The sequence below is a fragment of the Rhinoraja longicauda genome, chromosome 2 (genome assembly GCF_053455715.1).
Source record: "Rhinoraja longicauda isolate Sanriku21f chromosome 2, sRhiLon1.1, whole genome shotgun sequence".
Taxonomy (NCBI): Eukaryota; Metazoa; Chordata; class Chondrichthyes; order Rajiformes; family Arhynchobatidae; genus Rhinoraja; species Rhinoraja longicauda.
Genome location: NC_135954.1, coordinates 26,225,324 through 26,347,219, shown reverse-complemented (window position 1 = coordinate 26,347,219; position 121,896 = coordinate 26,225,324). Strand labels below are relative to the sequence as shown.

The 121,896-nt window shown below is 42.7% G+C and overlaps 2 protein-coding genes across 8 annotated transcripts; one reads left to right on the top strand and one right to left on the bottom strand.

Annotated features, from left to right (window-relative positions):
* Positions 1-5,834: 5,834 nt before the first annotated feature.
* On the top strand, positions 5,835-64,477 carry acbd5a (acyl-CoA binding domain containing 5a). 4 transcript variants are annotated; one of them, XM_078415984.1, is made up of 13 exons: positions 5,835-6,213; positions 14,953-15,073; positions 20,234-20,306; positions 23,480-23,597; positions 23,754-23,786; positions 29,133-29,270; positions 48,638-48,865; positions 51,223-51,329; positions 57,353-57,632; positions 58,550-58,749; positions 59,264-59,314; positions 59,647-59,756; positions 64,099-64,477. In XM_078415984.1, exons 1-13 carry the CDS (start codon positions 6,138-6,140, stop codon positions 64,118-64,120), a joined length of 1,557 nt encoding a protein of 518 aa, XP_078272110.1. In that variant the 5' UTR covers positions 5,835-6,137; the 3' UTR covers positions 64,121-64,477. The 4 variants fall into 4 exon arrangements, with proteins under 4 accessions (XP_078272110.1, XP_078272117.1, XP_078272122.1 ...); XM_078415991.1 differs by lacking the exon at positions 64,099-64,477 and adding an exon at positions 59,850-60,363; XM_078415996.1 differs by lacking the exon at positions 23,754-23,786.
* Positions 64,478-65,816: 1,339 nt separating this feature from the next.
* On the bottom strand, positions 65,817-105,813 carry mastl (microtubule associated serine/threonine kinase-like). 4 transcript variants are annotated; one of them, XM_078415962.1, is made up of 12 exons: positions 105,763-105,813; positions 94,595-94,732; positions 93,685-93,824; positions 89,011-89,099; positions 88,745-88,851; positions 83,288-83,432; positions 82,579-82,751; positions 79,979-81,334; positions 76,150-76,288; positions 75,125-75,238; positions 71,132-71,233; positions 65,817-67,538 (listed from the first exon to the last, which is right to left on the bottom strand). In XM_078415962.1, the coding sequence occupies exons 1-12, from the start codon at positions 105,775-105,777 to the stop codon at positions 67,381-67,383; spliced, it is 2,676 nt and encodes an 891-aa protein (XP_078272088.1). In that variant the 5' UTR covers positions 105,778-105,813; the 3' UTR covers positions 65,817-67,380. The 4 variants fall into 4 exon arrangements, with proteins under 4 accessions (XP_078272088.1, XP_078272080.1, XP_078272095.1 ...); XM_078415954.1 differs by lacking the exon at positions 105,763-105,813 and adding an exon at positions 104,154-104,722; XM_078415969.1 differs by lacking the exons at positions 93,685-93,824; positions 105,763-105,813 and having other exon boundaries at positions 94,595-94,730.
* Between the last annotated feature and the right edge of the window lie 16,083 nt (positions 105,814-121,896).

Here is a 121,896-nt window from a genome sequence, read left to right as displayed (position 1 = left end):
ATACAACTTCAACATAACCTCCCAACTTCTATACTCAATACTCTGATTAATGAAGGCCAAAGTGCGAAAAGCCTTTTTGACCACCTTATCTACCTGCGACTCAAGTCAAGTCAAATTTATTTGTCACATACACATACACGATGTGCAGTGAAATGAAAGTGGCAATGCCTGCGGGTTGTGCACAAAAAGAATTACAGTTACAGCATATAAATAAAGTTAATAAGTTACTATTAGTGTCGACAAAAATTTAGTCTCTGGGGTTATAAAAGTTGACAGTCCTGATGGCCTGTGGGAAGAAGCTCCGTCTCATCCTCTCCGTTTTCACAGCGTGACAGCGGAGGCGTTTGCCTGACCGTAGCAGCTGGAACAGTCCGTTACTGGGGTGGCAGGGGTCCCTCATGATCTTGCTGGCTCTGGATCTGCACCTCCTGATGTATAGGTCCTGCAGGGGGATGAGTGTAGTTCCCATGGTGCGTTCTGCTGAACGCACTACTCTCTGCAGGGCCATCCTGTCCTGGGCAGAGCTGTTCCCAAACCAGACTGTAATGTTGCCGGACAGGATGCTCTCTACAGCCCCAGAGTAGAAGCAATGAAGGATCTTCAGAGACACTCTGAATTTCCTCAGTTGTCTAAGGTGGTAAAGACGCTGCTTAGCCTTACCCACCGGTGCGGCAATGTGCGTTGCCCACGTCAGATCCTCTGCGATGCGGACTCCCAAGTATTTAAAACTGCTCACCCTATCCACAATCGACCCATTTATCTCCAGTGGCGTGTACGTCCTTGGATGTTTAGCCCTTCTGAAGTCCACAATCAACTCCTTTGTTTTAGTGACATTCAAGAGGAGGCTATTGTCCTGACACCAGAGTGCCAGATCAGCCACCTCCTCCCGGTAGGCCTTCTCATCGTTGTTGGAGATCCGGCCCACCACCAAAGTGTCATCAGCAAACTTGATGATGGAGTTTGAGCTGAACCTGGCCCCACAGTCATGTGTGTACAGGGAGTACAGTAGGGGGCTAAGGACGCAGCCCTGGGGGGATCCTATGTTCAGGGTGAGGGAGCTAGATGTGTGTTCCCCCATCCTGACCACTTGGGGCCTGGCAGTGAGAAAGTCCAGGACCCAGGCACACAGAGGGGTGCTAAGCCCCAGTTCCAGCAGCTTCTCAACCAGTCTGCTGGGGACTATTGTGTTGACTCGACCTTCAAGGAACCATGCCACTGTGCTCCGAGTTCCCTTTGCTCTACAACACTACCCAGAGGCCTAACATTTACTGTGTAGGTCCTGCCCTTGTTCAACGTCCCAAAATGCCACACCTCACACTTATTTATATTACATTCCATCAACCATTCCTTCGCCCATTTGGCCAATCAATCCAGATCCTGCTGCAATCTTCACCATCTGCAAAACCACTCCCTTTTGTATCATCAACAAACTTGCTAATCTTGCCCTGTATGTTCTCATCCAAATTATTGATGTAGATAACAAGCAGTAACGGGCCCAGCACCGAACCCTGAGGCATACCAATGGTCACAGGCCTCTAGTCCGAGAAGCAACCTTCCACCATCACACTCTGCTTCCTTCCATGGAGTCAATTTGCTTTCCATTCAGCTATCTCTCCTTGGATCCCATGCAATCTAATCTTCCAGAGCAGCCTACCATTCGGAACCTTGTCGAATGCCTTACTGAAATCCATGTACACAACATCTGCAGCTCTGCCCTCAACCACCTTTTTGGTCACGTCTTCAAAACGATTAATCAGATTTGTGAGACACAACCTCCCACATACAAAATCATGCTGACCTACCCTAATCAGCCCTTCCCCATCCAATGCCTGCATAACCTATCCCTCCGAATATTCTCTAGTAATTTTCCAACTACAGATGTTATAGTTCCCAGCATTTTCCATGCAGCTCTTCTTAAAAAGAGGCACAACATTTGCCACCCTCCAGTCTTCTGGCATCTCTCCTGTATTTACGGACGACTCGTAAATTTTAACCAGGGCTCCCGCAATTTCCTCTCTAGTTTCCCGCAATGTCCTCGGATATATCTGATCAGGCCCTGGAGATTTGTCTACCTTCATACACGACAGTACCTTCAGCACTTCTTCGACGGTAACACTGACTGCTCTCAAGACACTTCCATTGACTGCCCCAAGTTCTCTCGTCCTACTGTCTTTCTCCTCGGTAAATACAGAGGAGAAATACTCATTGAGTACCTTGCCCATCTCCTGTGGCTCCACATAGAGGTGACCGCTTTGATTCCTGAGAGGTCCCACTCTCTCTCTAGTTACCCTTTTCCCCTTATGTATTTATAAAATCTTTTGGGATTGTCCTTAATGCTACCCGCCAGAGCTATCTCCTGGCCCCTTTTTGCCTTCTGATCTCCTTTTTCAGTTTACTCCTTCGCTCCTGAAACTCCTCCAGGGATGCACTTGATCCCAGCTGCCTATACCTGTCCCATGCATCATTCTTGTTTTTGACCAACGCCTCAATTTCCCTTGTCAGCCAAGCTTCCTTACATTTGCCTGCTTTGCCTTTCACTCCGATTTATTCACAAAATGCTGGAATAACTCAGCAGGTCAGGCAGCATCTCGGGAGAGAAGGAATGGGTGATGTTTCGGGTCGAGACCCTTCTTCAGACTCCAACGGGGACGTACTTATCCTGAGCTTTCGTCAGCACACTTTTAAAAACATCCCACTTGGCCGATGTTTCTTTCCCCTCAAATAACCTGCTCCAGTCAACTTGAGCGAGGCCTTCTCTCATGCCCTCAAAGTTGGCCTTACCCCTGTTGAGCATTTTAACTCGTGGACCCTCTCTGTCCCTATCCATAACTATCTTAAACCTAATCGAACTGTGGTCACTGGTCACAAAAGGCTCCTCCACAAACACTTCATTAATTTGCCCTTCCCAATTTCCCAATACTAGATCCAGCATTGCCCTCTCACATCGGTGGGCCTCTACATACTGTCTAAAGGGCCTGACCCAGTTACGCGATTTTTAAGGCAACTGCCGGCGACTGTCAATGTCGTAGCAGATCGCTGAGATTTTCTTTTACCCTACGACAAAGACCACGACAATGCCAAGTCAGGTCGATACAAGTTACTTTTTTTGTGAAACTAGCACCTGAGATTACACCATCTTAGGAAACATCGCGAAATTCCCACGCTTACCTAACCGTCAAACTGTCGCCTCCAATCTACCTGTCAAATGTCCCGACGGTAAATAAATTGGTTAAACAAAACTACCTTCTGGTATCTTCAAATGCCTTTTCTTAATTTAATATTACGTGCTTCTAAATGCATCTGCGACAACCTAGCAAACCTGGGGACAGCATGCGACAGCGCCCGCAATAAGCTACAATAACTGGCGACAAGCCAGCTGTCGCCGAGAAATTTCTATCTGGAAAAAATTTCTGCGATGCGCCGAGATCCGCTACGATTCATTGAAGACTCCGCGACACCCTGGCGAACGTTCGGCGACAGCCTAGTCACTGGCAGTCGCCTTAAAATCGCCTAAGTGGGACAGGCTCTTAAGAAAACTCTCCTGAACATTTTTGAGGAATTGCACCCCATTTAACACTATGATTTTCCCAGTCTATATTGGGAAAGTTAAAATCCCCAACGACAACAACCTTATTTGCCCTTCAGCTGTCTGCAATCTCCTGGCACATTTGTTCTTCAAATTCACATTGACTAATCGGGGGTCTGTAATACACCCCCAACAAGGTGATCATTCCATTTTTGTTCCTCAGCTCCACCCATATAGCCTCACCGACCGTGATGTCACCTCTGATCACTGCCGTAACAACCTCCTTGACCAACAATGCAACCCCCCTCCTCTTTTCCCTTACCCCTTTCTCTCCTGAAGCTCTCCTGAAGTATCCCATATACATCGTAAACTTGTTATCTCCCCATATTGTCACCTTCAATGATCTTCGGATTTGTACTCCGAGGTCTCTCTTTTTTTTCTTTTTTTAGATAGTGTGGAAACAGGCCCTTCGGCCCACTGGGTCTGCGCCGACCAGCAATTCCCGCACATTAACACTATCCTACACATACTGGGGACAATTTTTATATTTACCAAGCCAATTAACCTCAAAACCTGTACGTCTTTGGAGTGTAGGAGGAAACTGAAGATGTCGGAGAAAATCCACGCAGGTCACGGGGAGAACATACAAACTCCATACAGACAGCACCCGTAGTCAGGATCAAACCCAGGTCTCTGGCGTTGCATTCATTGTTAGGCAGCAACTCTACCTCTGTGCCACCGTGCCGCAATACTTTCTTAGAACCTGCCTAGCAGATGTACGATCTAGCCGCATTAATACTTCCCAAAATGCAATCCCTCACATTTATCTGGATCAAACTAGGTATGTGATTCCCTTCCCCTCCCCCCCTATATTACCAACACATCAACCTGTAGCCTAGGTCAACCCTTCACACTATCAGTAACTGCACCAATCTTTGTAATCTTTGGGTTACCTGTGACGATGTCAACTTATTTACATCGGCGAGACCAAACGCAGGCTCGGTGATCGTTTCGCTCAACACCTTCGCTCAGTCCGCCTTAACCAACCTGATCTCCCGGTGGCTGAGCACTTAAACTCCCCCTCCCACTCCCAGTCTGACCTTTCTGTCATGGGCCTCCCCCAGTGTCACAGTGAGGCCCACCGCAAATTGGAGGAACAACACCTCATATTTCGCTTGGGCAGCTTACAGCCCAGCGGTATGAACATTGACTTCTCTAACTTTAGATAGTTCCTCTGTCCCTCTCTTCCCCTCCCCCTTCCCAGTTCTCCCACTGTCTTCCTGTCTCTACCTACATCCTTTCTTTGTCCCCCCCCCCTGACATCAGTTTGAAGGGTCTCGACCCAAAACGTCCCCCATTCCTTCTCTCCAGAGATGCTGCCTGACCCGCTGAGTTACTCCAGCATTTTGTGATACCTTCGATTTGTACCAGCATCTGCAGTTATTTTCCTACTGACGATGGGTGCTGTCTGTACAGAATTTATATGTTCCTCCTTTGACTGCGTAAGTTTTCTCATGGTCCTTCGGTTTCCTCCCATTCCATAGCGAGTGCTGTATTGGAAGCGATGTTGAATATTTGTATGAGATATAAAATGCATGATAAATTAAATGTATGATAGGTTAAGTGAAAGCAGAAGTTACCGTTGTACCGTTTAGCTTGATTGTGTTCATGTATAGTATTATCTGATTTGATTGGATAGCATGCAAAATAAAACTTTCCACAGTACCTCGTACAAGAGATAATAATAAATTTAAACCTATGGATTTAAACATTAATTAAAAACCCTCACAATTTGTTTGATGATCAGCCATGATCACAATGAATGGCTGTGCTGGCTCGAAGGGCCAAAAGGCTTCCTCCTGCACCTATTTTCTATGTAAATAGATTATTAACGATTTCCTCACTGAATGTAAAGTAGTTTGGTACATTAGAGGATGTGATGAAGATACATATATTCTTTCAAATGTATGTTCTTTCAAAATTCTATGCAGAATTAATTGGAGAACTGAATGTAAAGATAGTTTCAATTCAGGGGGAAAATGTCTTCTCGAAATGAATTTGAAAGTGTTTAAAGCCCTGGGTGAAAGGTTTCCCGAAATAGTCGAGTCCACGACCACATTGTGTTAAAAAAAATGTTTCGTTTTCCTTTTAGATCACTAAAGAGCTTGAGGACCATTTGGCAGCTGGAGTGCCACTACCGCGCAGAGCTCGCTGGGAGTTGTAGTCTGCATGGGTTCACAGCGCCAGGTTAAATGCGGGTAGCGGAGGAGTTTTAGAACCACATCTCCCTGGGGGCTGCGCGGTGTCTTCCATCGGCGTGAGCGATGATGCGAGTGGCTCCAGACATTTCTCCTGCGGATCGCATAATCTAAAGGCGGATTAAAGACAGCGCCTTGTAATCATGTCAGGGTCCGCAGCCCGGCATTGACATTCTGCCCGTACCTCCCCTTTGCCGCCGGATAATATTGCGGGTCATTGCTCCGGGTCACGTCCCGGAATCCCCGCACGGGCCTACGTTGTTTACAATCCGTTCGTTTGGTTTTCATTTAAAGTTAAGTTTTGCTGGGATAAGGGAAATAAACTCGAAGTTTGGACACATCGTCTGCAAAAGATGGCGGATACCAAATCCATTTACGAGAGAAGATTTGAAGCTGCTGTCAGTGTTATTCAGAGTTTGCCGAAAAACGGTGAAAACATTTTTCTTCCTTCGCGTTGTCAAGGGGGCGTGCGGGGGCGAGCAATTCTGTAACGCAATTCTGTGACAAAATGTAAACTCCCCTCGCAGGTTTTAGGCTTTGCTTTGCCTTTCCCGCATCTCTCATTCTTTATCTGTTCTGTTACCTGACATTGGCAAATGAATCCTGAGTTGGACTTGCTTAACATTGGTGAATATGGCCCGTCCTGTCCTCCAGCTCGATGTGCCAATCATGCAATGTATTTCGTCACATGGGAAACTAACTGAATTCATTCAGCTCCAGCCATTACGGCTGGTGTTATTTACCGTAGGCTTGGTAACACAGTATATTCTCGTACGATGTGGCCTTTCATTTTGAAATTATTTCTAATTTTTTGGGGGGCATTGATGAGAAATTATTCTTCATTGCTCTGCAGATTGCGGGAAATATAATTGAGCCACTGAAAAAAAAATGCAAAAGAAGGTTTACAAGGATGAGATTACTAAAATAATGTTTTAAGCAATTTTCCTTTGAATCGAAGCCTGAAAAGCTTCGGTGAGGTGGATGTTTTATTTCTGTTTGACAGGGAAATCCTAAACGAGGGATTATGAATGTATGATGATTATTAATGAATCTTGTAAATTGAAGGTATATAGGAGTGGTCAGAGTGTGTAATAAATGCAGTGCATAGTCAGGATGTAATTTAAGGGGTAACGATATAGGTTTTTATTCCAGTCTCTGTTCGTTTATGGCAATATGAAAGGTGGACTGTTGTAGACAAGAAATACTAGCATAGTATTAATGTTGTAGAACTGCAAAGTCTTTGTTGGAAATGTGAAAATATAATGAGTCCATTCCTCTAGTATCCTTCTTGGTGAATAATGCTACCCAATTGTTTCACGAAAAGCCTTAGTATTTTGTCCTTCTGTGTTGCCCAACAGATCATTCCAAGCAGTTGCCTTTATGCAATACATCTTGTTTGTTCAATTTTGTGTGTCTGCCTCTGCACACAGTGCTATATTAGGAAGAGTTGGCTTTAACCCCAATTCAGAGATTTGAGGCGTTTGATCCAGGATCATTTCAGTGCAGTATGAAGGGCACATTGAACAGTTGAAGAAGGCAAGATGCTAAACCGTAGCTGTTTGTGTTCTCTCAAATGTATTTGAAAGATTGTCATTATTCAAAGGTTTTTTTTCTGATGCTTTAGACAACTTTTAATTCTCAGCTAACCACCATAAAAATAGAGACAGTGCTAATTTATCTAAATTATCCATCAGAAATTCTTTTGCACTGCTAATCATCCAAAATTTGTGGCAATGTAACAGCGGACATAATAAAACAGTTTGTCAGCTGTAGAATGCTTCAAGGAACCAAAGGTCATGAAAGATTCACATTAATGAACATCTATTGTTTACTTTAAGAAATCACCAGAAACTATAAAATTCATATTTCAAATGTCTTAAAATAAAACTAGGAATTCGTTTTAGAAGAAATTGAAACAAGATCTGGGACCTAGAGTCAACGTAGAAGGTATAACTAGAAAAGATATAAAACCAATTTAATAACATTTAGAATGATATTTTGTGATGTGAAATCTAACATAAATCAGTTAAATAATCTGGATACGCGAGTAACAAAAGTGACCATAAACGTAATACAGCTCAGCACAGGAATAGGCCTTGCAACCCCATGATTGTGTTGAACATGGTGCCAAGTTAAACTAATCTCTTCTGCCTGCATGTGATCCATATCCCTCCATTCCAGGCATATCCATGTGCCTATCCAAAACCTTCCTCAATGCCTCCACCATCACTCCTGCAATGCAGTGCAGACCCTGCCGTTCTCTGGGGGGTTCTGACTAGCCAATCTATGCCACTCTTAATTTTTATGACACTTGCTCTCACTGCCTCAACTAATGACGGTTTCCAGTTGTCTGAACAAAAAAGGGCCAGTTGTTCATTACTATGTATCAGGGAAGGCAATTTGTCAGACTTAATGTGGTTGTGACTGCTTATCCTCCGCAGTCTGATTTTTGACTGCCCTTTGAAATAACCTAGTAAGCAACGCCGGTGTATCGGAGGTAGACACAAAATGCTGGAGTAATTCAGTGGGACAGGCAGCATTTCTGGAGAGAAGGAATGGGTGACGTTTCGGGTCGAGTCTCTTCTTCAGTTTCTCCAGAGATGCTGCCTGTCCCGTTGAGTTACTCCAGCATTTTGTGTCTACCTTCAATTTAAACCAGCATCTGCAGTTCTTTCCTACACACTGGTGTATCAGACTTGCATGAAAGCATGTGAGGCTCAAATGAGCTGCAGGCACTAAGACTTGGAATTGAATGCAACATCAATGCACTCTACTCACAAATATTTGAGTATCTCTGCCTGTATTGGGCGAGCACTCCAACAGACAACTCATAATCATACACTGTGTCTTTTTGTCAAAGACCGGACCCCTCCTTTATATTTCTCAGGGACATCCTGTTTCATTGATTGGTCAGGCCCAAAACGTTGTCTTGGCCATAATGTGTAGTCAAGAGGAGGTTGTCAATATTTAATCGTGTGCCAAAATTTTTTGTGTCACATAAAGGTAAGGAACCCATCTGATTACCCTATCCTTCATCGGCGGATGATTCAAACAGACATTTTCCTGGTAGTCCCGAGGGTATAGTGTGTACTCTGAGTAGGGGCCCAACCAAGTATGACTAGTTGGGTCTCCTTGACAGACATAAGTTTCAGATCGGGTGGTCCTAGAGTCAGTCATATAGCATGGGAACTGGCCCTTTGGCCCAGCTTGCTCATGCCAGCAAAGATGCCCCATGCATACTAGTCCCATCTGCCTGTGTTTGGCTCATATCCCACTAAACCTTTCCCATTCAAATGTCTTTTAAATGTTGTTATAGTACCTGCCTCAAGGGGAATAAAAAATGCCCCTCAGATTCCTAATAAATCTTTCCCTTTCGCCATAAACCTATTTCCTGGTTCTTGATTCCCCTAATCTGGGTAAAAATCTCTGGACATCTACCCTATCTATTCCCTTCCAGATCTCGTACACCTCTATAAGATCACTGCTCAAATCTCCTATGCTCCTAACCTGCCCAACCCCTTTCAACAACTCAGGCCCCCAACCCCTAGCAATATCTTTGCACTCTTTGCAGTTTACCAACATCTTTCCTATAGCAGGGGGACCAAAACTGAATACAATTGTGGCCTCAACTGCACATTGTATAGCTGTAACATAGCATCCCAACTTCTACACTCGATACCCTGACTGATAAAGGCCAATTTGACCACCTGTTGGTGAATGTATGACTATGAGAGTGAAACCATTGTTCTTACTTGGTTACCTGTGGTGTCGTCTATCTCTGTCTATGACAGCTTTGCTTGAGACAAAGGACACTTGTTTTTCCACGGCATAGGCTCAAAACAGATTTCATTGCTAAAACTGAACATCCCTAAAGTGATGTCATCCTCAGGAGAACAGTATCAATTGCATTTTCAAGGATCAAGATTTAACCGGTCTCTTTGCTGTCTAGCCTGTCCATTACGATTCAGCCAACGATTTCCCCCCATGACTCAATGGATGGAACAACGTAAGAAAGAATTGCAAATAACAGACCATAAAAACCCTGTGAAGCTAGATTTCAGAACTATGCAAAACAGCAGAAGTAAAATGCTACAGACAGAACAAAACAATCATATAAGCATTGAGCTGGTTCAACGGTTGTTGTTCTGCTACATTAGTCATGAATGGTTGTGAGTAATTAAGCAGCTAATAGCATGAGGAGGCTCCATGAGCATTGCCCTTTCTCGACAATAATAGAGCCAATGTGAGTGCAGCAAAGTGACAAGTGGATTATCCTTTTCATCTTCCTGTGGTGCTTTTCTTTTCAGATACCAATTTGATTCAGTCCATATAGTTTCAAAAATGGTTGTGTCCATTGGATGCAGCTAAAGCTTTAGATCCAATGACCTACTTTAAATTTGGTCTGGTACAAAACTGACAGTGTTTGCATTTGTCTATAATTTAACTGTTCCGTTGGAGCAAAACTCTGGAAAACTGCTAGTGTATGTCTTCCATTGCACTGGAATTTAGAAGGATGAAAGGGGATCTTATAGAGACATATAAAATTATTAAGGGATTGGACACGCTAGATGCAGGAAACATGTTCCCGATGTTGGGGGAGTCCAGAACCAGGGGGCACAATTTAAGAATAAGGGGTAGGCCATTTAGAACTGAGATGAGGAAAAACTTTTTCCACACAAAGTTGTGAATTTGTGGAATTCACTGCCTCAGAAGGCAGTGGAGGCCGATTCACTGGATGCATACAAAATAGAGTTAGATAAAGCTCTTAGGGCTAGCGGAATCAAGGGATCATGGGGACAAGGCATGAACATGGTACTGTTTGTGGATGATCAACCATGGCGCTGGCTCAAAGGGCCAAATGGCCTACTCCTGCACCTATTGTCTATGTATCTATTGCTGCAGATAGTCCAGATCTCAAAATTGTATTGGCGGGCAGGGATCACTACTGCCTGGTAGACTATGAATTCTCTATTGAGTTCAGCATCTTCAAAAGCTCTTTCCTTTAATCATTGATAGGCTGTGCTAACACATTGAGTGCAATTATCAATTTTGTTAACATTGTCTGCCTTCGCAGTAAGGTGGCTGGAGGTATGGGAAGTGGTCCATGTTTACCAGGGTCTCACCGTGACTTTGGTTAAGACACAGACAAAATAATGTTAGGTTCCTTACTGATGTTTATCCCGAGCAGTTGCGTAACAGGACTGTGATCTGGTGGCTGTTTTCGGGGAGCAAACTGAAAAGTCAAGTGCTGCTGGAAGGTCATTAACCTGATGAAAGAGGCACACTTGTCTTCCAGTGCAATGAGATGTCTTCATGGGAATGTTGCTGAGTATGTGCTAAGGTATTCACTGAAGCTTGGTACAGCAGTGCAAAAGTTTAGTTTATTGTCACGTGGATGAATTTAAACGAGAGTTAGATAGAGCTCTAGGGGTTAGTGGAATCAAGGGATATGGGGAGAAGGCAGGCACAAGTTACTGATTGTGGATGATCAGCCATGATCACAATAAATGGCAGTGTTGGCTCGAAGGGCCAAATGGCCTCCTCCTGCACCTATTTTCTATGTTTCTATATTTCTGAGGCCACGTGGGTGGCAGTGGTGCTCTGTACGCAGAATATACGAACCTGGCCGATGTATAAATTGATGACGCTATCAATGTTTATACTGAATGATAACACTGAATGTAAAGGAAACAATACAATTTTTGTTCTATTTCGAGAATATATTGTAGGAATAAAGTTTAATTTTGAAATTAAAAAAGGCCCAGACAGAAGAGTTGATTTTAAAAGGCAACTGTCCTGAACATTGAAGCAGCATTTGAACTTGGTATAATCATTATCTATAGTCATATTGAGCATAGAGAAAAATAATTGTGATTATGGAAGGCTAATTATCCCATCCTTGGAATGTTGCAATACGAGTTCCTGTACAAATCTGAGCAGGACATAAGGGTCTGCAAATGATAATAGATTATGCGAGTGGGCAAAGAATGGCAGATGGAATATAATGTGATGAAAATGTAAAGTTACCCACTTTGGTAGGAAAAATTAAAAAATTGTTTTAAGTGGAATCTATTGAATGCTCTTGTAGAGAGATGTGGACGTCCGTGTTTACATTGCAAAGTTAATATTTGGACATGTTTATTTGAGAAGGAGGAGATTATTTTGTTATTTTTTATTTTATCTTATTTTATTTATTTTATTTTATTTTGCTATTTTTTTAAGATATGATTGAGCCATCTTCTTGAATTGCTGCAGTCCTTTCAGTGTAGCTACACTTCCAGGATTTAAGACCAAGGAATGTGAAGAAACAATAATGTATTTCCAGGTCAGGGTAGCATGGGTCAAGGATGAAAGTCTGCAGGTGGTAGAGTTTGCAATGTGCCTTTTACTCCCCCCCACTTTTGGAAAAGGAGGTTGTTACCTCTCATTCTGGCCACAATCGACTTCTGCTTTTTCTACTGTGAGCTTGCTCATTTTTACGAACATAATTTTTGCATCTTAACCTTTGCAACTTCTACTTCTCGGTACTGGAAATGTCAATTAGAGTTAAGTAACAGGCAAGTAACTGTAATAATCTGGTAGATGGCACACACCGTTGCCACAGTGGCAGAAGGGATGGAAGGTGGAGCTCCCCAAAGAGTGGTGGGAGTGGAGTTGTGACTGAGTGCATTCAAAGCTGAGATCTGGAGAATTGAACAATGAGGGAATAGATAGAAAATTGGAACTGAGGGCTTAATCTTCTTGCTCCAGTTCTAATGAGGTGGTTAAACAGTTTGTGCCATTAACGAGGTACACTGTGGCAACTTCCCAAGACTTTGACAGCAGTTCCCTAGCTGGTGACCTTTGGTTAGGGCAGAGTCACCACCTGCAAATTGCCCTGTGGGTCACTCACATGTTACTGGAAAATATGGTGTCATTTGTTTTTCTGGGTTAAATTCCCAGAAGCCTCTACCAAACTGTAGCTTGGTTGTGCTTTAAATAAATAGTCTACAGTAGTTCAAAAGGTGTCTCAGCATCATCTTCCTGTGGGCAAATGGGGATGTGCATTAAATACTAATCTTTCCTGTAACCATACAACTCCATCTACCTAGCCAAATCAAAAACTCAAAAGGCTGGAAACAACGGGGTCTGACCTGCCGAGTGTCACCAACAATTTGAATGTTTATTTAAGATTCCACCATCTGTTGCTTTAAAAATTATATCTTGCAAATTAATTTCAAGATGTTGCTGCCGCAGCAAAGTTAATGTGGGTAAATTTCAAGCAGCAATATCATGGAGTTTAGCCATAAAATTTATTCGCAGGAAATGCAGAAGGATTAATAAGTTGTTTAAATGTACTTTAACCTGTGTTGTAAAGTTTTCAATCGCAATAGCATCAAGTAAGTAGAGCTATGCAGCATGCAAACAGGCTGCTCAGTTCAACTCATTCATGCCGACCAAGTTGCCTAACTGAGCTAATCCCACGTCTACGCCTGGCCCATATACCTCCCATCCTTGCCTATCCATGTACCTCTCCAAGGTTTTGAATATATATCATTGTGCCTGGCTCTGCCACTTCCTCTGGAAGTACGTTCCATAAACACACCACGGCCTCTGTGGAAGAGGTTGTTCGTTGGGTGCCTTAAATCTTTACCTTTTACCTTTTACTTTAAACCTACAGCGCCCTCCATAATGTTTGGGACAAAGACCCATCATTTATTTATTTGCCTCTGTACTCCACAATTTGAGATTTGTAATAGAAAAAATCACATGTGGTTAAAGTGCACATTGTCAGATTTTATTAAAGGCCATTTTTATACATTTTGGTTTCACCGTGCAGAAATCACAGCTGTGTTTATACATAACCCCTCCATTTCAAGGCACCATAATGTTTGGGACACATGGCTTCATGGGCGTTTGTAATTGCTCAGGTGTGTTTAATTGCCTCCTTAATGCAGGTATAAGAGAGCTCTCAGCACCTAGTCTTTCCTCCAATCTTTCTATCACCTTTGGAAACTTTTATTGCTGTTTATTAACATGAGGACCAAAGTTGTGCCAATGAAAGTCAAAGAAGCCATTTTGAGATTGAGAAACACAAATAAAACTGTTAGAGACATCAGCCAAATCTTAGGCTGACCAAAATCAACTGTTTGGAATATCATTAAGAAGAAAGAGAGCTCTGGTGAGCTTACTAATTGCAAAGAGACTGGCAGGCCAAGGAAGACTTCCACAGCTGATGACAGAAGAATTCTCTCTATAATAAAGAAAAACCCCCAAAAACCTGTCCGACAGATCAGAAACACTCTTTAGGAGTAAGGTGTGGATTTGTCAACGACCACTGTCCGCAGAAGACTTCATGAACAGAAATACAGAGGCTCCGCTGCAAGATGCAAACCACTGGTTAGCCGCAAAAATAGGACGTTCAGTTTGCCAAGAAGTACTTAAAAGAGCAACCACAGTTCTGGAAAAAGGTCTTGTGGACAGATGAGATGAAGATTAACTTATATCAGAGTGATGGCAAGACTAAAGTATGGAGGAGAGTAGGAACTGCCCAAGATACGAAGAATAACAGCTCATGTGTGAAACACGTTGGGGGGGGGGGGTGTTATGGCCTGGACATGTATGACTGCTGAAGGTACTGGCTCATTTATCTTCATTGATGATACAACTGCTGATGGTAGTAGTAGCATAATGAATTCTGAAGTGTATAGACATATCCTACAGCACAACCCAGGGCCCTACTATTTGCTGCCCTGGTTTCTCTTACCAAAATTGCAACACCTGGCATTTATCCGAATTAAATTTCATATATCTCTGTCTTTGCTCCCTTTCTCAATTTAACCAATAATACACATGATAAAAGTGCACATGCATGTGTTTTCTGAGCAAGAATATTGAAGAATATTGAAGTATATGCCTGATTAGCTAAATATTAATTAATCAAAAATTCATCTACTCCGTCCATATTCCCACAGCATGGGCGACATAGATATGATCAGTACCATACCAATTACCAGAAACAGCCAATATACCAATAGATTGGGAAGCTCATGACTTATTATTTGTTCATGCTGAGGTTTGTTGATAGCACTGTTGCAATTTTCCATTTGTATTGTGTTGCAGCTATTCTAATATAATTAATTTTTATAAGTGAAAATATTAGGCATCAATTTTTGAATTGTTTTATAGGTTCATTTCAACCATCAAATGAGCTTATGCTGAAGTTCTACGGTTATTACAAGCAAGCAACTTTGGGGCCCTGCAACACCACAAGGCCAGGGTTCTGGGATCCTATTGGCAAGTACAAATGGTAATGATATTTCATTTACTGACTTGATTTACTGAATGTGTAAAATTGTCATCATGCCATTTTGTGCACCCACTTGTCCACCTGAGCTTAATATTTCCAATATAGGACAACAATCTCCAGCAAAAATGCAAATAAACTTAGTCTTTTAAATTGGAACACATTCTGAATGTATTTCCAGCTGTGACTTTTGCTGCTCGTTCTTTGGTGTATTCAAGAAAAAGAATATGGCTAGCATGTGGCCTCACACAGATAATGGAAGAGGCCGAGGCCAGAAAAGTCAGTATGCAAATGGAAAGGGGAATTAAAATGATTAACCTGGACCATAGGACTTGGCAGACAGAGCAAAACAATCATCTAGTCTACGCCTGGTCTTGCAATGCTGTGAAAGATCATAAACTGTGACGTCAGAATTAGTCCTGTTTTCACATGATTCATTGTGAATTCTTATAATCTCCAACATTATCAATGTTTTAAATAAATTATGGATCCTTCATCCTCTCCTGCCACTTAGATGTCTTTTCAAACTGTTCCGATTGTCCCAGTAAACAAGTAAAGCTTTTCTAGGCTAGATTTATATTAATCGTAAATGCGAAAATGTAACTCTATTGTGCCACCCAATTCTTGATTTAGAGCTGATTAATATTTATTTTTATCAAGATTGTAATGGGATTTTGTTCTAGCTTTTCCATTCAAAAGTATACTTTTTATTGCGAGCAATATAGCAGCTGCATTTCTACAGAGCAAACAGAATTAGATTTTTGGAAGTAGCTATTTATAATTTGCCGAGTTTCTTAAAGTCTCTGGTCATTTACTATTTGTGGTTACAGTGTTTCCTGCTGATTTCCATTTCAGTAGCATTGCAGTCCAGTTATGCAGAAAATGACAGGAAGCTCTGAGCAAGTGCTCGTCAGTGTGGAGACCTTCATAATTCCCTTTGTTCGAAGAGCATTATCCAACTCATTGCACAAATTAACAAAATCTGAAACACATCTGTATTTTCCAGATTTAGCACTGGAAAAAGGTACACACAGATTTAATATTGATGTGTTTTGTATTACCTCCCCCTCTACAATCCCTTATTGTTGCAAGAACTCTTGCATCCTTTAAATATGATGTTACAACTTCTCTTTCCCTGACTGACTAACCGTGACGCATCTCAAGAGCTTGTGCAATCATTTATTTTGTGACAATTGACATATTCTAAGTATTCACATTCTGCTTGCTAAGTTTTAAAATATTTTGCCTTGAATTTCTCTGACAGTCTAACCAGAAAACATTAAAGTAATACTTCATCAAAATAAAATTAGAAAGGGGAAACTGAAGTTCCTTAAATTGTCAAAACGAAAAAAATGGCGACTGCTAATATTTCAAAATTTAATCAATGAGCTCTAATTCGATTGAATACTTTAATTCTTTTTTCTTCACCCGGACCACTTCTTGCCCCACTGCCAAAAAAAATATTGGATTACAAATTGTTGAACAATCACTACCTCTGCATTTCCAACTTCACAGCAAAGAAAGAAAAATATAACTTTAATTCCCAGCAGTATCTTTAACAACCTCAGGATATCAAATAAGGGGCTTGAAATTATTGTTGTCACATAGAAAAGTGACAGCCATACTGCTTCTGGAGTCTCAAACAGATATTAGATATGTATTTTTCTTTTTAGTGATGTTGGTTGCTGGACAAATATTGGCAAGAATTCCTGATCCTGTTAATGATTGATCAGATATATCTTTCTATTTTTAAAATTGTGGTGGTGTATGCTGTAGATCTGTCACAATTGTACACAACAGGGTGTTGATTTCCCTCATTTAAGCGAAGATATGCTAACATTGGAGACAGTTGCAGAGATTCATGAGGCTAATCCATGGGATGGATAGCATTGTGTAATCACAAAAAGGAAAAATTGGGATTTTTGTACTTGGGAGATTGAAAAAATGATGGGTGATCATACACAAACATAAAAATCGAAGAGGGCATGACAAAGTAGATGTTGAGATATTTCCATTGGAGGGAGACTCTTGAATGAAGGAAAATTATAAGATAAAGGGGTGTTTATTAAAAAAACTGAAATGTGTAAGAATTTTTCCTCAAGTGGTGGATTGCTGAAATTCTAGGGGTTGTGGAGGCTGTTCACTGAAGGTATTTAAAGGGAAGTACATTTTAATAGATGAGGATTGAAGGCTATGTGGAATTGGCACATAAGAGGAATTGAGGTCTTGGGCAGATCAGCATGATCATATTGAATAGCTGTGCGAGTTTGATTTGCATGATGGCCTATTGTTCCTATTTTCTTGTGTTCTGTCTTCACTGAGATAATCAGTATTAACTGGAATTGGAGTAAGGTTATTTGGAGATGGGTGTAGAGGTTGGGGAGGAGATTTGCCATAGTATCACTGTTACTCATCAGTGTACCTGTATGAATGTCCATATCAGGGCCTGTATGAAAGATCCCGACTCGAAACGTCACTTATCCGTATTCTTCAGAGATGCTGCCCGAACCACTGAGTTACTCCAGTGCTTGGTGTGTTTTTCTTTGTAAACTGACACCAGCCATTCCGTGTTTCTACATTTTGTTGCTCCACTGTGAAATCTACTCAAGATATGCCAAGAAGGGTCCTAACCCGAAACATCACCTAGGCATGTGAATTTTCCGCGTTTCCAAGGATTTTCATGTTTTTAAAATCAATTTCCCACACTTTTTGCATGATATCCACGTTTATCACTTTGCCAAAATCCCGTTAACCAACGGAGAAATCGGATCGAAAAAAAGAAAGAAAGAAAGTGAAAATAAACGATGTATAGCAGCATTTTGCAACCGGGGTTCTCCGGAACACTAGAATTCCGCTAGAGGTCACTAGGGGTTCCGCGAGAAATAGCCGCTAATCATTGAAATCCGGACAAAATTACGAGAGCCCACTTGAAATCCCCCTGTCCTACAAGTCTCCCCGAAAATGTGGCACCTAGGCTGGGCAAGGCAGCCAATCACAACCTCATCGGGAATTCCACGGCCGATCGGTGGGTTGAATTTGCAACCTGCGGCTGGGGCTCTGGAACTCCAGCCCAACTGGAGCCAGCACATCTATCCCCATAGCTGACTTTCTTGGCCGGCTGGATAAACCAGCAAAGCTCTGGAACCAAGAGTGCCAGAAAATCAGTGGTGGAACTGTAATGAGTAAATATTAAATTTAAGTGCAAGATTCTATAATTAAATTAATTAAAATAATAACAATGTTATTAGTATACAGTGACATATTCACATTATTTTGTAATGTCCGTTTTTACTTTGAAAAGCTCAAGCACTCCTCTTTTTTTTGACCGCACTCACATGCCTGATCACCTAACCATGTTTTCTTGTATGAACGTCATGTTTAGGATTGTAATCACGTATTGTCTTTCTGCTGACTGGTTAGCACGGACAAAAGCTTTTCACTGTACCTCAGTACACGTGACATTAAACTGAGTTGAACTGAACACTTATCCTGTGGAGGCTGCCAATGGGTGTGATTGGCGGGAGGGGGATAAAATGGGACTTTCTTTTTTTTTTTAAACAGAACGTGCTCAAAATGTCCAATTCATCTGGCGGTATCTATAAAGAAGAAATGCAATTTAAGTTTCAACTGACTGGTTAATGACATTAAATATTAACTTTTTTTTCCTCCACTGTCACTGCTAAATATTTCCAGCATTTTCCTTGATGATTTTCAAACTCTGTATTTACAACACTTGTTTTTGTAATAAAGTTAGCACAGTTACTTCCTTGGGCACAAGATCATAAGTTCTGGCTCACTTCAAAGACTTGAGTACATAATCTAAGATAACATTTTAGCACTGCATTGTGTATGTGCTACAATAATTTTATTTCAAGATTTTGACTTTCATCTGCCATGTCAACTTTCTTAATTGAACATAAGCATTCCCAAAATAAATTAAAAAATAAAACTAAGGAGTCTTTCTGATGAATGAGATAATGTTTAGCCACCAACACGTATCAGCAAACCAAATTATGTTCAATGTCTCTCGTACCTTGCTTTGTACAAAATTTTCTGGATATTAACATTCATGTAATTTAAGATTGTGAAATTGGTCATGAAAGTACTTTTTTAATGTAATTTCATTACATTTCAATTTTATTTACCTGGCTTGTTTCTGTTGAGAAATGCTATAAACAATTTTTTATTGAGACAAAGATGCAGCTTGTACTTGCTACACATAATCATCATTTGTCAGGCAAGCTAATTTGCTTGTTCAGACAGTCCTGACCAGAGATAAGGCATCAAAATGGAAAACACTCCACTGGCTGGAAATATCTCATACAAATGAAGATATTACAGATACAAAGGAAGATATTTGTTGAAGGTGCATCGCCCCAGCTCCAAAATGATGCTGCCAGACCCAACTTCAGCTATTTTGTCAATGACCTTCAGTCTCAAGGACACAATTGGGGATATTCTCAGACGATTGCATAGTACTCCGTTATATTCACAACTTCTTGGCAAATAAAACAGCCTGTGCCTACATGCAATAAAACCTGGCTAGCACTCAGGCATGGGCCGATAGGTTGAAATCAGCATTCAACAGAATTGCAACTCTATGAATTATTGTATTTAGTTGAGGGATGGAAAAGTGCTCATTCTAAAACATGATTTGTTTAAGCTGTTGAAGGAACTCAACAGATCAAGCGGTATCTGTGGAGAGAAATGGATAGTCAAAGTTTCAGATTAATACCTTTCTTTTGGCCCGAAATGTCTACTGTCCTTTTCCCTCCACAGATGCTGCTTGGCCAATATGTTCTCCAGCAGCTTGTTTTTTAGTCCAAATTCCAACATCCAAAGTCTCTTGTGTCTTCATGATTTGTTTAAGCTTTGGTTATAGTCATGTTTGAAGTATATAGTTAATAACAACGTAATGGCATTCTGCATTGTTGATTGTAATCTGTGCCATTGAGATCTGGGACGGGTGGAAGAATACATTGCAACAAATTACTTTGAAAAGTTGGGTGTTTCCTTTTAGTGATAAAAGTTTGTTTGCCTGACTTTATCGCAGCAATTTCTTCTTGACTTTGAAGATTGCGATTGAAAATAGCTTGTGCATGAAAATCAGTTTGTATTTTGTTGCAAGTCATTAACAAAAAAGCCTTCCTATGTTTATCACAGGGATGCCTGGAATTCGCTGGGGGACATGCCCAAAGAAGCAGCCATGATTGCTTATGTTGATGAAATGAAAAAGGTAATATAAACAATTTCTGTTTGAAACTGCACCCCATTTCAGTCATTTACCAACTTTTAGTTATGAAGTACTTTGTTAATGTACCTCAAAAAACTTTTTTATTGTCAGAAATGAATCCTTATAGTCAGAAATAGAGAAATTTATAATGGGGAACAATGACAGACCAATCAATTGGTTCTATCTTCCCGAAGAAGGATGCAAATAAATTGCCAGAAATGTTTAAGATCTCCAGCACCACTTGTTCTGATATGTGGACTCTCTTTAAGACATGATTATTAACTTTCCGAGTACCCTGCTAAAGGAGAGATACCATTAAGCTGGAAAGAGTTCAGCGATGATTTACAAGGATGTTGCAAGAACTCGCGGGCCTCAACTTTAGGGAGTTGTTGGGCAGGCAGGACTTTATGCCTTGGAGCGCAGGAGATTGGTGATCTTACAGAGATGTATAAAATTATGAGGGGCATCGAATGAATGGACAGTGTATTTAATAACAACTTGAGGGTTTGCGCGTAGAGGGTGGTGGGTAGATGAACAAACTGCCAGAGAAAGTATCACAAAATGCTGGAGTAACTCAGCGGGTCAGGCAGCATCTCTGGAGAGAAGGAATGGGTGATGTTTCGGGTCGAGACCCTTCTTCAGACTGATGTCGGGGGGGGCGGGACAAAGAAAGGATATAGGTGGAGACAGGAAGACAGAGGGAGAACTGGGGAGGGGAAGAGAGGGACAGAGGAACTATCTAAAGTTAGAGAAGTCAATGTTCATACCGCTGGGCTGTAAACTGCCCAAGCGAAATATGAGGTGCTGTTCCTCCAATTTGCGGTGGGCCTCACTATGACACAACTCCACTCACTCCGACCTGCGCGAGATAACCACTTATGAGGTGTTTGCGCAGTAATCAATCAGAACCAGGAAAAGGCCCATGACAGAAAGGTCAGACTTGGAGTGGAAGGGGGAGTTGAAGTGCTCAGCCACCGGGAGATCAGGTTGGTTAAGGCGGACTGAGCGAAGGAGGAGGAAGTAGTTCAGGCAGGTACAATAATGACATTTAAATTGTATTTGGACATAAAATGGATAGGAAAGGTTTATAGAGATTTGCGCCAAACATGGGCAAAGGGGACTAGGTTAGATGGGGCATCTTGGCCGAATTGGGCGAAATGGCCTGTTTCTGTGCTCTGTCTCTGTGAAAACCATGGCATCCACATCTTTTTCCACGGTAGATACAGATAGGAAATAATCATTTTGCACCTCGGCCATCTTCTGTGACTCAACAAATGCATCACCTCGTTGATCTTTAAATAGCCTTGTCCACTGCCGTGTTACTCTTGCATACTTGCAGAATCTTTTTGGATTATTTTTTACCTTATCTGCCAAAACTATCTCGTGTCCTCAGATTTCACTATTGTCTCCTTCCACATCCCTATAATCTTCAGGGGTTTCATTTGATCCCAGCTGCTTATATCTGACATATGCGTCCTACCTTTTCTTGACCAGAGCCTCAATATCTCTTGTCATCAATTGTGCCTTACTCCTGCCAACCTTGCCCTTCACTCTACCAGGAATATGTTGCTATTTTATGTATAGAAGTCTCCGACATAAAGGACATCCCTTGCTTCGCCCAAACCATTTCCAAATGTTCCTGTCTAATACCATAAAAATTGACCTTGGCCCAATTTAGAAGTTTAACTTATGGACCAGTCCTATCTTTTTCATAACTATTCTAAAGCTATTAGAATTATGGTCACTGGTTCCTCAGTGCTCCCCACTATCACTTCAGTCACCTACCCAGCCTTACTTACCAAGAGGACATCAGGCTTGCTATTAATAACATGCTCTTAATATGTCTTAATGTCTGATTGGTTTGATTTGATCATTTTGCTGCAAAGTACTTCAGAATAATTTCCTTAGTAAAGTGAACTGCAAATTGTCAGTATTTAGTGCATGTTTTTTGTATTATTTTTGATATGATGTCCCCTATTAAATTTGTTTTATATAAATCAATGAGGTGGTATAAAGTTTTAAAAGTATCAGAATTTAAAATTAACTCTTTTATATAGTCATATAACACGTCCTTCATCCCAACTTGTTCATGCCAACCAAGATGCATCCCTTTGCCTGCATTTGGACCATATCCCTCTTACCCGTTTTACCTTAAATCTATGTGCTCTAGTTTTGGATTCCCCTACCCTGGGGATAAGTCTGTGGCAATTCGCCTTAACTATACATCTCATGATTTTATATACTTTATAAGGCCATCACTCAACCTCCTACAATAAGGACCCAGCCTATCAAGCCTCTCCTTGCAAGTAAAGCACTCCAATCCTGATAGCATCCTCATGAATCTTTTCTGTACCCTTTCCATATTCATGATATCCATCTATAGCTGGGCAACCAGATCTGGAAATAATATTCCAAGTGCAGTCACACCAATGAATGTGGATTTGTAACGTGATGTAACGTGATGTCTCAACTCCTCTACCTTGATCAAGTTTGCCAAACTCTTTCTCTACCTGTGTTGCAACTTTTGAGGAACTATGTCCTTGTACACCTTGGTGTCTCTGTTCAAAAAACACACTCCAGGGCCCTACCATTAACTGTGCAAGTCCTGCCCTGGTTTAACTTACTAAAATGCAACACCTCGCACTTGTTTGAGTTAAATTCCATCTACCATTCTTTGGCCCACTTCTCCAGTTCATCCAAATTCTGTTATAATCCTAGACAACCCTTTTAACTATCCACTCTACCATCTAAAATACATTTTAATGAATTTTAGTTTTAATATGTTGATTTATAGATTATTTCAATAGTACTTGTTTCCTACTGGGATTAATTCTTCTCTAAGGTAGTCAGTTGAATTAAGCATGAACTGCAAATTACTGAAGCTGTAAAATTTAATTTGAGGATTCTCAAAATAATTTCTAAAAAGAATTTGATAAAATGTAATAAAAGATGAATTGCATCCTTTGCAATTGAATGGTTTATACAGGCTTTCATGATGTTTGATGATGTTTACCATTATCATTTATGTATGAGTTATTTTAGTCACGTCACTTGGATTGGTCATATGCAAGTTAATCTATTTCCTTTTAGTCAAATCAGAGTAATCTCTTTATGGTAGGAACAGCTTGCATCTGTGCTTTTAAATATTGGTTTTGAGAATTATTTTTGCTTTGTAGATACTTGAATCTATGCCGATGACTGAGGAGGTAGAACAACTACTTTGTGTTATTGGACCTTTCTATGAACTTGTGGATGACAAGAAACAATCACTATCACCATATGCAATCTCGGCAGGTTAGAACTTACTGAAAGTCAAGCGGTATTTCCATAATACTTTTTATTTAACTCTTTTGAGCATCTTATTTATGCCTATCACAGTACCTTTACATGAAAGTTATTTAAATAATGTGTCCTGCTGTTCTGCCTTTTGCTTCCTTTGCTGATTTGGAGGCCGTTTGGAAAAAGTGGTTAAGTCACTTGAAGGTAGGAATGAATTCAAATCCATGTCTGCCAAGCTTTACTGTTAGATATTTTAGTTTTAATGTCAGAAGTATGTGTTGACACTTGGATATTTGTTTAAAAATCCACACTGAAATCATTGCTTACGAATGATTTTCGTATTAAAAAATGTCAGGGTTTTGTGCACTGCAATAAAACTAGTAGTATTATTTTGTGAAAACTTTTCATTGGTAAGAGACTTATTGGTATTAGTTTATTATTGTTACTTGCACCAAGATGCAGTGATGAACTGTATTTTGCTTGCTATCCAGGAAAATCGTCATACACGTTACAACAGGTAGTGCAGAATATAGTGTTACAGACATAGAGAAATCCAGGGAAAATAAATTGCAACGGCCACATTTTGGTAGATTGGAAGATCGGAAATTCATCCCTAGCATATGAGAGGCCATTTCAAGTGTATGATAACAGCGGGGAAGAAGCTGTTCTTGAATCTTGGGGTGCGTGTCTTTAAGCCCATCTTCAGCCCGATGGGAGAGGGAAGCAGAGACAATGACTGGGGTGTTGGTGACCTTTGATTATGTTGGCTGCTTTGCTGAGGCTGCATGAAGTGTGGCTGGACTTGATGGGGAGTCTGTCCAGGCCAGTTGCTTTCCACGGAATCGTTCTCGGTAAGGCCGATGTGACGTCTGCAACAGTGACCCTGGCTACAGTGCACCCGAGACTGTCAGGATGGATGACAGCATTGCTCTGATCTTCTATTCAAAGCGAGCATAGAATTCATTGAGCTTTTGGGAGGGACATGTTATTGACAGCCTTATTGCCTGACTTCACTTTGTAGCCAGTTATAGCATACGTCTTGCCACAATTATGGGTGTACATGCAATTATACAATTCCCTCTTGGCATCCCAATGGCTTTGCAAAGACTACAAAATGAATACTTGGACCTTACGTGCTTGCAACTTGAATGCTGTACTCTTGGACTTTGCCTGGGAAGGTCCTCACCGTTCATTCATCTTTTCTGGTTGAGGATCATTCTGAGTCCTCTGTACTTATGAGGTCTGTGCTGGCAGTGGAGTACTCAATTCGGTTTGCCACTGAGTGATTTAAAATGGACCAGTCCGCTGATTGACAGCAGTCATGTCAGAACTTGTCTGTTTCCTCTGATCAGCACGACACGGTTTTCTGTATTAGATCCTTGCCCTTCAGTGTATGCCTGTGAGCAGGAAGTAGGAGCACAGCCTGATGATCAGATTTCCAAAATGTATGTGGGATATGGAGAAATAGGGACTGAGCGATAGGGAGAGGTTGGGGGTAGCAGTAGTTGAAGGTGTTGGGGCCTCTAGTGGGTTGTGTAGCAATGGTCGAAGGTTTTGGGGCTCAAGTGGGACAGGAGATGTATCGATAGTGCTTTGGTAGCAATGGACAATAGGTGCAGGAGGAGGCCATTCGGCCCTTTGAGCCAGCACCGCCATTCAATGTGATCATGGCTGATCATTCTCAATCAGTACCCCGTTCCTGCCTTCTCCCCATACCGCCTGACTCCGCTATCCTTAAGAGCTCGATCTAGCTCTCTCTTGAATGCATTCAGAGAATTGGCCTCCACTGCCTTCTGAGGCAGAGAATTCCACAGATTCACAACTCTCTGACTGAAAAAGTTTTTTCTCATCTCAGTTCTAAATGGCCTACCCCACATTCTTAAACTGTGGCCCCTTGTTCTGGACTCCCCCAACGTTGGGAACATATTTCCTGCCTCTAACGTGTCCAACCCCTTAATAATCTTATACATTTCGATAAGATCACCTCTCATCCTTCTAAATTCCAGTGTATACAAGCCCAATCGCTCCAGCCTTTCAACATACGACAGTCCCGCCATTCCGGGAATTAACCTAGTAAACCTACGCTGCACGCCCTCAATAGCAAGAATATCCTTCCTCAAATTTGGAGACCAAAACTGCACACAGTATTCCAGGTGCGGTCTCACGAGGGCCCTGTACAACTGCAGAAGGACCTCTTTGCTCCTATACTCAACTCCCCTTGTTATGAAGGCCAACATTCCATTGGCTTTCTTCACTGCCTGCTGTACCTGCATGCTTCCTTTCAGTGACTGATGCACTAGGACACCCAGATCTCGTTGTACGTCCCCTTTTCCTAACTTGACACCATTCAGATAATACTCTGCCTTCCTATTCTTACCACCAAAGTGGATAATCTCACACTTATCCACATTAAACTGCATCTGCCATGCATCCGCCCACTCACACAACCTGTCCAAGTCACCCTGCAGCCTCATAGCATCTTCCTCACAGTTCACACTACCACCCAGCTTTGTATTATCTGCAAATTTGCTAATGGTACTTTTAATCCCTTCATCCAAGTCATTAATGTATATTGTAAATAGCTGCGGTCCCAGCACCGAGCCTTGCGGTACCCCACTAGTTACTGCCTGCCATTCTGAAAGGGACCCATTTATCCCCACTCTTTGCTTTCTGTCTGCCAACCAATTTTCTGTCCATGTCAGTACCCTACCTCCAATACCATGTGCTCTAATTTTGCCCACTAATCTCCTATGTGGAACCTTGTCGAAGGCTTTCTGAAGATCAAGGTACACCACATCCACCGGCTCTCCCCTGTCAATTTTCCTAGTTACATCCTCAAAGAATTCCAGAAGATTAGTCAAGCATGATTTCCCCTTCGTAAATCCATGCTGACTCGGAACGATCCTGTTACTACTATCCAAATGCTCTGCAATTTCGTCTTTTATAATTGACTCCAGCATCTTCCCCACCACTGATGTAAGACTAACTGGTCTATAATTTCCCATTTTCTCTCTCCCTCCTTTCTTAAAAAGTGGGACAACATTAGCTACCCTCCAATCCACAGGAACTGATCCTGAATCTATAGAACATTGGAAAATGATCACCAATGCGTCCACAATTTCTAGCGCCACCTCCTTAAGTACTCTGGGATGCAGACCATCGGGCCCTGAGGATTTATCAGCCTTCAGTCCCATCAGTATACCCAACACCATTTCCTGCCTAATGTGGATTTCCTTCAGTTCCTCCGTCACCCTAGGATCTCTTGCCACTAGAATATCTGGGAGATTGCTTGTATCTTCCTTAGTGAAGACAGATCCAAAGTACCAGTTCAACATGTCTGCCATAACCTTGTTCCCCATAATAAATTCCCCTGCTTTTGTCTTCAAGGGACCCACATTTGCCTTGACTATTTTTTTCTTCTTTACATACCTAAAAAAGCTTTTACTATCCTCCTTTGTATTATTGGCTAGTTTACCCTTGTACCTCATCTTTTCTCCCCGTATTGCCTTCTTAGTCATCTTCTGTTGCTCTGTAAAAGAGTCCCAATCCTCTGGCTTCCCACTCTTCTTTGCTTTGTTGTACTTCTTCTCTTTTATTTTTATGCTGTCCTTGACTTCCGTTGTCAGCCACGGGTGCCTCTTACTCCCCTTAGAATCTTTCCTCCTCTTTGGGATAAATTGATCCTGCAACTTCTGCATTATTCCCAGGAATACCTGCCATTGCTGTTCCACCGTCTTCCCTGCTAGGGCCTCCTTCCGGTCAATTCTGGCCAGCTCCTGCCTCATGCCTCTGTAATTCCCTTTGCTATACCATAGTACTGACACTTCCGATTTTCCCTTCTCCCTCTCAATTTGTAGAGTAAAACTTATCATATTGTGATCACTGCCTCCTAATGGCTCTTTTACCTCGAGTCCCCTTATCAGATCAGGTTCATTACACAACACTAAATCCAGAATTGCCTTCTCCCTAGTAGGCTCCAGTACAAGCTGTTCTAAGAATCCATCTCGGTGACACTCCACAAACTCTCTTTCCTGCGGTCCATTACCAACCTGATTTTCCCAGTCTACCTGCATGTTGAAATCTCCCATAACCACTGTAGCATTACATTTGCGACATGCCAATTTTAGCCCCTGATTCAACTTGCACGCTATGTCGAGGCAATTTTTGGGGGCATGTAGATATCTCCCATTAAGGTCTTTTTACCCTTACAATTCCTCATTTCTATCCATACTGATTCTACATCTCCTGATTCTATGTCACCCCTTGCAAGGGAATGAATATCATTCCTCACCAACAGAGCGACCCCACTCCCTCTGCCCACCTGCACATTCATAGAGTCATAGAGCACAGAATCAGAGCCTTAAGCCCAACTCGTCCTTACTAACCAAGATGCCCCATCATAGCTATTCCCACTTGCCCATATTTGGCCCATATCCCTCTAAACCATTCCTATCCATGTACCTGTGCAAGAGTCTTTTAAATGTTGTTAAAGTACCTGCCTCAACTACCTTCCCTGGCTGCTCGCTGCATATATTCATCACTGTCTGCGTGGAAAAAGTTGCTCCTTGGGTTCTTATTGAATCTTGCCCTCTCACCTTAAATCTATATCCTCTGATTTTTGGTTCACCTTCCCTGGGTAAAAGACTCTGGGCATTCATCTTATCTATTCCACATGATCTTAAACACCTCTAAGATCACCCCTCAGCCTTTGGCACTGGAAGGAATAAAGTCCTAACCTACCCAACCTCTCCCTATAGCTCAGCCCCTCTAGTCCTGGCAATTCTTGTTTCCAAATACACAGGACGTGATGTTAAAAATCCAAAGTGCCAAATGTCAATTTGTTCCCGGTGGTGATGGGAGGCTTATGCACTCACCCATGCTCCTCCGATGTTGAGAAAGGCTGGGCAGACGCGTCATTGGGGTTATCAAGTGGGCACCTACTTTCATTGACGTTTCGCTGATTGGGTCCACGACGTCTCCAGTAGGCTCAGCGGTGCTTTCTGGCGTCCCAGAACCACCAAATGGGGTCTTTCCTCGTCAGGCAGAGCCACTGGCTACTCCGCTCTGCCACCCCTGATGTTTCCTTGATGGCCTGGCATAGGGCTTGTCCGCTGATCCGCAGGTCCTTCATCAGTCTTACAATAGATGTTGCCACGAATCCCCGACATCCAACTTCTACCGACTTGAGTTAGCTTGGTTGAAGTCCCCAGCTATCGTAAGAGAAAGAAAGCAAAATTTGGCTGAATTAGTCATTAATTAGATGACTAATAGCTTGTGTGTCTGCATATTTCAAACTTGTGTGTCTGAAAGTGAGTATGCCACCACACTGTCAACAAAGATCAATAGCATTTCTATAATTTAAGGATTTGCACTTGTGCCATTTAAATATTATGGAAGATTTCTGTGATTTGCAAATTAAATGTTTTAAATCTTTTGGTTTGGGAATGGTGTATAATCTAAAAGTTGGATTTTTTTTGCAAATATCGCCTGAATGATTTGTTCTCAGGCCATGAGGTTTTGACTATTCTACTTTTTCCCTTAAATATTTAGATCTTGGCAATGTTCTCCATTCACCAAAGAATTGTAATAAAATGAATGGAAAAGTTGAAGGCAATGATAGTGGCGCAGAATCGGAGCAGGGGGATGATGAGGAAGATGTTACAGATAATGACCTTGAAACTGACAATGGTAAATATGGTGGTATATCAATTATTTTTCATTATCTCATTAAAAATATCCTGCAGTTAAAAGCAACTTCACAGTCTGAAATGAATTGTTGTGAAATCATAAGGTCTTAAGTGATTAGACCATTCAGCCCATCAAGTCTACTCCGCCATTCATTCATGGCTGATCTATCTCTCCCTCCGAAACCCCATTCTTCCGCCTTCTCCCCATAACCCCTGACACCCGTACTAATCAAGAATCTATCTATCTCGGCCTTAAAAATGTCCATTGGCTTGGCCTCCTTTGGCAGCCTTATGTGGCAAAGAATTCCACAGATTCACCACTCTGACAAAAGACTGAAATATATGATATTCAGCGTCCATGTAAAATTGGGAGTTCGCTTATTCAAAAACTAATATTCAATTCAAAGTTGTACAGATGGTCTATCTACTCATCCATAACAGTTTTTAGAAACAATGGCCCAAAGCAGAGGTTTAGTCTATTAGGATATTCCATGCTGTTTGTTCAAATTCGTGTCCAGTTTAGCACATTGACTCGTATTATGGAAGCAAAACAAAATGCTTTAAGCATTCAGAGGCCGGGCAGCTCCACGAAGAGAGGGACAGAATCAGCTTTTCCAATCAATGACTTTGTCAGAACTAAAAATTGAGAAAATAAATGTGTTTTAAATTGCAGGATGTGGGAGGAGTAGGAGACCATAGAGGGAATGTCTGTGATATGGTGCACAACAAAGTCAGCTGAAGTTGAATTGTCTCAGTGTGCTAAAGCTGGATATTGTAGCATCTGAATATATTTTTTAGTGGAATTGTGAATTCTAACATGGGGTTGTGAACAACAACATTAATATCTGTGGAAAATAATGTGCTTGCTAAAAGCAATTTATGTAGCATTAATATAATTTAATTTGCAATTGATGCATAATTAAACTTTCGTTTAGGGGCTTGTGATTCACATTGTCTGAAATTAATGGGTTTCTTGTACATTCATTTACTTTGTTAATGCATCCCTGTGCCTATGTTTTTAACTAAATTGTCAAACAGCACAATTGTCTTCACTTGTGTTAAACACTAACACTGAACCATGATTACCATTAAATCAGAATGAAATTGTGAATAATATTTCCATTCATTGAAAAATCCAAATCTCCATCACTAGCTACTGTCACATTGAAAACTGAACAAAATGTCAATTGTTTCAACATTCAATCCAGACATCCTTTTAATAGTTTTATCCTTTTATCAGCTGTTTTTAATCATAGGCTGGAGTCATCTGTATTGATACCAAATGATAGCAGCATATTTTTCTTGGTTACTGCTGCAGATAGATGATAAAACTAAAGACTGCTTTGTTTTTTTTTCCTGCATGGCATTCGTTTCTCAGCTCTGATCTTATTGATTGGTAGTACAGTTGGGAGGGACTGAAGAAATAATGTAATTCTTTTTATTAAATCTCAGTGGAATACATCATTCATTAAATGTTAACAAAAGTCTCAAATTAACTCTCGCACTTTAATCTCTTCTCATATTAAAGAGACGGATGAGTTAATTGAGCAAGTGGTAAGAGTGACTCGTATCCTCTAGGCAGAAAGTGGATCATGTTTATCCAGATTATAATAGAACATGTCCATCTTGACTACAAACTCCTTAGCAAATGTTTGCTCAATTTCACTATTTACTATCTCCTTATTCCAAAGTCCTTGGGAACCCAACCCATGCAAAATCTGTCTAGGTCTTGTAAAACTAATTAATTTGACAATTACAGTCTTCTAGGAATTTATCTTCCAGCTCTCCACGCCCTTGTGTGAAAAATTTGCAGAATAATTTCACTTCCATATGTTAAAATGTAAATGCTAAAATGTCTTGATTTGCATACACCAATAAGAGGAAGAAGTCTATGTAAAGGTATTTAATTGAATCGTTCTCAATAATTGTGAAGTATTTTGTTAAATTAAAATCTTCATTCTTCTGAATACAGAGTGCACACTAAGATTAGGCCATTTGCCCTTGCAATACATCTTTTTAATAATTTAGCCCTTTTTAAAAAAAAATCCTGGTGTGTTAATTGTTTGAGTAATGTAGACAAAATGAAACCAAAATCTCTGATTTTCCACCACACCTAATTTCACACCATTTAATTATCTTGCTGTAAAATATTCTCTCAGATCTGCCCATTGGGCTCCATCAATTCGTTTAGTCTGTCTATATCCCGTAACTTCCTTTTCTCATCCACACAACTTAATGTGTTTTCCTTGTTCTCGATCTCCCAAAGGTGCCATGGACCTCAACTCTTCATCCTCACCAGATTCACACTTTCAGCCCATGTTATTTATCTTTCCTGACGTCCACAAGGATCGTAAGCTCACCGCTTCCAGACAGAGTCCCTGACATCAAAGCTGCTGGATCCTGCCGCTCCCCTGCCACTTTCAGACAGGGGTCCCTGATGCCAATGTCGCTAGATCCTGCCTCTCATCCTCTGCCATTGAACACACCAGACCCTCCGTCCACGTCACCTCATACCCCATCCTGGATCCCCTCCCCTCCCCACCGTCCAACACCGTCCTCTGCGTCTCCTTCTCTCCCCTACCACACTCCCCTGACTACCCTCTCTGAACCAGCATCTGGTCCCAGCTCCAAACGCTGTTGTGTCTTCACCAACCCCTGACCTACCCCTCTCTGATGCTGAGCAATCTGCCCTCAGCAGAGGCCTTACCTTTGTAACCCAACCCTGCACCCAATCCTCACCAGTTCCTAGCCCGCCATGCTGTTGAGCTCATCTGTTGCCTCTGCCTCCATACCTCTTTCTTTGGCAATGTCGTGGCTCCCGTTGACCCTTTCCCCTGCCATTGTTTCCATCTGCTCTTGCACTATATATCCTGAGCCTCCTCCATTGTCAGAGTGAGATCCAGCACAAATTGGAGGAACAGCACCTCACATTTCACTTGGGCAGCTTGCACCCCAGCGGTATGAACATTGACGTCTCTAACTTCAAGTAACCCTTGCTTTCCCTCTCCATTCCTCCCCTTCCCAGTTCTCCGATCAGTCTTACTGTCTCCGACTACATTTTATCCCTGTTTAGTTTGTTGTTACCTTCTCCCAGCTAACTGATCTATTCTACATTTTCCTTGATCTCCATTCCCTGTGTCCTATTTTCACACCTTACACTTCCTTATCTATGTATTCTCCTCTCCTGACACCAATCCGAATAAGAGTCTCGACCCAAAACGTCACCCATTCCTTCTCTCCAGAAATGCTGCCTGTCACGCTGAGTTATTCCAGCATTTTGTATACATCTCATATCTTGACTGTGTCTTCTCCTGCCTGTCCAGTCTCTACCCACATACATTTGGGGTCACCTTGCATGCTCTCCACTCTTCCAATTCCCTGGATCACACAACCTTACCTTTACCATGGATGTCCCTATAAACTTCCACTCTTCATAAGGAAGGCCCTTGGGCTTTCCATTTCTTTCTAGAACACAGAACAAAGGGGAACTAGAAACGTACTTTCTTCTCCATCTGGTGGAACTTCTGCTTATCTGTAACGACTTCATTCTTGACATACACAGGCATAGCCATGGGCAATCACCTGGACCCCAGCCACGACCGCCTCTTTATTGGTTACATTGCGAGTAATCTGTTCCAAACCTACTCTGGCGCTGCACATCAACTCTTTCTCTGCTACATTAACAACTACATAGGTACTACCTCCTGCACCCGGGCAGAACGCGTCAATTTCACCACTGTCCTCAGAACCACGTGCACCATTTCTGACATTTTATTCCCCTTTCTTGATCTCTGTTTCCCTCTCGGAAGACATACTATCCACTGACATTTACTCCAAACCCTCGGACTCCCACAGCTACCTAGACTATGCTCTGCCTATTGTAACTCTGTCTATTGTAAGGACGCTATACCGTTCTCTCAGTTTATCCACTTTACTCCATCTGTTCCTGAGATGTGACCGTCCACTCGAGGACATCGGAGTTGGCCTTTTTCAGGAAGCTGAGCTTCCCCCCCCCCCCATCCCCCCATTCCACCCTGCATCTCCATTTCCTGCACTTCTGCTGTCACCCTGCCTCTCAGTGAGGCTGCTTCTTCATCACTGAGATCAAGCACAAACTGGTCAATTGCTTTGCCAAATACCTGTGTTCTGACCGGCATGGCCACGTGGAGTTCTCAGTCGCTGACCATTTCCGTTCCCCTCTCCGTTCCCACACTGACCTGTCTGTCCTTGGCTGCCTCCACTGCCAGTGTGAGGCCAGATGCAAACTGGAGAAGCATTACCTTTTATTCTGCTGGTTAGACAACCCAACAAACGGCATGAACATTGCATTCTCTAAAGAGAGTTGGCATGGATATGTCAAGGGTAGGTCACATTTGCCCATACATTTGAGTTATCTTTTACAGAAATAGAATTTAGATGACAGGGAATATGAGTTGACATACTAAATAACAATGGAGTTCCTACATTTACTTTCAATTGACCCAAAATACCGGGAACTGGACCCATAGTAGAAAGCTATTCTCAGTTATGTGCAAAACAAACATTTATATTCATAGAGTCATGGAGTGATAGTGTGGAAACAAGCCCTTCGGCTCAACTTGCCCACTCGTCCAACATGTCCTAGCTACACTAGTCCCACCTGCCAGCATTTGGTCCATATCCCTCCAAACCTGTCCTACCCATACACCTGTCCAACTGTTTCTTAAATGTTGGGATTGTCCCAGCCTAAACTACCTCCTGTGGCAGCTTGTTCGATACACCCATCACCCTTTGTGTGAAAACGTTACCCCTCAGATTCCTATTAAATATTTTCCCCTTCACCTTAAATCTATTCCTCTTACAAAATTATGTTTCATGGACAATCAATGCAACAGAATTCCTGTAACATACAGCATGCAGTTACTACAACAATCTATAAGACCATTAGACATAGGAGCAGAATTAGGCCATTTGGCCCATCGAGTTTTCTCTGCCAAGTAGAGCATTATTCCCATGCAATAATGTCTGTATACTTGCCAACTCTCTTTGATCATCTGATATATTTTCAAGCTTTGTTATTCTTGCCTCTGATCATTTCCAGCATCTTCCCCTAATTCATGTTAAACTGATGGGTTTGTGGTTATTAAGATTTGTCCTGAAAAGCATGGGAATTAGATTTGCAGCTCCCCAATCTAACATGAGAGTTTTGGATATTTTTTAGATATATATATCAATTTTTTAACCATCTTATGTCCCAAATCTTGTGGCCTAAATCCTGCCTGAGGAAACAGTGGGAGACCATTAACACTGACCTCGTCCATCTTCTGGAAGGATTGAAGGGATGTGTAGAAAGAAAACTGGAGATGATGGGAGACATCATATACAACTATGGGGCGGAGAGATTTGGGGTGAAGGTCAAGAAACAGAGGACACAGAAGGAACTATCACTCCAGTACAAGTCCAGGTGGCAGCAGGAGATAAAAAAGACTGGTGAAGGAAAGGAGGCAGCTGAGAAAACAGTGGAGGAAGGCCACAGGGGCAGAAAGGAAAGGACTCGAGGCACTGCAGGCAGAAGTAAAGCAGCGCCTGGCAATCCTGCGAAGAGCAGAATGCCTGAGAAAGCAACACAAGAAGAAAGAACGGGCAAGGACAGGCTTTTATAGAGATCCATATAAGTTTGTCAAAAGCCTCTTTGTCAAGGAGAAGAGCGGGATCCTGAAAGTACCTGTAAGGGAACTGGAGGAGCACCTGTGGAAGACGTACTCCGACAACCTGAGGCATGAGCCAGTCACCATTCCAGACGACATGCCACCTATTCACCCACCTGAGCACCAGATGGACACAAGACCTCCTACATGGAAAGAGGTGGAGAACACAGTTAAACGAGCAAGATCAGCATCAGCCCCAGGGCCCAATGGCATTCCATACAGGCTCTATAAGAACACCCCTGGTGTCCTGAAATACCTCTGGAAGTTAATGAAAGTGGCGTGGGGGAAAGGAATCATACCTAAGGCATGGCGAAGGGCAGGAGGGATCCTAATTCCCAAAGAAAAGAACTCCTCAACCATTAGCCAATTCCGCCAGATCAGTCTTCTGAACGTGGAAGGAAAGATCTTCTTTGGTATTGTGGCCCAAAGACTCTCAGCGTTTTTGCAGAGCAACAACTTCATTGACATGTCAGTGCAGAAAGCAGGGGAACATGGTTTCTCAGGATGTCTGGAACATGCAAACGTCATTTGGCACCAGATACAAACTGCCAAGAAAAAAAATAGAGATCTGCATGTGGTTTTCTTAGATCTTGCCAATGCCTTTGGTTCGGTGCCCCATGAGACTCTTTGGGCAGCTTTTAACTTCTTCCAGATCCCAGAGGTCACCACAAAGCAGGTAAAAGCTTACTTCCAGGACCTCCAGTTCTGCATCACAACACAGGACAACACCACCGCCTGGCAGCACCTTGAGATAGGCATAATGGCAGGCTGTACCATCTCTCCTCTGATGTTTACCATGGCAATGGAGCTAATCATTCGAGCATCACGATGGGTAGTTGGAGGGAACGCTTGAAGAGTGGGCTGCGTCTTCCTCCATTATACATGACCACTATAACAACAACAAAAGCATGCACCAAACGCTTGCTGGATAAACTCCAGGAAAACATCAAATGGGCACGAATGGAGATTAAACCCAGCAAATCCTGCAGTATTTCCATCGTCAAAGGCCGGCTGACTGACGAAAGGTTCCGCATCAACAACGAGACAATACCAACTGTCCTGGAGAAGCCTGTCAAAAGCCTCGGGCGATGGTACACCGCACACCTCAAGGACGCAGAGCAGGTGGAACAACTCAGGCAGGATACAATCAGTGGCCTCAAGCAAATCAACAACACTGCTCTCCCAGGGAAGCTGAAGCTTTGGTGCCTTCAATTCGGTCTGCTGCCCCGACTCATGTGGCCAATTACCATCTACGAGGTCACTTTATCCCATATCAACCAGCTGGAGAGACTTGTGAATTCACAAGTGAGGAAGTGGCTTGGGCTACCGAGATGCCTCAGCAGTATAGGACTCTATGGGAATGGAGCCCTCTCACTGCCAGTCTCAAGCCTGGTGGAGGAATTCAAATGCGCCAAAGCAAGACTGGACATGACACTAACAGAATCCCGGGACCCAATAGTTAGAGGTGTCGCTCCAACCCTAGCAACAGGGAAGAAATGGACTCCAGCAGCAGTGGTACAGGACGCAAAATCTGCCCTCCGACACCGGGACATAGTGGGCCATGTCCAACAAGGCCGAGGGGGCTTTGGCCTGGGAGCAATGAAACCTACCTGGCAAAAGGCTACTCCAGCTGAACGTCGGCACCTGGTGGTGGAGGAGGTGCGCCGCCAAGAAGAAGCAGCCAGGTGTGCCAAAGCCATATCTCAAGCGAAGCAAGGCCGCTGGATGAGGTGGGATGGCATTGAGAGGAGGAAGTTCACATGGAGTGAGCTGTGGAACATGGAGTCAAGTATGTTGAGCTTTATTATCAGAGCCACATATGATGTCCTTCCCTCTCCCATAAACTTAAATCTTTGGCTGGGAGAGGATCCAGTCTGCCCCCTGTGTGCAGTTCCAGCAAACCTCAAGCACATCCTGGTCGGTTGTAAGACCAGCCTAACACAAGGCAGATACACCTGGCGACACAACCAGGTGCTGAGGTGTTTGGCAGCTGCACTCGAGTGCAAGAGAGTTACCACCAACGCCATGCCTATCAATGCCCAGCTAACATTCCCGCAAATCCAATCGTTCATCCGGGAAGGAGAGAAACGGAAGACTACCACCTCGCCTCTCAACTCATGCCCACTGAGCGCAGCCATAGACTGGGAAATGCGGGTTGACCTAGGCCAGAGGCTTTCCTTCCCAGTTGAAATCGCAGCTACCAACCTGCGACCAGACCTCGTCCTCTGGTCCAGCTCCTGTCGGCGTGTTTACATCATTGAGCTGACGGTGCCCTGGGAGGAGGCGGTGGACGAGGCATTTGAAAGGAAAAGGCTGAGATATTCCAACCTTGCAGTAGAGGCAGAGGAGCGAGGTTGGAGTGTAAGAGTGTGTCCAGTGGAGGTGGGGTGCAGGGGCGTTGTAGCCAGTTTCACTGCAAGACTCCTGAGGGAAGTTGGAGTCAGAGGGCAGGCCCAAAGGAGGGCAATCAAAGAACTTGCAAATGCCGCCGAACGGAGCAGTCACTGGCTGTGGCTGAAAAGAAGAGATACTGTCTGGGCTGCCACGTGACCATCTAGAGGCTAACCATAAGACACACACCCAGGGCTGATCACCCTGTGGTGGGCCTGCCTCGACTGAGGGTGTCTTGTGATAAAAGGCCGAAACATCCAGTGACGTTGAGGTACACAACTGAAGATGTGTCTGAATGGTAGCAACATCACCTAGTGGTCACCCCCAAGAACAACACCAGTCAATTGTAGTGCAAACCTTAGGGATTGTAACATCTAGTCCTACTAATCAATCTTTCCACTGATATTTATTTAAAATTTGCATTAAATTCACTATATAGAGTAGAAACAAAGAACTGCAGATGCTGGTTAATACACCAAACGACACAAAGTGCTGGAGTAACTCAGCAGGTCAGGCAGCATCACTGGAGAACAGGAATAGATGATGTTTCGGTCGAGACCCTTCCACTATTCCTTTTCTAGACATTTTTCGGATCTTATAGAGGTGTAAAAAAATCATGCAAGGAACAGGTCGGATAGACGCAGTCTCTTGCCCAGAGTAGAGGAATCGAGAACCAGAGGACTGGTTTAAGGTGAGGGGGGGGAAGATTTAATAGGAACCTGAAGGGTAACATTTTCATACAAACTGTGGTAAGTGTATTGAACGAGCTACCAGAAGAGGTAGTAGAGGCAGGTACTATCACAAAGTTTAAGAAACATTTAGACAGGTACATGGATAGGACAGGTTTAGGGATATGGGCCAAATGCAGGCAGGTGGGATTAGTGTAGATGGGGCATGATGGCCGGTTGAGCCGAAGAGTCTGTTTCCATGCTGTAAGACTCTATGACCATTTCAGCAACGTCTATTTATCTGTTTCTTCGCTGTTTAAGAAGGCTAGCAAAGTTTGGTTGCTTCATTTTTATTCTCAACATTCTTCTTTATCACCCTCTTCCTCTATATATATTTAGAAAACATCTGTTAGCTTTGGTGTGCCAAGCAACTTTTTTTAAGGTTCTTCCTCATAATTGGATTTTTACTTTTCTGTTCCTGAAAATTTACATTTGAACCTTGATTATTTTTTAATCTCTTGCCTCATTTGTGGGTTATATTTAGACAATCTCTTTGTAATTGGTTTAGTTTAGAGATACAGCGCGGAAACAGGCCTTTTCGGCCCACTGGGTCCACGCCGACCAGCGATCGCTGCACATTAACACTATCCAATACCCACTAGGGACAATTTTTAAAAAACGTTTACCAAGCCAATTAACCTACATACCTGTACGTCTTTGGAGTGTGGGACAAAACAGAAGATCTCTCTATAAAAATTGCATTAGCAGTAGCCAAAAAAACTATCGCAGTTACTTGGAAATCTGATTCCTATTTAAGTATGGACCTTTGGAATAATGAAATTTCTAACTGTATCCCACTTGAAAAAATTACTTATAATTTAAGGAACAAATATGATACTTTTTTAAATATCTGGCGTCCTTATCTACAAAAGAGGGGCCTATATATATAGAAGGATTGTTCATATTCTCAATGGTTCTTTTGGGAGAGATGTATATATATATACAGTTTATTCTGTTTGGAATTCCATGGGGCGTGTGCAGGACCCCCAACACCCAGGCAGTCTTTAATCTTTTTTTCTTTTCTTCTTTTTTCTTATTTGGGGTTAGTATAAGGGGGGTGGGGGGAAGGGTGGGAGGGTTTGTTTTCTAAAAAGTTCTGTAAAAAATATAAATAAATAAATAAATAAAAAAACGGGAGATCTCGGAGAAAATCCACATAGGTCACGGGGAGAACGTACAAACTCCATACAGACAGCACCTGTAGTCAGGATCGAACCCGGGTCTCCAGCACTGCATTAGCTGTAAGGCAGCAAATCTACCGCTGCACCACCTAGTGTAGTTGTGTGCTGGTTTTATTTTATATGCAAAACTTCACACATTATTCAGCTCCGTTTACTGTTGTCATTTAATTTCTAGTCCCTTTTGAATCTCATCTTGTTTGTTTCTCCTTTCTTGCGAGCCATATATCCAAATCAATCACAATTTGAAAGATACTTCCTTAAATGTCAGATTGTTAGGGAAATTCATTTCTCAGTCCAGTATGCTTGTTCACTTTCCATTGTTACAAACAGTCTTGAACACATTTGAACAAACTCATTGTGTTTATTGCCAGCATTAGTTGTTTTTCCCAAACTCATGCAAATTTAGTCTCCCACTAGACCAAATGGACCCATTGGGCCCAAACCTGCATTGGTGCAGCACCCTCTCCACCCCTCTCACCCCTCTCTCCCTCACCCCTCCCTCCCTCCCTTGGAGATAGATTTAAACCTTCAAATGTGAATAACTTAAAAAATATAACACCAATTTCAATGAAACTTCATCCATTAGCACCAAAGGGATGACGGTGAGTAAGGTGGGCCTAAAATTGTCGCGCTATCGTGTACCGTTTTGGCTGTAGTTCAGGAACAAACAGTGTCTTGCATCCTTTGTTCTTCCTGAATTTAACCCATTGCGCTTTAGATAGTCAATCACCTTCTTTCAGATGCAGTAATTGTGTCTGTTAAAAACATCCCATTATTTTGGTAATTTTCCAGTCATTTCTAAAGATCTTAATAGCCCAAAGTTTTTTATTCCTTCATGATTGATTTTTGAATGCAGGAAATGAAAGTAGTAAGATGAAACCTTCACAATGGACATAAGATTCAGGACTTGTGTTTAATTTCTATAAATAAATTTGTTGTCAACTCCTTTATACATGACTTCATTTGGTGGCAAGACTTGGACACATCTGTTTCCTGCTTTCAGTCTGTTTGAAAACAGTATTTTATGATGTGCAAAAAAAAAAGTTTGGCAAATGATTTGTGCAGAAGCGAAACTGCTGTGCAGCACAGATACTTTATGTAGAAACTCTATCTCGAGAAAAGAAAGGAAAAACACCCAAAATATAAATGTTTGAAATGTTTGATGAGGCTGAGTTTGTCCTTTTTAGAATTACATGGGAATGCATGTGATAAAAATGGAAAATGCCAAGCAGGCTTTCTGAGTAAAAGACCATTGGAATGGAGATAGAAGCAAAGTGTGTGTTGAATTGGATGGGGTGGGGAGGAAGTAATTGCTTATTATCTGTCCTTGCCAGGATTATTTTTTTTCATTCTCCACCCGTCTGTCCCAAATCCAAACTACAGAGTTCATGAGTTAATAACCTCTTGTTAACAAAATTATTGTACATATAATTTGGTGTTGAGTAAAATTTTAGACCAGACCATATTATGGGGTGGATTCTTTGTTTACTTGTCTTTAATGTTTTACATTGGATCGCAGAATTAATTTTATAACAAGGCTTTTAATCAAATTTGGGATTTTTGACTTTTTGCAGTTCATGTTTGGCGAGGGTAATTGTTTTGAGTGTGTGAAATTCTTCACCACATGATTCCTATGTTATGTATATACACAAAACAACAGTCTCATCTTTCCGAAATGGCAAAATTAACAGAGCTCATGTTTTAAGGACAGACTCTTTTTAATTGCATACTTTTTAAAAGCTCTGCTTTTCTCCACCTCCCTCTTCCTCACCTTTAGGCCTCCTGATTTCTCCAGAAATGTTACCTGATCTGCTCAGTGTTAAACAATTTTTCATTTTATTTTTGTTTATAGCGAGCATCTCCAATATATCCCATTTTTGTACACTCCTATTGCCTCTTTGTCAATTTTCATTTTAAACTCAGTTAGCACAATTGGTTAATTATACCAGATGAATTCTTGCCAATGATTGCACAAAAATATAGGTGACTCAGATGCCCAAATATGAGACAAGCAAATGTTGACTAATCAAGTTTTGATTACGAACATTATCGGAAACTTATTGCCTGAGAGGCATGCAGGTTTCGAGTTGACATAATGATGCCTGTATGGAGTAGAAGACGCTCATCGAACTTAAATTTGCAGTTGTTAGATATTTGCATGCCAATTCAAGCTGGCAAGCTGTTATTTTATACCTTGTGGTTTGACCTTTTAAACTGATTGCTTCAAGATTATTAGACCTAATAATGCAGACTTGTCATGATATTTAACTAAATTTGTTGTTGCATGTGCCTAAGCAGCAGATGGATCTTGGGGTCCATACATAACTCTCTGAAAGTGGCAGCACAAGCTGTCTGTCCGTGGGCGTGGGGAAGAGAGTGGAAGTTTTGTTGCCTCCATCACAGTGAGGGGGTGTTTGGAGTCACTGTGATGGACGTTTGTGTTGGGGCTATGTGTCTTGTGTTCTTTTTTTCTATGACTGCTATGTAGTTTCGTTCGGTACTTCGGTACCGAATGACAAATAAAGCTCTGTTATACTGTTATACTGTTATAGAGTGGTAATGAAGGCGTATGCTTGCCTTCATCGGTCGGGGCATTGAATATGAAGAGTCCGGAATTCATACTGCAACTTTATTGAAATTTGCTGAGGACGCATTTGGAATAATGTGTGTGGTTCTGGTCGTCCTATTACAGGAAAGATGTGGAGGTTTTGAAGAGGTATAGATAGGGTGGATGGACAGAGTGGAAATGTCAGAAACTAGTGGGCATAGTTTTATGGTGAGAGGAACAAGGTTCAAAGGAGATGTGTGGTGCATTTTTTTTAAGAATGATCGGTGCTTGAAAAGTATTGCCATGGGTGGTGGTGGAGGCAGATACATAGAAACATAGAAAATAGGTGCAGGAGTAGGCCATTCGGCCCTTCGAGCCTGCACCGCCATTCAATATGATCATGGCTGATCATCCAACTCAGTATCCTGTTCCTGCCTTCTCTCCATACCCCCTGATCCCTTTAGCCACAAGGGCCACATCTAACTCCCTCTTAAATGTAGCCAATGAACTGGCCTCAACTACCTTCTGTGGCAGAGAATTCCGCAGATTCACCACTCTCTGTGCGAAAAAAAACTTTCTCATCTCGGTCTTAAAAGACTTCCCCCTTATCCTATACTGTGACCCCTTGTTCTGGATTTCCCCAACATCGGGAACAATCTTCCTGCATCTAGCCTGTCCAACCCCTTAAGAATTTTGTAAGTTTCTATAAGATCCCCCCTCAATTTTCTAAATTCCAGCGAGTACAAGCCGAGTCTATCCAGTCTTTCTTCATATGAAAGTCCTGCCATCCCAGGAATCAATCTGGTGAACCTTCTCTGTACTCCCTCTATGGCAAGAATGTCTTTCCTCAGATTAGGAGACCAAAACTGTACGCAATACTCCAGGTGTGGTCTCACCAATGCCCTGTACAACTGCAGAAGAACCTCCCTGCTCCTATTCTCAAATCCCCTCGCTATGAATGCCAACATACCATTCGCTTTCTTCACTGCCTGCTGTACCTGCATGCCTACTTTCAATGACTGGTGTACCACGACACCCAGGTCTCGTTGCATCTCCCCTTCTCCTAATCGGCCACCATTCAGATAATAGTCTGCTTTCCTGTTCTTGCCACCAAAGTGGATAACCTCACATTTATCCACATTATACTGCATCTGCCATGCATTTGCCCACTCACCTAACCTATCCAAGTCACATTACAGCCTCCTAGCATCCTCCTCACAGCTAACACTGCCCCCCAGCTTCGTGTCATCCGCAAACCTGGAGATGTTGCATTCAATTCCCTCGTCCAAATCATTAATATATATTGTAAATAGCTGGGGTCCCAGCACTGAGCCTTGCGGTACCCCACTAGTCACTGCCTGCCATTCTGAAAAGGACCTGTTTATTCCTACTCTTTGCTTCCTGTCTGCCAGCCAGTTCTCTATCCACATCAATACTGAACCCACAATACCATGTGCTTTAAGTTTGCATACTAATCTCTTATTTGGGACCTTGTCGAAAACCTTCTGGAAGTCCAGATATAACGCATCCATTGGTTCTCCCTTATCCACTCTACTAGTTACACCCGTGAAAAATTCTATAAGATTAGTCAGACATGATTTGACTTTCATAAATCCATGCTAACTTTGTCCAATGATTTCACCACTTTCCAAATGTGCTGCTATCCCATCTTTAATAACTGACTCTAGCATTTTCCCCACTACCGATGTTAGACTAACTGGTCTGTAATTCCCCTTTTTCTCTCTCCCTCCCTTTTTGAAAAGTGGGGTTACATTAGCTACCCTCCAATCCTCAGGAACTACTCCAGAATCTAAAGAGTTTTGAAAAATTATCACAAATGCATCCACTATTTCTGGGGCTACCTCCTTAAGCACTATCTTGGCCCTGGGGATTTATCGGCCTTTATTCCATTCAATTTACCTAACACCACTTCCCGACTAACCTGGATTTCACTCAGTTCCTCCATCTCATTTGACCCCCGGTCCCCTGCTAATTCCGGCAGATTATTTATGTCTTCCTTAGTGAAGACAGAACCAAAATAGTTATTCAATTGGTCTGCCATGTCCTTGTTCCCCATGATCAATTCACCTGTTTCTGACTGCAAGGGACCTACATTTGTTTTAACTAATCTTTTTCTCTTCACATATCTATAAAAGCTTTTGCAGTCAGTTTTTAATGTTCCCTGCTAATTCTCTTTCATAATCTATTTTCCCTTTCCTAATTAAGCCCTTTATCCTCCTCTGCTGGACTCTGACATTAACTTAATTTAAGAGAATTTTTGATGGGCACATAGATATGCAGGGAATGGAGTGTTATAGATCACCTGCAGGCAGAGGATATTCATTTAACGGCATCAGATTCGGCATGGGCATCTTGGGTCAAAGGGCTTGTTGCTGTACTCTTGTTCTAATATGAACTTGCAAGCTTATTGCCAACATAGCTTGTATTTGTTTTTTTAAAGGATGTGGAAATGCTTGCATTTATTATCCAACACTAAATACTTACGAATTGGGGGGAGGGGGGAGCATTTATGAGTTTGCCATATTAGTAATTTGTGGTCACAGTGGGGATACCAGAATAAAGAGATTCGGAGAGAAAATTCAGGAAGGGGCATGAAATAATCACTGGCGGATAAGGTTAAGGAACATCCCAAAGCATTTTATCAGTACCTTAAGGGGAAGTTCCATCTGCCTTTCCCTTACCCACTTTTCTAGTTGATCTGCATCTGTAACCTTAAAGAATCGTATTCATTGTTCATCATACCACCAGGTTTGGTGTCATTTGCAAACTGGCTACTGGCCTGTGGTGTGACAAACAATCCTCCACTGTCACAAACCAAATTTGTCTCCATTTTGCCAGTTCAGAATGGATCAAATGTGATCTAACCCACCGAACCACCACATCGTGCAGGACTTTGTCAAAGGCCTTATTGTAGTAAACAATATTGTAGTAAACCACACCCACTACCTCCTCTTATGATTAGTCAGTTCTATAAAAATACTCAATCAAATTTAGAACCTGTTTTCCCATGTACAACACTATGCTGATTCTCCATAATTAGTTCCTGGCTTTCAAGTCAAGTCTACTTTATTTGTCACATACACATACAAGATGTGCAGTGAAATGAAAGTGGCTATGCCTGCGGATTGTGCTAAAACTACAAAACAGAATAGATTTAAAAAATTTTTTTAAACACAACACAAAAAATAAATTAATACAATAAATTAGTCCCCGGTGATATAAGATTTAACAGTCCTGATGGCCTGTGGGAAGAAACTTCGTCTCAGCCTCTCTGTTTTCCCAGCGTGACAGAGGAGGTGTTCGTCTGACCGTGGCAGCTGGAACAGTCTGTGGCTGGGGTGGTAGGGGTCCCCCATAATGTTGCTGGCTCTGGATCTGCACCTCCTGATGTATAGGTCCTGCAGGGGGGCGAGAGTAGTTCCCACAGTGCGTTCAGCCAAACGCACTACTCTCCGCAGAGCCTTCCTGTCCTGGGCAGAGCTGTTCCAAAACCAGATTGAGATGTTGCCGGGCAAGATGCTTTCTACAGCCTCAGAGTAGAAACATAGAAAATAGGAGCAGGAGTAGGCCATTCGGCTCTTCGAGCCTGCACCGCCATTCAATATGATCATGGCTGATCATCCAGCTCAGTAACCTGTACCTGCCTTCTCTCCATATCCCCTGATCCCTTTAGCCACAAGGGCCACATCTAACTCCCTCTTAAATATAGCCAATGAACTGGCCTCAACTACCTTCTGTGGCAGAGAATTCCACAGACTCACCACTCTCTGTGTGAAGAGTAGAAGCACTGAAGGATCCTCAGAGAGACTCTGAATTTCCTCAGCTGTCTGAGGTGGTAAAGGTGCTGCCTTGCCTTACTCACCAGTGCAGCAATATGTGTTGTCCATGTCAGATCCTCTGTGATGTGGACTCCCAGGTATTTAAAGCTGCTCACCCTATCCACAGTAATCCCATTTATCTCCAGTGGCGTGTACGTCCTCGGATGTTGAGCCCTTCTAAAGTCCACAATCAGCTCCTTAGTTTTTGTGACATTCAAGAGGAGGCTGCTGTTCTGACACCAGAGTGCCAGATCAGCCACCTCCCGGTAGGCCTTCTCATCGTTATCGGAGATTAGGCCCACCACCACAGTGTCATCAGCAAACTTGATGATGGAGTTGGAGCTGAACCTGGCCACACAGTCATGTGTGTACAGGGAGTACAGTAGGAGGCTAAGGACGCAACCCTGGGGGGATCCTGTGTTCAGGGTGAGGGGGTTAGATGTATGTCTCCCCATCTTGACCTCTTGGGGCCTGGCGGTGAGAAAGTCCAGGACCCAGGCACACGGGAGTGTTAAGCCCCAGTTTCAGCAGCTTCTCAGCAAGTCTGGTGGGGACTATTGTATTGAAAGCTGAACTAAAATAAATGAACAGCATCTTCACATAGCCCCCCTTCTGGCTGTCAAGATGAGAGAGAGCGGTGTGCAGAACATGGGAGACCGACCGCATCATCCGTGGATCTGTTCGGACGGTATGCGAACTGCAAATAAATCCTGTCTCAGAATCGCTTCTCGTAAATTTTAGACTGCTGTTTAAGGCTCATTTGGCTGTAGTTCCTGTCTTATTCCTGCTGCCATTAAATAAAGACACCGCATCAGCCATCCGCCTGATCTACGTCTGATTTGGTCAGATTAAATTCTGCTCTCTAACTTCTGTAGCTGGTTGGCATGTTTACAGTGAGGATATTGTTGAAGTAGACAGAAAAGGTGAATTGGATAAAGTTCAGTTAAATAAGTGCAAGATAATGTTTCCTGGTACAGAAAAGAACGGTGTTGTACTTAATTTATGAGGTTGAATCAAAGGAAAAAGCTGAAGTGTATGAGCATGTTGGATACAGCCAATGGATAAGAGCCACTGGTAATAATGGCTTCCTTGTTGAAATTGGTCCTGTAAAGTACTGAATCCTGAATAATGTACTTAGTTTGGTCATCAGGAAATGTTTAATGTATGACCTAAAACAAACCATGAGGCTGAACTTTGGTGCATACAGTTCGTCAAGAGGAAAAGTTAGAAAATGTGGCAAGTTGACGAGGGAAATGAAAGGGATGCTCTACAAGAAGTATAATTGTGAAGTTAATCAATTAGATTGCATCAAGTTACACACAAAGTTAGATTCAAGAGACAAACTTAGAGTAGCAAAAACTGTATTGCAGGTGTAGAATTTTAGAATAACTTAAAAGGAGATGGGATATTATGATATGAAAATTGTTTGTGAAGGCATGGTCCTTGATAGACAAAATTGATTTACTAGTATTTATTCAGAGCATTTTTTTTCAAATTAGGTCAAATAGTTTGCAAGGTTTGATGATCCACATTGTCCAGAGTAAAGGCTCATCAACTACAGCTGCAACATATCCTGAATTTATTTTAAATCCAATGGTTTTTCATAAGCTGTTTTTAAAATGAAGTAATTGCTCCCCCTTGAGGAAATTAAATTTGTTGAAGCTCAGAAAGGATTTTAATGAAATCCTATGAATGTAGTTGTTGTTTCAAACACAGGCAGAATGAATTTTTAATAATGAGGCTCCATTAATTTCAAATAATTGAAATATATAAGACGTGGTAACAAAATGATTATAAATAATAGATTTTTAGATACAGTGGAAAATGTTCATCTGCATGGTTTAAACATTAAACATCAAATCCACAATATGAATAGGTACAGTATGTTAACCATAAATATCCATCTGGTTACTTCGCCCACCTGATTAAATATAAACACAACGAACTGCAGATGCTGATTTACAAGAATAAAAGCACTAAATGCTGGAGTAACTCAGTGAGTCAGGCAGCATCTCTGGAGAGCATGGATAAGTGATATTTTGGGTAGGGACATCTTCAGACAGATTGTAGTAGGGGGAAGAAAACTAGAAAAGAGCTGGAAGTGAGACAAACGTGGCAAGTGATAGGTGGATACAGGTGAAAGGGGTTTGGATTGGCAGATGCATGAGCAAAGACTAGGGATTAAAAGGAGACAAAAGTGGCTAAGATAATGAGCGAAGAGGAATGAAATGTGAAGCCAGAGGAAGGGATATAGGTGGAAGGATTATGGGGAAGGGGAGGGTTGGGAGGGATAGTAGGAGACATGATGGGGCACAGGGAAGGGGAAAAAGAATGGGGAGGGGTGTGATCTGCTGGAAGATCCTGCAGGCCTAGGTGGAATGAACACAGTGGTTCAGCAAAACAGTCGCACAGTCTTTGCTTTGTCTTGCCAATGTAAAGAAGTCTGCATTGGGAGCACCAATATATATACCAATCACTTAGAATCAGTGTATCCACCAATCACTTGGTAAACTTTGTCCAGCCTCTCCAGCTTTCACCTCCCTTCTACAATTAGTCTGAAGAAGAATCTTGACCTGATATCTCTGTTCTCCATTGATGCTGCCTGACCTGATGAGTTATTCCAACACTTTTGTTTCGACTAAATATATAAATGTTTTTCTCACTTGTCTTTTTAGTTTCAACTATAATTTATATTTTTGACATTAAGACAAAATAACAATTTCTTATCCTTCTAGTTGCCAGCTTTTGTCTTCAGATATTGCTATGTGTGTCACAATGCCTCTGATTTTTGTTGAATATCAAATGAGATGTTGCTACTCCTCCACCTTAGTCCTTTTATGGAAATGGGTTGAAATATAAATGGGAGAAAGTTGAGTGTCATCTCGTGTGGATCTCTTACTTATTTTTAGCTGTTGACAGATATTATTTTGAAATTGTTCATTTAAATCCGCTGGTTAAAATACTGTTTTTTAAATTTCTGTTGTTTTCTTGTAGCGGTAAATGAGGTCGTGAAACTGAGAACCATAACACAGGAAACAGCAGATGTGAAATTAGAAGATGCGAAACCAGAACTTGTAATCTTCCAAAACACCGAGCTAGCAAATATGTGTGTCCAGAATGGGTTTCCAGATCCCAAGTCTACTCTAAAACCAGAGGATGGAGAGGAAGAAAAGGAAATAATAGTTGATGACATACAAGAGCTGGCAATGAATGGCAAACTAGGTGACTCAAAACAATTGTGTTTTTCTGTGCATTAAGAAATGATGACCAAAGTTCAAATTAGTATACAGGTTTATTTATTGCACCAAGAAAGCAGTTTGTTCTGAAACATTGTTACTCAACGTAAAACTGAGCGAGGAAGAGTGAATTCTATGTTTTTTGTATCTATTAATATGTACATAAAATTTGCTGGTATTTTACGTGGAATAAATTTTTTAATTTGCATTTCGATGGAGAAAGAAATTTAATCTACTTCCTCAATCATGAAAGCATTAAAATTCTCAAAGCCCATTACATTTATATTTATTTTTAAATAGTCCATTAACTTTTTGGTAATGTCAATTGGATATATTATGCTAACCTAATAACAGATGTTCACATGTTTCTGACACATGCTTGAACTTAAAAATGATTTTGAACTGAATATTTCACCAATTTAATCTCAGGAAATATAAACGAGTGATTTTTCTTTTTCTGTACTGTTTGGTAACAAAGGAAATCCACAGGCACTAGCTGTTAATCAGGTGATACATGTGACTGACAAATGTTTGCAGGGAAGTATTATTGGATGTGAATGCCAGCTCATGGTGGAGCCTGATCGTGACCATTTGCTCAATGAACTTATTTGAACAGAATAAATTGTATTGGAATGTGTCTCTTTCATTATCAATGCTACATTATTTGTATATTCTCCACTCACATTTATTAAGCATCCTTAGAATTCTAAGCTCCACAATTTCCTCTAAAGAATTTCCCAATTCTATCCTTAATGATATGCATTCCACAAATTCATAGGGTTATTATATTTCATCATAAATATTGGATTAAGCTTTGTCTAGCATCTCAGTTTCATTTGGTTTTGTATCTGTTACTTGTTGGATTGACGAACTGGATCTTTCCACCTTAATTGATCTTGACAATTTAAATATATTGGTTTATTATTGTTATGTGTACTGAGATGCAGCGCTTACGTGCCTGTATTTGCTTATTTAAACCTTGCTTTAAACATGGGTTGGCATACAAAACAGAAGAACTAAGTTAAAAGAGATAATAAGATAAAAACACTTGTCCCTCTGTAAAGTTCCAAGTACAAAAATTTTAACTTTTTCTAAATCTCTTTTCATGGAGAGGAAATGTTTAAAATGGTCAGCTGTTTGTTGCTTCTCTTCATACTTCTTTATTACAGCCTTTTTTTTTCATCAGTGATCTTCTGTGATTCTTCAATCTTTTTCTTTGCTAGTTTTTAGTGTACTGCCTTGTACAGTATTCCTGCTGCCTCTGCCTTCAAGTACTAAAATCTTAATACATTTTTTCTAAATATTTTTCTCCACAACCTTTGGATCATACATTTATTTACTTCATTTGGTTTCCTTGTCTCTCCTTCCCACTTTACCGTTTCCTATATAATCCACAATAGTTTGAGATAGAACACAGAACACTACAGCACAATGACAGGCCCTTCGGCCCACAATGTGCCGAACATGATGCCAAGGTAAACTGATCTTGTCTGCCAGTAAATGATCTATATTACTCAATTCCTTGCTCGAATATGTGCCTGTATAAAAGCCTTTTGAATGTCTACACCACCACTCCTGGCAATGCATTCCAGCCCCCCACCACTCTCTGTATTTATATATTTTTAAATTGCCCCTCACCTATCCATTAAACTTTCCCCTTCTCACCTTGTAGCTGTGCCCTCTAGAGTTGGACATTCCACCCTGGGAAAAGGTTCTGACTGTCTATCTTATCTATGCCTCTCATAATATTATATACCTCAATAGAGGTATATAAACCCTCCAATGTTCCCTCAACCTCCAACGTTCCAAAGAAAACAATCCAAGTCTATCCAACCTCTCCCTATAGTTGAAGCCCTGTAATTCAGGCAACATTCTGGTAAACCTCTTCTGTACCTTCTCCTAAGCTTCCACATTCTTCCTATAATGAGGCAACCAGAACTGCACTCAGTACTAAAATGTGGCCTATCCAAAGTCTTATAGAGCTGCATGACTTCCTGACTCTTGTACTCAATGCCCCGAGCAATGAGGGCAAGCATATTATATGCCTTATTTGCCACCCTATCTACTTGTGCTGCCACCATCAAAGGAACTTGGGGTTGTAAGGTTGTCTTTAATCTCTTCTGGTTGTATTTTAATAATCCATGCAGTGGAATCACAATTAGTTTTGACCCTAATTGATGTTTCTACTGGTTTTCTCAATACAATGGTAAATTTAACTGGCCTGCAGTTGTAAATTTATTGCTAGTGTTTGGTTTTGGTGTTTACGAACATGTATTGCTTGCCTTGTTCAATGAGATCACATTTACCGCTGTTGATCACACTTCATTTGTTGTTTTATTGCAGATGGTGTGGAATACCAATGTGGTGAGCATTCAGGAACTCAGCACCTAGCAAGTGATTCAGATAGTGAGGTTTTTTGTGATTCAATGGAACAGCTGGGCATTGATGAGGTAAATTGCAGCGTTGAGAATAGAAAGCAACAATGTTTAAAGCCTTTCTGCTCTACAGCATTTATGTTGCCATCTTTGGTTTAAACCAGCATCTGCAGTTCCTTCTTACACATGTTGCTTTGCATGTTATACTTTGGATAAGGTACAACCCAAATGGAATTGTATTAATTGATCACATTAATGAATATACCTTTACATTGGCCAGGTGCCAATGTAGTAATCAAAATAAGAATGGAGCATTGGAGACCTACAATATATGACTTTTCATTGGCCTTGTAACTTTTGGTTCCTTTGAGATAGAAATTTGTAATCAGCTTTTGAAGCAGATAATGTGACGCCAATTACTTTGGTAATAATGAATGAATGAATTAATACGTTTATTGGCCAAGTATGCATATACAAGGAATGTGCCTTGCTGCTCCGCTCACAAATGACAACACAAACATACAGTTAACAATTAAGAATAAAGCATAAACACATCAAAACAATAAACACATCAAAACAATAAGGATACACCATTACAGTCTAAACATAAAATGGTGAAAATAAACCAGAGCAAAAAAGAGACTACAGACTTTGGTTATTGAGTAGAACTATCACTCGTGGAATAAAAGCTGTTTTTATGTCTGGCTGTGGCTGCTTTGACAGTCCGGAGTCGCCTTCCAGAAGGAAGTGCTTCAAAGAGTTTGTGGCCAGGGTGAGAGGGGTCAGAGATGATCTTGCCCGCTCGCTTCCTGGCCCTTGCAGTGTACAGTTCGTCAATGGGGGGAAGGTTGCAGCCAACAACCTCAGCTGTGCGAACGATCCGTTGCAGCCTCCGGATGTCATGCTTGGTGGCTGAGCCAAACCAGACCACGATGGAGAAGTCAAGTCAAGTCAATTTTATTTGTATAGCACATTTAAAAACAACCCAGGTTGACCAAAGTGCTGTACATCTGATTAGGTACTAAGGAAAAAATGAAACATACAGTAGCACACAAACATAACAGCACATACAAAACAGTTCACAGCGCCTCCTCAATGGGCCTCAAACGCTAGGGAGTAGAAATAGGTTTTGAGCTTGGACTTAAAGGAGTCGATGGAGGGGGCAGTTCTGATGGGGAGAGGGATGCTGTTCCACAGTCTAGGAGCTGCAACCGCAAAAGCGTGGCCACCCCTGAGCTTAAGCCTAGCCGCAGGATAGTGAGTAGCCCCAAGTCGGCCGACCTGAGGGACCTGGAGTTAGAGAGGTGGGTTAGAAGATTTTTGATGTAGGGGGGGGGGGGGGGGGGAATGTCCATTTAGGGCTTTATACGTGAATAGGAGGAGCTTGAAGTTGATTCTGTACCGTACAGGGAGCCAGTGGAGAGAGGCCAGAATCGGCGTGATGTGGTCCCTTTTACGGGTACCCGTCAGGAGTCTCGCTGCGGCGTTTTGGACCAGTTGCAGGCGGGACAGGGATGATTGGCTGATCCCAGTGTATAGGGAGTTGCAGTAGTCTAGGCGGGAGGAAATGAAAGCGTGAATGATTTTTTCAGTGTCGTCGAATTGGAGGAAAGGTTTGATTTTAGCTATGGTACGAAGTTGGAAGAAGCTGGCTTTTACCACAGCGTTGACTTGCTTGTCAAACTTTAATGCAGAGTCAAATATCACGCCGAGGTTTTTGACATGCGGTTTGACTAGGCAGGATAGGCTTCCAAGACTGCCTGTTATCGATTTGATGGAGTCGGGGGGGCCGAATAGGATGACCTCAGACTTGCTCTCGTTTAATTGGAGGAAGTTCTGTGCCATCCAACATTTTATGTCCTCAAGGCAGTGTAAGAGGCTGTTTAAATTTGACTCGTTGTTGGGTTTCAGGGGGAGGTAAAGCTGAGTGTCATCGGCATAGCAGTGGAAAGAAATGCCGTGCCTTTGAATGATTTGGCCAAGGGGGAGCATGTATAGAGAGAAGAGAATGGGGCCTAGGATGGAGCCTTGTGGAACTCCGCAGGAGAGGCTAGCTGGAGAAGAGGAATAACTGCCTATGTTGATGGCGAAACTCCTATCTTTGAGGTAGGAAACGAACCAGCTCAGGGCAGTGCCATCAATGCCAACCGCGTACCGGAGACGGTCAATAAGGATGGTGTGGTCCACTGTATCGAACGCTGCGCTGAGATCGAGGAGCAGGATTGCACAGTCGCCGGTGTCGATGGCGAGAACGGACGGACTCAATGATAGCAGTATAGAATTGGACCATCATTGCCTGTGGCAGATTGTGTTTCCTCAGTTGCCGCAGGAAGTACATCCTCTGTTGGGCCTTTTTGACTGTGGAGTCGATGGTGGCCCCCCATTTAAGGTCCCTGGAGATGATGGTTCCAAGGAACTTAACTGACTCCACAGATGTGACTATGTTGTTGTTGATGGTGAGTTGGGGGAGGGGAGGGGGAGCTCTTCGAAAGACTACAATTAGTTCCACTGTCTTGAGAGCATTGAGCTCCAGGTTGTTGCGATTGGCACCAGGACACCAGCTGTGTCATTTCCCATCTGTAGGCAGATTCTTCCCCATCCTGGATCAGTCCAATCAGGGTAGTGTCATCCGCAAACTTGAGGAGCTTGACAGAGGAGTCTGTGGAGGTGCAGTGATTGGTGTAGAGAGAGTAAAGGAGAGGGGAGGGTACGCAACTTTGTGGTGCTCCTATGCTGAGGGTCTTCGGGTCCGAGATGTGCTTTCCCAGCCTCACATAGTGGTTCCTGTCCGTCAGGAAGTTGATGATCCACTGACAGAGGGGTTCAGGCACAGTCAGCTGGGAGAGTTTGTAGTGTAGTAGCTCTGGCACAATGGTGTTAAAAGCAGAGCTAAAGTCCACAAACAGAATCCTGGTATAGGTCCCCTTGTGGTCTAGGTGCTGGAGGATGAAGTGCAGGCCTAGATTGACCTGCGTCTATTGGCCCTGTATGCAAACTGCAGGGGGTCCAGCAGGGAGTTTGTGATATAAGAAAATAACTGCAGATGCTGGTACAAATCGATTTATTCACAAAATGCTGGAGTAACTCAGCAGGTCAGGCAGCATCTCGGGAGAGAAGGAATGGGTGACGTTTCGGGTCTGAAGAAGGGTCTCGACCCGAAACGTCACCCATTCCTTCTCTCCCGAGATGCTGCCTGACCTGCTGAGTTACTCCAGCATTTTGTGAATAAAGGGAGTTTGTGATGTTTTTCAGCTGGGCCAGCACGTCTTTCAAAGGTCTTCATGACTACAGAGGTAAGTGCGACAGGCCTGTAGTGATTAAGACCAGTGATCCTTGTCATGTTGGGTACAGGGACAATAGTGGAGACCTTGAAGCAGGCAGGGACAGTGCAGGTTTGCAGGGACTGGTTGAAAATGTCTGTGTAGATCGGTGCCAGTTGTTCGGCGCAGAGCTTTAGGGTGGAGGGGGAAACATTGTCCGGTCCTGGAGATTTCTGGCTTTTCTGTTTTCTGAATAGCCTCTCCACCTCTGCAATTTCTATTGTTAAACTTGTGTCATTCTGTGAGGATGTGCAAATTGGTGATTGCAGAGGGGTGGGGGGAAGTGCCAGTCTTTGCAAACTCCAGACAGTCTGGATCGCTTCGCTGAACACCTGCGCTCAATCCACGTTAACCAATCTGATCTCCCGGTGGCAGAGCACTTTAACTCCCCCTCCCATTCCCAGTCTGACCTTTCTGTCATGGGCCTCCTCCAGTGCCATAGTGAGGCCCACCAGAAATTGGAGGAACAGCACCTCATATTTCGCATGGGCAGCTTGCAGCCCAGTGGTATGAACATCGACTTCTCCAACTTTAGGTAGTTCCTCTGTCCCTCCCTTCCCCTCCCCCTTCCGAGATCTCCCTCTATCTTCCTGTCTCCACCTATATCCTTCCTTTGTCCCGCCCCCCTGACATCAGTCTGAAGAAGGGTCTCGACCCGAAACGTCGCCCATTCCTTCTCTATTGAGATGCTGCCTGACCTGCTGAGTTACTCCAGCATTTTGTGAATAAATACCTTCGATTTGTACCAGTGTCTGCAGTTATTTTCTTATACTGAGTAGGATAAGAAAATAACTGCAGATGCTGGTACAAATCGATTTATTCACAAAATGCTGGAGTGAATTGCTGCTTGGGGAGGAGTGGGTGGGGACGGATCCAGTCTTTGCAAACTGGAGTCAGTCTTTGAGTACGTGTGAAGTGGTGATTGGGGGTGGGGGGAGGAGGTCCCAGGATTATGTTTCTGTTTCTCAAACCTGCAGTAAAACTCGTTCAGGTCGTTAGTCAGCCCCAAGGAGCGTGGGGTTTTCCTCTTGTACCTGGTAATTTCTTGCAAGACCTTCCAAACTGAAGAGGAGTCATTAGCTGAGAACTTGCTCCTCAGCTTCTCAGAGTACCTTTCCTTGGCAGCTCTGATTCCTCTTCTCAGCTTGTACTTGGCCTACCTGTAGAGGTCTGTATCCCCGCTCCTGTCTGAGTTCTGCTGTGAACTGGGGATTGTTGTTGTTGAACCAGGTCCGTGTCTTCGTGGGAATGCAACTGTCCTCGCAAAAGCTGTCTGTGTACTCATCGAGGCTTGTGGTTGCTTCCCTGAACACATTCCAATCAGTACAGTCAAAGCAGGACTGTAGTTTTTCAATGCCCTTGCTTGTCCACCTTTTCGTTGTTCTGACCACAGGTTTAGCAGATTTTAGTTTCTGCCTGTAGGTCGGAATAAGGTGAACTAAACAATGATCGGAGAGACCCAGAGCCGCCCGGGGAACAGAGCGATATGTGTTCTTGATTGAAGAGTAGCAGTGATCAAGTGTCCTCTCCCCTCTGGTGGGGCAGGTAACATGATGTCTGTACTTTGGGAGCTCACGACTGAGGTTGGCCTTGTTAAAGTCCCCCAAAACCATGACCATGGAGTCCGGGAAGTCATTCTCTACCCTCAATACCTGGTCAGCGAGTTGTGTTTGCGCTTCACTTACGCAGGCTTTGGGGGGGGGGGAGGGGGGGAAGTAAACTCCAGCGAGAATAAAAGAGGTAAATTCCCTCGGAGAGTAAAAGGGTTTGCAGTTGATAAAGAATGATTCTAGATTGGGGGAACAGAGGTTACACAGTACCGTGATGTTGCTGCACCAGTCCTGGTTAGTGTAGAATCATATTCCATCTCCTCTTGATTTTCCCGCTGCCTCTGGTCGCAGTCTGTGTAGTTGAAAGCCAGCCAGTTGCCGCGCGCTGTCCGGGGTCGACTCACACAGCCAGGTCTCGGTAAAGCACAGGGCAGCGGCTCGAGAGGAATCCTTGTTAGTGTGGCACAGGAGTTGCAGTTCGATAATAATAATTACTTTAGTATGGGTTAAGAGCCGGGTGCTGTCTGGTTCAAGACTGGATCCAGTCCTGAGGTCTGATATGGTTCCTGCATCTCCAGTCCCTGGATATTTCAATCCCAGTGTTCAAAAGTGGTGGTGAGGCGGGGGTTGGGGGGTTAGTTGGTTGGCAAAGGGGAGGGAACTGTGTCCAACATTAGGTTTTCAGCTGCAACCTTCTTTCATTGGGCTCCTTCTGGTCTTCACTCATCATTGGGCATTCCTTTTTAAGGCTGCTCTTAGGATTACTGAAGATTACTGGCCGGTTCAATGGGGAACAGCTAGTGTAATATCATTAGTGGGGCTCTGAGTATAGGCAGTGGGTCAGATGTTGTGCATCACTAATTTTGGGAAGAAAGTTTCATGTTCACAAATATTCTTGAGGGTAGGAAATGCATCATTCCTTGGTTTGGTCCACATGTGACCACAGATCCATAGAGATGTGGAAGAATAGTGTAAGAAAATAACTGCAGATGCTGGTACAAATCAAAGGTATTTATTCACAAAATGCTGCCTTTTAGATGCTTTCTGAAACAGGTAAGCAAGACACTAGGTTCAAGTGTAATTGAATGCTGGCTCAGTCAACAGGTGAATATGTATGTTTACTTTAATTAGAATCTTAGTTTTAGATTACAGTATTATTTCACTTTGACTCCACTATGAATATTGTATAAGTAATCATTAAATAAATGCATGATTTTACTTTTTTTAGATTTTGGGAGCTGACTGCAGTGTCCATGAAAGTTTGAACAATTCTCAGATTATCTCAGAATTTGAACAGAGTCCGTTTTTAAACAACCAAAGCAGTTGCAAAACAGATTTGGAATGTTCTGTAAAATCTCACAGGAATCCTGGAGCAAAAATGCCCCAAGATTTGGGGAAAGGTGGTGTTACCCACGGGGGTGAAGATACAAAATCAAGTGGAAGTGGTCCTCAGAGAGACAAAGCAACGAGCAAAAGACCTGAGTTTCATATGTCCAGCAGAGGTCGAGGTATTTATTTCATTTACTTTGCTTGAAGTGTTTCCCACAAAAATGTCTCAAGGATTTTGTTTCCCTGAGGAAATAGTGAAATGTGAGGTGTTGCATTTTGGTAAGTCTAACATGGGCAGGACCTACACAGTGAATGGTAGGGCTCTGGGGAGGGTTGTAGCAGAGGGATCTAGGAGTGCAGGTGCACGGTTCATTGAAGGAGTCGTCGCAGGTCAAAAAGGCTTTTGGCACATTGGCCTTCATCAGTCAGAGTATTGTATAGAAGTTGGGACAAGTATCTTCAACAACTGTTCATGGCAATAAATCCACATTTTACCTGCTGTCCATAACAACTTATTTCCTGATTACCCTATTAAACTCTGCAAATTTATTTATTTTTGCTAAATGGTAGAAAAAATCATGACAATTTAGTTTATCATAATTCTCCTTGATATTGACAACTTGCAAGTCGATTCGTGAACTTCTTTGGGTCTGATACTTTACCTTTGAATTTACATTTCTTAAGTATTTGTCACCAGTGATCTTAGTTGAAGAAGTGGTGTGCTTACTTTAATTGCCACATTAGAATGTGAGACATGAATAATCATAAGACGCAAAGGCTGGAGGAACTTAGCAGGTCAGGCAGCATCTATCGAAAACATGAATTAGTGATATTTTCGGTTGGGACCCTATTGGAGGGGGGGAGGAGGGGGGCTGAGGTGGTGAATAAAGCTTGAGGGACAAAGCCACCCAGAATGTACCTATCCTTGTTCTCTAGTGATGCTAAATTTCCCCGGTGAGGGACGAATAAAGGAATATATTATTATGCTGTCTGACCTGCTGAGTTACTCCAGCCTTTGTGTCTTTTTTTGTAAGCCAGCATTTGAAGTTCCTTGTTTCTATTTGAGACATAAATGACGTTCCATTTCACCTTGCAGGAAACAGAACTCAACAATTGGGGGAGGGTTTTCGGCTCTCACAGCTCGGAAACGGCGGTGACAAGGAGCGAAACGGGTCGGAGCAGATAGAAAAAAGCAATGTAAATGAACAGATCGCAGTAGCGGTCATCAGGCTGCAGGAAGATGTGCAGAGTGTGTTGGAACGGCTTCATATTTTGGAAACAGCAGCAGCTGCACGGGTAAGAATTAATCAGTAAACCGGATAGGTAATAATAGTACCCTATGGACTGCTGATCATGTGTCCACTATTCATGATTTAGGGTCACATATTGCAGGATTTCATGGTGCAGCCCTCTAGATGTTCATAGTATATTCTGGTGAACTAAGGGAAAGATGGTACGACATGAATTTGAAGCAACAGGCTTTGAAAATCTAATTAGCTTTCAGTGGAAGTGATGCCTGTGGAAATGTTTTTCTATTTGGAATGGGAAAAAAATATATGGGTAAATTACAATAACAACTGGCAGAAGATGCAGTGATGTTTGGGTAGAAATGTAAAATGTTACTGAAAAAGTGATGAATGGAAAAAGGTCAAGGGAATTTCTTTGACTATTAACTGACTTGGGCCTAATTTGACATGATGTGACAAGAATAATCAGAAGTTTTATAACAATTGGCAGCTGTTAATTTATTTGTACAACCTTTACTTCACTGTGATCATTTAGAGGAACTAAGTTTGTGCTCTTATTGCAGGCCAAGTCAAAAAATACCCAGCCAGATTCTTCCCAATGTGGAAATGCGAAGGTAATTAATATGTTCAATTATCATGATTTTAAGGTGATGAGATTAATGAGGAATATTTGAAGTGGTAGTGCTAGGTTTGTAATTTTTTGACTCGGCAGCTCTTTTGTTCCAAGACATGTTTTCACTATAACCATGAAGGATCGTAAAAGATTTCGCTTAATTTCATTTTTTAATTTAAACTGGTCAAATTGCTTCAAAGGTTGGGCATTATTTGTAAATATGTTTACAAATACATTATATTAAAATTAAATATTAATACATTTCTGTTTGGAAATGGAGAGCAGGAATTGTTTCATGCTTAAAAATGCAATTTGTTTGTTGTTCAAATCCAGGGTCCAGTCTGGTGGCCTTTCGATGTGTCTGGCCGCACTATAGCATTTGCAATTCTTTGGCCTTTCATTGTGCAGCTCTTGGTACACTTTTATTTTCAAAGGAGGAAGAGGTAATTTAAAATAAGTTTATTTGGTCTATGCCTGCCATAGAAATAATGACTGCAAGTGGAATGAACATTTCTAATTTCTGTTGTACATTGCAGAAAACTGAAATAGGTATTCACCTGGGAATGCAAAGATGCTCTAACACTGCAAACACGTGGAAACCATCTTGACAAACCACCTATGCATTCGGCAGTATTTAATCTTCATTTTGCTTTAATACTACCCTGAATAGATACGATATATAACCAAATCTTTTGGTACTACTGTTACTTGAACCAAATAATTACATTCATTGTGGATGAATTTAATAATTGTTGTATTTTGAATTTTAATGTAATGTGATACTTTGCTGGCATAATAAACACTGTATCTGACTGACCATTTAACTGCTTGAGGTATAATTAAAATTGAGTTTAAATTATAAAAAAATACTTTTCCAATGTTTGTAGCAAGAGGTCAGTCAATAAAAATTACAGTATGTCAATAGTTACATAGAAAATAGGTGCAGGGGGAGGCCATTTGGCCCTTCGAGCCAGCACCGCCATTCATTGTGGTCATGGCTGATCATCCACAATCAGTAACCTGTGCCTGCCTTCTCCCTGTATCCCTTGATTCCACTAGCCCCTAGAGCTCTATCTAACTCTCTTTTAAATTCATCCAGTGAATTGGCTTCCACTGCCGTTTGTGGCAGATAATTACACAAATTCACAACTCTCTGGGTGAAAAAGTTTCTTCTCACCTCAGTTTTAAATGGCCTCCCCTTTATTCTTAGACTGTGGCCCCTGGTTCTGGATTTCCCCCAACATTGGGAACATTTTTCCTGCATCTAGCTTGTCCAGTCCTTTTCATAATTTTGTACGTCTCTATAAGACCCCCTCTCATCCTTCTAAACTCCAGTGAATACAAGCCCAGCCTTTCCAATCTTTCCTCACGAGTCCCTCCATCCCAGGGATTAACCTTGTGAACCTACGCTGCACTGCCTCAATAGCAAGGACGTCCTTCCTCAAATTAGGAGACCAAAACTGCACACAATACTCCAGATGTGCTCTCACCAGGGCCCTCTACCACTGCAGAAGGACCTCCTTGCTCCTATACTCAAATCCTCTCGTTATGGCCAACATGCCATTAGCTTTCTTCACTGCCTGCTGTACCTGCACGCTTACTTTCAATGACTGGTGTACAAAGACACCAAGGTCTTGTTGCACTTCCCCTTTACCTAATCTGACACCATTGAGATAATAATCTGCCACCTTGTTTTGCCGCCAAAGTGGATAACCTCACATTTATTTACATTATACTGCATCTGCCATGCATCTGCCCACTCACTCAACCTGTCCAAGTCACCCTGCAACCTCCTAACATCCTCTTCACAGTTCACACTGCCACCCAGCTGTGTCATCTGCAAACTTGCTCGTGTTACTTCTAATTCCATCATCCAAATCATGAATATATATAGTAAATAGTTGCGGTCCCAGCATCAAGCTTTGCGGCACTCCACTCGCCACTGCCTGCCATTCTGAAAAGGTCCTGTTTATTCCTCCTCTTTGCTTCCTGTCTGCCAACCAATTCTCCCTCCATGTCAATACCCTACCCCCAATACCATGTGCTCTAATTTTGCTCACCAACCTCCCGTGTGGGACCTTATCGAAGGCTTTCTGAAAGTCTAGATACACTACATCCACTAGCTCGCCTTCATCCATTTTACTTGTCACATCCTCAAAAAATTCCAGATTAGTCAAGCAGGATTTCCCCTTCATAAATCCATGCTGACTTGGACCAATCCTTTTACAGCTATCCAAATGCGCCATTATTACCTCTTTAACAATTGACTTCAGCATCTTCCCTACCACCGATGTCAGGCTAACTGGTCTATAATTCCATTTCTTCTCTCGCTCCTTTCTTGAAAAGTGGGATAACATTAGCTACCCTCCTATCCACAGGAACTGATCCTGAATCTATTGAATGTTGGAAAATAATCACCAATGCATCCATGATTTCGAGAGCTACCTCGAGTACTCTGGAATGCAGTCCATCAGGCCCTGGGGATTTATCAGCCTTCAGTCCCATCAGTCTACCCAATACTATTCTTGCCTAATGCAAATTTCTTTCAGTTCCTCTGCTCCCTACATCTGGGAGATTGTTTGTGTCTTCCTTCGTGAAGACCGATCCAAAGTACCTGTTCAATCCTCTGCCATTTCTTTGTCATTCATAATAATTCACCTGTTTCTGCCTTCAAGGGACCCACATTTGTCTTTACTAATCTTTTTCTCTTAACATACCTAAAGAACCTTTTACTGTCCTTTATATTCTTGGCCAACTTTGCTAAGTAGCCCGTCTTTCCCTTTTTGCTACCTTCTGTTGTCCTTTGAAAGTCGCCCATCCCTCTGGCTTCCCGCTACTCTTTGCTATGTTATACATTTTTTCTTTTAGATTTATTCCATCTCTAACTTCCCTTGTCAGCTACGGTTGCCTCTTACTCCCCTAAGAATCTTATATATCTTACTCCCCTTAGAATCTTACTCCCCTTAGAATCTTTCTTCCTCTTTGGAATGAAATTATCCTGCATCTTCTCGATTATGCCCAGAAATTCCTGCCATTGCTGTGGTAACCTCAGATGCACCATCATTCCTGCTGGGATCCTTTTCCATTCTACCTTGGCCAGCTCCTCTCTCATGCCTTCATAGTCACCTTTGCTCAGCTGCATCATGACATGCCTGGTTTAATAGTCTCCCTCTCAAATTGCAGATTAAAACTAATCATATTATGGTCACTACCTCCAAGCGGTTCTTTTACCTTGAGTTCCCTTATTAAATCTGGTTCATTGGACAATAAATCCAGAATTGCCTTCTCTCTGATAGGCTCCAGTACAAGCTGCTCTAAGAATCCATCTTGGAGGGGACTGTACAAATTCCCTTTCTTGGGGTTCAGAACCAACTTGATTTTCCCAGTCTACCTGCATATTGAAATCCCCCATAACCACAGTGGCATTACCTTTGTTACATGCCAATTTTAACTCCTGCTGCAACTTACACCCCATATCCAGGCTGCTGTTTGGGGGTCTGTAGATAACTCCCATTAGTGTCTTCTTACTTTTACAATTCCTCAACTCTATCCACAGTGACTCTACATCATCAGTCTGTGTCACCCCTCGCAAGGGACTGAATTCCATCCCTCATCAACAGAGCTACCCCACCTCCTCTGCCCACCTGCCTGTCCTTTCTATAGGACATGTAACCCTGCATATTGAGTTCCCAGTCCTGATCCTTCTGCAGCCACATTCCTGTAATCCCCACAATGTCATATCTACCAATCTCTAACTGAGCCTCAAGCTCATCCACTTTACTTATACTTTGCGGATTCATATATAATGCTTTTAATCCTTTGCTCATCTCACCTTTCACATCGATTCCTATTACATCTGGCCATTCTCTCCTATTTCTTCATGAGCTTTCTGTCCCGTTAATTCTGGGGTCTTTAACTTTTTCTATACTCTCTTTCCCTTTAACTCCATCCTTGACTATCCCTTTTGAACCCCCCCCCCGCTATTTAGTTTTAAATCATCCCTTGTAGCAGTGGCAAACCTACCTGCCAGAATGCTGTCCCCCGCCTGTTGAGGTGCAACCCGTCCCCTTTGCACAATTCACCCTTACCCCAAAACAGATCCCAGTGGTCTAAGAATCTAAATCCCTGCCCCCTGCACCAGCTCCTCAGCCACACATTCAGATTCCCTGTCTCCCAGTTCTTCATCTATGTCATTAATGAGCTAAGAAGTAAATGCCAAGTCTTCAACTTGGCCACTGAGCAAACATTCTTCAATGTTCCCTCAACTCACTCTCAAAAAAGGACTGGACAAGTGAGATGCAGGAAAAATGTTTCCAATGTTGGGTGAGTCCAGAACCAGGGACCATAGTCTTAGAATAAAGGGGAGGCCATTTAAAACTGAGGTGAGAAGGAACTTTTTCACCCAGAGAGTTGTGAATTTGTGGAATTCTCTGCCACACTGGATAGATTTAAGAGAGAGTTAGATAGAGCTCTAGGAGCTAGTGGAATCAAGGGATATGGGGAGAAGGCAGGCATGGGTTATTGATTGTGGATGATCAGCCACGATCACAATGAATGGCAGTGCTGGCTCGAAGGGCCAAATGGCATCCTCCTGCACCTATTTTCTATGTTTCTATGTAACTCCCACTTCCAAACATTTCTCTAGTCCCATCAATTAGTATTTGAGATATTGCAATGCTGAAAAACATGCCAACCAATGACTACTCATAATATTTCATTGTTTATTAAGCAACTTTGGACATGTATATAATAAATCCAAGTACTTTCTTTCCTTTTTACTCTCAGATCAAAAACAGTTGCCAGATAAGCAGCACTATTGATCTAGATTTTTGGGATTGCTGAATCTATTATCAGTTTATTTGAATGATTTGTTGGATTTGTCTTGTCAATTGCTTTGATTTTGTTTAAAGGCTATATGTAGTAAACTGCTTTCTAGCAGCATAAATGTGATTATGTAATTGGACATTTAATGTACTCAGGAGATAGTGTTTACATGTCCTTTCTAATGCATGTAACTTTATTTAACTAAACTGTGAAGTCTATTGTGTCATTGCTGTTAAGTTGTACAAATTATAGACTGAAAGTGCAATATTTTTCAATTGCATTGTTAAAATTGCAAATTGTAGAAAAGTTATCTAATGGAAATTTACTACTTATATTAAAATGACTTACAATAATTAATTTAATAAAGCACACTTAATATTACAAGCATTTTTATGATTATTAGAATTCTACCAAAATCTTGGGCCCATTTAAGAAAACAATTAAGCATGGAAAAGATAGATTATAGCTTGAAGCACAATAAATAATATTTTTATCATGAGCCACAATTTTGATGGATTTTTTTTAAAGCTCCCACCCTTTTGATCTCTCATGCTCTTTAAATTCTTTACTTATTGCAGCAGTTATAGAAGCAATTAGCATTTCTAACAATCAGTCTGAAGAAATAATTTAACTTCTCTATTACCATGTGGGGAAAAAAGGAACAGCAGATTCTGCAGATAAGGAAGGGAACGACCTTTAAAAAAAATGTAAACTCTGTGGTACCAACAGAAATAGAAAAGTAGTAAAACAGACATCCTATCCGTGACTTCAAATTGTTCAGAGTGAATGATTATGGATGAGAAAATAAGATCAAAGGATAGACCCTTCAGCCACTGTAAGGTTACGTAGGCAGGAATGGACAGAGGACATTATATGACTCTAACTGCACTGGAAATATAAAACTAACAAGGGTTCCCTTCTTCAATCTTGCTCACAAATCCACATAACCACAGAGTGAACACAGTGGAGAACTTGAATTTAAAAAAGTCGAGCTGCATAAGAACACGCAATTTGGTGCGGTAAACAATAATTAAAATGACTTTCTGCATGATCAAGGTGTGGTAGTGGGAAGGTCATAAGAATGGGCAAGACAAGAGATGGCCAAAAACATGGATATCACAACTGTATGAACGATTGTTGCTTGTTGAAAAGTATTCAACTCAAGGCTTAAGGGTTTTATATCCAAAGATGCAATGTGAACAAATGCTTTTGTGTATGGTCTGTTATCATATTGTTCAAGTGACTGGCATTGCATTCAGAAGCCTTGTTCATTGTCCTAGGAGATGGTTTTTAAACTTCAAATTAAAATAATAAATGCAGATGCTGGAAATCCAAAATAAAAACAGAAAATACTGAAAAAACTCAGCACATCAGGATGCATATTGGGGAAGAGACCTGATAATACCAAGTGCAGACACGGCGATTATTTCGCTGAACACCTCTGCTCAGTCCATCTAAACCTACCTGATATCCCGGTTGCTAAACACATTACCTCCCCCTCCTATTCCCACAGTGGCCTTTCTGTCCTGAGCCTCCTCCATTGTCAGAGTGAGGCCCAGCACAAATTGGAAGAACATCACCTCATATTTTGCTTGGGCAACTAACACCCCAGCAGTATGAACATTGGCTTCTCTAACTTCAAGTAACTCTTGCTTTCCCCCTCTCCATCCCTCCCCAGTTCTCCGACCACACTTTCTCTTGTTTGATTTGTTTGTTACCTTCTCCCAGCTAACAAGAATCTATTCTACATGTTCCTTGATCTCCATTCCCTTTGTCCTGTTTTCCCAACTTACACTTCATTATCTATGCTCTCCCTCTCCCTCTCCCCTGATATCAGTCTGAAGGGTCTTGATCAAAAAAGTCACTCGTTCCTTCTTTCCAGAGATGCTGCCTGTCCCGCTGAGTTACTCCAGCATTTTGTCTCTATCTTTGGTTTAAACCAGCATCTGTAGTTCCTTCCTACACTGAAATAGCTGGGTAGATTAATGTTGTTTAATCCAATTACCCGTGGTACATAACTGTAGCATTAGTGAATCTAATGTTGAATGCATACTTAAGCACCGGTAAAAATCTAATAATGAACTCACTTGGTTGTCAAGGACCATTAATATGTTCAAGAAAGTCTTTGGGAGACATTAAAGAACATCTCTCTTCCAACTACTGTCATTTCAGTTGAATGCTAATGTTCATTGCAGAATGAAAACAAGAACACAGTACTTTAGTGACAAAATTATAAATACCAAGGTAAATGTTCAAACAACAGGCATCATTTCAAACTTGCTCCCAAGGTTTACAGAAATCCCAATGACACCTATTATTATTTTTTATTTGAATCACCATAGGTTACATAATCTTACAAAAAAGTCCATAGGAGTAGATTATATATATTTATATATATATATATTATCAAAAATGATATCAGTAATTGTCAAAGGTCATTTGCTAATCTGTATATTCATAATTGATTAAATAGGACAAGAGGAAGCACTCACGGATGCCCTTTGTGATCACTATTGACCAAATGTATTATCTAGGAACTTTGGAGAAAGATTTAAAGCAGCCACCAGGACAAACAAACATTAATTGGAATGAAGAAATTAGCAGCTTTAATTCTTATTTGAGGGGCTTCAGGCCAGCTAATGCACGGAGCAGTTAACTCCATCCTTTAACATTTATTTAGCAAGATTACTGATGGGTGACTGACCTAGAAATGAATAGCTCTGACAAAGATTTCAATTGGATCTGATACACAAATGAATAAAAGCATACAGCATTTTTTGGACATACCCATACCAACATAAATTAAAACGACATCATCAGTATTTAAAATTAGCAGTATTTAGTTGTCAGGCTCGTAGATATAAAGTGCATCTGCAAGATGGGGGGGGGGAGGAGAGAGAGAAGGGGGTATTCGTTGGAGAGAATTTAGGGAGGGTCTGAAAAACTTGGTCTGGTACACAATAATCAAAATTGTCTAGCTGTCTGGAAAACTGGGAACTGCTTTGAATAAATGTTAAGGAATAAGCAGTAAATGAATAATAGTCTTTATAAACAATGGCTTTCAAAATAATCTGGACCATTTTGAATAAATCGGTTGAAAATTTAAATGATAAATGTAACAAAAGATAAATTTTACTATTACCAAAACAATAATTAGTATTAGGTTTAGTATCAATTTTATATTCAAATGTGTAAATTTTGCTCTCATTCCCACGTGCCATCTAAATTTAGGCAATGGGCGTGCTACAAGCTGAAACCTGACACAGTAAGGTGTTGTGCATTATTCCTGGCTTCAAAATACGTAGTATCTGTTTCATCATCTGGTTGTGGGACAAAAGGCATGGGACAATTCTGCAAATTGTCCCAGTCGATATTGTGGAAAAGTGAATGCTTCTTGAGGTCTGAAAGAAAATTAAAAAGGTGTCACTCACTTATTTCATTGAGCTGGAATTCCATTATATAGAACAGTGGAGTGGTATTCCATTATATAGAACAGGCCCTTCAGTCCATGATTGGGTGAGTGGCAGGAGAATAGATTACCAACATGTAGAGCTGCAAAAACATGCAAGCACAAGCAGCTCTCTTGATCAGCAAGCCATTCACCCTAACCATTCCTTCTTTCCACCAAGAGTGCAACTCAGCCATGGTGCATAGCTTGTACAAGATTATTACTGTTACTCATCTCGATCACTGGAAGGACACATGAACCAATGTGAGTGAACTCGCACAAGCCACTGGAGCCCTGGTTACACTTACTGGGCTACGATGGCCAGGCCAAGTAGGTCATATGTCTCATGCACTCTCTGAATTCTATTATGGGAAGAGCTCATTAATCAGGCATTATACATTAAACAGGCATTATACAAGGATGTGCTCAAAGCTGCTTTGCAAAAAAATGTAACATCTCCATTGACTACTGACACTATGATCCCTCATTATTCAAAGTGGAAAAGAACAAACAGCAGAAGAACAAACAGCTTCACAAACTGCTCAGCCCGTTGGTCACAACAAACCCCAACCTTGGAAGGGTCAGCGGGTCCTGAATTAGCCACATCAAAACTGTAGTGGAAATAAGTCACCCTTGATCCAGAGGGGTCTGTCTAAGAACAAACCCATAGCCTTTGACAAGAACAGCAGATGCTTAATCATTCTTAATGGTATCATCCCTCACTCCCTCCCAGAGAACAATTTGGTGAACCCCCATTGCACCCTCCATCACAATTATCCTGACCTGAAAATATGAACATATATTGGCATTTCTTCATTGTCACCAAGCCAAATCCTAGAAATCTTTACCCAACAACAGTAATAAACAGCTCAATGTGATTCAACACAATTCAAGGACAGAAGTTTTCCAGGGATTTTCACATCCCCAAAATTATATAAATAGCAGTATTTTCAATTCCATCAGTAATAGGTTGGACAGTCACCATGGCCGTATGAACCTAAAAATCAGGTTTGACAGATTTGTTAAGATTTTTAAGATTTCAAGGAGAATAGGTAAAGGGGAAATGAGGGACATACTCAGAAGGTCTTTGGATTGGTTGCATTAACTCTCTTGGGAAGAGAATTCCAAAGGTTAATCGCCCTGAAGATTCTTTTATTCTCAGTCCTAACTCCTGACTTCTTATTTGAGACATCCTGGGAAAACATATCTCTGCTTCTACTTTGTTAAAGCCCATTAGAACTATGCTTGTTTCAAAGAGATCAGTTCTCATTCTTCCAATCTCCTGAGAATGCAAGATTAGTCTGCTTAATCTTTCCTCGAAGCATAATCCCCAATCCATCCTAAGAATCAAATTGTTGAATCTTCATTCGACTTTCTCAATCACAAGTATATCCTTTCTCTGGTAAATAGACCAAGATCTGGAGATCTCACCTGGGCCTTTTGTGTTTACAATAGGATTTGTATACAAGAGTAAAGGCATCCTCTTCTAATCAAGCCACTTATTCTCTACCTGCAGTTTGACGTCCAGGTTGCATACAAGAACTAAGTTCTCTATATACCAATACCTTTCAATCTCACAATTTAAAAAAATCTTTAGGTCCTTTATGTTTCCTCCACAAACGTTTTATTCAATCCACCTTGTCCTTGCCCATTTTTCTTAGCCTGCCTACAATCCCTGAAGTCATTTTGTATCGTTCATGTAGTCTCATTACAACCCATTTAACTTGAATATATTTAGTTCGTTCTCAACAATATCATTGGTACACAGTGTGAAGAGCTGGGGCAGAGCATCAATGCCTACAGTATTCTGATAATCACGCCTCCCAAACCAATAATGACTCATTTACTCCTACATTCCATTTTATTTTTATTAATCAATCCCCAATACTCTAATTTTGTTTAATGAACTTATGTGCACAAATCTCTACCCAAGATTCAACGAGTATATTCAAGACAAGTTTTGGACATTAATTGACTCAAATGCCTTGGTTTGGAACAGCAAAGTGTTGCCAGGATAAAAGATCAGCCACCGAATGGCTGCTTGGCCTAATTGTTCTATTTCTTTTGTTCTTATAACCTTTTTATTGTGTCTAGAAATCTTATGTTCTATGAGTCAAATAGCATAAGCATTACTCTTGCATTTCCTGAATTGGTGAATACAAGGTTGGATCCATAAGATTTCTCAACTACTAAAGAGTACATCTACAATCATGTAGACACAAATTGCTGGAGTAACTCAGCGGATCAGGCAGCATCTCTGGAGAGAAGGAATGGGTGACGTTTCGGGTCGAGACCCTTCTTCAGACGCGAGTTATATGTTTCAATAAGATCCCCTCTCATCATTCTAAATTCCATCGTATACAAGCCTAGTCGCTCCAGTCTTTCAACATACGACAGTCCCGCCATTCCGGGAATTAACCTAGTGAACCTACGCTGCACGCCCTCAATAGCAAGAATATCCTTCCTCAAATTTGGAGACCAAAACTGCACACAGTACTCCAGGTGCGGTCTCACTAGGGCCCTGCACAACTGCAGAAGGACCTCTTTGCTCCTATACTCAACTCCTCTTGTCATACTGCAAATTTGATAGATTTTATACCATCGGCAAATAAATGCACTTCTGCCCCATGGCATTATATATACATTCCTTCTCTCCAGAGATGCTGACTGTCCCACTGAGTTACTCCAGCATTTTGTGTCTATATAATGTTAAATACTGTCTATAAATACTGTTAGCATCACGACATCTTTGACAAAAAAGCCAAGCAATTTTTCAAAATATTCAGCACCTCAGACTTCCGATTAATGCTCATTCTAAAGCTTAAGTTATGTATTTTAACTTGTACAAATAATATTCCAAATTATGTCAAGATGCCTCATTTTGCAACAATACAGTATCTGTCCCAAAGGAAGACCCAAAGAGATTCCCTCATTAACCAGTTAGGATTCATATTGGAACAAAAGGGAAGATAGTGAAAATGGGTCAATTCAGGTTCAGAAAGCAATAAGAAGTGAAACACTAATTGGATTGAGTGAAATATGCAATTTTTTATTATTTTTTTAATAGCCAGTATTTTAATAAATGAGGCTAAATAATTAATTTATTGTTTTGATAGTAGTTGCACCCATAATGGCAAGACAATTTGGTGCAATAAGATTGATTCAATAAAAAGAAACTTAAAAAATAGAATTCAGAAATTGGACATCATTGCAGCTTAATCAATTAGAGGTCAATTGGGACTGAAAAATTCTTGAGGGCCATGAATCTTTGTAATTCTCCACCTCAATGGACAACAGATTGGGAGAGAAAATGGAGTGGAGTTCAAGGATCAATCATAATCTGATAAATGATGGAACAAGACTCCTCATATTTCTTGTGTTTTAATGCTCAAGACAGTGCCAGTAGCTTCACTGTAACTTTGATACAAACCAATTTGATTCTTCAAAATATCCAGCATCTCATTTCTGATATTTCTTTAACTATGAAATAATGACAACACAACCAATGAAATCTCTTCAATCGTTCTATTTCCCTTAAATTCAAACCTTTTAATCCAGCTCTTTTGAAACACTCAATAGTCAATAGAATCTCAATTGCATTTTGTGAATCTTTGGACAATTGTTCTTCACCTTCTGGCCACGGGATATCTGTAGAAATAAGAGTCCATAATTAAAACAATATTTCATTTATGTAATGCCTTTTAATATTTAAAAAACTTTTCCAAGTACTTCATATGGGCAGTAAACAAAATTTGGCAAAGCAAAAAGATACTTAAAGCTAATCTCTTTTGACTTAAAGGATAACCTTCGAGGTGAAAGGAATGAAGTCAGAAAATTTGTCTTTCAAGAGGAAATGAAGTCAGGTTAATTGGGGAAATGGTTATTGGTGGTGGATGGACTGGTTCCGGAAGAGATTTCCAGAGCTTAGAACCATTGTAGCTAAAGACATACACAATGATGGAACTATAAGAGGCAACATTGTAGCAGCATAGGATTCTGGAGGATTGTAGATATGGATACATGATATTAAGGGGCAACATAGGATTAGATGAAAAGGATGAGAATTTTAAACTTGAGTGGTGGTGTGACTGGTAGGCAATGCAGGTCAACAAGATGGGCAAACGGAAGTGTGACATAGAATAGATATGAGTGTTCGGATCACCTAAGGGCGGAAGTGGCGGCGCCTAACGGCTGCGGCTCGCTAGCAGTCTGTTCGTCTTTTTTTCCTTTTTTTTTTGTTGTGTGTCGGTGTTGGGATGGTTTTTGTTTTTTTTTGGTTGTGTATGTGTGGGGGGATGGTGGTGTGGGTGGGGGGGTGGTGGTGTGGGTGGGGGAAACCTTTCTCTTTTAGGTCTCTTCCTCACGGCGCGGGGTGCGGCTCGGCTGCGGGGCCTTCCATCGCACGGTGCGGCTCGGCCGCTGGACTTAACATCGCCCGGCGCGGCTTGGCCGCTGGACTTAACAGTGCCCGGTGCGGCTTGGCCGCGGGGCCTTCCATCGCCCGGTGCGGCTCGGCCGCGGGGCCTAACATCGCTGGTGCGGCTCGGCCGCTGGACTTAACAGTGCCCAGTGCGGCTCGGCCGCAGGGCCTAACATCGCTGGTGCGGCTCGGCCGCTGGACTTAACAGTGCCCGGTGCGGCTCAGCCGCGGGGCCTAACATCGCTGGTGCGGCTCGGCCGCTGGACTTTTCATCGCTGGTGCGGCTCGGCCGCGGGGCCTAACATCGCCCGGTGCGGCTCGGCCGCGGGGCCTAACATCACCCAGTGCGGCTCGGCCGCGGGACTTAGCTGCGCTCGGCTCGGCCGCGGGGCCTTCAATCGCCCGGCTCGGCCGCGAGACGTCTCAGCGCCCGGTGCGACTCGGCCGCGGGGACTTCCATCCCCTTGCGGGGACTGTGCGGGTCGGTCGGGGACGAGCTGTCTGTCCGTGGGCGTGGGGAAGAGAGTGGAAGTTTTGTTGCCTCCATCACAGTGAGGGGGTGTTTGGAGTCACTGTGATGGACGTTTGTGTTGGGGTCATGTGTCTTGTGTTCTTTTTTGTGTGTGACTGCTATGTAGTTTCGTTCGGTACCTTGGTACCGAATGACAAATAAAGCTTTGTTGAACTGTTAAACAAAATGCGCTGGGAAAAGAGTGCGAAAAAGCAAAGATACCACAGAAGTGTCCTCTTGCTATAAATAGCTGCCCCCCACCATCAGTACTTTAAGGAAAATTCACTAGTCTGAAACATTAACCACGTTTTTCTCTCCTCAGTAAACATTTTGGAAATATTCACATTTCAGGATTTCAACCTTCAAATATTTTGTCTTTATGGAATGGTTCAAGACTAACTCTAAATTTCAGTCCACAATTAATAATACATTTATACATTTTATTTATATAGCGCTTTTCATATACTCAAAGACGCTTTATAGAGATTTTGAGAACATAGGGAAATGAATAAATAGATAAATAAGTAAATAAATAAATGAACAGAGAAAGGAGACAGAAGGTGAGGTGACCTTCAGTGGTTGAAGGCAGTACTGAACAGGTGAGACTTCAGCGATGTTTTGAATGTGGTGAGTGTGGGGGAGTCTCTAACGGTTTGGGGTAGTGAGTTCCATAGGGTGGGAGCAGCGATGGAGAAAGCCCTGTCCCCCCAGGATCTGAGTTTAGTCCGGATGTGGGGGGATAGGAGATTGGCAGCGGCAGAGTGGAGGGTGCAGGTGGGAGTGTGCCTGTGGAGGAGGTCGGTCAGGTAGGATGGGGCCAGGTTATGGAGGGCTTTGTAGGTTATGAGGAGGATTTTGTACTGGATTCTCTGGGGGATGGGGAGCCAGTGGAGTTTATAAAGGACGGGGGTGATATGGTCACGGATCGAGGAGTGTGTGAGTAGACGGGCAGCGGAGTTTTGAATGTATTGAAGTTTATTGATGATTTTTGAGGGTGCGCCATAGAGGAGGCTGTTGCAGTAGTCCAGACGGGAGGTGATGAAGGCGTGGATGAGGGTTTCTGCAGCTGTGGAGGAGAGGGATGGACGGAGACGGGCAATGTTTTTGAGGTGGAAGAAGGCTGTCTTTGTGATGTGTTTGATGTGTTTGTCGAAGGAGAGGGTTTGATCAAGGATGATTCCAAGATTTCGGATGTGAGGTGAGGTGGATACTGGGAGACCATCAATGTTGAGGATGAAGTTTTGGGTGGATTTGGTGAGCATTTTTGGACCAATGATGATGATTTCAGATTTGTTGCAATTGAGTTTGAGGAAGTTTGATTGAAGCCAAGATTTTATTTCAGTAATGCAGTTTGTCAGTGTAGAGTGTGTGGTGGAGGAGATTGACTTGGTGGAGATGAGGAGCTGGATATCATCGGCGAAGTGGAGTGGTAATTGAAGTGGTATTCCAGTACTGAAAAAGTATTATCCTTCACTGTAAATGCTAGCTTTTTTGCCTGTATCGGTGATGGACATAAACGTTAAATATCCCATTTAAAAGCAAGAAATGTTGTTGCTTGTGAGCAATCTCTGCACTAAATGTTTAGTCTAAAGGTAAACCTAATAATGAGCTTTCAGTCTCGCCTAATGAAATGCTAGGCTGTGGACTCTTGTTGGATTTTTCAGGTTCCATAACAGCGAAGCGACACTGAATTTTCAAGCTGCTGTACCATCAGTGGCGGGCCTCAAGTAGCGCATTACTTTGGATCACTTGAACATACATGTTATACGAGAATTTTGCCCGAACAATCCATGACCCATAGCGCTATGTTTAAAGCCCATAGCGCTGTGGCCAGTAGCGCTATATTTTGGACCCAGAGCGCTGAAGCCGACAGCGCTTTGTTTATTCAAAAAATGCTGGAGTAACTCAGGTCAGGCAGCATCTCGGGACAGAAGGAATGGGTGACATTTCGGGTGACGGAGGCAGAGAGAGGTGTGCTGCTGTAAAACGGACCCCGCGCAGACCGAGACAAGTATTGTTTTTGTTCTCTCTCTTGCCAATAAATCTGATTTGTAACTAAACAGAGGAGTGTGCCTTTTTTCTGTTTTACTAGTCAGATCTTTGAACCTGTTCCCTTGTCACAATACATTACATCAAAAGAACATTACATCATTAGGACTCTATTCCTTGGAACGCAGGAGGATGTGGGTGATTTTATAAAGGTGGATAAAATTGTGAGAGGAGTAGATCGGATACTCTCTTGCCCAGAGTAGGGGAATCTAGAACCAGAGGACATAGGTTTAAGGTGAGGGGGAAAAGATTTAATACAAATCTGAAAGGTAACTTTTTCACGCAGAGGGTGCTGGGTGTATGGAACAAGCTGCTGGAGGAGGTAGTTGAGTCAGGTACTATCACATTTAAGAAACATTTTGACATGCACATGGATAGGACAGATTATGAGGAATGAGGGCAAAATGCAGGTAGGTGGGACTAGAGTAGATGAGGCAAGTTGGGCCGAAGGGCCAGTTTCCACGTTGTAAAACTATGATTCTATAACATTGAGTTCTATGTAACAATTTTATATATAGTTAGCCCCTTCTAAAGCAAAATGCATTAAAAAAGGATTTACCTCTGTTCAAGATATTCTGAAAGACTTGTTGAGGTGTTTCATCATTGAAGGGAGGAATGCCCGTAAGAAACTCAAACAAACAGACTCCAAGAGCCCACCAATCCACTGCTGGACCTAGGTCATCATAGAAGAAAAATTATATCCAACTCTCCAAATAAACACAAATGGTAGAAGTCAAAATATTGCATTTGGTGAAAATCTGAAACATGGAGACAAAAATAAACTTAATATCCTTTCCACAGTTACTCTATCAAGGCACCTCAGCCTGAAGAAGGGTCTCGACCCAAAACATCACCCATTCCTTCTCTCCAGAGATGCTGCCTGCCCCGCTGAGTTATTCTAGCTTTTTGTATCTATCTTCGGTTTAAACCAACATCTGCAGTTCCTTATTAAATACTTCAGATTATTGTGTTTCAATCAAGACTCCTCTTACCTTCTTCAGGAGGGGAGGGGAGGCGGGATGGGGGAGGGGAGGGAAGGAGGGGAGGTGAGGAGGGGAGAGGGTGCTGCACCAATGCAGGAGAGGTTTGAGCCCAACGGGTCCCCTTGGTCTAGTTCTAATTAAAATTAACTAAGATCTGTAGTAATCTGTAGTTAATTAATCTACTCGTGCAAGTTTTGTGATCTCAGCCAACAGTATTTCCATCCATTAGTTGACTTGAGGTTGTTTTACTTAAACAGAACATGTCTCCTGCTCAGAAGAAGATGATCAATGGTAATTTCAGTGGTCCAAATTTCTGTGGTCCAGCACCAGCCAGACTAGGGAGTTTCAACAGATTATATTTATTTGACATTTTTAACTCTTTCTTCTTTTCAAATATCTATAGAGCTACTGAGTATTTCCAATATTTTCTATTTTGATAGCATCAAGTTTCATGTACAAGATATTAAAAATAGTCAGAAAACAAATTGCTGGAGGAAATCTGCAAGTCACCCGCCAAGTTTCTCAAGCAGTTTGGGTTTTGCTCAAGATTCCACCATCTGCAGCCTCTTGTGTCTCCATTTAAAATGGTCGCTTCTCTTACCATGTGTCATCCTCAGGATAAGTTCGGGGGCCAAGTAATCTGGTGTTCCCAGAATTCTATCCCACTCTGCTGGAGCCGGACCTCTCCGCACACTTTTGGGAGTTCTATAAGGAGTTTGCATAATCGCTGGCAGTGGAGTCTGAATCGTTACAAAATAGGAAAAAAAATGAGGATCGCAATTAAATGGAACATGCAGATTATGAGGAAAAATGATCCTGGCAACCCCACATATTAAAAAAAAATACAAGAACACCAAGATTTTGAGATGGAATTTTTAAAAAGGCCATTTCTACAAGTCAGGATTCACAGATGGAGGGAACAGAAAATAACCATTTTCGTTGCATGTAATAAACTTGAAAGAGTTTCCTGCAAACCTACAAATAGTATAGGTTGGATTGACCTGCGCCAACAATTTTAAACCATGAAGAGCATGTGAGCGTGTATTAAAATTGAATGTAAATTTAGGATTGTTGTCTAAATGGGTTTAGTCAGATGCCTGTCCTGGAACATTGGTGTAATGAGATTTCTTCCAGACATCAAATCTGTAGTATTATAAACATGGCACAAAAGTGGGTGGTATTGTGGATAGTGACGATGGTTGTCAAAAATTGCAGCAGGATCTTGATCGGTTGGTCAGGTGGGCTGAGGAATGGTTGAAAAGGAATGGAATTTAACACAGAGAAATGTGATGTGTTGCATTTTGGGAGCACTAACATCGGCAGAACTTACACAGTGAATGGTAGAGCTCTGGGGAGTGTTGTGGAGCAGAGGGATATAGGAGTTGAAAGTGGCTTCACAGGTAGATTGGGTGGTCAAAAAGGTTTTTGGCACTTCGGCTTTCATCAGGTCAGAGTATTGAATGTAGAAGTTGGGAGGTCATGTTACAGTTGCATAAGACGTTTGTGAGGCCTCATAACTGCCCGAGGAAGTCGTTGAGGCAGGTCCTATGGCAACATTTAAGAAACATTTGGACAGGTACATGGAGAGGACATGTTTAGGGGGATATGGGCAAAACACATGAGGGGGGGACTAGTGTTGATGGGACATGTTGGCCGGTGTGGACGAGTATTGTGTTCATTAGTTGACTTGAGGTTATTTTACTTAAACAGAACATGTCTGCTGCTCAGAGGAAGATGATCAATGGTAATTTCAGTGGTCCAAATTTCTGTGGTCCAGCACCAGCCAGACTAGGAAGTTGGACACATTAGAGGCAGGAAACATGTTCCCAATGTTGGGGGAGTCCAGAACCAGGGGCCACAGTTTAAGAATAATGGGTAGGCCATTTAGAACGGAGATGAGGAAAAACCTTTTCAGTCAGAGAGTTGTAAATCTATGGAATTCACTGCCTCAGAAGGCAGTGGAGGCCAATTCTCTGAATATATTTAAGAGAGAGCTAGATAGCAGAGTCAGGAGGTACGGGGAGAAGGCAGGAACGGGGTACTGATTGAGAATGATCAGCCATGATCACATTGAATGGTGGTGCTGGCTCGAAGGACCGAATGGCCTATTCCTGCACCTATTGTCTATTGTCATAGGTTTAAGGTGAGGGGGACAAATTTAATAGGAACCTGAGGGGCAACATTTTATACAAAAAAGGTAGTGGTTGTATGCAACATGCTGCCCGAGGAAGTCATTGAGGCAGGTCCTATTGCGACATTTAAGAAACATTTGGACAGGTACATGGAGAGGACATGTTTAGAGGGATATGGGCAAAACACATGAGGGGGGACTAGTGTTGATGGGACATGTTGGCCGGTGTGGACAAGTTAGACCGAAGGGCCTGTTTTCACGCTGCAAAACTCTATGACTCTATATGGCAAAACAAGTACACTCCTTGATTGTGGCAGCACAAGTAGACAGGATGTTAAAGGCAGCGCATGGCACATTTGCTTTCATCAGTCATGGCAATGAGTATAAAAGTGGGAAAGTCATGTTGTAGCTGTATAAAACTACGGTCAGCCACATTTTTAATATGGTGTCAAGTTCTGGCTGCCACGCTATAGGAAGGATGTGGACGCTTTGGTGAGAGTACAGAAGATGCCCACAAAGATGTTGCCTGGATTGGAGTGCATTCAGGCTGGCTATTCTATGTTCTATGACTGTGAACTAGAAGCAGGAATAAGTCACCTAGTACCTGAAGCCTCGTTCACCATTTTATAAAATTATGGCTGATCTGACTTTAACCTTGATGCTGCATTCCTATCTGTCACATAACTTTTTAACTTCTTGTTCATCAAGTATCTATTAAGCTTAATTATATTAAAAGACACTTCCACTGTCTTAGATTGGTTCTCCTGCATCCATGTCAAGACCCCTCAGGATTTTGTATGTGTCAATCAAGCCTCTACTTCTCCATCAAACAAATTTCTATGCTTCTTCCCCATCACACCATCCCTGATGTACTCAATTAAGTCCTCATTTACTCTCCTAAACTCTATTAAGTTCAATTAATAACCTAAGGCCATGTGTGGTTCCTTTGTAATACCTGCTTTCTCCACAAGATGCAGATTTTAAACTAATGGACCACTGGTGGACATGCACGATCACAAAAACTGTATTAAAAGTTTGCTGTGTCACAGACTCATGTTGCATAGAAACATGCCCTTCAGCTGAACTCATCCACAACGATCAAGATGCCCCATCTAAGATAGTCCCATTTGCCTGCTTCTGGCCTATATCACTAAACCCTTCCTTTCCATCAATATGACCAAATGTCTTTTAAAATGTTATTATATTTGTCTTAACTACTTCCTCTGGCAGCTCATTCCATATACCTACCACCCTCCGAATGAAAAAGTTGCCACTCCGGTTCCTATTCAATCTTTCCCCTCTCACCTTAAACCTGTGCTCTCTAGTTTTTGATTACTCTACCCAGAGAATCAGATTCTGTGCATGGACCCTATCCATTCCCCTCACGAGTTTACAGGTGTCTATAAGTTTTAGTTTATTTTAGTTTATTGTCACACGTATCAAGATAGTGAAAAGCTTTTTTGGTGTGTGATATCCAGTCAGTGGAAAGACTATATTTGCTTACAATCAAGCCATCCACATTGTACAGATACAGGACAAAGGGAACAATGTTAAGTGCAAGATAAAGTAACCTCTCAGCCTCATACACTTCAAGGAATAAAGTCCTAGCCTGCGCAACCTCTCCCTGTAGCTCAGGCCTTTGAGTCTTGGCAACATCCTCATAACTCTTTCCAGCATAATAGCATTTTTCATATAGCTGGGTAGCCAAAACCAAACAACACTCAAGTGCACAGTTCCCCGGAGCTTTCCTGACGAGTGGGGCCTAGCTCTCCAGTTGGCCTGGATGCCCACCACAGATGTCAACGGGGCCCATGCCATGAGAGTGTGGAGGGACCCGCGAGCAACCGCCAAGAGCGACGGGGGGCTAGAGAGCAGAGGATGGGCCGCCGAGAACGGGTGGGGGTGGGGCAGGCTGGGGGAGGCGGAGGCATGCTGTCACGTGCTGCATCAAGCAGCAGATAAAACTGTTCAATTAACTTTTGTAACTTTGTCGGCGCCAATAGGTAGCGACACTTGTGTACTGCCAAGGTGAGGTCTGCTGCATGATTTTACTGGTTTGTATGCAAAACAAAGCATTTCACTGTACCTAGGTACATATGACAAAAAAGTATCATTGGATTTACCATCTGGACATAGACTGGAAGAAACTTTGCAGCACGTTTCACATATCGCACAATAACATTAGCTAAAAATACATCTTTATCCTTTGTGGTTTGCATTCAATCCACATTACCATAAACTAATTAAGAGTTTTCCTAGTGCATTTTGCCATTACTCATGTAACCAGGAGATAAGTTACCTGAAATGATCCTGTTAGCTTGTACAAATGGATTCTTGGCAGAGGTGTCACAGTTTGTGGGTAACTTCCAGTGCAAAGGGATGTTTCCATTTTTTCCACAGACTCCATACTCATCCTGGTTTTTACAGATAAATCAGATTCATATATTGGACTACAATAACTTCGGAACAGAACATTAGATTTATTTCGGTTTGAAGCCAGTGAATTGACAAGGAGTGAAGGACTAAGATCATGGCATATTTCTGCTGAATGGTTGGTGCACTTGTAACTGTCAGCACAGATAGGCTGGGGCTTTGAAGCTGCACAATAAGGCAGTATTTTCTGCAGGATGCAAAACTGGGGAGAAATATGGTCTTTAGCCGTAACCTCTTCAAAAGAAGAATCTTTTGTGCTGACGTCAAATGCTTTCTCATTTTGAATTTCTGTGAAAGATTCTTCCTGAGCAGAAGAAGCTGAATACAAACTTAGACTTCTCCGCAGACTCTTATCATTATCATCCATCTGAAAACTGCTACCGAGTTCATCTTTACAATCCTCCTTTTCACATTGCTCATCTAATTCAGTTAGTAGGTTTTTGGCTAAGGAAGTATCAGGTGTTCTCTTTTCAGAGTTTCTTGTATTCCCTTCCAAGCACCCATTAGCCGTATCAGGGCTTTTGCAGTTACATATTCCAGAACCTAATTCCAGTGCATTTATTTCTCTAGTTAAACCTGTGTGAGGAATCAGTTGGAATTCTGGTATTTCATATCCTCGTTTGTATTCAGAATTAGTCTTCTTACTTTGGGGGTTAATTGAAAATGGGCTATGGTCTACCTGATCAAATGCCCTCTTTGACTTGTTTGGCTTAACACCAATTTTCTCTTGCATTCCATTCCCATAATCATCTTGGGAAGCACTCAATGATATATCCATCAGGCACCCTGGGAGAGGTAAACTTTCAAATGGAACAGTTCCTTCTGATGTTGTGTGGCAGAGAAGTTGTCCTAAATTCATTGAGTTTTCCTTTACTTGGTTTTTCAAAGTAGATGAAGTGCTTTGAGTACATAGCCTTTTGACTGACCCTTTGGTCATTTCGGCTGTGGGTGAAGTATCTGTTTCTTCTTCTTTTGCCACACTTTTGTAAAGGCATTTTTTGACAAGTCCTTTAACTGCGTTGTTAAGAGGAGTAGCCCGAATCTGGAGATGTTCAGTCACTCCATCCGGCCTTCTTCCTGGATTGCTTTCATTCTCAACCGGAGAGACATTCATCTCCAGATCGTCTTTATGATGGACATCATTCTTCCTAAACGAGCTGTTTATAACAGACTTTACACTAGTTGCAATTACTTTTGCATCAGGCTCTCCGATTTCTGTTCTCTGCAAAGACAATAGAATTAAAATAGTGCAACACAAAAAAAAAACACTTGCAGACTTTGTACTTTACTCAAAGTAGCCCAATTGCTTCAAATACCAAATCAGCTACTTCTCACAACCATAAACACATGGTGCCTGAGAAGAATGTGTTCCCAGTCCACTACTATATTCCCTGCACACTCATGAATGTACCGCCAAATTCAGCTTTAATTCCATCCACAAGTTTGCAGTCAGCACGACGATGGTGCCCACAGACTTTCCACCGTCTACATTTCATGCTGCCTCGGAAAAGTAGCCAACATAAAAGACTTGTCCCATCCGGTCATTCCTCCTCCTCCTCCCTGCTCCCACCCAACAGAAAGTACAGAAGCTTGAAAGCATGCAACACAAGATTCCAGAACAGCTGCTTCCCCTCTGAGATCAGACTTCTGAACAGTTCTTCCATAAGCTAAGGTGCTATTTGGTTCACCTTTACCCTATTGAAGACATTGGACTTTGTCCATCAAAATGATGCTCTACAATGCAGAGAACTATATATTCTGTACTCTGTATCTTCTCCTTTGCTTAATCTACTATACTTGTTTGAACTGCTTGTATCTATGCAAGGTATGTCTATGCAAGGTATATCTGTACCTCAGTGCGTTACAATAATAAACCTAAATCTTGAGAATTATTATGGAAGAGGTGTTGTCACCTATCCTCACTGATTATGGTCTGTGGGTCAGAGTCAAGGGAACCAATGCCAGAGGGGTGTGCTAATTCTTCGGCCTAGGAGACGAGTTCTGATAGGATTATGGTGCTGAAGCAGAGCTATTGTCAATAAATAGGAGTGTAATGTACGTGACCTTGTTATCTAATTGTTGCAAAAATTAGTTTAGGGCCAGGGAGATAGTGCTGTCAACCAGTTGCAACAGTAAGCAAACTGCAGTGGATCAATGCTCGCTGGGAGGCTCAACTTAATGTGTGCCACCACCAGTTTCTCAAAGCACTGAATGATGGTGGATGTCAGAGCTTCGGGATGGTAGTCATTAAGGCACACTATCTTATTTATATTTTTGAACTGGGATATATACATATGATGACTGAAAATAGACACAAAAAGCTGGAGTAACTCAGCAGGACAGGCAGCATCTCTGGAGAGAAGGACTGGGTGACTTTTCGGGTCGAGACTCATCTTCAGAGTCAGTTCCTTCTACACATGACGACTGAAATATTGAAAATTAACAACCGAAGTGTAAAAGGCAAACCTGCTGTTCTTTTTCCCACAGCGGACTCTTTAAACATCCTGACTCGGTGCTCGAGGGGAACTGATGTGATTGACTGCTGGCATTTGACGCTGCAATCTTTGTACTTAATTGGGCAAAATCTGGTGTCAGATATTTCACTGGCAAGCTAGGACTGCAAGATGAGCTGTCAGCACCTGCAGAAGGAAAATACTCAATTGATCTATGTCAAGACTAGAGGTGCACAAATGCAATGCATGCATATAAGTGGTATATTTGTAAATGAATAAGTGTATATTGGGCAAAGTTAAAAACATACGGAAGTGATCACCAGCAAAAATGGGTTATGATGGAGAAATATATTAGCTCATTTAATTATAAATTTGTAAATGCCAATGATTATATTTTGTGTTTATTCCTAAATGCTAACCTTCATGTAGCCAGATACAGTTACATTATACTTTTCCCTTGTCTCAGACTCATTGCTACCAATTAGACTTAAAAATGTTTTTTACTTCAAACTTCCAAAATCAGAAGTTTGATTTCTGAAATCAAATAACGCCACATATTTTTATTGTAAAGATGCTTACACAAATTAATATCTACTTATTTTCATTGGTTATACCTTCAAACTTCTAAAATCAAGAGTTTTAAAAAAATCAAATAACACCACATTGTTTTAGTGTGAACATGCTTAAACAAATTAATATCCACTTATTTTCATTAGTTATACCTTTAGTTGCAAGTTCATTGTTACATCTTTTGGCACTCTGTGGCAGAGGAGAACAAAATGACCCAAGGGAAACATTAACGTTGTTACATGTCATGGGGCTCAACAGTGGCGATGCAGCTTTGGATTTTCCTCCCATTGGCGTGTTCTATTTAGAAAGACAGAAACGTTCAAGCATTTATAGACAATAGGTGCAGGAGTAGGCCATTTAGCCCTTCGAGCCAGCACCGCCATTCAATGCGATCATGGCTGATCACTCTCAATCAGTACCCCGTTCCTGCCTTCTCCCCATACCCCCTCACTCCGCTATCCTTAAGAGCTCTATCCAGCTCTCTCTTGAAAGCATCCAACGAACTGGCCTCCACTGCCTTCTGAGGCAGAGAATTCCACACCTTCACCACTCTCTGACTGAAAAAGTTCTTCCTCATCTCCGTTCTAAATGGCCTACCCCTTATTCTTAAACTGTGGGCCCTTGTTCTGGACTCCCCCAACATTGGGAACATGTTTCCTGCCTCTAATGTGTCCAATCCCCTAATTATCTTATATGTTTCAATAAGATCCCCCCTCATCCTTCTAAATTCCAGTGTATACAAGCCTAATTGCTCCAGCCTTTCAACATACGATAGTCCCGCCATTCCGGGAATTAACCTAGTGAACCTACGCTGCACGCCCTCAATAGCAAGAATATCCTTCCTCAAATTTGGAGACCAAAACTGCACACAGTACTCCAGGTGCGGTCTCACCAGGGCCCGGTACAACTGTAGAAGGACCTCTTTGCTCCTATACTCAACTCCTCTTGTTATGAAGGCCAACATTCCATTGGCTTTCTTCATGCTGTACCTGCATGCTTCCTTTCAGTGACTGATGCACTAGGACACCCAGATCTCGTTGAACATCCCCTCTTCTTAACTTGACACCATTCAGATAATAATCTGCCTTTCTATTCTTACTTCCAAAGTGAATAACCTCACACTTACCTACATTAAACTGCATCTGCCATGTATCCGCCAACTCACACAACCTGTCCAAGTCACCCTGCAGCCTTATTGCATCTTCCTCACAATTCACACTACCCCCCAGCTTAGTATCATCTGCAAATTTGCTAATGGTACTTTTAATCCCTTCATCGAAGTCATTAATATATATCGTAAATAGCTGGGGTCCCAGCACCGAACCTTGTGGTACCCCACTGGTCACTGCCTGCCATTCCGAAAGGGACCCATTTATCCCCACTCTTTGCTTTCTGTCTGTCAACCAATTTTCTATCCATGTCAGTACCCTACCCCCAATACCATGTGTTCTAATTTTGCCCACTAATCTCCTATGTGGGACCTTGTCGAAGGCTTTCTGAAAGTCGAGGTACACCACATCCACTGACTCTCCCCTGTCAATTTTCCTAGTTACATCCTCAAAAAATTCCAGTAGATTTGTCAAGCATGATTTCCCCTTCGTAAATCCATGCTGACTCGGAATGATCCTGTTACTGCTATCCAAATGCTCAGCAATTTCGTCTTTTATAATTGACTCCAGCATCTGCCCCACCACTGATGTCAGACTAACTGGTCTATAATTACCCGTTTTCTCTCTCCCTCCTTTCTTAAAAAGTGGGATAACATTTGCTATCCTCCAATCCACAGGAACTGATCCTGAATCTATAGAACATTGAAAAATGATCTCCAATGCTTCCACTATTTCTAGAGCCACCTCCTTAAGTACCCTGGGATGCAGACCATCAGGCCCTGGGGATTTATCAGCCTTCAGTCCCATCAGTCTACCCAAAACCATTTCCTGCCTAATGTGGATTTCCTTTAGTTCCTCCATCACCCTAGGTTCTCCGGCCCCTAGAACATTTGGGAGATTGTGTGTATCTTCCTCAGTGAAGACAGATCCAAAGTAACGGTTTAACTCGTCTGCCATTTCTTTGTTCCCCATAATAAATTCCCCTGCTTCTGTCTTCAAGGGACCCACATTTGCCGTGACTATTTTTTTCCTCTTCACGTACCTAAAAAAACTTTTGCTATCCTCCTTTATATTATTGGCTAGTTTACCCTCGTACCTCATCTTTTCTCCCCGTATTGCCTTTTTAGTTAACTTTTGTTGCTCTTTAAAAGAGTCCCAATCCTCTGTCTTCCCACTCTTCTTTGCTATGTTATACTTCCTCTCCTTAATTTTTATGCTGTCCTTGACTTCCCTTGTCAGCCACAGGTGTCTCTTACTCCCCTTAGAGTCCTTCCGCCTCTTTGGGATAAATTGATCCTCCAACCACTTAAAAGGAAAACTAAATGCATACTAAAAAAGTGACTAGTAATTTCCAAAATTTACTATTTGCATTATCTCGAGAATTCATCGTCAATTGTTAATAGGGAATTCAGACATATTGTGCCAAAGCCTAATTTAATTTATGTGTAGGAAAGAAAACTACAGATGCTGTCTGAAAAAGGGTCTCAACCCGAAACGTCACCCTTTCCTTCTCTCCAGAGATACTGCCTGACCCACTGAGTTACTCCAGCATTTTGTGTCTACCTAATTTAATTTAGTTTAGTTTAGAGATACAGCACGGAAACAGGCCCATCAGCCCACCGAGTCCACGCCGACCAGCGATGCCTGCACACTAACACTTTCCTACACACTAGGGACAATTTTCAATGATACCAAGCCAATTAACCTACAAACCTGTATGTCTTTGGAGTGTGGGAGACAGGAAAACCCACATGGGTCCCGGGGAGAACGTGCAAACTCCTCAGACAGCACCCGGTCAGGATCGAACCTGGGTCTCTGACGCTGTAAGGTGGCAACTCGACCGCTGCGCCAGCGTGCCGCCCCTCCATTAAAAAATGAAAGCAGAATCTGAAAATTTATTTCATATTCCCTTTTCAGCTGTTTCAACCTTGTAAAAATTTTATATTTAACCTACATCTGTCACTAGAGAACCACTATTCAAGTTGCAGAACATACCATCTGCTGGTCTTTTAGAGATAATTACTGATGTCTCTGTTGCACATTTCTTTTGATTGCTCTTTGCACAACTATTATTAAAGACGCTAGATTACAAAAACCAAGAAATTTCTGTCCGTTTCTTTCTACGTTTTAGAAAACATATTGCATAGGGTCATAATTAAAACGGAAAGTGCTAGAAATATTCAGTAGATCAGCATCTGCGAGGCAAGGAGAGTTAACATTTCAGGTCCACAATCGTTCATCAAAATGATCCACTGTCAGCCACCAACTGCAAATTAATTGTTTCCTTTTCCAGATATTGCCTGACCTGCTGAATACATTTATTCTTTTTTATTTTTTTATTTCAGATTTTTAGTATCTGAATGAATTAGTTGACTTGTAAACCAGTAATGCCTGAAAGATGGTTTGTTATTTTAGTTAAAAATCTTTTACTATGTTTCTCCTGGAAAACAAGAGAAATTTGCAAAATCACATGTTTAATACATCAAATCAAAAAAATGTTTCTCTACCGCAGGCTGCTATTTAGTCATGGTGTATCGCTGATCTTGCAAAGTCACCCCAGAGAATTGTCAAAATTAGAAGATCTGTGCCAGACTTATCAAGTAATAGCCTGACACAATTGTACATGATCATACTTCAGAGTTAACATAGCCGACTCCTCCATCATAATGCTGGTCTACCTCCAGTCCCACCAGGAGAACAGGTCCTCCAGATGTACTAGAACAGCGTTTATAGGTGAACTAAAGCGTCCTCAACATTGGATCTGGATCTCAAAGTTTCATGGCACTAGAATAGTCGCAGGCTGGAAAACAGTCTCCTGATTAACACTTATGATCCTTTGTGTGTTTATGGATCAGAAATCATCCGAATAGCACTGGGAGGCGAAATGAGAATAACAAATGCAGGAAATGTAGTCTGGATGGCAGACTTTAAAGCCTCATCACAGAGACGTCTGGATGCATCCTCACTGATAAAGCGGGCAGAGTCATGAATAACATAGCTGCAAGAATAAGTCTCAGACAGCAATTGTATTAACACAAGGGAAGGATTGCCGCAATCTGGTAGAGACAAAACGTCATCCTCATAGGGAGGATGGCCTCCATCCATCAGATTATGTGGCACTACAATCATGCTATATAGGATATAGTTAGAACAAATCAAAATGGGGCATTGTGAGATGCTACAGACCATCAAAAGCACCCAAATTTTAATCCACCGTAATCTGCAACCTGTGAATGGTGGTGGACAATAAAGTGGCTGACAAGAGGAAGAGCATGATCCTCCAAGAGCATGCATACCTTCAAAGACAGCAAGTTGCAGTATTTATAATGGTGCCCCATAAATAGTTATAATTATCATCAGTCGAAACTGCCAGTTGACTAATCTAGCTAGCTTCCTCTGATGTCCCAACTATCACAGAAGCTAATCTTCAGCTAATACAATTAAGTCTATATGATAGTAAGCGATACTTCAAGGAAATTGATACTTCAAAGGCTTTGGGACCAGACTACATCCTTGAAATAATAAAAGCATTCATTGCAGTTCAAGACAAGCTGTTTCATTACAGTTCCAACACTGGCATCTACCTGAAAATGTGGAAAAATGCCAGCAGTGTTTTGTTTATTGAATGAAGATCAAATCCAATCTAGCTAATTAATTAATAGGCAAAATTGGACTGAAAAGTGTTCTTTTAAATGCTAAAATTCTGATATCTCACTGCGGTATTATGATTTTGCATAAAGTTGACAATTATTACAGGCATTTAATTGTACATTACCTCAAACTGGCTGGAATGGAAGATCAATATGACCACTTAAATGTTTGAATGCAGCAATCCTATCCGAAATCTGAACAGGAAAAAAGTTATAGAGGGCTGGAGTAACTCAGCAGGTCAGGTAGCATCTTTGGAGGACAAGGACAGATGTTGTTTCAGGTCAGGACACTTCGTCAGACTCAAGAGGGATCCTGACATTAAAACGTTGCTTGTCAGTGTTCTCCAGAGATGCTACATGACCTGATGATTTACTCCAGCTGTGTCTTTTGTAAGCCAGCATCTACAGTTCCTTGCATCTGAACACAAAAGGCAGTGCTAAGATGTTAACTATTTACTTTTAGTATTCTGTGCTTCCGTCTTCACACAGAAATCTGTTAAAGTATTGTCAATTAGAAAGAATCAGGAAGTAAGAAAGTTGGGGAAAAAGGAACATAGACCATCACAAATCATCTAGAACAGTGCTTCTTAAACTGGTGAATCGTTCACCCAAGAGTGAATGAAACTAGAGGGGTGCATGAAGGGTGAATGACAATATACATAAAATTATACACAAGGGAGAATAAGACAAAAATGACCAAAAAACATAAGAAAATTTAGTCGAGGGTGAATGAAATTTTGATAAAGACTCAAGGATGAATGAGTTTAAGAAGCACTGATCTAGAACATGATAATTTAAATATATATTTCAATATCATTTCTTATTTTAAATAATGACAATTAGTACTTACTAAGCCCAGAGAACTAATGAGAGACAAGATCTGACCCGGAGTACGGTAGTAATCCAGTTTTGGATTAATCATGGAAGGTGTGTTCAGAATATCCATCATGTTTACTTCTTGAAACAGAAACGCAATGTTGGAAAATATTAAGTCGCTAATTTGGCCTTAGTTGGAATATAACAATTTAATTTTTTAACTTTCAATTAAATCAGAAATTCGAGCAATTCATTGCATAAGAAAATAGATCAATTTATATTATACAAATTCATTATTACCTCTGTTCAGAGCAACCCTGGAGAGACCAAAGTCAGTTAATTTGATGTGGCCCTGGTTCGAAATTAACATGTTATCAGGTTTCAGATCTCTGAAATAAACCACAAGATCAGATTAAATTGCAATTATATACAAAAATATGCCCCATTATAATCTCTCCTCAAAAGCCTATTTATGCAAACAGCCACACACAGACATACGCAGAGGGACAATAAGGGAAAGTTGTTCTAATAGATAGAAGGCCAATCGAACGAAGATAGAATTTTCCCAGTCCTCACCCTGGTTCTTAATTTCCCCAACTCTGGGGAAAACGACTGTGTGCATTCACCCTATCTATACTTTGAGATCAATGTGTGGCTGCTGAATAAGCGAGTTTGGTATCTCGACTGAGCATGTGCCGGTCAGAGGTCGCAGGGGCAAAACATTCTCGCCGGCTGATCTGCTGAGTGTATACAGACCTGCGTTTCATCTGTATTTTCCAGTTTTGCTTTGTAGAGGTAAGAAAATACTGCTTTAAAAAATATTAATTAGGTGTATTTATGGTTAATTTGTTCAAGACTACGATGATTTTGTAGGTTTTATTGCTTTATGCTTCGGTGAGTGAGCGAGATCGTTACGATTTTCTTTTGCATTGTAACTTGTACCGGAGCTGCTCCTCAAGCGGGAATATGTCGCACTTCCCAAACCCTACAGGAAGGGTCTCGACCTGAAACGTCAGCCATTCCTCTGTCCAGGGATGCTGCCTATCCTGCTGAGTTACTCCAGCATTTTGTGTCTACCGGGTGATATTATAGGGAGGGTTTGTGTAAGAAAATAACTGCAGATGCTGGTACAAATCAAAGGTATTTATTTCACAAAATGCTGGATTAACTCAGCAGGTCAGGCAGCATCTCAGGAGAGAAGGAATGGGTGACGTTTCGGGTCGAGACACTATTATAGGGAGGGTTTGATCTGACAAACCTCTCCGCTGAATGTAGCCCCCCCCCCCACAAAGCAGCAATTCATTCACTCAACCGTTTGTTTTTCTTTTGCATCGCCACAATCCGGAAAACCAAGAATAATTCATGGTTTGGGAAGTGCGACATAGTCCCACTTGAGGAGCATCTCAAGTTACAATGCAAAAGAAAATCGTAACGATCTCGCTCACTCACCGAAGCATAAAGCAATAAAACCTACAAAATCATTGTAGTCTTGTATAAATTAACTATAAATACACCTAATTAATATTTTTTTAAACAGTATTTTCTCACCTCTACAAAGCAAAACTGGAAAATACGGATGAAACACAGGTCTGTATGCACGTAGCAGATCAGCCGGGGATAATGTTTCGCCTCTGCGACCTATGACGTAGTCGAGATACCGAACTCGCTGATTGTTAGTGTGGACCCTGTAACTCTACTAAAAACAATACAAAGTATATCACTGTCAGTATTTAGGCCTTTAACAAATATTGCTTCCAAATATTCTCTGTTGAACAGCATCTTAAAAAAAACACACAACCATTCAAGCCCTTAATGATTATCTTGTTACAAGAATTAACATATCACTTTTAAGGTAGAAATATATTACACAGCACTCTGGAGTGGCCTGATTAGAGAAAATTTGATATTAATTCAAATAAGGCAAACCAGAAGGGACAGTTTAAAGAGTTAATACGAGTCAAGACAGTGGGGAGGGGGGTGGCACAGGGTAATGGAAAGATAAAGGTTATGGACATGTAAGTAGAAAATAAGATTTGTGCGGTGCCCATACACGTAATGTGGGAGATGCAACTGGAGCTAGGATACAAGGAAAAGGACTTGTTCGCTGGGCAGAGATGATAGATTATAGAAAAGGCCTGGGGGACAAGCAGCCAATATTCAGGCAAAGGTGAGGAGTGAATGAAATATAATTTAGCAGATGATGAGTGGCAAGTTTTGGAAAATCTGTATCGGAGATGAATGTGGCAAAAAGGGAAGGCAACTAGGAGGCCATAAATTGCTAGATCATGAGCTGATAAAAACATGATCAAGATAGATAATGCTATTGAGATGCAAATAGGCAGTCGGTGCCTTGGAATGAATAAATAGTTGGAAACTCAGTTTAGTATAAAAGTAGGACAGTACAAATATCTGGTTAACCTAGGGATAGTGGGAATAAAGACAAATGGGATCAGTGGTAAAAATATAAATTTTGCAGCAGGAGCCAAAGGCAATGGTTTGTCCTCTTGATACTTAACTCGAGGAGATTGTGAAGCTGGCTACACTGAGGGGGTAAGCCCAAAGATCCTTCAGAGATTTCATTGATTTAATTAAGACATAGAGGAGTGATCAAGATAAGGTCCTGGGAAAAAGAGAAAGGGTTAAAGAAACAGGAGGAAGATATCAAAATATTAATTGATCAGGACTGTGTCTCTAGATGGTCTAGGCAGTTCAGACAGATAAATAGTACAAAATACAGCCAAACATTAATGATGAGCATAATACTGCTATCCAATACCACAGAAAGAGATACAGTGCCCTCCATAATGTTTGGGACAAAGACCTACCATTTATTTATTTGACTCTGTACTCCACAATTTAAGATTTGTAATAGAAAAAAAATCACATGTGGTTAAAGTGCACATTGTCAGATTTTAATAAAAACTATTTTTATACATTTTGGTTTTACCATGCAGAAATTACAGCAGTGTTTGTTCATAGTCCCCCCATTTCAGGGCACCATAATGTTTGGGACACAGCAATGTCATGTAAATGAAAGTAGTCATTGTTAGTATTTTGTTGCATATCCTTTGCATGTAATGACTGCTTGAAGTCTGCGAATCACGGACATCACCAGTTGTTGGGTGTCTTCTCTGGTAATGCTCTGCCAGGCCAGTATTGCAGCCATCTTTAGCTCATGCTTGTTTTGGGGGCAGGTCCCCTTCAGTTTTCTCTTCAGCATATAAAAGGCATGCTCAATTGGCTCAGATTGGGTGATTGACTTGGCCACTTGTCCACAAGACCTTTTTACAGAATTGTGGTTGCTCTTTTAAGTACTTGGCAAACTGTAACCTGGCCATCCTATTTTTGCGGCTAACCAGTGGTTTGCATCTTGCAGTGTAGCCTCTGTATTTCTGTTCATGAAATCTTCTGTGGACAGTGGTCATTGACAAATCCACACCCGACCCTGAAGAGTGTTTCTGATCTGTCGGACAGGTGTTTTGGGATTTTTCTTTATTATAGAGAGAATTCTTCTGTCATCAGCTGTGGAGGTCTTCCTTGGCCTGCCAGTCCCTTTGCGATTAGTAAGCTCACTAGTGCTCTCTTTCTTCTTAATGATGTTCCATCAACGAAACAGTTGATTTTGGTAAGACTAAGGTTTGGCTGATATCTCTAGTAGTTTTATTCTTGTTTCTCAGTCTCATAATGGCTTCTTTGACTTTCATTGGCACAACTTTGGTCCTCATGTTGATAAACAGTAATAAAAGTTTCCAACGATGAAAAGACTGGAGGAAAGACTAGGTGCTGAGAGCTCTCTTAAACCTGCATTGAGGAAGCAATTAAACACACCTGAGCAATTACAAACACCTGTGAAGCCATTATGGTGCCCTGAAATGGGGGGACGATGTATAAACACTGCTGTAATTTCTACATGGTGAAACCAAAATGTATAAAAATGGCTTTTAATAAAATCTGCACTTTAACCACATGTGATTTTTTTCTATTACAAATCTCAAATTGTGGAGCACAGAGGCAAATAAAAAAATGATGGGTCTTTGTCCCAAACATTAAGGAGGGCACTGTCAACTGTTTGCCTACATAGCCAACCATACTTAAGCCACAGAAGGCAAAGACTGTGTTAGTGAGTCAATGGACATTCTACAGGGAAATGCAAAAAGCAGCAGTACAAAAATCAATCTGAAGAACAAAAATCAACCCGCAAAATGTTATTCTAAAAGAGCAAAATAAATAAAGAAGAAGATTTAAAAGCATTCAGAGCTGTAAATTCAATCTTAATCTTATGTTCAGCAATTCAGATCAAAGTCAAAGGGTTATGCACCAGGTCTTAATATTTTCCAGTTAAAAAGAGAAGAGAGCCATCTGGATTTCCAACTCCATCTCAATATCCAATTCCTGTTACAGCAAAAGGAATGGTATTGGATGAGAAGTAGAAAGGATTAAATAAAACTTTGTGCTGTGCTTATTATTAAATAGTCTGACAATAACTCACCATTTTGGCTTATGTCAGGAGAAAAGTTCATTTAGGCAGAGACTGTGTCCAGAAATGCAACAGTAAAATCGATTGGAAACAGGCCCTTCAGCCCAACTTGCCCATGCAAACAAAACATGCCTCATCTACACAAGTCCCACCTGCCTGCATTTAGCCATATCCCTCTCAACCTATCCTATCCATGTACCTGTCCAAATTCTTTTTAAAATGTTGCGATAGTACATGCCTCAACTAATTACTCTGGCAGCTCGTTCCATATACCTATCACTCTTTGTGTAAAATAAGTTGCCCCTCAGGTTCCTATTAAATCTTTCCCTCTCACCTTAAACCAATATCCTCTGGTTCTTGATTCCCCTATTCTGGATAAAAGACCTCCCAACCTCTATACTCATGTAACACGCACATCAACCCATTAAAGAAAAGTGAAATATGATTCGAAAAATTCAACAATCACACTTCATGAATGTCACTTCACTTTACTATACCTATGAATAATTCCATGTCTGTGCAAATAGTCCAATGCTACAGCAACCTCAGAGATATATTTTACTGTCATGTCTTCATCAAAATAACCATAAATGTGAAGGAGAGACTTGACATCCCCACCAATAAGATATTCCATAACCTAGAGAAAAAAAAAGTTGAGTTGTTATCTGGAAAGCATGTAATTTACTGTACGTTTTGGAAACATTTAAATGAGGCTAGCATATAGTACAAAATCATTCAGATAACTTAAAACGATTTTAAATTGGCACATCAGGCAGCAATTTCTGCCATTTCCCCACAAGATTCTTCTCCCAGTACAAGTACAATAAGTCTGCACTATCACTGCACTCCTCAACTCTGGCTATGCACACATACCACACCCAAATTTGGTAATCAACAGCAACCATGTTTATAACCACTTGAAGTCAACACCCTGGATTTCCCTTCTTGAACCCTCTCTCCTCCCCGTCCTCCATCACAATACAAAAATAAAAAACATTAAACAAATATTTAGTAACCCTTTCTAGGTTTTCCTCACTTATCTTGTCATCCATTTTTCAATCAAATATCGTTGAGAGGGTGCACGGATCAGTATGGTTGCTGGGCCTGAGGGTAGGGGGGAGTGGAAGGATAGGGGGAGTGGGGGGGGGGGGAAGGGGAGGGGGTGGTGGAGGTGGGGAGGGGGTGGTGGAGGTGGGGAGGGGGTGGTGGAGGGGGGAGGGGGGAGTGGAGAGGGGAGTGGAGGGGGAGGGGGGAGATTTGGGCCCAACTTGGTCTAGTTTACATTAAAAATAGGATATGAATGCAAGTTGCTGTTACATAAAAAAACTTCTTTAAGCACTTAATATTAAAGGACTGGATACTTTTCACAAAGCAACATAATCAAACAGAAGTACAAAAGATACTTACGAGATAAACATTGTTGGTAGACTGAAGAGAGTAATACAAGTGTACAATAAAAGGGCTTTTACTTAGAGCTAGTGCAGCTCTCTCTGCTTGCAATTGGCACACCATGTTTTTATGTATCAGATCAGCTTTCTTGACAACCTTGGGTGAGGAAAAAAATGTAAATTTTCTGTGAAATATATTTAAATTGCATACAAAAAAGATCGTAAATTTGGTAAATATAATTCCCTACATTTTACATCAATGTATCTAGCTCCTATTTTCCAACTTAAGCTATATTATACACTAAATAGTTTGGCTAGAAAATTCATTTCTTTCCCTCAACTTAAAACAAATCTGATAATGATCAATGGGAAAAATATTATTCTGAAACAGAATATTTCTGTTTGCAATTCCAGATAAATAATACACGTCATGTAGTACATTTGCCATACAAGTGTAGATTAGGCAACCATTTCGCTGGACATATTCATAAGTTGTAGGAACAGAATTAGGCCATTCAGCCCATCATGTCCACTCCGCCATGGCTGATTTATTTTTCCCTCTCAACCCGATTCTCCTGCCTTGTCCCCATAACCCCCGACACCCGAACTTTTAAAAAATATGTAAATCTCCGCCTTCTAAATAGCCATTGACAGCTTCTACAGCTTTCTGTGGCAATGAATTCCAAATTCACCACCCTCTGACTAAAGAAATTCCTCCTTAGCTCTTATTCTGAGGCAATGGCCTCTGGTCCTAGATTCTCCCACGAGTGAAAACATCTTCTCCATATCCACTCTATCCAGGCCTTTCACTATTCCTTAAGTTTCAATAAGGTCTCCCCTCATCCTTCTAAACTTCAGCAAGTACAGGCCCAGTGCCGTCAGTCATTATATGTTAATCCAATCATTCCTGGGAACAGATGTATTCAAACTGCCAAGGGCTGCTGAATTTCCGAGTCATGCTTGACAAATCTACTGGAATTGTTTGAGGATGTAACTAGGAAAATTGACAGGGGAGTCAGTGGATGTGGTGTACCTCGACTTTCAGAAAGCCTTCGACAAGGTCCCACATAGGAGATTAGTGGGCAAAATTAGGGCACATGGTATTGGGGGTAGGGTACTGACATGGATAGAAAATTGGTTGACAGACAGAAAGCAAAGAGTGGGGATAAATGGGTCCCTTTCGGAATGGCAGGCAGTGACCAGTGGGGTACCGCAAGGTTCGGTGCTGGGACCCCAGCTATTTACGATATACATTAATGACTTAGACGAAGGGATTAAAAGTACCATTAGCAAATTTGCAGATGATACTAAGCTGGGGGGTAGTGTGAATTGTGAGGAAGATGCAATAAGGCTGCAGGGTGACTTGGACAGGTTGTGTGAGTGGGCGGATACATGGCAGATGCAGTTTAATGTAGATAAGTGTGAGGTTATTTACTTTGGAAGTAAGAATAGAAAGGCAGATTATTATCTGAATGGTGTCAAGTTAGGAGGAGGGGGAGTTCAACGATATCTGGGTGTCCTAGTGCATCAGTCAATGAAAGGAAGCATGCAGGTACAGCAGGCAGTGAAGAAAGCCAATGGAATGTTGGCCTTCACAACAAGAGGAGTTGAGTATAGGAGCAAAGAGGTCCTTCTGCAGTTGGACCGGGCCCTGGTGAGACCGCACCTGGAGTACTGTGTGCAGTTTTGGTCTCCAAATTTGAGGAAGGATATTCTTGCTATGGAGGGCGTGCAGCGTAGGTTCACTAGGTTAATTCCCGGAATGGCGGGACTGTCGTATGTTGAAAGGCTGGAGCGATTGGGCTTGTATACACTGGAATTTAGAAGGATGAGGGGGGATCTTATTGAAACATATAAGATAATTAGGGGATTGGACACATTAGAGGCAGGAAACATGTTCCCAATTTTGGGGGAGTCCAGAACAAGGGGCCACAGTTTAAGAATAAGGGGTAGGCCATTTAGAACGGAGATGAGGAAGAACTTTTTCAGTCAGAGAGTGGTGAAGGTGTGGAATTCTCTGCCTCAGAAGGCAGTGGAGGCCAGTTCGTTGGATGCTTTCAAGAGAGAGCTGGATAGAGCTCAAGGATAGCGGAGTGAGGGGGTATGGGGAGAAGGCAGGAACGAGGTACTGATTGAGAGTGATCAGCCATGATCGCATTGAATGGCGGTGCTGGCTCGAAGGGCTGAATGGCCTACTCCTGCACCTATTGTCTATTGTCTATTGCTAATTATTCTAACTCATAAATTCATGTCATAGGAGCAGAATTAGGCCATTCAGCCCATCTGCCCTAATCAAGAACCTGTCAACCTCTGTTACCCAAAGACTAGGCCTCCACAGCTACCTGTGGCAATGAATTTCACAACTCCCATCCTCCAGTGACCTTTCTCCTTGGGCCTCCTCCATTGTCAGTGAGGCTTCATGCAAAGTGGAGGAACAACACCTCATATTTCGTTTGGATAGCTTACAACATTGAAGTCTTCAAATTTAGGTAACTAACCAACACTTGTTTCCTCCCCCCCCTCCCCTTTTCCCCCTCTCTTCCCTGTGCACTACCTGAATGTGCACCCATTCTCCCTTCCCCCATCCCCTTCCACCTATATTTCTTCCAATGGCTTCACATGTCACACCTCTTCGATCCTCATTTCCTGATCTCACACTTTTTGTCTTTCATCTCTGTCCTTTGTCCAATCTGCCAATCAAACCCCCTCTCATATTGCTCTACCTCCACCCCTCTTCCAGCTCTGTCCCCTCTCCTACTACAATCAGGCTGAAGGGTCCCGACCCGAAACATCACCGATCCATGTTCTCCAGAGATGCTGCCTGACCCATTGAGTTACTCCTGCTGTGTCTTCTTTAGCCATTTTTTAATTATTTGCAATGAAGCTTCTCAATGATGTCAGATCTGTCATACTCATAGTTTCTCATTTCCCTTCATACAACCTTCTAACATTTTCCGTTGTACTTTTCTTTTTTTATCTTCTCTAATGCCTTAATGAATTGTAGTGCAAATGGTCTAACTCCCTTTAAACATAGTTTTAATTTCTATTTAACCACTATTCAGATGCATATATTCTTAATAAAGAAAAACATGTTACTATAATTCTCTGGTGCTTTCTTTCCCTTAAATGTGGGAAATAATTTGATGTGAACCTATATGCGTGTCAGTTATACCCACATTTGATTTGCCGATGTGAAATACTCAAGGCTTTACTTCCATTGTCTTGTTGCTCCTTTCAGGAAGCTATGAATTTGGACCCAAAGATCCCTCTGCACATCAACCCTGTTAATTCTCCCATTAACTGTATACTTCCTCTGACATTTGACCTCCCAAAGTGCAACACCTCACAATTGCCCAAAGTAAATTCCAATTACCATTTCTCCTCCCATATCTGTAACAGATCTACATCTTTTTTTGTATCATTGCAGCCTTCTGCACTGCCCCTAACTCTACCATTTTTTAGATCATTCACAATCCTACTAACCAACCCATCTACATTTTTGTCCAAGTCTATTTTATATATCACAAACATCAGATCCCTGCAGAACACCACTGGTCACACACCTCCAGCGAGAAAAATGCCCTTGCACCATTACGCTCTGTCTTACACAAGTAAGAGACAGAATTGTAGTATTTGTTAGTGTCAATGACATAACATAGGAAACAGCTGAAGTCAGAATGTCAACAGTGAGGATGGAAGTTAAGAAATGGATCTCAAAAACAAGTGATACTCCCAGTGCCAAATGCCAGTAAGAGTTGTGAATGGAAGCATGGTGCAAGAGGCACGGCCAAGAGCGATGGACTTATCAATTCCCATTCTCCTTTCATCACAGTTTCACATCTAATTTATAATAGATGACTGTTGTTTCCGAAATGTTCTTCAAGTGAAACCTCCTCTTCCCAGAATCAAGTCCAGAAATGCCACCTTCTTTATTAGGTCAGAAAAGTACTGATCAAGGAAGTTCTTCTGAAGAGTCAAACTCTTGCCCCTCCTCATCCGATACAATATTGCTTTCCCAGTGTAGATTTGGAATGCTCGTTTCCCCATTATCATTTCTCTATGGCTTTTACAGTTTTGAAATTTCCACACAGATTTTCTTTTGACTATCCACTCAGTGGCCTTGGGAATAATGCATTCGCATCTCTGCTGTTTATTTCTCCCAAACAGCTGCTTTCTATCTTTGACTAATCAAATATGTTCCAGCTCTGCAATATTCTCTTTCATTAATGATTCATTTGCTACCCCATTCTCCTCTTTCCCAACTGCATACAAAAATTGGCAGTTCCAGGATGACATTAATCAGATGAAATTCAATCCTGATAAGTGTATGATGATGCACTTTGAGAGGACGAATACGGGAAGTAACCTTATTACCCAATCCCAAGGACCCCTTAAGTTGGCAGCATAGGAAGTGAAGGCATATAGGATAATTGGCTGCATTAGCCAAGGTATAGAATAAAAGAGCAGGCAAATTATGTACAATTTCCTAAAACATTTATTAGCTCATCACTGTACTGTGTACAGTTCTGCTTGCCACAAGGATGTAATTGCACTGAAGATTCACCTGGATGTTGCTTGGGATGGAGCTATTCAATTATGAAGAGAGACTAGAGGGGAACCTGAGAGGAGTACAAGATTACGATGGCCATAGATAGGCTAGATAGTAGAAAACATGTTCCTTCTTTATACAAGTCTAAAACTAGAGAGCAAAGTGGCTGTAACCTTCCCCCCATTGACGAACTGTACACTGCAAGGGCCAGGAAGCGAGCAGGCAAGATCATCTCCGACCCCTCTCACCCTGGCCACAAAATCTTTGAAGTACTTCCCTCTGGAAGTCAAAGCAGCCACAGCCAGACATAAAAACAGCTTATTTCCATGAGTAGTAGTCTTCAGCGTGAGTAGTGGCACAGCGGTAGAGTTGCTGCCTTACAGCGCTTGCAATATTGGGAGACCCGGGTTCGATCCCGACTATGAGTGCTGTCTGCATAGAGTTTGTATGTTCTCCCCATGACTGCATGGGTTTTCTCAGAGATCTTTGGTGTCCTGCCATGCTCCAAAGACATACAGGTTTGTAGGCTCATCGGCTCGGTATAAGTGTAAATTGTCTCAAGTGTGTATAGGATAGTGTTAATGTGTGGGGATCGCTGGTTGGTGCGGACTCGGTGGGCTGAAGGGCCCGTTTCCGCACTGTATCTCTAAACTAAACTATTTACAAGGGCAAGGACTGATTAGGGACAGGCAGCATGCCTTGTGCATGCAAAATCCTGTTTCATAAATTTGGTTAATTTTTTTGAAAAGGATTAATGAGGGCAAGGCGATGAACGTGTTCTAACATGAACTTTGGCAAGATCCCACATGGTCGGCTGGTCTGGAAGGCTAGATCAGATGGGATCCAGGGATTAGGCAGAAGGAGTACTAAGATGATGGTGGAGGGTTGTCGTTCAAATTGGATGCTTGTGACCACAGGGATCGGCACAAGGTCCACTATTGTTTTACATCTAATGATTAATGATTTAGAAGAAATTGGTGTTAATATGTTAGTACATGGTTAGTGCAGGCGACATCAAAATTGATGGTGTAGCAAAGAGTGAAAAAGTTTGTCTAAGATTACAACAGGATTCAGATAAATTGGTGAAATAGACCAAGAAATGGTAAATGGAACTTAACTCAGATGTACAAGTTGTTGCACTGTGGCAAGTAAAACTAGAGCAGGACTTGCACATTAAATGGTAGGGCCTTGGAGAGTGTTATAGGGGAGACCCATGGATGGAGGAAGATCCCTGAAAGTTGTGATACTGCTAGACAATACAGTGAAGGTGTTTGGCACGCTTGTCTTCATCATTCAGATCATTTAGTATAGGCATTGGGAGGTCATATCACAACTGTATAAGTCATTGGTGAGACCACACAGGTTTTCAGCTATTGGAAGGATGTTATTAAGCCGGAAAGGGAGTCAAAAGATTCATGAGGATGTTACCAGGACCAGAGTGAGTTTGAATTATTAGGGACCGAATACGATCTGGCAGTTTCAACTGGGCTGTAGGAAGCAGAAGGGATACCTTGTAGAGGTTTATAAAACCACTAGACCAAAAGGAACTTCTCTTGCATTGGTGCAGCACCCTCCCCCCCCCCCCCCCCCCCCCCCCCCCCCCACTCCATCCCCCTCTAACCCCTTATCCTCCCTCCTCCCTCCCTCCTCCCCCCTCTCTCCCTAGGAGATAGATTTAAACTTTAAAATGTGAATAACTTTAAAAATATAATACCGATTTCAATGAAACTTCTATTAGCACCAAAGGGACAACAGTGAGTGAGGTGGGCCTAAAATTGTCCTATCGTATACTGTTTTGGCTGTAGCTCAGGAACAAACAAATAAATTAGAGTTTTGGTATATAGATATGGGGCATAGGCAAGATGGACAGTCACAGTTTCCGAGAGGAGGGGAGTCTAAAACTAGAGGGTATAGGTTTAAAGCGAGAGGAGAATAATTTAAAGGGGCAAGTTTTTTTTCCATATTGAGGGTGATGGTATATGGACTAAGGTGCTATAAGTGTTGTGGCTGGTACCAAATACAATGTATAAAATGCATTTAGAAAACTACATGGATAGGAAATATTTAGAGGGATACAGGGCAAAACACACAAATAGGGGGATTGCACGGTAGGTCATAAGGTCAAAGGGCGTGATGCAGTCACTCAAGCCTTCTAGAGTACAAGGCAGCTTCCAGCATACACTCGTAACACACGCAACACGTACGTCCTGCTGAGTTACTCCAGCATTTTGTCTACTTTCGATTTAAACCAGCATCTGCACTTCTTTCCTACACATTTTGTCCATTCCACTGCAAAATCTCCTCAAGGTATGTCTGCTTTGAAGAAGTTCTCCTCCTCTCTCCGACGAGAGTTCAGCAACATCTTCTCTCACTGCTCCCCCTCTGTGATTCTGATATATTATTTTGTCAGGCCAGACCCTTCGTTACCCTTTTCTCCTTAACTTCACCCAGCCTGGCTACACTCCGTCTCCATGGTCTTCCAATTCCAGTATTTAAGTGAGCTGATTTAAATCCCACCAGCACTGGTATCCATAACCTTAAAGGCTTTGCAAGAATATATTTTGACATGTAACCAGAGCCACTGCAATTGGTCTCCTGTGTATCAAGGAAAGAAAAAGGAACTTTAAAATATAAGTAAGCTCTTTTTCATTTAAGCCCTAAGGAAAGACACAAAGTGCTGGAGTAACTCAGCAGGTCAAGCAGCAACCCAGGAGAACATGGACAGGTGATGTTTGAGCCGGGACCCTTCTTCAGATCAGTTTGAAGAAGGATTCCAACCCAAAACGTCGCCTATCCACGTTCTTCAGGGATGCTACCTGACCTGCTGAATTATTCTGGCATACGTGTCTTTCTCCGGTATAAACCAGCATCTGCAGTTCCTTGTTATTGCAAGCCCCAAGGAACAGTGATTTGTGAGTTCTGCTGCTGGTATCTGGCTTATCATCTGTCATCAAAAGAGCATCTTAAACTTAAATATCATCTTTACCATAGAAAGAGGGCCCAAAGAACGCTACGACAAATTGCACAAAATAACACAAGGACAAATTAGTCCACCCAATCAATGAGTAAGGAGAACGTAGGAAAGAAGATGCTGGGGGTTATGGAGAAAATACCGGAGCTCAGAACCAGAGCAGAGAGAACTATATTCCATAAGTCATTTCCAGAACATTCTGCTAAATATCACTGTAAAGAGTTGCAAGAGTGCTGATGCATAAAACATAGAAAATTAAAATGCTACATGTCAAACGATGTTTTGGACTTTATTTCCAAAAGGAAAAAGAAAAACAGAATTTGAAACAAAAAATAAAGAATAGTGAGAACATTCAGCAGTTAAGTAGCATTTCATAGAATCATAGAGGAATATAGCACCAAACAGGCCCCTTGGCCCATAATGTCCTGCCGATCATCAACAACCTAGCTTTATTAATCTCCTCTACAATACTTCATTTATAGTAATTTATGGCTTGGCAATTCAAATGTTCATCTGGCCCTGTCTAATGTTTCTCTGACAAAGACCACCATTCTATCCTCCATGGGGGTCAGGCCCTGCAGGAAAGTCTCTTCCATTTTCATTAGTTCTTGCTACCTCTAATTGCAAAAACTTGTCTTCTACAAGAATGAGGAAGTGCTGTGGATTATACTGGGGTGGTGAGATTGACATGGTTCAACAGGCAGTATATGCATGTTGTGGTATGTAGCGTGAGGTTTACAGCTGTACTAAGTTTATTGGGATGAAGTTAAGCAGCCTGATGTGATTAAGCAATGTAATTATGTGATGCCATTCATAACATTTTTTGGTTGGGACTGAGGTGTTGCAAGTTTAATAGTGATTTTGGCTTCAGAGTCTCTGGCAGAATTCTGGCAAAAAAACTGCGACAATTCAATGGCTGCTGGGACCGAAGGCAGTCCCACTGTACTGGCAGCCATGGTAAGTGCTTGCCTCCAGTACACCACTTGTACTCCAGAAGGCTTTGCATAGCAACAGTACAGGTCAGGGATTGTGACCTCGCCTGCCGTGCAAGGGCCTTATAAAACAAATTTGCATCAAAATCTTATTTGGTATGGGCAAGCTGAGCCAAAGGACCTGTATCCTTGCTGTATTACTCTATTAATCTAACCTCGTCCCTTTTACAAATGGCAATCTCAAACAGTTTTTAACAATTTTGAATCTTTTCCAATCAAGATTTTATTTCTACAACCAACATTGTGGAATAGAGTTTTGTCATAATCCCCTTCCATCAATCTGCATTCTTTTTTAATTACTCAAAAGTAATTGAAGTAAACATAATGCATGAAATCAAACTGTAAAATGTGCACCTGATGACCCATCGAAGAACCTTTGAAGTAAAAACATTTTGTGCCTAAGAAAAATTAAAGCCTTCCAAACACATTTGTCCCAATACTCAATAGTCAATAGTCGTTTATTTGTTACATACACATAAATGTGTAGTAAAATGAAACATTACCCGCAGTTGAACAATAAGACCAATAAGATTAATCAATAAAAATGCAATAACACATACAATCACAACTAACACCAAACAAAAAGAAACATCCATCACAGTGAGTCTCCTCCAGTCCCTCCTCACTGTGATGGAAGGCCAGAATGTCTTTTTCCCTAGTCATAAGTCTCTCTTATAGTCTAAAAATAAAAATAGGCACAAAATGCTGGAGTAACTCAGCGGGACAGGCATCATCTCTGGCCAGAAGGAATGGGTGACGTTTCAAGACGAGACCCTTCTTCAGAGTCTCTATATGTACTAAACAACATAAGCAAAATCAAAGTGCTGGAGCAACAGCCCCGGCACCATTCGTTAAGGGAAATGACAGAGGGGCCTCGATAGTAGTTTGTTTTCTGCTTAACATCCCAGCATCTGCGGTCACTCGTGCCTCCACCCAACAACACAACCTGGTGTAAAAAAAACTGTTGGTGTAACTTATCGGGTCAGGCAGCATCCGTGGAAGGGAATGCGAATGGGCAAACAACGTAAACTGGCTCGTTCAGTCTGCAACGGAATCCAGTACTTGCCTTGACAGCATATATCTTATGCTCATCCTGTTTTTTGCGAGCAAGGTACACTTTACCGAACGCCCCACGGCTGATGGGTTTGATGATAAGGAAGTCCTCGATGCTGGGGGCGGTCGGCACCTTCACCGCCTTCACGTCCCTATATGAGACGGCGGCCGGGGCTTCACCGTCACTTGGAACCTCCATCTCTCATCGGGTCACCCGCAGCCACAGCGGGAGAAACGGCGCGCGCGCGCCGCTTTTCAAAACTGGTTCAAAAATTCAGCTGGGGTCCTTCGCCAAACGGTCAATTTGATTCACTCAGGGCAGCAGATTATAAAATGATAGATATTCCAGCCCGACAGAAGATATCGGGCTGGATTAGATACTGAATCTGAATTTAAAAAATTGCAATTCAAGAATGGTTAGTGTTACTTTTATATCAGTTTTTTTTTAAACTGTCGTTGTTTTGGTGAAATGTGACCAGGCACGGCTGAAGCTGCCCTCGTGGGTCCTGGAGGCGGGCCCATTGGCGGCGCGAGTCTGGTATCTTTGTCGCTGAGTGACCGGTGGCTCTGAGTGTTTCTAGTGTCAGAGACGGCGGCGTCTCAGTCCGATCAGCTTGGTGTGTTGACATCGGTGCGTGAGGCTGATGAGTTGCAGAGCTGCCATAAATCCGGAGCGGTGCGGCGAACCCTCCTTTCACCCAACTAACAATCATCAGAGATACTGCCTGTCCCGTTGAGTTACTCCGGTATTTTGTCTCTAAATTCAATGATCTATTATCCATTTTCCTTGTCCTGCATCCCCTTTGATGTCTCGTTTTCACACCTTCCCCTCCCATATCTCTAGACCCCCATCTCCCCTGATTCTCAATCTGAAGAAGGGTCTCGACCAAAGATACTAGAGGAACAAGATAGACCACTCGACCCTAAAAACCGTAGTATGTCTTGACGCCATTTTAGTAGGCAGAAACTTGCAGAAACATTTAAAACGAAAAATAACAAAAATCTGTGAATTGATAGATGAAATATGTTCTGCATTTTAATGGTATCATCACACATACTGTTCCCCCAAAACACTGATTACACTGCAAGAGGCATAACGAACGGCTGGTTTTGCCTACTAAAATGGCTCCTTTGTGTACTACACTTCAGTATAGGCGATTTCAACGGAGTGGTCCATCATGTTCCTCTAGTATCTTTGGTCTCGACCCGGAACGTCACCCATTCCTTCTCTCCAGAGATGCTGCCTGTCCCGCTGAGTGAGTCAAGCACTTTGTGTCGATCCTCCCCTCCTGAAGCCGAGCTGAGTAGATCCATGTTTACTGCTGAATGTTTACTGCTAGAGCAGTATAACCTTGGAATAGTTGGCCGCTTAGGCACTTGTGCAATTTTTTTAAATAAAATACTGAGCCCACGGAATAAGCGAGTTCAATATCTCGTCTGTGCATGCGCAGGTCATAGGTTGCAAGGGCTAAATATTTTCGCCAGTTGATCTGCTGCGTGTATACAGACCTGCGTTTCATCCGTATTTTCCAGTTTTGCTTCGTAGAGGTAAGAAAATATTAATTAGGCGTATTTATGATTAATTTGTACTCCGGTAGACACAAAATGCTGGAGTAACTTACCGGGACAGGCAGCATCTCTGGAGAGAAAGAATGGTTGACGTTTTAGGTCGAGACCCGACAGGAAGGGGTCGAGACCCGATAGAGGGGTAAGGGGGGTTGAGGGGGATGGATTAGAGGGGGGGGGGGAAGGGAGAGTGGAGGGGGGGAGGGGCGTGGAGAGGGGAGGAGGGGTGGGGAGGAGAGGGTGCTGCACCAATGCAGGGGAGGTTTGGACCCAACGGGTCCACTTGGTCTAGTTAACCATAAATACACCTAATTAATAATTTTTAAAACAGTATTTTCTTGCCTCTTCAAGAAGCAAAACTGGAAAATACGGATGAAACGCAGGTCTGTATACGCGCAGCAGATCAGCCGGCGAGAATGTTTAGCCCTTGCGACCTATGACCTGCGCATGCTCAGTCGAGATACCGAACTTGCTTATTGTGGTGTATTATGATAAGAATCGACGAGTGAGACAGGTTAGCATACAACATATGGCTGCTTTACTTCAACACCACCAGAGGGTGTTATCAGGTATCCCACAATGCTTTATACCCGGAACTACGGCAAGGCTCAGCTGCCAAAACACAAATACTCAAAATGGTAAATACACCACATTACCCCCTTTTTAAAATGAAGGTAATCTTAAATAACTGAAATTAGCAAGTGCCTTATTACTAACAATAACCATTCCCAAAATTACTACTATGCAAAGTTACTTGTTATCACTCGAGACCCTCTTGTAGTTTTAACAAGTCTCAGTCCATCTGTGTGTTCATATTAATGAAAACAACTTAAACAACTAAACAGTCCTTCATGCCGAACATTTCCCCTTTTAAAAAAAAAAAAGAAGCTTAAGGGACATAGCGGTCTGGAGGCTTCCTGACCCTTGATGATCGGCGTGGACTCAACGGCGCAGCAGCTGCAGCTGTACGGTCCACAGTCCCTGGCTCGCTGCATGATGACATGTCCTCCGGCTGTGCGAGTTGGCTCGGTGCAGAAGTGTCAGTGGTTGAGTTTTCAGTGTCCTGATCCAGTCCATCTCCCATGACTATGAATCTCAGCTGATCTCCATGTCTCCTGTAGGTGATGTCGGTGTCTCCTCCTTGTACTTTGTAAGACACCGGTCCTGTTTGATCCACTATGACTCCAGGAATCCATTTGCGTCCTCCCCCAGCCGTATTGTATAAATACACTGGGTCATCCACTGAGAAACACCTTTCTGCTGCCCGGAGGTCATGGTGAAACTTCTGCTTGTACTGTTTTTTACGAACAGCGGCTGCTGTGTCCGGACGGATGAAATCCAGACGGGTGCGCACGTGTCTGTTCAGAAACAGGTCAGCAGGTGACTGACCAGTAGTGCAGTTTGGTGTGGTGCGATACTGCATCAAAAAGATGGAGACCCTGTCCTCCACATCCATTGCGGTGTGTGTCAGCTTTTTCATTCCACCCTTGAATGACTGAACGTACCGTTCTGCCAGACCATTCGAGGCAGAGTGACCAGGAGCACTTGTAGAATGAAGGATTCCATTCTGCTGCATGAAGTTTTTAAACTCCTCTGACGTGAACTGCGTTCCATTATCCGTGACAATGTGCTTCGGCAATCCATAAGCTGCGAACAGTCTTCTCAGTCGTGTGATAGTGGCTTGTGATGTGATGCTAGACATTTTAAACACCTCCAACCACTTGGAGTAAGCATCCACCACCAACATGAAAGTGTGTCCCAAAAATGGACCAGCAAAGTCTATGTGTAGTCTTTTCCAGCTCTGGCCCGGAAATTCCCATGGATGCAAAGGCACCTGACGAGGCATCCTTTGCTCCAATTGACATGACTCACATGCTCTGCAAACTTGCTCCACCTCTGCATCAACTTTAGGCCACCATACGTACTTGCGTGTTAGTGCTTTCATTTTCACAATTCCTGGATGGCCAGAATGCAGCTCCTTTAACACAGTTTTTCTCAACTTTTCAGGAATCACCACTCTGGTGCCCCACAGGACACATCCTCGCTCTACTGAAAGTTCACATCTACGCGTGTGGAAAGCTTTCAGAGTCTCATCCACTTCAGCAGGCCAGCCGTCCATGACAAATTTCAGCACCTTTGACAATACGCTGTCTGTGCGTGTTGCACGTGCCACTTGGTCTGCGTTCAGTGGAGCCTGCTCAAGATGTTCAGTTAACAGTGTGTATACGCTGTCAGTGACGGCTGTGGTCCCTGCGTCGTTTGTGTCAGGCAGCGGAACTCTTGAGAGGCCATCTGCATTACCATGTTTCTCTGAAGCACAGTACTCAATGTGATAATCATAGGCAGAGAGAATTATTGCCCATCTTTGGATTCGAGCTGCAGCCATGGTAGGCAGGCTTTTGTGTTCTCCAAACAGTGTTAGCAGGGGTTTGTGATCAGTCACAAGTTTGAATTTCCTCCCCCACAGGTATTGGTGAAACTTCTTTACACCAAAAATGAGCGCCAGTCCCTCTTTCTCAATCTGAGAATATTTCTTCTCAGCAGGGGATAATGTGCGTGATGAGAAGGCGATGGGGCGCTCCTCCCCTGTAGGCATTTTGTGTTGTATGACAGCTCCAATGCCATACGCTGAGGAGTCACAGGCCAGAGTGAGAGGAAGCTTTTGGTCATAGTGCACCAGGATCTTGTCACTTGTGAGCAGCGATTTGCACTTGTCAAAAGCTTTCTGCTCTCGACTTTTCCACTCCCACGACACCTGGTCTTTCAGCAACCTGTACAGGGAAGCAAGCACGGTGCTTTGGTTGGGCATGAACCGTCCATAATAATTCACTAGTCCCAAGAAAGCTCTCAGCTCTTTCACACAGATGGGGGCTGGTGCATCCTTTATTGCTCTGACTTTCTCCGGTGACGGCTGAATGCCCTGGCTGTTTAACACATGACCCAAGTATTCGATTTGTTTCTTTCCAAACTCACACTTTGCGTCCCTGACTCTCAGTCCGCTCTCCTGCAGTCTCTGTAGCACTTTATGCAGGTTTTGCAGATGCTCTCGTTCAGTTTTTCCTGTGATGAGGAGATCATCCAGATACACCACTGCATCCAGATCTTTCATGAGGTTCTCCATGATTCTTTGGAAGATGGAGGGTGCTGCGCTCACACCAAAAGCAAGTCTGTTATAGACAAATAAGCCTCGGTGTGTGTTAATGGTCAACAGTTTTTTTGATTCTTCCTCCAGAAGTACCTGCTGGTACGCTGAGGCGAGGTCGATCTTTGAAAACACCTTTCCTCCACTGAGGGTTGCCATCAACTCCTCTATCCGTGGCAAGGGATAAGTCTCTGTGGTGGCAGCTTGGTTTACAGTGAGTTTGTAATCTCCACACAGACGGATGGTATGGTCCTTTTTTTCAACAGGAACAACGGGTGCTGCCCATTCACTATGTTTGACTGGAGTAATTATGTTGGCCTTTTCCAGTCGGTCCAATTCAGCCTCCACTCGTGCTTTCATGGCAAATGGCAGTGGACGGCTTTTGCAAAACTTTGGGCGGGCCCCTGGTTCCACCAGAATTGTTGCTTTGACATCACGCAGAGTGCCAAGTTCATCTTTAAACACTTCAGCGTGTAACTCCAGTACATCCTGTATTGATGTCAGGTGAGGCATCTCCTTAATATGCTTTATGTCTTCCTGATGAGACTTGTCACTGGCATGTTTAATTTCTTTCCAGTTTAAGGTGAGCTTTTTTAACCAGTTCCTTCCACACAAAGCTGGTCCTGCTCCCTTTACCACAATCATTGGTAGCTGCTCACTCTGACTCTCATATTTGACAGTGGCTTCAAACTGTCCCAACACAGGAATAACCTCCCCTGTGTATGTCTTCAGTGTGACTTCAGCAAGCCCTAGTGGTTGCTTTAAAAAGGTGGTCTGAAACAGCTCCTCTGAGATAATGCTCACGGCAGCTCCGGTGTCAATTTCTAGTTTGACTTCTTTGCCATTAACCACAAAACATGCCCGGTATGCTTGTTTACAGTTGTTGCCATTTACTAATGAAAACATTGGCAACACTATTTCCTCCGCCTCCACATACTTTGTGTTTTTATCAGTCTGTCGTTTATATCTGCTCTGTGTCGGTGCCGCCGCCACTTTTCCTCTGCATGCCCTTTTAATATGCCCGGTTTTACCACAGTTGTAACACTTTGCATCTTTAAAGCGACACACCTGTGGGCTGTGATTTCTGCCGTTACATCTATGGCAGTTCCTCCCCGTTTGCTTAACCGTGTGCGCATCCACTTTATGCACTTGGTTCGGACGTACCTCGTGTCCCCGCAGCTGCTGCGTGTCTCTCTCCACAGTCTCCATGCTGAGGGCGATTTCAAATGCCCGTGCAAAAGTCAGGTTGGACTCCGACAACAGCCGGCGCTGGCTTGCCTCGTTACAAATCCCACTGACAAAACGGTCCCGAAGCGTCTCATTCAACGTCGCTCCAAACTCACAGTTAACTGCACACTGTTTCAGCTCCGCAACGTAACTGGTCACAGACACATCCGCCCGCTGGTTGCATCGGTTAAAGCGGAATCTCTCCGCAATAAGCAACGGCTTGGGTTCAAAATGAGTCTTTAAAATGTTCACAATGTCGTCGTAGGACTTATCTTTTGGCTTCAGCGGCTGCACCAGGTTCCTTAACAGACCATATGTAGATGCTCCCATCACACTTAACAGAGTAGCCACTTGCTTCTCCACTGCAATGTCGTTAGCCTCAAAAAACTGCTCTAAACGTTCCACATAAGCCGACCAAGACTCTGTCTTTGGGGCGAACTCCCCTATGGAACCTATCATAGGCATTTTCTGCTTGTTTTATCCTCGTCGCCAACTTTAACTGTGGTGTATTATGATAAGAATCGACGAGTGAGACAGGTTAGCATACAACATATAGCTGCTTTACTTCAACACCACCAGAGAGTGTAATCAGGTATCCCACAATGCTTTATACCCGGAACTACGGCAAGGCTCAGCTGCCGAAACACAAATACTCAAAATGGTAAATACACCACACTTATTATCGAAGGTAATGCCTTAGATGACACCGAAGAATTCATTAGATTCTTCATCTTCAAGTTTCGTTCTTACTTTCTTTAAACTTTATGCATTTGGTTTTCGTTATCTGGACTTGGTGAGGGTCCTAGATCCCGACAACTGAGAGTAATTTTTTTATTTGTCCGTGGTAGATCTTTTGCCAATTAAAAATAATCCATATTGGTGTTTGATCTTCCCTCCCTTTTCCACTCGATGAAAGGCTCTCACCAGCATGAACATTCTGAACTGGAATCTGAAGATTCGGGAAAAGTTCAATAGATTAGATAGCATCTGTAGAGAGATAAACAAATTTTGCTCTTCAGGTTATTGATCTGAAATGTTAACTCTTCACAGATTATGTTTATCCTTAGCACTTAGATTACGTTGATGCTTGGTTCTTATCTGCATACTGTGTTAAATATTGCGTAATTGTTAAAGTTTATAGTTCATCTGCTAACTTGCAAGTCTATTTAGATTATATTTAATTGCATCAAAAATTGTAGTTGGATTATTTTTCCATCATAAAGTCAGAGGTGGGGATGTGGATTGATGATAGTCCATTGTTCATTCCATTTATGATTCCTCTGCAAAAGAAGTAATGCAGTAATATCTAAACAACATTCATGCATGGATAACTGGCAGGTAATATTAGCATAAACATGCCAGACATTGACCATCTCCAGCAAGATAGAACCTAACCTCACAGCAAACATAAACTGCTGGAGTAACTCTGGCTCAGGCAGCCTAAAACTCTCTAAATCTGTCCTATCCATGTAACTGTCCAATTGTCTCTTAAATATCATTAAAGTATCTGCCTCAACTATCTCCTCCTGCAGCTCGTTCCATATACCCACCACCCTTTGTGGGGGAAAAAGATACCTTTCAGGTGCCTATTAAATCTTTCCCCACTCACTTTAAACATATGTCCTCTGGTTCTCGATTCCCCGACTCTGAGCAAAAGACTGAACATTTACCCAAACTATTCCTCTCAGAATTTTGTACACCTCTATAAGATCATCCCACATCCTCCTGCATTCCAAGGAATAAAGTCCTAGCCTGCTCAACCTCTCCCTATACCTCAGGCCCTCGAGTCCTAGCAACATCCTTGTAAATCTCTGCACCCTTTACAGATTGACAACATTTTTACTATAACCTGGTGACCAAAGCTGAACACAATGCTCTAAATGTGGCCTCACCGCATGGCTTTTACACTGATTCTCCTTCCTCCACTCTTTTAGGACCAAAGGAATTGTTTCTACCCAAAAGGTTGACTGCCCATTTCCCCCCACAGATAATGTATGACCAGCTGAGTTCCACCAGTAGATTGTTTTTTTAATTAAACTTTAACCATTGTCACAAAAAAAGATTGGACATTTTTCTATACCATTGCTGTTTCTGTACATAAAAAGGTTGTCGTGTTTCATCATGACGTGACTGAATGCCAAGTTTTACCTTGACCAATATAAACCATATAAATGCCAATCTTTGTTTAAAGCTGTGGAAATTATAAAATATATGCACCCCCCCCTTTAGAACGGACAATTAATCTTTATTTGCAATCAAATGATTTGAAAACATGCACCAAACCTTTTCACCTCCAAATAAAAATGTCCTTCACTTGTGTACACATAACTTTGATCTTGTGTAATGGGTAAACAGTCTAGATTCAATATCAGAAAATAAGTAAATCACACCAAATAGGGACTATTCAATATATTTGAACCATGCAATGAATATTTTTGTATATGTTGGATTATAATTTTTCCATTCGGTCCATGTGTTATTACATCAAGTTTTAGGATTTTGATATGTGTGGGAGAAAATTGTGCCAAAAAGCCTACAAATAGTTGGTGGCTAATCTATATACTAAAACTCTCGTTTATTATCTTGTTTCTGACTGAACTTCAGCCAAAACGGTACACGATAGTGCGACAATTTTAGGCCCACCTTACTCACCATTGTCAGTTTAGTGATAATGCAAGTAGTTTTATTGAAATCAGTGTTATATTTTTAAAGTTATTCACATTTTAAAGTTTAAAAGGAGGGGAGGGGGAGGGGAGGAGGGAGGGAGGGGGAGTGGACAGGGTGCTGCACCAATCCAGGCGAGGTTTGGGCCCAACAAATCCATTTGGGGGGGGGGATGTGCATGCCCAATATATGGCTTGTAGTTTTGGCCTTGGTTTACATGAAGAAAAAAAATGTCAATAGTCATTTATTTGTCACATACACATAAATGTGCAGTGAAATGAAAAATTACCCGCAGTTCAACAATAAGACCAATAAGAATAATCAATAAAAATGCAATAACACATACAATCATAAACCAACACCAAACAAAAGAAACATCCATCACAGTGAGTCTCCTCCAGTCACCTCCTCACTGTGATGGAAGGCCAGAATGTCTTTTCTCTTCCCCTGCCGTCTTCTCCCGTGGTCAGGCTGTTGAAGTTGCCACATCGGGGCGGTCGGGGCTCCTGATATTGAAGCCCCCGCCGGGCCGAGAAAATCGCGCGGCCTATTTCAGGCCGCGCCGGACTGTGAAAGGTCCGTGGCGGGCCGACCCAAGCCCCGCGATTCGGGGCCGGCAAAGACGCTGTCGCTGCCGCTGCCGGAGCTCCCGATGTCGGCCCCCACCCAGGGGCCTGTGGGCTTCCGACGTCCAGGCGGCCCGCTGCAGGACAACAGAGAAAACATAAAAATAAGACCACAGAAATTACAACATGGAAACAGAACTGTCCTGGCTGACCCATTGTTTCTGTCCCCTCTCCCTTCTTCCATTGTTCATGTCCCACCGAACTTATTTTCACCTACCTCGACCATCCTATCTCCCCCTGGTCAAATTCCTCCCCACCTATGTCCAAGACACCTCATATGCTCTCCGTCTCCTCAATAACTTCCGGTTTCCAGGTCCCCACTCCCTCATCTTTACCATGGATGTCCAGTCACTCTACACCTCCAGCCCCCACAATAGACAATAGGTGCAGGAGTAGGCCATTCGGCCCTTTGAGCCAGCACCACCATTCAATGTGATCATGGCTGATCATTCTCAATCAGTACCCCATTCCTGCCTTCTCCCCATAACCCCTGACTCTGCTGTCCTTTAGAGCTCTATCTAGCTCTCTATCTGGTCTTGAAGCCCTCCGTTTCTTCCTCAACTGTAGAACAAGCCAATCTCCATCTACTAACACTCTCCTCCGCCTAGCAGAGCTGGTTCACACCGTTAACAACGTATTTGACTCCTCCCACTTCCTCCAAACCAGAGGCATAACTATGGGCACTCACATAGGCCCTAGCTATGCCTGCCTCTTTGTCGGGTACGTCGAACAATCCCTGTTCCAGACATACACCGGCCCCATCCCCGAACACTACTTCCGCTACATTGACGACTGTATTGGTGCTACCTCTTGTACCCATGCAGAACTCACTGACTTCATAAATTTCACCACCAAGTTCCATCCTGCTCTTAAATATACTTGGACCATCTCCGACATCTCCCTACCGTTTCTGGATCTCACCATCTTCATCATAGGAGACAGACTAGTGACTGACATCTACTACAAACCCACGACTCCCACAGCTATCTGGACTTCTTCCCACCGTGTCTCCTGCAAGAAGTCTATCCCCTACTCCCAATTCCTCCGTCTACGCCGCATCTGCGCCCAGGATGAGGTGATTCACACTAGGGCATCAGAGATGTCCTCATTCGTCAGGGAACGGGGCTTCCGCTCTTCCATTATGAATGAGGCTCTCACTAGGGCCTCCTCTATATCCCGCAGCTCCGCTCTTGCCCCCCCTCCCCCCAATCGTATCAAGGACAGAATCCCCCTTGTCCTCACCTTCCACCCCATCAGCCAGCATATCCAACAAATCATCCTCCAACATTTCCGTCACCTCCAACAGGATCCCACTACTGGCCACATCTTCCCATCTCCTCCCCTTTCTGCGTTCCGCAGAGACCGTTCTCTCCGTAACTCCCTGGTCCACTCGTCCCTTCCTACCCAAACCACCCCCTCCCCAGGCACTTTCCCCTGCAACCGCAGGAGATGCAACACCTGTCCCTTTAGCTCCCCCCTCGACTCCATCCAAGGACCCAAACAGCCTTTCCAGGTGAGACAGAGGTGCACCTGCACCTCCTCCAACCTCATCTATTGTATTAGCTGTTCCAGATGTCAACTTCTCTACATCGGCGAGACCAAACGCAGGCTCGGCGATCGTTTCGCTCAACACCTTCACTCAGTCCGCCTTAACCAACCTGATCTCCCGGTGGCTGAACACTTCAACTCCCCCTCCCACTCCCAGTCTGACCTTTCTGTCATGGGCCTCCTCCAGTGCCATAGTGAGGCCCACTGGAAATTGGAGGAGCAGCACCTCATATTTTGCTTGGGCAGCTTACAGCCCAGCCGTATGAACATTGACTTCTCTAACTTTAGATAGTTCCTCTGTCCCTCTCTTCCCTTCCCAGTTCTCCCACTGTCTTCCTGTCTCCACCTATATTCTTTCTTTGTCCCGCCCCCTGACATCAGTCTGAAGAAGGGTCTCGACCCGAAACGTCACCCATTCCCTCTCTCCTAGATGCTGCCTGACCTGCTGAGTTACTCCAGCATTTTGTGATAACAACATAGAACAAGGTGATTTATTTAACTGAATTTGCACTGGTAATAAATCTTCAGAAGGAATCATCCGCTTTATTAAGCTTGTTTTATATACTTAATTTTCACATTAAAAACTGTGTAGTGCCCGAATTAAAAGTTATTTGGGGTAATCACAAACAAATAAAATATATAACTAAATATGAAAAGGAAGAGCTCACACAAGGAAAATTTAAGGAAGATTCAAAGGAGAAAAGAATTAAAATGGGAAATATTGCGTACCACACACCCCTTAGAAACATAGAAAAGTACAACCCAGGAACAGGTCCTTAGTCCACCATGTCTGTACAGACAATGATACCAAATGAAACTAATCTCATCTGCTTGGACATGGTCCTTATCCATCTGTTCCCATTTATCTGTCGAAATGCCTCTGAAACATTGCTTCCGTCAAGTATATTGTCAAATCTAAAGAGTTAAGAGTATTTAATTGTGTTGAAAGGAAGGCAGGTGCTGGTTTATACTGGCTCAGTCCGCCTAAACCTACATGATCTCCTGGTTGCCAAACACTTTAACTCCTCCTCCCATTCCCATACTGACAGACCTTTCTGTCTTGGGCATCCTCCACTGTCAAAATGAGGCCCAATGTAAATTGGAGGAGCAGCACCTCATATTTCGCTTGGGCAGCTTACAACCCAGCGGTATGAATATTGGCTTCTATAACTTCAAGTAACTCTTGCTTTCCCTCTCTCTCTCCATCCCTCCTCCGTCCTAGTTCTCCGACCAGTCTGACTGTCCTGATTAAAATGTAATCTTTCTATGCTTCGTCGTTACCTTCCCCAAGCTAACAATGATCTATTCTATATTTTCTTTGAGCTACGTCCTCTTTGATATCTCGTTTTCACACCTTACCCTTCCATATCTCTCTGTCTCTCTCTCCCATGAGTCTTAGTCTGAAAAAGGGTCTAGACCTGAAACATCACCCATTCCTTCTATCCAGAGATGCAGTCTGTCCCGCTGAGTTACCTCAACATTTTGTCCCTATCTTCGGTGTAAACCAGCATCTGCAGTGCCTTCTTACACAAAGATTTGGAATAAATTGGTCCTTTTTATGATATTGGGATATAACTAGTGGAGGAATAGGCAGGGCGAATACACAGTCTTCAACCCAAGGTTGGGAAATTTGGAACCAGAGGACATAGGTTTAATATGAGAGTGGAAAGATTTAATAGGAATCTGAGGGGAAATTTTTTCAGGGGGTGGTCGATATATGGAACGTGATGCCAGAACAGGTAGCTGAGGCAGGTTCTATAACGGCATTTAAAAGACACGTGGACAGGTACACAGATAGGAAACATTTACAGGGATATAGGCCAAACGCATGTTCCATTATTGCTAATTATACAAGAACATTCCATATTTGCTAATATTGGTGGAAGGGCATGGATAGATAATGTTTCAGATTCAGACCTGGTTTAGAGAAGGATCTCAATCAGAATCGTCACCTATCCATGTTCTCCGGAGATGCTGCTTGAGTTACTCCAGCACTTTGTGTCCTTTTATACATTAACCAGCATCTGCAGTTGCTTGTTTCTACAGGTGGAAGAGCATATTGTGATGAAGCGATCGTAATTCTACTAGGGGATATAGAATAGTAGTCAGGTGAAAATCCAGCAAATGAAGTGTGACAAAGTGTTAGGTCATGCACTTTGGCAAGAATCAAACAGCAAATTATTACCTAAATGGAGTGAGGTATGGCGAGTCTGGAGGCTTGTTCTTTGTTAAAGAAGTTTATTGCGGCAGCAATATTCGATTACAAAGTATAACAAACGAATTTACAGACAACCATTAAATCAAACTGTTCGCTTTGAAGTTCTCTTCCCACTGACTGGTTTTGGGCGCCAAAACCACCACCTGACCTAGCTGACCAATCCGAGAGTTCGACTCTCAGGACCAATCCCTATGGTCGCTACATGACCCCCCTCCAGAACCCGAGGTACGGAATCTAGCAGGGAGCCGGATTTCGCGACCAGAACGAGTAAGGAGAGGGGCTGCAGGCACCACAGGAGCAGAGGGTCCCGGGTCAGGTGGAATTGCAGGAGGGCGGCCCCGCCGAGGCGGCTGACCGACCAGGACAGGGCGGTCCTGAACCAAGTGTGCAGGTTTGAGCCTGGACACGGAGACGAGCTCACTCCTGCCCCCAACATCTAAGATGAAGGTGACCGTCCCTTTACGCAATACGCGGAACGGTCCTTCATAGACCCTCTGCAACGGGGAACGATGGGCGTAGGCAGAAACACAAATTCACAGTCCTTCAAGGCAGGCGGTTCATGCACTATGGAACACCCGTGACGTGAAGTAGGAATCGGAGTAAGGGAACCCACTCGCGCCCGGAGGGATGCTAAAACCAACGGAACCGAGGGCTGCTGACCAGAGGACTCCGGAAGGAAATCCCCGGGCACTCTGAGTGGCGAGCCATATACCAGTTCCGCGGACGAAGTTCCTAGGTCCTGCTTAGGAGCCGTACGGATGCCCAAAAGGACCCAGGGGAGCTGGTCTACCCAGTCAGGGCCGTCCAGCCGCGCACTGAGGGCCGCCTTAAGCTGCCGATGAAACCTTTCCACGAGCCCATTAGCCTGCGGGTGGTACGCCGAGGTCTGCTGCAACCGGGAACCGTACAGCTCCGCTAACGTAGCCCAAAGGGTAGAGGTGAACTGGGGCTCCCGGTCGGTGGTAATAATGGACGGCACACCGAAGCGGGCCACCCAATGGAGGGCCAGGACCCGTGCACAAGAGGCGGCGGAGGTGTCAGACAACGGGAAAGCCTCCGGCCAACGGGTAAATCGGTCAACCACCGTGAGTAGGTGAGTGTAGCCCCTGGAGGAAGGCAAGGGTCCAACTAAATCAACGTGAATATGGAAAAAACGGACCGCAGGGACCTCAAACTCCTGTACCGGAGGTTGGACATGCCTGTGAACTTTAGCGGTCTGGCAGGGAACACAGGAACGGGCCCAAGCGGCTACCTGCTTCCGCAGGCCATGCCACACAAACCTATCGGCTACTAAGGCAGAGGTGGAGCGGATGGACGGGTGCGCCAGCCCATGAATGGCATCAAACACCCGGCGCTGAAGGGTGGCCGGCACCACCGGCCTAGGGCGGGGAAGGGAAACATCACACCAGACTTTTGTACCCGCAGGCCCGCAAGCCACTTGGGCCAGCTTCAACCCCGAAGTGGTGGACTGGTATGCTGAGGCAATGTCAGCCAGGCGCTGTGCCTCCCCAAGCTCCTGGAAATCCACCTCGCATTCCACCGCTGAAATTGGGGAAATGGCGTCAGCAACGGCATTCAGCTTACCCGCGACATGGCGAACATCGGTAGTAAACTCTGAGATGGCAGTCAGGTGCCGCTGCTGGCGGGCCGACCATGGGTCGGACACTTTCGAAAAAGCAAAAGTCAAAGGTTTGTGGTCCGTAATGGCCACAAATGGGCGGCCTTCTAAAAAATACCTAAAGTGGCGGACAACTAAATAGAGAGTCAGAAGCTCTCGGTCAAAGGCGCTATACTTCAGCTCAGCCGTGTTAAGCTGTCGGCTGAAAAACGCCAAGGGCTGCCAACTGCCATCTACATGCTGTTCCAAAACCCCTCCCACCGCCACGTCCGACGCATCGACCGTCAGGGCCGTGGGGGCGGAGGCGCTCGGGTGGACCAGCATGGTGGCGTCTGCCAGAGCCACTTTAGCTGCCTCAAAGGCCGTCTCAGCGGCCGCAGACCACTCCAACTCCACAGGTTTGCCTGTGAGACACTGGAAGAGTGGACGCATGACCCGTGCCGCTGCCGGCATGAACCTGTGATAGAAATTCACCATACCCACCAACTCCTGCAACCCCTTTACTGTGGTGGACCGCGGGAAGGCACGAACCGCCTCCACCTTGTCAGGCAACGGAGTGGCGCCGGCTGAGGTGATCCAGTGTCCTAAGAAATCAATAGAGGGGAGGCCAAATTGACACTTGGAGGGGTGTATGATGAGCCCGTGGTCTTGAAGCCGCATGAACACCGTCCGCAAATGGACTAGGTGTTCTCGCACCGAGCGACTGGCGACCAGGATATCGTCCAAATAAAAGACAAATCTCGACCCACACGGTCCATAAGCCGCTGGAACGCCTGTGCCGCGTTTTTCAAACCGAAAGGCATAACCAACCATTCGAACAACCCGAACGGAGTGATCGTGGCAGTCTTTGGTATGTCTCCCGGATGCACAGGAATCTGGTGGTAGCCCCGCACCAAATCAATTTTGGAGAAAACTACGGCACCTTCCAGCCCGGACGAGAAATCCTGAATGTGCGGTATGGGATAGCGGTCCGCCGTGGTGACGGCGTTAAGGCGCCGGTAATCTCCACATGGCCTCCACCCCCCAGATGCTTTGGAGACCATATGCAACGGAGAGGCCCACGGGCTGTTGGACCGACGGACAATGCCCATTTGTTCCAACTTCTGAAATTCTTCCCGCGCCACCTTGAGTTTGTCCAGCGGCAACCTCCGGGCCCGCGCGAAAACAGGGGGCCCCTCGGTGGGAATGTGATGGACAACGCCGTGCCTTGCAGAAGGGGCGTCGAAACACTGAACGAGCAGCTCCGGAAACTCAGCCAGGACCGCAGCATACGGGTCGGAGGCCGCGACGACGGCCTGGACAGTCGGGCTGGGCGGGGTGGCCGGCGGTGGAGCAGCGGGCTCATCGCTGCTAGCGGATGGTCGAAGGCCTTTACCTCGGACATCGGGAACTAGTGAAAAGGCCCAGAGGAAATCTGCGCCCAGGATCGCTTGACCGACTTCTGCGACGATAAACACCATTCGTACATGCGGGTGCCTAAGGACAGAGACATTGCCCGTGTACCATACGTGCGGATGGGGCTACCGTTAACTGCGATGAGGGTAGGCCCTTTCTTACCCGATCGGGCTTCAAGGTCGGTCGGCGGTACGATGCTGACTATGGCTCCTGTGTCGACCAAGAATTCTGTGTCCGTGAATCGATCTCAGACGTAGAGGCGTCGGTTCTGGCCAATCGCAACCGCGTCTATGTACGATCGGCCGAGGCATTTCCCGAGAGGTTGCAAGGCGAGTGGTAGTTGCGGGCTTCTCCACCCCATCTCAGATGATAATAACACCAGCCGCGCTTGTGCGGATCTTTTTGGCGGGGTTTTGGAGAAATGGCGGGAGTCGCGGCACCATCTTGGTGCCGTTGCAGGCTGCCTGATGGAGCCGAGACCCTGTTGATCGAACTATGTTTCTTCGATTTGGACGCCATAAGCGCATCGGCTTTCTCCGTGTAAGCCACGGGGTCCTTAAAAAAACAATCCGTGAGCATAAGCCTAACATCTTCTGGCAGTTGCTCTCGAAATACCTGCTCGAACATGAGGCAATCCTTGTGCTCACCTGCCAGCGCCAACATTTCAGCCATGAGGGCGGACGGCAGCCGATCTCCGAGATCCGGTAGGTGCATAAGCCTCTCAGCTCGATCATGCCTACTGAATCCGAAGGATCGAAGCATGAGTACCTTCAGTGCCTCGTACTTGCCGTCTGCCGGAGGGGAGGTAATGAACTGCATCACCCGCGCGGACGTCTCAGGGGGTAGGGCACTGACCAGGTAATAATACTTCGTCTCATCCACCGAGATGTTTCTTAGGTGGAACTGGGCTTCCGCATGGGCAAACCAAAGGTGGGGTTGATGTGCCCAAAATGGAGGAAGATGAACGCTGACCGCGCTTAGCTGCGGTACGCCGGGCATTGGAGCCGCAGGAGGAGCGTCTTGTTCCTCCATGGTAGATGATCGGCTAGATCACGTCGGGGTCACCAATATGGCGAGTCTGGAGGCTTGTTCTTTGTTAAAGAAGTTTATTGCGGCAGCAATATTCGATTACAAAGTATAACAAACGAATTTACAGACAACCATTAAATCAAACTGTTTGCTTCGAAGTTCTCTTCCCACTGACTGGTTTTGGGCGCCAAAACCACCACCTGACCTAGCTGACCAATCCGAGGGTTCGACTCTCAGGACCAATCCCTATGGTTGCTACAGAGGTTGTAAATGAGTGAAGTTCAGGAGTCTAGGTATTTCAGTGCATAAATCACAGTTAGAAGGCAGATTGTAGGAGCCATTTATGTTTAGGCTAGCTACTGTTGGCATATTATATTATTTTGTCTAGATATATCTTGCGGTATTATTTTGGGGGCGGTCATTAGATGCACAGGGTGGTGTATATATATGGGCATAAGGGACAGGGAGTAGCAGACACAGGGAGGGAGAGCATACAGTTCTCACCAGACCGGGGAACAGACCTGAGACCTGGGACCAGACCTGGGACTGAGCAACCAGCTACAACTTGTATGCAGAATAACGAAAGCCTGGTATGTTCAGCTCCTTGTTTGTACAACTACTTCAATAAACAACCAATTAAACTGGAAATAACGACTGGAAGTTATGTTCTATTGGGTCTGCGTAAGATCACTCCTACTCCCTGTGTAGTAACGGCAATTGGAA

Excerpts from the sequence above, each read along its gene's own strand:
- mastl (XM_078415954.1), bottom strand. The coding sequence starts at position 104,339 with ATGGAGGTTCCAAGTGACGGTGAAGCCCCGGCCGCCGTCTCATATAGG. Across the intron at positions 75,239-76,149 it reads TATCCTGAGGATGACACATG|GTCCAGCAGTGGATTGGTGG; the intron begins GTAAGAGAAGCG and ends ATGATGACCTAG. Across the intron at positions 71,234-75,124 it reads TCAGAATATCTTGAACAGAG|ATATCCCGTGGCCAGAAGGT; the intron begins GTAAATCCTTTT and ends TTATTTCTACAG.
- acbd5a (XM_078415984.1), top strand. The coding sequence starts at position 6,138 with ATGGCGGATACCAAATCCATTTACGAGAGAAGATTTGAAGCTGCTGTC. Across the intron at positions 48,866-51,222 it reads GGCAATGAATGGCAAACTAG|ATGGTGTGGAATACCAATGT; the intron begins GTGACTCAAAAC and ends GTTTTATTGCAG. Across the intron at positions 51,330-57,352 it reads AACAGCTGGGCATTGATGAG|ATTTTGGGAGCTGACTGCAG; the intron begins GTAAATTGCAGC and ends TACTTTTTTTAG.